At 56.6% G+C, this 143356-nt stretch overlaps 1 protein-coding gene across 1 annotated transcript; it reads right to left on the bottom strand.

The window, feature by feature from the left end:
• Positions 1-22964: 22964 nt before the first annotated feature.
• On the bottom strand, positions 22965-101783 carry BCAM (basal cell adhesion molecule (Lutheran blood group)). Its single transcript, XM_048501713.1, is given in 12 exon segments — positions 22965-23155; positions 26693-26834; positions 29665-29780; positions 29908-30067; positions 31239-31363; positions 31469-31651; positions 35403-35499; positions 36784-36854; positions 45409-45463; positions 45465-45623; positions 45734-45861; positions 101646-101783. Coding segments are annotated over 12 exon segments (1503 nt in total). The 5' UTR covers positions 101722-101783.
• Between the last annotated feature and the right edge of the window lie 41573 nt (positions 101784-143356).

Consider the following 143356-nt stretch of genomic DNA (forward strand, 5'->3'; position numbering starts at 1 on the left):
CCACCCCCCCCCCCCCCCACCCCCCCCCCCCCCCACCCCCCCCCCCCCCCACCCCCCCCCCCCCCCACCCCCCCCCCCCCCCACCCCCCCCCCCCCCCACCCCCCCCCCCCCCCACCCCCCCCCCCCCCCACCCCCCCCCCCCCCCACCCCCCCCCCCCCCCACCCCCCCCCCCCCCCACCCCCCCCCCCCCCCACCCCCCCCCCCCCCCACCCCCCCCCCCCCCCACCCCCCCCCCCCCCCACCCCCCCCCCCCCCCACCCCCCCCCCCCCCCACCCCCCCCCCCCCCCACCCCCCCCCCCCCCCACCCCCCCCCCCCCCCACCCCCCCCCCCCCCCACCCCCCCCCCCCCCCACCCCCCCCCCCCCCCACCCCCCCCCCCCCCCACCCCCCCCCCCCCCCACCCCCCCCCCCCCCCACCCCCCCCCCCCCCCACCCCCCCCCCCCCCCACCCCCCCCCCCCCCCACCCCCCCCCCCCCCCACCCCCCCCCCCCCCCACCCCCCCCCCCCCCCACCCCCCCCCCCCCCCACCCCCCCCCCCCCCCACCCCCCCCCCCCCCCACCCCCCCCCCCCCCCACCCCCCCCCCCCCCCACCCCCCCCCCCCCCCACCCCCCCCCCCCCCCACCCCCCCCCCCCCCCACCCCCCCCCCCCCCCACCCCCCCCCCCCCCCACCCCCCCCCCCCCCCACCCCCCCCCCCCCCCACCCCCCCCCCCCCCCACCCCCCCCCCCCCCCACCCCCCCCCCCCCCCACCCCCCCCCCCCCCCACCCCCCCCCCCCCCCACCCCCCCCCCCCCCCACCCCCCCCCCCCCCCACCCCCCCCCCCCCCCACCCCCCCCCCCCCCCACCCCCCCCCCCCCCCACCCCCCCCCCCCCCCACCCCCCCCCCCCCCCACCCCCCCCCCCCCCCACCCCCCCCCCCCCCCACCCCCCCCCCCCCCCACCCCCCCCCCCCCCCACCCCCCCCCCCCCCCACCCCCCCCCCCCCCCACCCCCCCCCCCCCCCACCCCCCCCCCCCCCCACCCCCCCCCCCCCCCACCCCCCCCCCCCCCCACCCCCCCCCCCCCCCACCCCCCCCCCCCCCCACCCCCCCCCCCCCCCACCCCCCCCCCCCCCCACCCCCCCCCCCCCCCACCCCCCCCCCCCCCCACCCCCCCCCCCCCCCACCCCCCCCCCCCCCCACCCCCCCCCCCCCCCACCCCCCCCCCCCCCCACCCCCCCCCCCCCCCACCCCCCCCCCCCCCCACCCCCCCCCCCCCCCACCCCCCCCCCCCCCCACCCCCCCCCCCCCCCACCCCCCCCCCCCCCCACCCCCCCCCCCCCCCACCCCCCCCCCCCCCCACCCCCCCCCCCCCCCACCCCCCCCCCCCCCCACCCCCCCCCCCCCCCACCCCCCCCCCCCCCCACCCCCCCCCCCCCCCACCCCCCCCCCCCCCCACCCCCCCCCCCCCCCACCCCCCCCCCCCCCCACCCCCCCCCCCCCCCACCCCCCCCCCCCCCCACCCCCCCCCCCCCCCACCCCCCCCCCCCCCCACCCCCCCCCCCCCCCACCCCCCCCCCCCCCCACCCCCCCCCCCCCCCACCCCCCCCCCCCCCCACCCCCCCCCCCCCCCACCCCCCCCCCCCCCCACCCCCCCCCCCCCCCACCCCCCCCCCCCCCCACCCCCCCCCCCCCCCACCCCCCCCCCCCCCCACCCCCCCCCCCCCCCACCCCCCCCCCCCCCCACCCCCCCCCCCCCCCACCCCCCCCCCCCCCCACCCCCCCCCCCCCCCACCCCCCCCCCCCCCCACCCCCCCCCCCCCCCACCCCCCCCCCCCCCCACCCCCCCCCCCCCCCACCCCCCCCCCCCCCCACCCCCCCCCCCCCCCACCCCCCCCCCCCCCCACCCCCCCCCCCCCCCACCCCCCCCCCCCCCCACCCCCCCCCCCCCCCACCCCCCCCCCCCCCCACCCCCCCCCCCCCCCACCCCCCCCCCCCCCCACCCCCCCCCCCCCCCACCCCCCCCCCCCCCCACCCCCCCCCCCCCCCACCCCCCCCCCCCCCCACCCCCCCCCCCCCCCACCCCCCCCCCCCCCCACCCCCCCCCCCCCCCACCCCCCCCCCCCCCCACCCCCCCCCCCCCCCACCCCCCCCCCCCCCCACCCCCCCCCCCCCCCACCCCCCCCCCCCCCCACCCCCCCCCCCCCCCACCCCCCCCCCCCCCCACCCCCCCCCCCCCCCACCCCCCCCCCCCCCCACCCCCCCCCCCCCCCACCCCCCCCCCCCCCCACCCCCCCCCCCCCCCACCCCCCCCCCCCCCCACCCCCCCCCCCCCCCACCCCCCCCCCCCCCCACCCCCCCCCCCCCCCACCCCCCCCCCCCCCCACCCCCCCCCCCCCCCACCCCCCCCCCCCCCCACCCCCCCCCCCCCCCACCCCCCCCCCCCCCCACCCCCCCCCCCCCCCACCCCCCCCCCCCCCCACCCCCCCCCCCCCCCACCCCCCCCCCCCCCCACCCCCCCCCCCCCCCACCCCCCCCCCCCCCCACCCCCCCCCCCCCCCACCCCCCCCCCCCCCCACCCCCCCCCCCCCCCACCCCCCCCCCCCCCCACCCCCCCCCCCCCCCACCCCCCCCCCCCCCCACCCCCCCCCCCCCCCACCCCCCCCCCCCCCCACCCCCCCCCCCCCCCACCCCCCCCCCCCCCCACCCCCCCCCCCCCCCACCCCCCCCCCCCCCCACCCCCCCCCCCCCCCACCCCCCCCCCCCCCCACCCCCCCCCCCCCCCACCCCCCCCCCCCCCCACCCCCCCCCCCCCCCACCCCCCCCCCCCCCCACCCCCCCCCCCCCCCACCCCCCCCCCCCCCCACCCCCCCCCCCCCCCACCCCCCCCCCCCCCCACCCCCCCCCCCCCCCACCCCCCCCCCCCCCCACCCCCCCCCCCCCCCACCCCCCCCCCCCCCCACCCCCCCCCCCCCCCACCCCCCCCCCCCCCCACCCCCCCCCCCCCCCACCCCCCCCCCCCCCCACCCCCCCCCCCCCCCACCCCCCCCCCCCCCCACCCCCCCCCCCCCCCACCCCCCCCCCCCCCCACCCCCCCCCCCCCCCACCCCCCCCCCCCCCCACCCCCCCCCCCCCCCACCCCCCCCCCCCCCCACCCCCCCCCCCCCCCACCCCCCCCCCCCCCCACCCCCCCCCCCCCCCACCCCCCCCCCCCCCCACCCCCCCCCCCCCCCACCCCCCCCCCCCCCCACCCCCCCCCCCCCCCACCCCCCCCCCCCCCCACCCCCCCCCCCCCCCACCCCCCCCCCCCCCCACCCCCCCCCCCCCCCACCCCCCCCCCCCCCCACCCCCCCCCCCCCCCACCCCCCCCCCCCCCCACCCCCCCCCCCCCCCACCCCCCCCCCCCCCCACCCCCCCCCCCCCCCACCCCCCCCCCCCCCCACCCCCCCCCCCCCCCACCCCCCCCCCCCCCCACCCCCCCCCCCCCCCACCCCCCCCCCCCCCCACCCCCCCCCCCCCCCACCCCCCCCCCCCCCCACCCCCCCCCCCCCCCACCCCCCCCCCCCCCCACCCCCCCCCCCCCCCACCCCCCCCCCCCCCCACCCCCCCCCCCCCCCACCCCCCCCCCCCCCCACCCCCCCCCCCCCCCACCCCCCCCCCCCCCCACCCCCCCCCCCCCCCACCCCCCCCCCCCCCCACCCCCCCCCCCCCCCACCCCCCCCCCCCCCCACCCCCCCCCCCCCCCACCCCCCCCCCCCCCCACCCCCCCCCCCCCCCACCCCCCCCCCCCCCCACCCCCCCCCCCCCCCACCCCCCCCCCCCCCCACCCCCCCCCCCCCCCACCCCCCCCCCCCCCCACCCCCCCCCCCCCCCACCCCCCCCCCCCCCCACCCCCCCCCCCCCCCACCCCCCCCCCCCCCCACCCCCCCCCCCCCCCACCCCCCCCCCCCCCCACCCCCCCCCCCCCCCACCCCCCCCCCCCCCCACCCCCCCCCCCCCCCACCCCCCCCCCCCCCCACCCCCCCCCCCCCCCACCCCCCCCCCCCCCCACCCCCCCCCCCCCCCACCCCCCCCCCCCCCCACCCCCCCCCCCCCCCACCCCCCCCCCCCCCCACCCCCCCCCCCCCCCACCCCCCCCCCCCCCCACCCCCCCCCCCCCCCACCCCCCCCCCCCCCCACCCCCCCCCCCCCCCACCCCCCCCCCCCCCCACCCCCCCCCCCCCCCACCCCCCCCCCCCCCCACCCCCCCCCCCCCCCACCCCCCCCCCCCCCCACCCCCCCCCCCCCCCACCCCCCCCCCCCCCCACCCCCCCCCCCCCCCACCCCCCCCCCCCCCCACCCCCCCCCCCCCCCACCCCCCCCCCCCCCCACCCCCCCCCCCCCCCACCCCCCCCCCCCCCCACCCCCCCCCCCCCCCACCCCCCCCCCCCCCCACCCCCCCCCCCCCCCACCCCCCCCCCCCCCCACCCCCCCCCCCCCCCACCCCCCCCCCCCCCCACCCCCCCCCCCCCCCACCCCCCCCCCCCCCCACCCCCCCCCCCCCCCACCCCCCCCCCCCCCCACCCCCCCCCCCCCCCACCCCCCCCCCCCCCCACCCCCCCCCCCCCCCACCCCCCCCCCCCCCCACCCCCCCCCCCCCCCACCCCCCCCCCCCCCCACCCCCCCCCCCCCCCACCCCCCCCCCCCCCCACCCCCCCCCCCCCCCACCCCCCCCCCCCCCCACCCCCCCCCCCCCCCACCCCCCCCCCCCCCCACCCCCCCCCCCCCCCACCCCCCCCCCCCCCCACCCCCCCCCCCCCCCACCCCCCCCCCCCCCCACCCCCCCCCCCCCCCACCCCCCCCCCCCCCCACCCCCCCCCCCCCCCACCCCCCCCCCCCCCCACCCCCCCCCCCCCCCACCCCCCCCCCCCCCCACCCCCCCCCCCCCCCACCCCCCCCCCCCCCCACCCCCCCCCCCCCCCACCCCCCCCCCCCCCCACCCCCCCCCCCCCCCACCCCCCCCCCCCCCCACCCCCCCCCCCCCCCACCCCCCCCCCCCCCCACCCCCCCCCCCCCCCACCCCCCCCCCCCCCCACCCCCCCCCCCCCCCACCCCCCCCCCCCCCCACCCCCCCCCCCCCCCACCCCCCCCCCCCCCCACCCCCCCCCCCCCCCACCCCCCCCCCCCCCCACCCCCCCCCCCCCCCACCCCCCCCCCCCCCCACCCCCCCCCCCCCCCACCCCCCCCCCCCCCCACCCCCCCCCCCCCCCACCCCCCCCCCCCCCCACCCCCCCCCCCCCCCACCCCCCCCCCCCCCCACCCCCCCCCCCCCCCACCCCCCCCCCCCCCCACCCCCCCCCCCCCCCACCCCCCCCCCCCCCCACCCCCCCCCCCCCCCACCCCCCCCCCCCCCCACCCCCCCCCCCCCCCACCCCCCCCCCCCCCCACCCCCCCCCCCCCCCACCCCCCCCCCCCCCCACCCCCCCCCCCCCCCACCCCCCCCCCCCCCCACCCCCCCCCCCCCCCACCCCCCCCCCCCCCCACCCCCCCCCCCCCCCACCCCCCCCCCCCCCCACCCCCCCCCCCCCCCACCCCCCCCCCCCCCCACCCCCCCCCCCCCCCACCCCCCCCCCCCCCCACCCCCCCCCCCCCCCACCCCCCCCCCCCCCCACCCCCCCCCCCCCCCACCCCCCCCCCCCCCCACCCCCCCCCCCCCCCACCCCCCCCCCCCCCCACCCCCCCCCCCCCCCACCCCCCCCCCCCCCCACCCCCCCCCCCCCCCACCCCCCCCCCCCCCCACCCCCCCCCCCCCCCACCCCCCCCCCCCCCCACCCCCCCCCCCCCCCACCCCCCCCCCCCCCCACCCCCCCCCCCCCCCACCCCCCCCCCCCCCCACCCCCCCCCCCCCCCACCCCCCCCCCCCCCCACCCCCCCCCCCCCCCACCCCCCCCCCCCCCCACCCCCCCCCCCCCCCACCCCCCCCCCCCCCCACCCCCCCCCCCCCCCACCCCCCCCCCCCCCCACCCCCCCCCCCCCCCACCCCCCCCCCCCCCCACCCCCCCCCCCCCCCACCCCCCCCCCCCCCCACCCCCCCCCCCCCCCACCCCCCCCCCCCCCCACCCCCCCCCCCCCCCACCCCCCCCCCCCCCCACCCCCCCCCCCCCCCACCCCCCCCCCCCCCCACCCCCCCCCCCCCCCACCCCCCCCCCCCCCCACCCCCCCCCCCCCCCACCCCCCCCCCCCCCCACCCCCCCCCCCCCCCACCCCCCCCCCCCCCCACCCCCCCCCCCCCCCACCCCCCCCCCCCCCCACCCCCCCCCCCCCCCACCCCCCCCCCCCCCCACCCCCCCCCCCCCCCACCCCCCCCCCCCCCCACCCCCCCCCCCCCCCACCCCCCCCCCCCCCCACCCCCCCCCCCCCCCACCCCCCCCCCCCCCCACCCCCCCCCCCCCCCACCCCCCCCCCCCCCCACCCCCCCCCCCCCCCACCCCCCCCCCCCCCCACCCCCCCCCCCCCCCACCCCCCCCCCCCCCCACCCCCCCCCCCCCCCACCCCCCCCCCCCCCCACCCCCCCCCCCCCCCACCCCCCCCCCCCCCCACCCCCCCCCCCCCCCACCCCCCCCCCCCCCCACCCCCCCCCCCCCCCACCCCCCCCCCCCCCCACCCCCCCCCCCCCCCACCCCCCCCCCCCCCCACCCCCCCCCCCCCCCACCCCCCCCCCCCCCCACCCCCCCCCCCCCCCACCCCCCCCCCCCCCCACCCCCCCCCCCCCCCACCCCCCCCCCCCCCCACCCCCCCCCCCCCCCACCCCCCCCCCCCCCCACCCCCCCCCCCCCCCACCCCCCCCCCCCCCCACCCCCCCCCCCCCCCACCCCCCCCCCCCCCCACCCCCCCCCCCCCCCACCCCCCCCCCCCCCCACCCCCCCCCCCCCCCACCCCCCCCCCCCCCCACCCCCCCCCCCCCCCACCCCCCCCCCCCCCCACCCCCCCCCCCCCCCACCCCCCCCCCCCCCCACCCCCCCCCCCCCCCACCCCCCCCCCCCCCCACCCCCCCCCCCCCCCACCCCCCCCCCCCCCCACCCCCCCCCCCCCCCACCCCCCCCCCCCCCCACCCCCCCCCCCCCCCACCCCCCCCCCCCCCCACCCCCCCCCCCCCCCACCCCCCCCCCCCCCCACCCCCCCCCCCCCCCACCCCCCCCCCCCCCCACCCCCCCCCCCCCCCACCCCCCCCCCCCCCCACCCCCCCCCCCCCCCACCCCCCCCCCCCCCCACCCCCCCCCCCCCCCACCCCCCCCCCCCCCCACCCCCCCCCCCCCCCACCCCCCCCCCCCCCCACCCCCCCCCCCCCCCACCCCCCCCCCCCCCCACCCCCCCCCCCCCCCACCCCCCCCCCCCCCCACCCCCCCCCCCCCCCACCCCCCCCCCCCCCCACCCCCCCCCCCCCCCACCCCCCCCCCCCCCCACCCCCCCCCCCCCCCACCCCCCCCCCCCCCCACCCCCCCCCCCCCCCACCCCCCCCCCCCCCCACCCCCCCCCCCCCCCACCCCCCCCCCCCCCCACCCCCCCCCCCCCCCACCCCCCCCCCCCCCCACCCCCCCCCCCCCCCACCCCCCCCCCCCCCCACCCCCCCCCCCCCCCACCCCCCCCCCCCCCCACCCCCCCCCCCCCCCACCCCCCCCCCCCCCCACCCCCCCCCCCCCCCACCCCCCCCCCCCCCCACCCCCCCCCCCCCCCACCCCCCCCCCCCCCCACCCCCCCCCCCCCCCACCCCCCCCCCCCCCCACCCCCCCCCCCCCCCACCCCCCCCCCCCCCCACCCCCCCCCCCCCCCACCCCCCCCCCCCCCCACCCCCCCCCCCCCCCACCCCCCCCCCCCCCCACCCCCCCCCCCCCCCACCCCCCCCCCCCCCCACCCCCCCCCCCCCCCACCCCCCCCCCCCCCCACCCCCCCCCCCCCCCACCCCCCCCCCCCCCCACCCCCCCCCCCCCCCACCCCCCCCCCCCCCCACCCCCCCCCCCCCCCACCCCCCCCCCCCCCCACCCCCCCCCCCCCCCACCCCCCCCCCCCCCCACCCCCCCCCCCCCCCACCCCCCCCCCCCCCCACCCCCCCCCCCCCCCACCCCCCCCCCCCCCCACCCCCCCCCCCCCCCACCCCCCCCCCCCCCCACCCCCCCCCCCCCCCACCCCCCCCCCCCCCCACCCCCCCCCCCCCCCACCCCCCCCCCCCCCCACCCCCCCCCCCCCCCACCCCCCCCCCCCCCCACCCCCCCCCCCCCCCACCCCCCCCCCCCCCCACCCCCCCCCCCCCCCACCCCCCCCCCCCCCCACCCCCCCCCCCCCCCACCCCCCCCCCCCCCCACCCCCCCCCCCCCCCACCCCCCCCCCCCCCCACCCCCCCCCCCCCCCACCCCCCCCCCCCCCCACCCCCCCCCCCCCCCACCCCCCCCCCCCCCCACCCCCCCCCCCCCCCACCCCCCCCCCCCCCCACCCCCCCCCCCCCCCACCCCCCCCCCCCCCCACCCCCCCCCCCCCCCACCCCCCCCCCCCCCCACCCCCCCCCCCCCCCACCCCCCCCCCCCCCCACCCCCCCCCCCCCCCACCCCCCCCCCCCCCCACCCCCCCCCCCCCCCACCCCCCCCCCCCCCCACCCCCCCCCCCCCCCACCCCCCCCCCCCCCCACCCCCCCCCCCCCCCACCCCCCCCCCCCCCCACCCCCCCCCCCCCCCACCCCCCCCCCCCCCCACCCCCCCCCCCCCCCACCCCCCCCCCCCCCCACCCCCCCCCCCCCCCACCCCCCCCCCCCCCCACCCCCCCCCCCCCCCACCCCCCCCCCCCCCCACCCCCCCCCCCCCCCACCCCCCCCCCCCCCCACCCCCCCCCCCCCCCACCCCCCCCCCCCCCCACCCCCCCCCCCCCCCACCCCCCCCCCCCCCCACCCCCCCCCCCCCCCACCCCCCCCCCCCCCCACCCCCCCCCCCCCCCACCCCCCCCCCCCCCCACCCCCCCCCCCCCCCACCCCCCCCCCCCCCCACCCCCCCCCCCCCCCACCCCCCCCCCCCCCCACCCCCCCCCCCCCCCACCCCCCCCCCCCCCCACCCCCCCCCCCCCCCACCCCCCCCCCCCCCCACCCCCCCCCCCCCCCACCCCCCCCCCCCCCCACCCCCCCCCCCCCCCACCCCCCCCCCCCCCCACCCCCCCCCCCCCCCACCCCCCCCCCCCCCCACCCCCCCCCCCCCCCACCCCCCCCCCCCCCCACCCCCCCCCCCCCCCACCCCCCCCCCCCCCCACCCCCCCCCCCCCCCACCCCCCCCCCCCCCCACCCCCCCCCCCCCCCACCCCCCCCCCCCCCCACCCCCCCCCCCCCCCACCCCCCCCCCCCCCCACCCCCCCCCCCCCCCACCCCCCCCCCCCCCCACCCCCCCCCCCCCCCACCCCCCCCCCCCCCCACCCCCCCCCCCCCCCACCCCCCCCCCCCCCCACCCCCCCCCCCCCCCACCCCCCCCCCCCCCCACCCCCCCCCCCCCCCACCCCCCCCCCCCCCCACCCCCCCCCCCCCCCACCCCCCCCCCCCCCCACCCCCCCCCCCCCCCACCCCCCCCCCCCCCCACCCCCCCCCCCCCCCACCCCCCCCCCCCCCCACCCCCCCCCCCCCCCACCCCCCCCCCCCCCCACCCCCCCCCCCCCCCACCCCCCCCCCCCCCCACCCCCCCCCCCCCCCACCCCCCCCCCCCCCCACCCCCCCCCCCCCCCACCCCCCCCCCCCCCCACCCCCCCCCCCCCCCACCCCCCCCCCCCCCCACCCCCCCCCCCCCCCACCCCCCCCCCCCCCCACCCCCCCCCCCCCCCACCCCCCCCCCCCCCCACCCCCCCCCCCCCCCACCCCCCCCCCCCCCCACCCCCCCCCCCCCCCACCCCCCCCCCCCCCCACCCCCCCCCCCCCCCACCCCCCCCCCCCCCCACCCCCCCCCCCCCCCACCCCCCCCCCCCCCCACCCCCCCCCCCCCCCACCCCCCCCCCCCCCCACCCCCCCCCCCCCCCACCCCCCCCCCCCCCCACCCCCCCCCCCCCCCACCCCCCCCCCCCCCCACCCCCCCCCCCCCCCACCCCCCCCCCCCCCCACCCCCCCCCCCCCCCACCCCCCCCCCCCCCCACCCCCCCCCCCCCCCACCCCCCCCCCCCCCCACCCCCCCCCCCCCCCACCCCCCCCCCCCCCCACCCCCCCCCCCCCCCACCCCCCCCCCCCCCCACCCCCCCCCCCCCCCACCCCCCCCCCCCCCCACCCCCCCCCCCCCCCACCCCCCCCCCCCCCCACCCCCCCCCCCCCCCACCCCCCCCCCCCCCCACCCCCCCCCCCCCCCACCCCCCCCCCCCCCCACCCCCCCCCCCCCCCACCCCCCCCCCCCCCCACCCCCCCCCCCCCCCACCCCCCCCCCCCCCCACCCCCCCCCCCCCCCACCCCCCCCCCCCCCCACCCCCCCCCCCCCCCACCCCCCCCCCCCCCCACCCCCCCCCCCCCCCACCCCCCCCCCCCCCCACCCCCCCCCCCCCCCACCCCCCCCCCCCCCCACCCCCCCCCCCCCCCACCCCCCCCCCCCCCCACCCCCCCCCCCCCCCACCCCCCCCCCCCCCCACCCCCCCCCCCCCCCACCCCCCCCCCCCCCCACCCCCCCCCCCCCCCACCCCCCCCCCCCCCCACCCCCCCCCCCCCCCACCCCCCCCCCCCCCCACCCCCCCCCCCCCCCACCCCCCCCCCCCCCCACCCCCCCCCCCCCCCACCCCCCCCCCCCCCCACCCCCCCCCCCCCCCACCCCCCCCCCCCCCCACCCCCCCCCCCCCCCACCCCCCCCCCCCCCCACCCCCCCCCCCCCCCACCCCCCCCCCCCCCCACCCCCCCCCCCCCCCACCCCCCCCCCCCCCCACCCCCCCCCCCCCCCACCCCCCCCCCCCCCCACCCCCCCCCCCCCCCACCCCCCCCCCCCCCCACCCCCCCCCCCCCCCACCCCCCCCCCCCCCCACCCCCCCCCCCCCCCACCCCCCCCCCCCCCCACCCCCCCCCCCCCCCACCCCCCCCCCCCCCCACCCCCCCCCCCCCCCACCCCCCCCCCCCCCCACCCCCCCCCCCCCCCACCCCCCCCCCCCCCCACCCCCCCCCCCCCCCACCCCCCCCCCCCCCCACCCCCCCCCCCCCCCACCCCCCCCCCCCCCCACCCCCCCCCCCCCCCACCCCCCCCCCCCCCCACCCCCCCCCCCCCCCACCCCCCCCCCCCCCCACCCCCCCCCCCCCCCACCCCCCCCCCCCCCCACCCCCCCCCCCCCCCACCCCCCCCCCCCCCCACCCCCCCCCCCCCCCACCCCCCCCCCCCCCCACCCCCCCCCCCCCCCACCCCCCCCCCCCCCCACCCCCCCCCCCCCCCACCCCCCCCCCCCCCCACCCCCCCCCCCCCCCACCCCCCCCCCCCCCCACCCCCCCCCCCCCCCACCCCCCCCCCCCCCCACCCCCCCCCCCCCCCACCCCCCCCCCCCCCCACCCCCCCCCCCCCCCACCCCCCCCCCCCCCCACCCCCCCCCCCCCCCACCCCCCCCCCCCCCCACCCCCCCCCCCCCCCACCCCCCCCCCCCCCCACCCCCCCCCCCCCCCACCCCCCCCCCCCCCCACCCCCCCCCCCCCCCACCCCCCCCCCCCCCCACCCCCCCCCCCCCCCACCCCCCCCCCCCCCCACCCCCCCCCCCCCCCACCCCCCCCCCCCCCCACCCCCCCCCCCCCCCACCCCCCCCCCCCCCCACCCCCCCCCCCCCCCACCCCCCCCCCCCCCCACCCCCCCCCCCCCCCACCCCCCCCCCCCCCCACCCCCCCCCCCCCCCACCCCCCCCCCCCCCCACCCCCCCCCCCCCCCACCCCCCCCCCCCCCCACCCCCCCCCCCCCCCACCCCCCCCCCCCCCCACCCCCCCCCCCCCCCACCCCCCCCCCCCCCCACCCCCCCCCCCCCCCACCCCCCCCCCCCCCCACCCCCCCCCCCCCCCACCCCCCCCCCCCCCCACCCCCCCCCCCCCCCACCCCCCCCCCCCCCCACCCCCCCCCCCCCCCACCCCCCCCCCCCCCCACCCCCCCCCCCCCCCACCCCCCCCCCCCCCCACCCCCCCCCCCCCCCACCCCCCCCCCCCCCCACCCCCCCCCCCCCCCACCCCCCCCCCCCCCCACCCCCCCCCCCCCCCACCCCCCCCCCCCCCCACCCCCCCCCCCCCCCACCCCCCCCCCCCCCCACCCCCCCCCCCCCCCACCCCCCCCCCCCCCCACCCCCCCCCCCCCCCACCCCCCCCCCCCCCCACCCCCCCCCCCCCCCACCCCCCCCCCCCCCCACCCCCCCCCCCCCCCACCCCCCCCCCCCCCCACCCCCCCCCCCCCCCACCCCCCCCCCCCCCCACCCCCCCCCCCCCCCACCCCCCCCCCCCCCCACCCCCCCCCCCCCCCACCCCCCCCCCCCCCCACCCCCCCCCCCCCCCACCCCCCCCCCCCCCCACCCCCCCCCCCCCCCACCCCCCCCCCCCCCCACCCCCCCCCCCCCCCACCCCCCCCCCCCCCCACCCCCCCCCCCCCCCACCCCCCCCCCCCCCCACCCCCCCCCCCCCCCACCCCCCCCCCCCCCCACCCCCCCCCCCCCCCACCCCCCCCCCCCCCCACCCCCCCCCCCCCCCACCCCCCCCCCCCCCCACCCCCCCCCCCCCCCACCCCCCCCCCCCCCCACCCCCCCCCCCCCCCACCCCCCCCCCCCCCCACCCCCCCCCCCCCCCACCCCCCCCCCCCCCCACCCCCCCCCCCCCCCACCCCCCCCCCCCCCCACCCCCCCCCCCCCCCACCCCCCCCCCCCCCCACCCCCCCCCCCCCCCACCCCCCCCCCCCCCCACCCCCCCCCCCCCCCACCCCCCCCCCCCCCCACCCCCCCCCCCCCCCACCCCCCCCCCCCCCCACCCCCCCCCCCCCCCACCCCCCCCCCCCCCCACCCCCCCCCCCCCCCACCCCCCCCCCCCCCCACCCCCCCCCCCCCCCACCCCCCCCCCCCCCCACCCCCCCCCCCCCCCACCCCCCCCCCCCCCCACCCCCCCCCCCCCCCACCCCCCCCCCCCCCCACCCCCCCCCCCCCCCACCCCCCCCCCCCCCCACCCCCCCCCCCCCCCACCCCCCCCCCCCCCCACCCCCCCCCCCCCCCACCCCCCCCCCCCCCCACCCCCCCCCCCCCCCACCCCCCCCCCCCCCCACCCCCCCCCCCCCCCACCCCCCCCCCCCCCCACCCCCCCCCCCCCCCACCCCCCCCCCCCCCCACCCCCCCCCCCCCCCACCCCCCCCCCCCCCCACCCCCCCCCCCCCCCACCCCCCCCCCCCCCCACCCCCCCCCCCCCCCACCCCCCCCCCCCCCCACCCCCCCCCCCCCCCACCCCCCCCCCCCCCCACCCCCCCCCCCCCCCACCCCCCCCCCCCCCCACCCCCCCCCCCCCCCACCCCCCCCCCCCCCCACCCCCCCCCCCCCCCACCCCCCCCCCCCCCCACCCCCCCCCCCCCCCACCCCCCCCCCCCCCCACCCCCCCCCCCCCCCACCCCCCCCCCCCCCCACCCCCCCCCCCCCCCACCCCCCCCCCCCCCCACCCCCCCCCCCCCCCACCCCCCCCCCCCCCCACCCCCCCCCCCCCCCACCCCCCCCCCCCCCCACCCCCCCCCCCCCCCACCCCCCCCCCCCCCCACCCCCCCCCCCCCCCACCCCCCCCCCCCCCCACCCCCCCCCCCCCCCACCCCCCCCCCCCCCCACCCCCCCCCCCCCCCACCCCCCCCCCCCCCCACCCCCCCCCCCCCCCACCCCCCCCCCCCCCCACCCCCCCCCCCCCCCACCCCCCCCCCCCCCCACCCCCCCCCCCCCCCACCCCCCCCCCCCCCCACCCCCCCCCCCCCCCACCCCCCCCCCCCCCCACCCCCCCCCCCCCCCACCCCCCCCCCCCCCCACCCCCCCCCCCCCCCACCCCCCCCCCCCCCCACCCCCCCCCCCCCCCACCCCCCCCCCCCCCCACCCCCCCCCCCCCCCACCCCCCCCCCCCCCCACCCCCCCCCCCCCCCACCCCCCCCCCCCCCCACCCCCCCCCCCCCCCACCCCCCCCCCCCCCCACCCCCCCCCCCCCCCACCCCCCCCCCCCCCCACCCCCCCCCCCCCCCACCCCCCCCCCCCCCCACCCCCCCCCCCCCCCACCCCCCCCCCCCCCCACCCCCCCCCCCCCCCACCCCCCCCCCCCCCCACCCCCCCCCCCCCCCACCCCCCCCCCCCCCCACCCCCCCCCCCCCCCACCCCCCCCCCCCCCCACCCCCCCCCCCCCCCACCCCCCCCCCCCCCCACCCCCCCCCCCCCCCACCCCCCCCCCCCCCCACCCCCCCCCCCCCCCACCCCCCCCCCCCCCCACCCCCCCCCCCCCCCACCCCCCCCCCCCCCCACCCCCCCCCCCCCCCACCCCCCCCCCCCCCCACCCCCCCCCCCCCCCACCCCCCCCCCCCCCCACCCCCCCCCCCCCCCACCCCCCCCCCCCCCCACCCCCCCCCCCCCCCACCCCCCCCCCCCCCCACCCCCCCCCCCCCCCACCCCCCCCCCCCCCCACCCCCCCCCCCCCCCACCCCCCCCCCCCCCCACCCCCCCCCCCCCCCACCCCCCCCCCCCCCCACCCCCCCCCCCCCCCACCCCCCCCCCCCCCCACCCCCCCCCCCCCCCACCCCCCCCCCCCCCCACCCCCCCCCCCCCCCACCCCCCCCCCCCCCCACCCCCCCCCCCCCCCACCCCCCCCCCCCCCCACCCCCCCCCCCCCCCACCCCCCCCCCCCCCCACCCCCCCCCCCCCCCACCCCCCCCCCCCCCCACCCCCCCCCCCCCCCACCCCCCCCCCCCCCCACCCCCCCCCCCCCCCACCCCCCCCCCCCCCCACCCCCCCCCCCCCCCACCCCCCCCCCCCCCCACCCCCCCCCCCCCCCACCCCCCCCCCCCCCCACCCCCCCCCCCCCCCACCCCCCCCCCCCCCCACCCCCCCCCCCCCCCACCCCCCCCCCCCCCCACCCCCCCCCCCCCCCACCCCCCCCCCCCCCCACCCCCCCCCCCCCCCACCCCCCCCCCCCCCCACCCCCCCCCCCCCCCACCCCCCCCCCCCCCCACCCCCCCCCCCCCCCACCCCCCCCCCCCCCCACCCCCCCCCCCCCCCACCCCCCCCCCCCCCCACCCCCCCCCCCCCCCACCCCCCCCCCCCCCCACCCCCCCCCCCCCCCACCCCCCCCCCCCCCCACCCCCCCCCCCCCCCACCCCCCCCCCCCCCCACCCCCCCCCCCCCCCACCCCCCCCCCCCCCCACCCCCCCCCCCCCCCACCCCCCCCCCCCCCCACCCCCCCCCCCCCCCACCCCCCCCCCCCCCCACCCCCCCCCCCCCCCACCCCCCCCCCCCCCCACCCCCCCCCCCCCCCACCCCCCCCCCCCCCCACCCCCCCCCCCCCCCACCCCCCCCCCCCCCCACCCCCCCCCCCCCCCACCCCCCCCCCCCCCCACCCCCCCCCCCCCCCACCCCCCCCCCCCCCCACCCCCCCCCCCCCCCACCCCCCCCCCCCCCCACCCCCCCCCCCCCCCACCCCCCCCCCCCCCCACCCCCCCCCCCCCCCACCCCCCCCCCCCCCCACCCCCCCCCCCCCCCACCCCCCCCCCCCCCCACCCCCCCCCCCCCCCACCCCCCCCCCCCCCCACCCCCCCCCCCCCCCACCCCCCCCCCCCCCCACCCCCCCCCCCCCCCACCCCCCCCCCCCCCCACCCCCCCCCCCCCCCACCCCCCCCCCCCCCCACCCCCCCCCCCCCCCACCCCCCCCCCCCCCCACCCCCCCCCCCCCCCACCCCCCCCCCCCCCCACCCCCCCCCCCCCCCACCCCCCCCCCCCCCCACCCCCCCCCCCCCCCACCCCCCCCCCCCCCCACCCCCCCCCCCCCCCACCCCCCCCCCCCCCCACCCCCCCCCCCCCCCACCCCCCCCCCCCCCCACCCCCCCCCCCCCCCACCCCCCCCCCCCCCCACCCCCCCCCCCCCCCACCCCCCCCCCCCCCCACCCCCCCCCCCCCCCACCCCCCCCCCCCCCCACCCCCCCCCCCCCCCACCCCCCCCCCCCCCCACCCCCCCCCCCCCCCACCCCCCCCCCCCCCCACCCCCCCCCCCCCCCACCCCCCCCCCCCCCCACCCCCCCCCCCCCCCACCCCCCCCCCCCCCCACCCCCCCCCCCCCCCACCCCCCCCCCCCCCCACCCCCCCCCCCCCCCACCCCCCCCCCCCCCCACCCCCCCCCCCCCCCACCCCCCCCCCCCCCCACCCCCCCCCCCCCCCACCCCCCCCCCCCCCCACCCCCCCCCCCCCCCACCCCCCCCCCCCCCCACCCCCCCCCCCCCCCACCCCCCCCCCCCCCCACCCCCCCCCCCCCCCACCCCCCCCCCCCCCCACCCCCCCCCCCCCCCACCCCCCCCCCCCCCCACCCCCCCCCCCCCCCACCCCCCCCCCCCCCCACCCCCCCCCCCCCCCACCCCCCCCCCCCCCCACCCCCCCCCCCCCCCACCCCCCCCCCCCCCCACCCCCCCCCCCCCCCACCCCCCCCCCCCCCCACCCCCCCCCCCCCCCACCCCCCCCCCCCCCCACCCCCCCCCCCCCCCACCCCCCCCCCCCCCCACCCCCCCCCCCCCCCACCCCCCCCCCCCCCCACCCCCCCCCCCCCCCACCCCCCCCCCCCCCCACCCCCCCCCCCCCCCACCCCCCCCCCCCCCCACCCCCCCCCCCCCCCACCCCCCCCCCCCCCCACCCCCCCCCCCCCCCACCCCCCCCCCCCCCCACCCCCCCCCCCCCCCACCCCCCCCCCCCCCCACCCCCCCCCCCCCCCACCCCCCCCCCCCCCCACCCCCCCCCCCCCCCACCCCCCCCCCCCCCCACCCCCCCCCCCCCCCACCCCCCCCCCCCCCCACCCCCCCCCCCCCCCACCCCCCCCCCCCCCCACCCCCCCCCCCCCCCACCCCCCCCCCCCCCCACCCCCCCCCCCCCCCACCCCCCCCCCCCCCCACCCCCCCCCCCCCCCACCCCCCCCCCCCCCCACCCCCCCCCCCCCCCACCCCCCCCCCCCCCCACCCCCCCCCCCCCCCACCCCCCCCCCCCCCCACCCCCCCCCCCCCCCACCCCCCCCCCCCCCCACCCCCCCCCCCCCCCACCCCCCCCCCCCCCCACCCCCCCCCCCCCCCACCCCCCCCCCCCCCCACCCCCCCCCCCCCCCACCCCCCCCCCCCCCCACCCCCCCCCCCCCCCACCCCCCCCCCCCCCCACCCCCCCCCCCCCCCACCCCCCCCCCCCCCCACCCCCCCCCCCCCCCACCCCCCCCCCCCCCCACCCCCCCCCCCCCCCACCCCCCCCCCCCCCCACCCCCCCCCCCCCCCACCCCCCCCCCCCCCCACCCCCCCCCCCCCCCACCCCCCCCCCCCCCCACCCCCCCCCCCCCCCACCCCCCCCCCCCCCCACCCCCCCCCCCCCCCACCCCCCCCCCCCCCCACCCCCCCCCCCCCCCACCCCCCCCCCCCCCCACCCCCCCCCCCCCCCACCCCCCCCCCCCCCCACCCCCCCCCCCCCCCACCCCCCCCCCCCCCCACCCCCCCCCCCCCCCACCCCCCCCCCCCCCCACCCCCCCCCCCCCCCACCCCCCCCCCCCCCCACCCCCCCCCCCCCCCACCCCCCCCCCCCCCCACCCCCCCCCCCCCCCACCCCCCCCCCCCCCCACCCCCCCCCCCCCCCACCCCCCCCCCCCCCCACCCCCCCCCCCCCCCACCCCCCCCCCCCCCCACCCCCCCCCCCCCCCACCCCCCCCCCCCCCCACCCCCCCCCCCCCCCACCCCCCCCCCCCCCCACCCCCCCCCCCCCCCACCCCCCCCCCCCCCCACCCCCCCCCCCCCCCACCCCCCCCCCCCCCCACCCCCCCCCCCCCCCACCCCCCCCCCCCCCCACCCCCCCCCCCCCCCACCCCCCCCCCCCCCCACCCCCCCCCCCCCCCACCCCCCCCCCCCCCCACCCCCCCCCCCCCCCACCCCCCCCCCCCCCCACCCCCCCCCCCCCCCACCCCCCCCCCCCCCCACCCCCCCCCCCCCCCACCCCCCCCCCCCCCCACCCCCCCCCCCCCCCACCCCCCCCCCCCCCCACCCCCCCCCCCCCCCACCCCCCCCCCCCCCCACCCCCCCCCCCCCCCACCCCCCCCCCCCCCCACCCCCCCCCCCCCCCACCCCCCCCCCCCCCCACCCCCCCCCCCCCCCACCCCCCCCCCCCCCCACCCCCCCCCCCCCCCACCCCCCCCCCCCCCCACCCCCCCCCCCCCCCACCCCCCCCCCCCCCCACCCCCCCCCCCCCCCACCCCCCCCCCCCCCCACCCCCCCCCCCCCCCACCCCCCCCCCCCCCCACCCCCCCCCCCCCCCACCCCCCCCCCCCCCCACCCCCCCCCCCCCCCACCCCCCCCCCCCCCCACCCCCCCCCCCCCCCACCCCCCCCCCCCCCCACCCCCCCCCCCCCCCACCCCCCCCCCCCCCCACCCCCCCCCCCCCCCACCCCCCCCCCCCCCCACCCCCCCCCCCCCCCACCCCCCCCCCCCCCCACCCCCCCCCCCCCCCACCCCCCCCCCCCCCCACCCCCCCCCCCCCCCACCCCCCCCCCCCCCCACCCCCCCCCCCCCCCACCCCCCCCCCCCCCCACCCCCCCCCCCCCCCACCCCCCCCCCCCCCCACCCCCCCCCCCCCCCACCCCCCCCCCCCCCCACCCCCCCCCCCCCCCACCCCCCCCCCCCCCCACCCCCCCCCCCCCCCACCCCCCCCCCCCCCCACCCCCCCCCCCCCCCACCCCCCCCCCCCCCCACCCCCCCCCCCCCCCACCCCCCCCCCCCCCCACCCCCCCCCCCCCCCACCCCCCCCCCCCCCCACCCCCCCCCCCCCCCACCCCCCCCCCCCCCCACCCCCCCCCCCCCCCACCCCCCCCCCCCCCCACCCCCCCCCCCCCCCACCCCCCCCCCCCCCCACCCCCCCCCCCCCCCACCCCCCCCCCCCCCCACCCCCCCCCCCCCCCACCCCCCCCCCCCCCCACCCCCCCCCCCCCCCACCCCCCCCCCCCCCCACCCCCCCCCCCCCCCACCCCCCCCCCCCCCCACCCCCCCCCCCCCCCACCCCCCCCCCCCCCCACCCCCCCCCCCCCCCACCCCCCCCCCCCCCCACCCCCCCCCCCCCCCACCCCCCCCCCCCCCCACCCCCCCCCCCCCCCACCCCCCCCCCCCCCCACCCCCCCCCCCCCCCACCCCCCCCCCCCCCCACCCCCCCCCCCCCCCACCCCCCCCCCCCCCCACCCCCCCCCCCCCCCACCCCCCCCCCCCCCCACCCCCCCCCCCCCCCACCCCCCCCCCCCCCCACCCCCCCCCCCCCCCACCCCCCCCCCCCCCCACCCCCCCCCCCCCCCACCCCCCCCCCCCCCCACCCCCCCCCCCCCCCACCCCCCCCCCCCCCCACCCCCCCCCCCCCCCACCCCCCCCCCCCCCCACCCCCCCCCCCCCCCACCCCCCCCCCCCCCCACCCCCCCCCCCCCCCACCCCCCCCCCCCCCCACCCCCCCCCCCCCCCACCCCCCCCCCCCCCCACCCCCCCCCCCCCCCACCCCCCCCCCCCCCCACCCCCCCCCCCCCCCACCCCCCCCCCCCCCCACCCCCCCCCCCCCCCACCCCCCCCCCCCCCCACCCCCCCCCCCCCCCACCCCCCCCCCCCCCCACCCCCCCCCCCCCCCACCCCCCCCCCCCCCCACCCCCCCCCCCCCCCACCCCCCCCCCCCCCCACCCCCCCCCCCCCCCACCCCCCCCCCCCCCCACCCCCCCCCCCCCCCACCCCCCCCCCCCCCCACCCCCCCCCCCCCCCACCCCCCCCCCCCCCCACCCCCCCCCCCCCCCACCCCCCCCCCCCCCCACCCCCCCCCCCCCCCACCCCCCCCCCCCCCCACCCCCCCCCCCCCCCACCCCCCCCCCCCCCCACCCCCCCCCCCCCCCACCCCCCCCCCCCCCCACCCCCCCCCCCCCCCACCCCCCCCCCCCCCCACCCCCCCCCCCCCCCACCCCCCCCCCCCCCCACCCCCCCCCCCCCCCACCCCCCCCCCCCCCCACCCCCCCCCCCCCCCACCCCCCCCCCCCCCCACCCCCCCCCCCCCCCACCCCCCCCCCCCCCCACCCCCCCCCCCCCCCACCCCCCCCCCCCCCCACCCCCCCCCCCCCCCACCCCCCCCCCCCCCCACCCCCCCCCCCCCCCACCCCCCCCCCCCCCCACCCCCCCCCCCCCCCACCCCCCCCCCCCCCCACCCCCCCCCCCCCCCACCCCCCCCCCCCCCCACCCCCCCCCCCCCCCACCCCCCCCCCCCCCCACCCCCCCCCCCCCCCACCCCCCCCCCCCCCCACCCCCCCCCCCCCCCACCCCCCCCCCCCCCCACCCCCCCCCCCCCCCACCCCCCCCCCCCCCCACCCCCCCCCCCCCCCACCCCCCCCCCCCCCCACCCCCCCCCCCCCCCACCCCCCCCCCCCCCCACCCCCCCCCCCCCCCACCCCCCCCCCCCCCCACCCCCCCCCCCCCCCACCCCCCCCCCCCCCCACCCCCCCCCCCCCCCACCCCCCCCCCCCCCCACCCCCCCCCCCCCCCACCCCCCCCCCCCCCCACCCCCCCCCCCCCCCACCCCCCCCCCCCCCCACCCCCCCCCCCCCCCACCCCCCCCCCCCCCCACCCCCCCCCCCCCCCACCCCCCCCCCCCCCCACCCCCCCCCCCCCCCACCCCCCCCCCCCCCCACCCCCCCCCCCCCCCACCCCCCCCCCCCCCCACCCCCCCCCCCCCCCACCCCCCCCCCCCCCCACCCCCCCCCCCCCCCACCCCCCCCCCCCCCCACCCCCCCCCCCCCCCACCCCCCCCCCCCCCCACCCCCCCCCCCCCCCACCCCCCCCCCCCCCCACCCCCCCCCCCCCCCACCCCCCCCCCCCCCCACCCCCCCCCCCCCCCACCCCCCCCCCCCCCCACCCCCCCCCCCCCCCACCCCCCCCCCCCCCCACCCCCCCCCCCCCCCACCCCCCCCCCCCCCCACCCCCCCCCCCCCCCACCCCCCCCCCCCCCCACCCCCCCCCCCCCCCACCCCCCCCCCCCCCCACCCCCCCCCCCCCCCACCCCCCCCCCCCCCCACCCCCCCCCCCCCCCACCCCCCCCCCCCCCCACCCCCCCCCCCCCCCACCCCCCCCCCCCCCCACCCCCCCCCCCCCCCACCCCCCCCCCCCCCCACCCCCCCCCCCCCCCACCCCCCCCCCCCCCCACCCCCCCCCCCCCCCACCCCCCCCCCCCCCCACCCCCCCCCCCCCCCACCCCCCCCCCCCCCCACCCCCCCCCCCCCCCACCCCCCCCCCCCCCCACCCCCCCCCCCCCCCACCCCCCCCCCCCCCCACCCCCCCCCCCCCCCACCCCCCCCCCCCCCCACCCCCCCCCCCCCCCACCCCCCCCCCCCCCCACCCCCCCCCCCCCCCACCCCCCCCCCCCCCCACCCCCCCCCCCCCCCACCCCCCCCCCCCCCCACCCCCCCCCCCCCCCACCCCCCCCCCCCCCCACCCCCCCCCCCCCCCACCCCCCCCCCCCCCCACCCCCCCCCCCCCCCACCCCCCCCCCCCCCCACCCCCCCCCCCCCCCACCCCCCCCCCCCCCCACCCCCCCCCCCCCCCACCCCCCCCCCCCCCCACCCCCCCCCCCCCCCACCCCCCCCCCCCCCCACCCCCCCCCCCCCCCACCCCCCCCCCCCCCCACCCCCCCCCCCCCCCACCCCCCCCCCCCCCCACCCCCCCCCCCCCCCACCCCCCCCCCCCCCCACCCCCCCCCCCCCCCACCCCCCCCCCCCCCCACCCCCCCCCCCCCCCACCCCCCCCCCCCCCCACCCCCCCCCCCCCCCACCCCCCCCCCCCCCCACCCCCCCCCCCCCCCACCCCCCCCCCCCCCCACCCCCCCCCCCCCCCACCCCCCCCCCCCCCCACCCCCCCCCCCCCCCACCCCCCCCCCCCCCCACCCCCCCCCCCCCCCACCCCCCCCCCCCCCCACCCCCCCCCCCCCCCACCCCCCCCCCCCCCCACCCCCCCCCCCCCCCACCCCCCCCCCCCCCCACCCCCCCCCCCCCCCACCCCCCCCCCCCCCCACCCCCCCCCCCCCCCACCCCCCCCCCCCCCCACCCCCCCCCCCCCCCACCCCCCCCCCCCCCCACCCCCCCCCCCCCCCACCCCCCCCCCCCCCCACCCCCCCCCCCCCCCACCCCCCCCCCCCCCCACCCCCCCCCCCCCCCACCCCCCCCCCCCCCCACCCCCCCCCCCCCCCACCCCCCCCCCCCCCCACCCCCCCCCCCCCCCACCCCCCCCCCCCCCCACCCCCCCCCCCCCCCACCCCCCCCCCCCCCCACCCCCCCCCCCCCCCACCCCCCCCCCCCCCCACCCCCCCCCCCCCCCACCCCCCCCCCCCCCCACCCCCCCCCCCCCCCACCCCCCCCCCCCCCCACCCCCCCCCCCCCCCACCCCCCCCCCCCCCCACCCCCCCCCCCCCCCACCCCCCCCCCCCCCCACCCCCCCCCCCCCCCACCCCCCCCCCCCCCCACCCCCCCCCCCCCCCACCCCCCCCCCCCCCCACCCCCCCCCCCCCCCACCCCCCCCCCCCCCCACCCCCCCCCCCCCCCCCCCCCCCCCCCCCCCACCCCCCCCCCCCAGCACCCCCCCCCCCCCCCACCCCCCCCCCCCCCCACCACTCCCACCCACCACCCCACCCCCCCCCCCCACCCCCCCCCCCCCCCCCCCCCCCCCCCCCCCACCCCTCCCCCCCCCCCACCCCCCCCCCCCAAGCTGCCAACTTATCCCTTAAGGAACCCCACAAAACCATCTAAAAACATCAGCCCTGGATGGCACTTAGGGGGCACAGAGAGGATCTCCCCCCAGCCAACTGACTTGATGATTCTCTTGTCCCTTACTCACCTCTCCAGGTACGCTCCAGGTGATCTGTGGTTCTGGGTGCCCCAAAGCAGAGCAAGTCAATGTCACTTTCTGGCCGAAATTGTGGTAATGGCTCGGTGACTGGGGTTGCACTATCTCCGGCGGCCCTGTTGGAGGGATCAAGTCAGGAGGTTGCAATTAGAACCATCGACATTCTGCATTGGGTGATTCCGCACATGAGTAAAATAGGTTCAACCTAGTTCCCTGAGAAGGGTACTGACCTAGGTCGAAGCCATTGTTGTTCCCCACTGCAACCAGCTCGATCCCAGCTCGGAGGGCGGAATCATCCTGTGCCTCTTCGCCGCTCCGTTCCGATTGGCTACTGTTCTAAGGCCATGTTCCGTCTATCCCCACACACGTTATGAAAAAAAATTGCCACAGGAATGGAGGGACAAAGGTGGCGTTTTTTGATTGGCCAGCTGTACGCATGCCCGAAACACTCAGCTGTGATTGGCTGAATGGGGGACTCCTGGCACCAGAGATCCCGCACTTTACTGGAATCGAGCTGAGTTCGAGCGTGGTTCCCTGAAAAAGTAGTCGTTCCCAACTGGAGTCGGAAATTTGGCCGTTACACGGGGCGAAGCTGGTACGAAACCACGTCGATCCCAGTGGTTGTGCGGAGCACTTAGGTCGAACGCAGCTCGAACTTAGGTCGATAACGCAAGTGCAGAATAGACCATTGAGAACAGATGGCAGAGGCTGTGGTTTGGCAGCAGAAGACCAGCTCTGCGTGAAGAAGGTCGCTGGTTCGATCCCTGACATGCCTCGCCTGAACGGGATCTCAGGTTGCAGACAAGACCCTTTTCCTGTTGGGAAGCCATTCCACATACCCCGACAACTCGTTGGTAAAAGGATGATGTCGGGGTGGGGGGGGTGTGTGACATATATTATGTAGGGTTGAGAAGCCTGTTGTTTATTATTCGCCATCTGTGAATTTTAGGTTTCAGTATAGGTTTTAGTGTGAAATTTTATTTAATGTTTTAAACCTGTCTGTAAGCTCCCTTGAGCTCGACTTCGGTTGGGAAGGGCAGAGAATGGCTCTGTTGTTTGTTTGTTTTCTTGCAGGTAAGTGTAAAAAAGGCCACCGGCTTGTGAAATCTCACTATTTGGAGACCTTGACAAGCATACTCCATGAGTAGTCACATAGTCACACTGGACACAGTGTGTAACAGACTTCCCTCTGACGATGATAGCCACAAATGCAGGCAAAACATTAGGAACTAGATCTACCAGACCACAGCCACACAGCCCAGAAAACCCACCCCAACCATACTCCGTGAGACTTCTCTCTCCTTTTTTGCTGCCAAGTCACATGACATGGAGATTCCCTCCCCCTCCAATGAGGTTTCAAGACAAGAGATGGTTTGCCATTGCCTGTCTCTATGTAGCAACGCTGGACTTCTTTGGTGGTCTCCCATTCCAGTAACAACCAGGCCAACTCTGCTGAGCTTCTAAGATCTGAGGGGGGATATGATTGAAGTCTATGAAATGATGCATGGGGTAGAAAATGTGGACAGAGAGAAATTTTTCTCTCTTTCTCACAATACTAGAACCAGGGGGCATCCATTGAAAATGCTGGGGTGAAGAATTAGGACTAATAAAAGGAAACACTTCTTCACGCAATGTGTGATTGGTGTTTGGAATATGCTGCCACAGGAGGTGGTGATGGCCACTAACCTGGATAGCTGTAAAAGGGGCTTGGACAGATTTATGGAGGAGAAGTCGATCTATGGCTACCAATCTTGATCCTCCTTGATCTCAGATTGCTGCAAATTGCAGCAGCAGAAGGCCATTACTTTCACCTCCTGCATGTGAGCTCCCAAAGGCACCTGGTGGGCCACTGCGAGTAGCAGAGAGCTGGACTAGATGGACTCTGGTCTGATCCAGCAGGCTATTTCTTATGTTCTTATGTTCTTATCTGACGAAGTCTCAGGCTAGTCCGATCCATCAAGGTCCGATCAATGTGTTCCCTCAAGTTCAGGAAACCCACTGTACCCGGAGAATTCCCCGGTGCGAACTAAGTGACTGAACGAGACCGAACTGCTCTAAAGAGCTCCAAGAAGCGATTTTGGCACTTGGAGAATGCTCTCCGAATGCCAGAACCACTTCTTGGAGCATGACTCTAGCCCCCTGGGATTAATTCTAGCATTTATAAAATCCTCTTTTAAGTGCTAAGCTTGTGGCAGTCAGAAATCTCCCGTTCTCCTGCCCCTGTAATGTACATTTTTCTCTGCACACATTTATTTGTTTGCTTCATCTAGGCCCTGCCTTCATTTTGCATTTATTTATTTATATCCTGCACTTCTCTCCAATGGGCACCCCAATGTGGCTCGCTTAATTCTCCCCTCCTCCATTTTAAGCTAACAACAACCCTGTAAGGCTGAGAGAATGTGGCTGGCTGCCATGGTAGAATGGGGCTTTGAACGTGAGTCTCCCAGAACACTTTTACCCACTACACCACACTGCCCCATATTGGGGGGAGGGACTTTTGTTGAACTGCTCATAGGAAGTTTTGCAGAATGGGACTCAACGCACGAAACCCTGTTGGATGGCGAAACGGGGTCTCACAGGCTGTTGCAACCATTCCATTTTGGGTGGCTCTGTTCTAAGCAAGGAGTAAGCAGGACAAAGATCCCCCCATTTAAACATAAGGGAATAATCTGCTGGAATTCCATAGTAAGTACAATTTCTTTTCAGTTCATGCAAGCAAGGCTTGCAAATTTCTTTTCAGTTCATGCAAGCAAGGCTTGCAAATTTCTTTTCAGTTCATGCAAGCAAGGCTCCAGAATTATAGCTCTCAGGGAGTTGCATTAAATCTACCCGTGTTTCCTCGAAAATAAGACAGGGTCTTATATTAATTTTTGCTCCAAAAGATGCATTAGGGCTTATTTTCAGGGGAATGTCTTATTTTTTGTCCATGATTTTGCGCCCCCCCCCCCCCCCAACGTGACCAGATCAGCTGCGCCGGGAATCTGTAACAGGGGCTTATTTTTGGAGTAGGGCTTATATTTCAAGCATCCTCCAAAAATCCCCAAAAATCATGCTAGGGCTTATCAGAGCTGCAACTACAAATCAGATCCCACCCACCCCAAAAAAGAAGAGGAATTTGGATTTATATCCGGCTTTTCTCTCCTGTAAGGAGACTCAAGGAAACTTACAAACTCCTTTTCCCTTCCTCTCCCCACAACAGACACCTTGTGAGGAAGAAGAGGATGAAGTGGAATCTGGATTTATACCCCGCCTTTCTCAACCGTAAGGAATCTCAAAATGGCTTACAAACCCCTCTCCTTCCTCTCCCCACAACAGGCCCCTTGTGAGATAGGTGGGGCTGAGAGAGTTCTGAGAGAACGGTGACCAAGGTCACTCAGCAGGTTTCTTGTGGAGGAGCAGGGAAACAAATCCAGTTCGCCAGATAAGTGTCCACCACTCACGTGGAAGAGCAGGAAATCGAACCCGGCTCTCCAGATTAACGTCCACCACTCTTAACCGCTATGGCAGGCTGGCTTTCTGCTGGTTCTGGAAGGCCTACAGACCTGGTTACTTGAACTCTGACTGGCCTTAACAGAACAGTCACAACAGAAAAAGTAAACAAAGCTCTTCATTGATACAAGAAGGGTCTTTTTTCCCCCACTCCACATCCATACCTTCTACAATGACCTGGACGGACTGGTCTTTGTGTAGTCCAGGAACACTGGGCACAGAAGCTTCGCATGTGTATCTCCCTGCCATGCCGTAGGTTAGAGAAGTAAGAGTCAAGGTCCCGCCGTGTTCCACCTCTTCTTTTCCCTGCAGAAGGAATAAGTGTGTGCTGTACTGTTTGGGGGCTTTTTAAAGACCGCTGCAACCTGACGTGAGCACAGCAGCCTCAGAAGGGAGCCCTATATATCCTCCCCTGCCTAAAAATGACAGAACCAGTGCTGGGATTCAAATAATTTAACAACCTGTTCCAAAAGGACTCAGTGGTGGGATTACAACCAGTTCTCCTAACTAGACAAAAAAAAATTAGCTACCGGTTCTACCGAACTGGTGTGAACTAGGCTGAATCCCACCACTGGACAGAACCCCCAAGTAGGGAGAGGTGAAACGGGCCACTTCTTTGTGATTTTTGAACCACACCAGTTCAGATATTCGGGGCAGAAAAGCAGATTCACAAACCCAGAAGACCCCTTTCCCTAAACACACACAACCCAAACGACATCCCCGTTATTTTCATTCGGAAGGATTTAAGCATTGGTTACTTCTGGTGCACTGTTTTTGGACAGGAACTGCCTAAAGTGAGAACGCTTGGAGTTTTTTTTTTTTTTAAACGTTTCCCAAGATCTGGAATTCCCTTCTTCTACCCCTCCAAGTGTTCTGGAGGAAGCTAAAGTGAGAAAGAGGAGCAGAGCTCTTGGATACTGAACTCGAAGAAGAAGAAGAAGAAGAAGAAGAAGAAGAAGAAGAAGAAGAAGAAGAAGAAGAAGAAGAAGAAGAAGAAGGAGGAGGAGGAGGAGGAGGAGGAGGAGGAGGAGGAGGAAAAGGAGGAGGAGGAGGAAGAAGAAGGAGGAGGAGGAGGAGGAGGAGGAGGAGGAGGAGGAGGAGGCGGAGGAGGAGGAGGAGGAGGAGGGGGAGGAGGAGGAGGAGTTCCTCCAGATTAGATACACAAGCTCTTAACCTCCTATGCCACTGCTGCTTTGGGGGATTTTACAATAGTTGCTGTTGCTTTTGTTCGGTTTGTTGTTTTTACACTTAGAGTCTTTAAAAAAAATCTGTTGGCCAAGAAGCGAGTTCTACGTGTGTTAAAGAAATAAAAGAAGTAACTTTTCGCTCCTTCATTCCTTTAGAGAAGGCTATTGGGTTGGCCTAGGGGTGTCCAAGAACTTTTACGCCTGGATGTCTTTCATGGATTCATAACTCCCATCAGCCCTCATTGGTACATGTCGGTCAATAAATATATATTTGGAAGTGATCGTTTAGAGCAGGTGTCTAATGCTGGCGTTTCAGATGTTCGTGGACTACAATTCCCATCAGCCCCTGCTGGCATAACTGTCAACAATATATATTTGGAAGTGATCGTTTAGAGCAGGTGTCTAATTCTGGCGTTTCAGGTGTTCATGGACTACAGTTCCCATCAGCCCCTGCTGGCATGGCCATCAACAGTCTTGGCCATGCCAACAGGGGCTGATGGGAATTGTAGTCCACGAACATCTGAAGCGCCAGAGTTGGACACCCCTGGTTTAGGGTTTTGTAATTTGGATATGGAGCCCAGTACAGTGTTCTGTTTGTGGAGTTGCAAATGTAGGATACAATCTATGAGGATAAGATTGGGCCAGGACAAGAACAGGTGGGCGACAACAATAGATAGAAAGCAAAGAACATGGATCACAGTGTGCCAAGAATGCTTTGTGCCCTCCTGCACTGTAAACAAAATGAGGACACTTGGTGACCCCCAGAATGTACCAAAAAAAATCCGATATACAAAAGCATGGTTTTGTTGCGTGAACTGCAAGTCATCTATAAGCTATACTCTATTCTTGCTCCCAAGAAGACCCCCTTTTAAAGTGTGCAGGAGAAAGATTTTCCTGTTCTTAGAAAGGCCGCCACCTCCTGTAATCTCTGTACGAGTTACTGATCTGAACACCCTTCCTGGTTGGAAAAGAGCAAGGATTCGTGCAGAGATACAACAGGCAGGCTCCTCAGCTGCCAGAGACTGATAATATCGAGCTGCAGAGTCTATTTCTGGGGCTGAGGGAGTTATTTTCACAACAGCAACAGCAGAAGTGGCTAGACAACTCTGGGGACAGTGAAGAGGACGATTAAACTCCATGTATACACAAACACACACACACCCCTAGTCTGTTGGTAGATTTTGTAATCTGCCTCAAGGCCCGCAGACAATGGAAAAATTGAGTAAAAAAACAAAACCCTTTTCATTACGTCATTTAAAAACTGAGGCTTAAGACTTTGGAAGAGCCGCTGCAAATCTAAAGAGACCACCAAGCGAACAGTCTGGCTCAGTGCGAAAGCCCGTGTTTCTTTCCAGTTTTCCTTGGTATCAGGCAGAGGCGGGATTCAGCCGGTTCGGCCCGGTTCAGCCGAATCGGTTATTAAAAGCCCCCTCGCTTCCCCTGCGATGGACAGAAAGATACCAGCTGGAAATTAAAACTTTTTTTTACAGTAAGTTTTTTACAGTTACAGAGAAATTATTAATGCCCCGTCCCTGGAATGCCCGGCCACACCCCCATCGTGCCCCGCCCAGCCCCATTGGCGCTACACCACTGTTTGAATCCCACCCCCATGGGAACCTGTTACTAAAATTTTTGGATCCCACCACTGGTTAGAATTATACATAACCTCCCTCCCTGACATAACCTCCCTCCCTGACATTTTGTGGTTGGCTCCGCCTTCTGCCGCAGCCATTGGATAGTTGGCTCCGCCTTCTGCCGCAGCCATTTTTTGGCTATGCCCACCATTCTGTGTCAGAATCCCACAGGTTCAAAAAGGTTGGGGGACCCCTGGCCTTACCATTGGTTGCTGATGAGAATTTCAAAGTAAATACATTCCCTTACTGCAAAGCCAGGTGGTTTCAACACAGAAACATGCAACATTTGCCACACTGGCAGAGTCCTGAACTCACCTTCCTCCACGACAACGTGGGCGTCTGAGAACCGCTACCAAAGCAGCTGAGCTCAATGTTTCCCCCCAGGGGGACTTTCACCGTCCTGTTAGGGGTCAGGACCAGCATATCTAGGTCTGCAGCGGGTGGGGGGAGGAGAGAAAGAAAGAGATTGACTGGCAGCACTGGAACTGAATGCCTAGCTTTCTTGCTTCGGGGAAAGACTGTGTCAGATTTTCCCCCAGAAGTCTTTGGGGCACTCACAGTGGACGCTGATGGTCTCTTCCTTCTCCAGCTCCACCTCTGGGGGGCTGTCGAAATCGAGAACGTGGCACCGGTAAGTTCCGCTGTCATCCTTGGTCACTTCCGGAAGGACCAGGACTCCGTCCAGGTTGGACCCCAAGTCTTCAAATTTGTCGTGACCCTGGATTTGCCAGGGTAGGCAGGTGTAGAGGGAAAAGAAGGCACCAGACAAGACAGGTCAGGAAAGGCCGACCCAAAATGTTAGCCCGAGTTCCACCATGATCTGGACTGAAAACTATTGTACACACAAGGAAGCTGTGATCCACAGTGACATGGTATGATGAAGAAAGTAAAGGACAGGAGGCCAGCAACTGGGGGCCCAGAGTCCAATTGTGACCCAAAAGACAGCAAATGTTACAGGGGGAAAAACCCTAACAAACCAATAAATATATTCCAGCCTTTCAAAGGATGCCACTGGTGCAACAGGCAGAAGAGAGGAACAGGAACCATGCAGGTGTTCACATGGGGATACATAGTTAGCGCAACTGGGTGCTGCTCTGGCAGGGGTGGAGCAAGGGGGAACTGCGCCTGGGGTATGCATGCGCCCCGCACCCCTGCCACACCCCCGCCCGCCCCAGAATGCTCCGGCCACACTCCTGCACAGGTGGGTGCCCGGGGCATTGCGCCCCCCCGGGCCCGTTGGCGCTACGCCACTGTCCTCTGGGAAGGAGGCTGGAGCTTCCGTTCACACACACAAATAGGGTCACCCACAGCTGTTTTTGTTACCTTTTCCACCAGATCAAAAAGGTTATGAACTCAATCCATGCAGCCTCCTCCCCAGAGGAGCACCTGATTGGGCAAACCAGGTGTTCCCAACGTGGGGCCCGTGGACTCCATGGCACCCCCCCAAGTGTTTTAAGAAAGTTGGCGTGGCCAAATGGGGCATTTGACCAGCTGGGCTTCTGATTGGCTGTGCAGATTTGTAAAAAAAGCTGCTTTGGCGGCAGCTGACACCTCAGGACAGGTGTCTTCACTGTGTAACTGAAGGTAAACCGTGTCAGCCCTTCCGTGGCTGGCTCCACCTCTTGCAGGGGCCATTTTGTGGCTGGCTCCACCTCCTGCAGGGGCCATTTTGTGGCTGGCTCCACCTCCTGCAGGGGCCATTTTGTGGCTGGCTCCACCTCTTGCAGGGGCCATTTTGTGGCTGGCTCCACCTCCTGCAGGGGCCATTTTGTGGCTGGCTCCACCTCCTGCAGGGGCCATTTGTGTAGCAGCCATGCCCACCAGCCTGTATCAAAATCCTAAGGCGCCTGCACGCTCAAAAAGGTTGTCTAAACAGCAGTGAGCATTACCTTCATTTTGGAGAAGATGTACTCGGGCGGGGGGTTTCCATCCCCTTGGCAAAGTAGCTGCACGTCGTCCCCTTCTTTGATGATCTTGGGAGAGTGCAAACTAAACTTCACGTTCTCTGTGTAGTCTGCAAGTGACCGGGGGGGGGGGGGGGGAAAAGAGAATCACCATCTTGCACAAACGCAGGCTTCTGCGCGCCGCCACCAGACAAGCAGGGATGGGAAAGACTCACAGTGCAGCGTGAGCTGGAAATACTCCGACTCCATGCTGCGGAGTTCTCCGTGGGGCATCGAGTACATGACTTGGCAGCGGAAGCGCGAGTCTTTGTCGGTCTTGTTCGGGCGCAAGTAGAGCGTGTTGGAGACGGTGTGGAGCCCCGACGCCTCTTTAACAGTCCGGGACACTACATACAGGTCTGGGGAGAATCAGAGAAATGTGGGCAACAGGAACGATGCAGATGAAAAAAGAAGGGAGCCAAAGAGCGGGAGGGACCGTAGTCAGTAGACTGGGTAGAGCAGGGGTACCAAACATGGTTTGTGCAGGGGTCATGACGCAATAGAGGAGCTGCGTGGCGTAGTGGTTAAGTGCTTGCACTGCCACTCACATGGTCAGGAGTTCAAGCCCCCTGTGGGTCAGATATCCTGGCAGCTGGCTCATGGTCAACTCAGCCATCCATCCAGAGGTGGGATCCAGCAGGTTCTCACCAGTTCCCGAGAGTGGGTTACTAATTATTTGTGTGTGCCGAGAGGGGGTTACTAATTGGGTCCGCTTTTCCATCTCCACGCCCTCGCCTCCCCGAGAGGCAGACCGCCTTTGAACGTGAAGGTTCCATATAGCAATTGCGACTAATAATGTAACTCCCTGAACTGGGTTAATCCCTTTCAGGTACTGCAATTCATGGATTCTCAGCCTTTCGTACCTTTTATCTCTACAGTCTCTATCAAAGAACCTGTGTGTTTCACCATTGCTGTGTTCAGATTTGTGAGTTGGGGCATTTTCTATAACGTGATGATGATTTAGAAATGACCTGGTGCAAAAAAAATAATAACAGTGGTGGGGTGGTTGCCCATGGGGCAATTCCAACCCTTGTAGGTTTTGGCCCAGGGCCTTCTAGGTTTGCCTAGATACGCCTCTGCCCCCTTTGCTGAGGGGGGGCTGGCGAGGGAACCTGTTACTAAAATTTTTGGATCCCACCACTGCATCCATCCATTTCTTGGTTGGTAAATCAGTGTACTCTTAAAGCACATAGCCAGAGAGTGGGTAAAGAATAAAGCCGGGAAAGCGTAAATGGCAAAACTACTCCCAATACAAAAAAACGGGCTTGCTCTTATGAAATCACTGCTCGTGAGTGGAAATTCCCTTAGGATCAGACACGACTGAAGGGGAAACTTTACTTTTTACCATGACGCAATGACTTTCTTGGCACCCACGAAGTGTTTTTAGAAAGTGGGTGGGCCAGGCAGGGATTTTTTGACCAGAAAGGATTCTGATCCGCCATTAGAAATCAGACTGGTTGAGAAGATTTTTGAAAACGTTGCTTCGGCTGCAGCTGCCGGCACAACACGAGGATCTTCACTGCATGACTGGTGCTAAGCTGTGCAGCAGCCATTTTGTTTCATGCTACCTCAGAGCTGCAAATGTGCCCATGGGCTCAAAAAGGTCGGGGGGGCCCTGGCGTAGGGGTTATCTGGCATGCCGCTCTGGATACTTCCGAAAGACAGATTGTGTCTTCAACGTGATTTTTATGTGAGGAGGTAGCCACGCAATTTGGCGCTGCCTGTGGTTCCTTTACTCAGGGATATTATTCACGCCGGCCAACTTGAGAGGGCTCTTGCAAAGACTGCAGCGTTTGGGACTCTTTAGTTTGGCGAGGAGAGGTCTGAGGGGGGATAGGATTGAAGTCTATAAAATGATGCATGGGGTAGAAAATGTCGACAGAGAGAAATTGTTCTCTCTTTCTCACAATACTAGAACCAGGGGGCATCCATTGAAAATGCTGGGGGGAAGAATTAGGACTAATAAAAGGAAACACTTCTTCACGCAACGTGTGATTGGTGTTTGGAATATGCTGCCACAGGAGGTGGTGATGGCCACTAACCTGGATAGCTTTAAAAAGGGCTTGGACAGATTTATGGAGAAGTCGATCTCTGGCTACCAATCTTGATCCTCTTTGATCTCAGATTGCAAAGGCCTTAGAGGACCAGGGGCTCGGGAGCAGCAGCAGCAGAGGGCCATTGCTTTCACATCCTGTGCGTGAGCTCCCAAAGGCACCTGGTGGGCCACTGCGAGTAGCAGAGTGCTGGACTAGATGGACTCTGGTCTGATCCAGCAGGCTAGTTCTTATGTTCTTATGACTTTAGACAATTGTCTGAGATTTTGTTATACAAAGATGGAAAGCGCTGAGTTTTAGGCTCGTTGATCCCACCATGGGCAGAAAATATTATATAAGAAGATCAGACCAGAGGTCCATCCTGTCTCACACAGTAGCCAACCAGTTTCTTTAGAGATCCCACAACAGGGCAAACAGGCCAAGACCTTCCCTTGATGTTGCCTTCTGGCATCAGTATTCGAAGGTTTACTGCTGCAGAATGTGGAGGTTCTTTTTAGTTACCACAGCTAGTAGCCACCAATAGCCCTGCCCTTCATGAATCTGTCTAATCTCCTTTTAATGCCGTCTATGCCTGTGGCCATCACCACATCCTGTGGCAGCAAATTTAAAGTTTAATTGTGTGTCTTGTAAATAAGTGCTTTCTTTTGTCCGTCCAGAATCTACTGCAGATCAACTTCACTGGATGCCTTTGAGTTCTACTATTTTGCAACCCATCGAGATGGTTCCTCGACAAAGAGGGGGAAAAACTGGAATGTGCTTAGGGCAAAACAGACACAATGCTAGGAATTATTTGGAAGGAGCGCTTTGATGTTTCCTTCTTTAGCTGGGGGAGGGTGGGTCTGACCACAGTCCGGCAGACTGAAGAATAAGCCCACAAGGATCTTTATCAATAGACGCTGTAGTGTTGTGATAAAGTCACAGCGAAAGGAGGAGGAGGAGGAGTTTGGATTTATATCCCACCTTTCTCTCCTGTAAGGAGACCCAAGGTGGCTTACAAGCTCCTTTCCCTTCCTCTCCCCACAACAGACACCTTGTGAGGTAGGCGGGGCTGAGAGAGTTCTGAGAGAACTGTGACTGGCACTGGCCCAAAGTCACCCAGCAGGCTTCGACCGCAGGAGGGGGAAACAAGTCCAGTTCACCAGATAAGAGCCTGCCACTCATGTGGAGGAGTGGGGAATCGAACCCGGTTCTCCAGATCAGAGTCCACCAGTCTTAACCACTACTCGGTGCCGGTCTGTCCTTTGGCTCAACACACCTTGATGACTGAAATATCTGAGAAAGCTGCCTTTTCACCTCACACCTTTTAAGTCACCTCACCACAAGAGGTGGGATCCAGCAGGTTCTCACAGGTTCCCGAGAGTAGGTTACTAATTATTTGTGTGTGCCGAGAGGGGGTGACTAATTGGTGATTTTGCCACGTGATTTTTGCCTTAGTCACGCCCCTCCTCTCAGCAGCAGCGCGCAGAACTTGAAGCAGTCTAGCAGGTGCACCGGCGTGCGTGGCAGCCTGCGCCTGCGTGCATTCGTTTCCTGCCCAAGGACCGGCGCAGCGGCTGCGTCCTTGCCACAGCCCCGCCCAGGAATGCCATGCCCCCGGAATGCCCAGCCACGCCCCCATCGTGCCCTGCCCAGCCGCATTGGCGCTACGCCACAGTTTGAATCCCACCACCATGGGAACCTGTTCCTAAAATTTTTGGATCCCACCACTGCTCACCACGCTAACATACGGCAAACCAAAGCAAGGAGGCAGCAGAATGCTGGACTGTGGGAATTCCAAAACAGCCTCCTATTGTGTGTGTCTATGTGAACGAAAGATACCCAGGGGCAACCAGACCCCCCCCCCCCCCGCCCCCCGTTTGCTGAATGAGAGCCACGTCGCCCTGTGTGAGGTTCAGATTGTCCCGGAAAAGCCGGTCGCAACAAAAACAAACCATCACTTCCCCTACCACCTGATCCTTTTGTAGCTGGGAATGCGGGGACTCGATCTCGCGACCTTCTGTATGCCAAGCAGATGCTTTGCCACTGAGCCACAGCCCCACCCTTACAGCTCCCTTACCTCTCTTGCGTTCAGACGGGGCTTGCAGAGGGTGGTCATCTTTGTACCAGTGGATGATTGGCACTGGGTTGGCGTTTCGGCTGATGCATGTGGCGATCTGGGGGGGGGAAGGCACCGATTGGCCGTTGAGAAATCCCTTGATGTCAGACCCTCCCCCCTGTTTTGCTTCATCCGGGACACCACCTGCCTTGGTTGGATCCATCTCCAGCGATTCCTGTTTCCCTCCCAGCCACCAGCTGCTGCAGCCAAAGTAAATCAACTGGAAGAGAGGCAGCAGCCAGGAACCTTTTCATTCACCCCCGGATTCAGAGCTCCATCAGAAGTTCCCCTGCTTTTCATTGGTCCTTTCCGCACAACCCAAGTAAAACGTTTCGAGGCAGGAAATAAAACGTTTCCTCAATGGCAGCTGACATGGCTTAACCTTTTCGGTAGACCGAAAGTGCTCCAAACTGCAAACTCCAAAACTCCACTTATTTATCGCGAAAGTGCGCCCAAGCACGGGGCAATTTAACCTGAATACTGAGATTCTCATTTAGAAAAAACGGTTGGCTCCGAGGCGCACGTTACTCAGGAGTAAGCTTGGTGAACCGTGCAACGCTTCGAATGGGTGAATCACGACCCTAGGAGGGTTTACTCAGAAGCAAGCCCCATTGCCAGCAACCGAACTTACTCCCAGGTAAAGGATCATGCCCAGGCTAGCCTAGATGTGTGTGTATGGGGAGGTGGATTTTCCTCAGCCTCCCACATTACGATGAATTCTGTGCACGTGTGCCCACAGAAAGGGCTCTGAGTGCCATCTCTGGCACCCGTGTGGCCATAGGGTTCTAATCCACAATCTGCTCCTATGGAGTTCCGCAACATTTCTAGTCCAAAACATTTTATTTGCATGTTGCTTCCTAGCGATTCTTTTCCTGAAAACGTTTTCACTTGCCGTGCGATCTATTTGAGATGTTTCCAATGCCTCCCGGACGACCTCCCGGGTGCCCGTTTTCCGAGCTCTCACCAGCCCTCATTGCCGCATTCCCACCAGTTTTTTAAACAATTTTTGGGCATCGTGTCTTTTAAATGATAAAGGCGTGACCCCTAGAGAATCACAGCACAAGACTTTGAAGCCTCATAGCATCAGATCCACAGTTTTTTTTGTTTTTTTAAAAAAAGGAACGACCACAAAATGGTGGCCAGGAATCGTTCTGAGGGCGTGGGTGCGAACAAACGGGGGAGGGGAGGATTGAAAATGTTTTGCAAACTTTTCAAACATTTTCAATGACTTGTGAGGAATGGGCCATGATAAGTTTCCAGAACAAATGGAGGAAAAGATCCGACGTTTCTCTGGCTTATCAGCCTTTTCTGCCCCTTTATGCAACCCAAGGAAGGTTTGTACCTCCGAAGCGTGCTCTCCCGTCACTGAGAGGGTCCCGGTATTCCACTTGACCTCTGGGGGCTCAGGGGGGTCTGTGGAGAGAGAATCAGTGGATAGGCAAGTCTGGAGGTTGAAACAGGTCACCGCAAACTCCAAAAGGTTAATCAAAAACACGTGCGCCGTGTTGCTGCGGAATCCCCGTGGGCACATGATTGAACTTTTACCAGATGGGGTTTTAAGCTCTCCGGCTCTAGGTTTATTATTTGAAGATCTCTGTACGTCGTCACCCAAAGAGATATTCCGAACCTTAAAAAAACAGACTTTTAGAGCAGGGATACCATCTCTTATTGGGGCAAGCAAATCAATCACGCTCTCCCCTTTCTCTCGGAATAGTACCTGAACAGGGGCATACAGCCAAATATCTCGAACTATTAACTGAACCAGCCATCTGTGCATGCATCTGGGCATGTATTTTTATCTGTAATTTTTGGAATTGCTGCTATAATGTATTTTAATGAATTTTAATGTTTTATCGCTATATTTTTAAATTTATTTTATTTATTATTGCATTTATATACCGCCCCATCCCCTAAGGGCTCTGTATTTATGAGATCTTATATTGTATCTGTTTTATGTCTCATTGTACACCGCCCAAAGCCCTTCGGTGTACAATGAGACACATTTGTGTGTGCCGAGAGGGGGTTACTAATTGGTGATTTTGCCACGTTATTTTTGCCTTAGTGACGCCCCTCCTCTCAGCAGTAGCGCGCAGAACTTGAAGCAGTCTAGCAGGAGGTGCACCAGCGTGCGTGGCAGCCTGCGCCTGCGTGCATTCGTTTCCCGCCCAAGGACCGGCGCAGCGGCTGCGTCCTTGCCACAGCCCCGCCCAGGAATGCCCCACCCCCCAGAATGCCAGGCCACGCCCCGTCATGCCCCGCCCAGCCCCATTGGCGCTACGCCACAGTTTGAATCCCACCACCATGGGAGCCTGTTACTAAAATTTTTGGATCCCACCACTGCTCTGACAGTTCTATTCTGGGGCTTCTGTTAAACAACGCAGACGTCATGCTCTTGGGAAAGGTAGCAAAAATTTCTCTGACAAGAGATGGAACTCTGTAAGTAACGTCTAATGCTTGACACAGTTCCTCTGTGTTTTCATCTTTCTCTTGCTTTGTACATTGCAAATGTCTGGTAGCGTACTAGAACCTATTTTATATGCCTAATAAAGGTGGTTGTTGCTGTTGAAAGTTCCAAAGCAAGGGATTCTGGGATTCCCTGGAAGCTGGTAGACGGTTCCTCGATCAGACGGTCAACAGTAGAGCCAAAACTTTACCAAAAGGGCTACCCACCCATTTGCTAAATTTTTGTCTCTGCAATCCTACAGGGATCGGGGGGGGGGGGGGGGGGGAACAGTCCAGGAGACACCCCTAGCTCATGCAAGGAAACTGTGATGTATAAGGAGAAAGGATTCATTGTTGGCCCCAGCGTTGTTTTTATGGTCTGCAACAAGCCCAAGGGATGTTTTATTAGATATCAGTTTAGGCTGTTGAATGCTGGGTGTTTTTTTTAATGCCTCAGGTTTGATTTCTCAGCTTGTTCCAACACTTATAACTCTTATGTCGCTGCTTTGATGATTTAATTTTTTTTGTTTTTAAGTTGCATGCTGCCTGGAGCCAAACTCTGGAAGGGCAGAATATACCATTTTTTAAAGTAAATAATAAATGGGTTTTTTTAAAAAAAAAATTCTGGGAGTGAAAAATGGTATCTCTTCCCTCTCTCCCCAGTATTGTCAAATTAGAAGAAGAAGAAGAGGAGGAGTTTGGATTTATATCCCCCCTTTCTCTCCTGCAGGAGACTCAAAGGGGCTGACAATCTCCTTGCCCTTCCCCCCTCACAACAAACACCCTGTGAGGTGGGTGGGGCTGAGAGAGCTCCGAAAAGCTGTGACTAGCCCAAGGTCACCCAGCTGGCGTGTGTGGGAGTGCACAGGCTAATCTGAATTCCCCAGATAAGCCTCCACAGCTCAGGCGGTAGAGCGGAGAATCAAACCCGGTTCCTCCAGATTAGATACACGAGCTCTTAACCTCCTACGCCACTGCTGCTCACTTAAAGAGAAAATTAAAGAGAAAACAAGGCAGATTGGGGGAGAGGATTTCAGAAAGTTAGAGAGAAGACAAATGACTTTGAAAAGAGAGAGAGAGAAAGAGAAAAGTTAGAGAGACGTCCAGGACACAACAAAATTCAAGACAACTCCGTCCAGCTACAGTATTCAGGAAGTGGCGGCACTGAATCATCTGAGCTAGATTTCAGGGCCAAAAAAACTACTTCATTGGATGTGATAGCACCCTCTTGATAAAGGAGACAAGTAGACAAACACACCATCTCTGACTCCTTCCGCACATGCAGAATAATGCATTTTCAATCCACTTTCACAACTGTTTGCGAGTGGATTTTGCTCTTCCGCACAGTAAAATCCAGTTGCACAGTGCATCGAAAATGGATTGAAGGTGCGTTATTCTGCATGTGCGGAAGGCGCCTCTTCCTGCCCTCCTCTCTACATCTGCCGTGCACATTTGCTCGGTTGCAGCAGGGTGATATTGCCAGACAACCCAGCTTTTCTGTTTTGCTTTGTTTTGAGATCATCGGCGTGCACAGCCGGGGGCAAGCGAAGCACACAAGACACACGAACATTAGGAATTGGGGCAAGGTTGACAGCGAGGGATGACGAGAGAGATAGTCCTCCTCTGCCAAAAGAACAGAGACCTCGCCAGGTGTTTTGCTGAGGGCAGGGAACTATTTGGTAATTACGCAGTGCTGGGGGAATTTACAGGTTGACGGGGAGAGAGGCTGGAGTCACTAAGGATTGCCCAAAGACCGAGAAATGAGCGAGGCAGAGAGATGTCAGGGCAGGGAAGGATTCCGCTGTGCCTAACACAGGGGTGGGGAGAGGCTGGGACAATTTTACTGCCTTCTCGCTGACAGGGGATGCATTTCACTCAGTAGGTCCCTTCGCTTGGCATTGCAAGAGATTAGAGATAAATTCAGAACACGTAGCTATGTTGGGTGTGGTGTGAGCAGGGGCGGAGCGAGGGGGAACTGCACCTGGGGCACGCGTGTGCCCTGCACCCCTGCTGCGGTGGCACCCGTCTCTGCTCTGGAATGCCCCCGCGCCACAGCGTACCCAGGGGGTTGCGCCGCGCCACTCCCTGCCCCGCCCCGTGGGTGCAACGCCACTGGATGGGGTCAGCTCAGCTATGGTGACAGGCCAGCCTGTATGGGATAATTTCATTATTGACTGTCTAGTACAGGGGTCTGCAACCTGCGGCTCTATAGGTGTTCATGGACTACAGCAGGGGCTGATTGGATTTGTAGTCCACGAACATCGGGAGAGCCGCAGGTTGCACACCCCTGACCTAGGAGCTAGGTTTTAAAATACATACACACACACACACACACATATATATATACATACACACACACATACATATACACACACGCACATACATATATATATATATATACACATACACACACACACACACACACATACATACATATACACACATACATATATACTTACCACACACACATACATACAGTGTATACACACACATACATATATATACACACACACACACATACATATACACACACACATATATATACACACATACACACACATACATATACACACACACACATACATACATACATACATACATACATACATACATACATACATACATACATACACACACACACATACATACATACACATACATACATACACACACACATACATATACACACACATACATATATACCGTGTTTCCCCGAATATAAGACAGTGTCTTATATTAATTTTTGCTCCCAAAGATGCGCTATGTCTTATTTTCAGGGGATGTCTTATTTTTCTGTGTTCTGTTCGTCGGGTGTGCTTCCAAACAAAAACTTTGCTATGTCTTACTTTCGGGGGATGCCTTATATTTTGCACTTCAGCAAAACCTCTACTATGTCTTATTTTTCGGGGATGTCTTATATTAGGGGAAACAGGGTATATACACACATACACATATATATATATACACACACACACATACACACACACATACATACATACACACACACACACACACACTCATGTAGTTTATATTTACAGCCTGCCTTTCTCACTGAAGCTCAACAAAAGAGAAAAAGAATATCATCATACAGAATAAAACATCCAATGAACAATTCAATAGGACTGTGTGTGTTACGCACCATTGAGAAGCTTTCAACCTAAAGGGACCCTAGAAATTGATGCTTCAGAGGGAAAACATGTTGGTCTCCAGCAGAAGAGCTAGATTCAAGAGCAGCAGCCCTTTGTCAGATAACTAGGTGTTCTCTAAGGCCCCTTCCGCACAAGCACAATAATGCACTTTCAATCCACTTTCACAATTGCTTGCAAGTGGATTTTCTCTCTACACATCCTGCTAGTTTGTTTGCATTCCTCTTTGGTTATTATGCAGTGCTGGGGGAATTTACAGGTTGACGGGGAGATTTTGGCTATTCCGCACAGTAGAATCCAGCTGTAAAGTGCATTATTTGAAAGTGGATTGACTCTAATGTTGAAATCTCTGAAGCTGTTGCTATATTTTTACTCTGTGTACTGCAAGTTGAGCAATAATGATCTTTTTATTGTATTTGAAATCCTTGGCACCGGTTTTATGCCTAATAAAGGTTTTGGATTTGGAAAGTGGATTGAAAGTGCCTTATTCTGCGGAATAAGTGCCTTATTCTGCGGAAGCTACTGAACTTGAATGCAGGACTTAACGACATTCAGAATGTTCTATCATTAACAGCCTTGCAAGCTAAAGTGGCTCCCTTCTCTGAGTCTATCCATCTTAACTTGTCCAAGAATTATAGTCTTTTCCATTGAGTCTTGTCTTCTCTTGGACAAGGAATTCGGACTTAACTTACTGCCTGAGCAACAATGAGAAGAGCAAACTGCCTAAGGCAAAGTTTCCTGTGAGCAGGGCAAAATGTGGGATTTACACGGTATAAGAGGATGCTATAAAAGCCAGGTGATATCTGCAACAACCATTTAAATGAACTACAGGTGTTTTATTCCTGTATGAATGTGTCTTCCACTGTCCCACTTTGCCACAGTTCTGATTTCTCGTTTGCCACATTTTGCAGAATAGTTGCACCTTATTTGCTCGAAAAGAAGAACAACCTAAATGCAAAATGCCCCCTTAAACAATGTTACCCATTACTGGCTATACCGTTTCCCCCAAAATAAGACAAGTTCTTATATTATTTTTTGCTCCAAAAGATGCCTTAGGGCTTATTTTCAGGGGATGTCTTACATTTTGCGACCCTCACGTGACCAGATCAGCTGCGCTGGGGAATCTGTAACTAGGGCCCCTTCCGCACACGCAAAATAATGCGTTTTGAAACCACTTTCACAACTATTTGCAAGTGGATTTTGCTATTCCGCCCAGCTTCAAAGATCACTGAAAGCAGTTTGAAAGTGCATTATTCTGCATGTGCGGAATGAGGCTAGGGCTTATTTTTTGGAGTAGGCCTTATATTTCAAGCATCCTCCAAAAATCCCAACAAATCATGCTAGGGCCGTGATGGCGAACCTTTGGCACTCCAGATGTTGTGGACTACAATTCCCATCAGCCCCTGCCAGCATGGGAATTGTAGTCCATAACATCTGGAGTGCCAAAGGTTCGCCACCACTGTGCTAGGACTTATTTTCAGGATAGGTCTCATTTTGGGGGAAACAGAGGTAAATGGCGACTTTTACGCAAACATAAGAGGACTTCCCCTCCACATACACAAACACTTTTAAAAGTTTCGTTTATAGCATATCCGTGGGGGGGAAAACCTACCTTTGCGTTTGGATAAATACTGCAGAGTTGTGGGAAATTTCCTGGGTATGTTGTACGACAGCCCTAAATTGTGCTTCCGTTCTGCGCCGACCAACAGCCGCAAGCAAAACTGAAGACACTGATTCCCAGATGCTGAAACCTGACTCTGCTTGTGTTTCTGATCAATATTTTATCTTTCTCGAGGGCAGCTGGCCTCGTCGGCAGGCTGAGCTCTTAACCACAACAGCCGATCAGGATGCCATTAAAACATCTTGGAAATAAGCCACTAGTCCACAAGAGTGCTTTACTGGCTGCCCTGCTGTAAGATGCTACAGAGGCATATGGGGGCCAAATGGTACCCGGAAACAAAACACTTCTCTGGGCGGCCCTGTCCCTGCCCCAGCTGCTGCGCCCCTCCCCTTCACCTCCCCCCCCCATGCCCCACTTTCCTGGGCCGCAGCCAGCCCCTCTTCCTGGCTCAGCAGCCACGCCGCAAGGAAGGCATTTGGTCATGTGGGGGGCCGATTTTGTGCCCCCCACGTGACCAGATTACTTGTGCCCGGGGACATTGATTACCCCATGTCCCTCTGGCAGGTACGCCCCTGAGCTGTACTAAAGCCACCTGAGTGTACGACGAAGAAGAAGAAGAAGAAGAAGAAGAAGAAGAAGAAGAAGAAGAAGAAGAAGAAGAAGAAGAAGAAGAAGAAGAAGAAGAAGAAGAAGAAGAAGAAGAAGAAGAAGAAGAAGAAGAAGAAGAAAAGAGTTTGGATTTATATCCCCCCTTTCTCTCCTGCAGGAGACTCAAAGGGGCTTACAATCTCCTTGCCCTTCCCCCCTCACAACAAACACCCTGTGAGGTGGGTGGGGCTGAGGGAGCTCAGAAGAACTGTGACTAGCCCAAGGTCACCCAGCTGGCGCAGGTGGGAGTGCACAGGCTAATCTGAATTCCCAGAGAAGCCTCCACAGCTCAGGGCGGCAGAGCTGGGAATCAAACCCGGTTCCTCCAGATTAGATACATGAGCTCTTAACCTCCTACGCCACTGCCAGAGAGAGCAGACGTACTAAAACTCTTGTGCGCAAACACCTACAACGCAGGTGACAGAAAAGGAGCTGTTGGAAACTTTGCATAGAAGAGCCGTCATCTGTCAGCTGGGTGGTCTAATATTTGCATCCCAGATAAAAAGGAGAGGACTGCTATTTGCATTCTCTTTTTCCAAGCTGAGAGAAAATGTTTACCTTCCTTAATGGCTGCTGCTCTGACAGAAGAGCTACGCTTGCAAGATTAAGGAACGGCAGCTCCTTGCAGCCCTTCGGCTCCTGCATGTCTTTTGAACCTAAGCAGACTTACCTGTGGAATAGAAGTTCCTTTGTCAGCGTGCTAAAACAGGTATGTCCAGACTAGAACACACACACACACACACGAGAGACAAAGCAACCTGAATACTGCGAAATTAGCAACTGCAAAGGCGAGCAAATATTTGACGCGCCTCTTGTCCAGACACTGCCTACTCAAATTTCCCCCTGGATCTACTGAGGAAGGAGCCGGCCCGCTCATTACACACAGTGCACGATCCACATCTTGAAATAACAATTGTCAAATATTTTGTTTATCTCCAGCATCCATTTGGTGCCGGGCGTGGGGGTGGACAGCTTTGGACGTTCTGCTCTGGAGCTACAATCGCCAGAGGAGGACATCCAAATCTTCTCTCTGGGGGCTTTCAAAAGTTCGCAACAGGTGTGTTAAGATCACCCAAAAGGGCTCGAGCCGTTGGGATGGAGAGCAGATGCTGCTGAGACACGTGGCCCAAAGAGGGCCATGCAGGATTGACGGGTGTTTTCTACAGCACCGTCGATGTCCACGGTGTTTTACAGGAGAACAGAAGCCAAAGCACGAGGTGCTCACTCGAAGGCGAAAATTGAGACTCTCATGGGACGGGAGAGGAAAGGAAGATGAAGACGAAGGCTGTCTATGCAGCCTTCAATAGTTCGCTTTAATTTCAGCTCACGATGAAAACTGTCAAGTGCGTAATGCCCATTGGGCAAGGTGGGCATCTGCCCAGGGCATCACCTTGTGGGGGGCACCAAAAATGCAGGGTCTGCTTGGGTATTTTCAGTGGTTTTCCGTTTGGTCTGCAGAGGGCGCAGTTTTAGAGCACCAATTAGCTGTATCATCAGGAGACTGTCCTTATGCCACCCCTCAAAGCAGGTAGTTTGTTCAGGAGTCCAAAGTTAAGGGACTCCCAAAGGGGTGTTCCCATCCCCATTGCTTCCAACAAAAAAATGGGAGCCAGTAGGAGATGGGGGCTACACCTTTGAGGGTCCATAACTTTGGCCCCCCTGAACCAAACTGCACTAAACCTGGGGAGTATCATTAGGGCAGTCTCCTGATGATACGCTGAAATGTTGGTGGCAATATGTCTAAAAAATGCACCCCCTGCAGGCACCAATGACCTGGTACAAAAAAATATTTTTTGGTTGTGGTGGGATGGCCTAAGGGGGGGCATCCAACTCAGGTTTTGCCCAGGGCTCAGGTTTGCCTTGTTATGCCCCTGTTTGTAGGGCAAGGGTGACCAAAGGCAGCAGGCATCAGCGAGAGAATTCTGGGTGGCGTTTCTTCTGAAAGGAAGGCCACAAGTGCGGACATGTTGGGAGGCAAAGGAAGAAAAACTGGGAGGGACAAGCACGTGAGGAGCTGGAATAAGAAAAAGGATAAGCTAAGAAGGCTAAGCAAAGCCCGAGAGAAAGGATTTAATGAGGGACATCCCATGGGTCGACCAAAGAGTCTCACCGTAGACCTTGACCTGGGCCGCCCTGCTGGTTCCCCGCTCAGCCATCACGTATTTATTGCGGTAAAGCCCTCTCATCACTCAGTTCGGCTGCTTTGATGACCAAACCGTAGTCGTCGTCGATGAAAATGCGATTGGTGTATTCGGTGTTCTTGTCCACCTTCCGGGTGTCTTGCTCACAGAAGGCCACGCGGCGTTGCTCTCCGTTCTTGTCCATCTGTGAGGATGGAGCAACATAAACTTGCAGAAGAGTTTAAACTTATTCTTTTTTTAAAAAAAAGGTTACCTCAGCCATGCCCAGCCCTGTTGACCGTCCCTCGTACTCACGATAAACCACTCCACCAGGAGGTAATCGCTTCCTCCCGTCAGAGTGTGCGTGCACGAAATGGTTGCCTCCTGGCCTAGCAACACCTCCACCTCAGGTGGGACGGATACTTCAACGGCTGCACGGCACCCTGGAAGATAACAACAAATGAGGGAGATATATGGTGGATCTTGACAGCAGCGTAGTGTTTTTCTGGAGAAAGAAGGATGGAGAAAGGCCAGGCCCTGATGTAGCTCTCCCTGAGGGCCGGCCTACAAGCCCGAGACCCTTTCCACACATGCGGAATAATCCACTTTCAATCCACTTTCACAATTGTTTGCAAGTGGGTTTTTGCTATTCCGCGCAGTAAAATCCAGCTGCAAAGTGAAAGTAGATTGAAAGTGCATTATTTTGCATGTGCGGAAGGGGCCCGGGTGAAAAACTTGACAGCTGCATGGATCCTATGTGGACCCATGTTAGGTTTGGGCCAAACTGAAAAGAAACTGTGCTTTCTTAAAGTCTAAACCCTGATTATGTTTGTCTGTGTGAACACAGCCTGATGCTATCTCCCTCCCAAACATTCACCAAAGAAGTGACCACACTTCCTGAAACAGGAAGCTGCAGAAGAAGAAGAAGAAGAAGAAGAAGAAGAAGAAGAAGAAGAAGAAGAAGAAGAAGAGGAGGAGGAGGAGGAGGAGGAGGAGGAGGAGGAGGAGGAGTTTGGATTTATATCCCCCTTTCTCTCCTGTGAGGAGACTCAAAGGGGCTTACAATCTCCTTGCCCTTCCACCCTCATAACAAACACCCTGTGAGGTAGGTAGGGCTGAGAGAGCTCCAAGAATACAAATACAGTAAAAACACACACATTTTTTTCCAGAATTTGCATACATTTGGATGTCACAGCCTCAAAGCCCAGCAGAAACAGTAGCATAAATGTATTGTCGAAGGCTTTCACGGCCGGAATGTTGTGAGCTTGAGGCTAAGGGAGGAGCTTAGCAGCATTTTCCTGATGCCAGACCTGTATTGGCATATTCAGAGGATCCTCTGAATATGCCAGCCACAGATGCAGGCGAAACGTCAGGAGAGAATGCTGCTAGAACACGGCCATACAGCCCGGAAACCACACAGCACCCAAGTAGCATAAATGTTATTACTTTGCATTTATATAGCATGTTTGTTTCGGAAATTTACATGCTGTTTCTCCAGAACTGCCTAACAATAAAGAGTAAAATGTTTAAAATTTCAAACCCAGCTTCTCAAACAAACATCATAGCAATAAGGCAATTTTGACTGAACAACGAGAACCTCCCAAATGGTGCTTCACACCGCATGACAACATCAGATCCGCTCACAATAAGCATCAAACAGGTAAGATCATTAAAACATATTAAAATGTGGGATAAAACTTTAATTAAAAATTTGGATTTTGTGCCTAAGTGAGTCCCACCAAGGGGAAGGGTATTTCAATGACTGGGAGGGGCAACTATTAATAAAGTAGAAGAAGAAGAAGAAAAAGAGTTTGGATTTATATCCCCCTTTCTCTCCTGCAGGAGACTCAAAGGGGCTGACAATCTCCTTGCCCTTCCCCCCTCACAACAAACACCCTGTGAGGTAGGTGGGGCTGAGAGAGCTCCGAGAAGCTGTGACTAGCCCAAGGTCACCCAGCTGGCGTGTGGGGGAGTGCCCAGGCTAATCTGAATTCCCCAGATCAGCCTCCACAGCTCAGGCGGCAGAGTTGGGAATCAAACCCGGTTCCTCCAGATTAGATACACGAGCTCTTAACCTCCTACGCCACTGCTGCTCCTCTTAGGGGGTCACAGAGAAACAGGACTTGAGAGGAATGTTCGGTGTTCTTCATGTATATTACTGCAGCAATCCTCCAAACAACCCTGCAAGGTAGGCTAATATTATCCCCTATAATGCAGAAGCACTGGGTGGAGAGCAAAGGAGGAAGACAAAGAGGAATGATTTGCCTCAAGTTACCTCAATGACTTCATGGCTGAGGTAAGATTTGACAAAGGAAAACAAAAAGAATAGAGGGAAAAGGATATGGCTCATAAAGCACGATGATTACATTCACGTTGCATTAAAACGGTGTTAATGACAAATGAATGCCATTAGTCACTGCGCTAAATGGCTTTGAGGGCCATTTCTAGGACTCTTAAAATTGTCCTCCCACAACAGGAGAGAACTATACTATGACAGGAGACGACGTTTGCCAAAGCAAAGAAAAAATCCTCTGGAATTTTAAAGTATGGAGCTCATTTTTTTCAATCAGAGAAGCATACTTTATCCCCAGCTCCCCCTCATTCTCACAACAACCAAAGAGCCAAGTGACAATTTGAACTGGGTCCCCTTCAGGCAAATAAATCCAATACTCTAACACTTTGCCACCCTGGTTCTCAGTTAAATCCCCCAGATGCACCCCTTTTAACAACTTGATTCAGACAGTATCTATTTTGCAGCCGACTTCGCCTCCCATTTCTCTCCCTTTACACAACATTTCTGGCCGCGGGTCTGAAAAGTTAGTCCTCTTTCCCAAGAAAAGCCCTCTCACACACTCGTGCCGCCTCCGGGCGAGCGCACACAACCCGGCTCTTTCCTCAACACTTTCTCTTGCAAGACATTTCAACACCCATTTTTCCTGCTGCTGATAATCAAACTTCAAAGGAACATGATTTCTCTCCAAATTTCCTAGCTGAGAAAGATGGGACACTCTTTCCCTGTCTAATTCTCCTTTCTCAGCCCCTCCCTCCCTGTATTTTTCTCTCCCATTTGAACGGGGCCACTTGGCCCACTACCTGTACTGCTTAATAAACCCTGCTCAAAGGAGAGCCATAATGCTCGCCAGGTTTAATGTTATGCCTTCTGGCCTCTTGGTTACATGGCATGATTTAATAAGGGCAAGAAAAGGCTAAAAGATTGTGCCCATGTGTAACGATGCTGGTCTCAGCTTGAATCTCTGGCTCCACCAACTACTCTTCCACTGTCTCAGATGCAAAGGAAAACTCAGATCCAAGTGCATGTGGAATCTTTACTCCCTTTACATTTCCAACCGATCTCACCGGGATTTATTTAGGATTACACTCACTTGCATGGACAACTCTGATCCCCTTCTCTGTATGATGGTGGCGGACTTTCTCCTGGAAATTACTTAAACGCTGTAGTAGGATTTCCTTCGACCTGAACATTTATTTCCTGTATTGTATATTATGCTTTTTTAATCTGCTTTTATTATTTATTGTTGTACTGTTGTCTATGCCAATAAAGGCTTGCTTTCTCAGGCCCTTTCCGCATAGCAAATGTATAGCGGGTTGCAGTCGGGATAAAAAGGAACCCTCTTTCCTGTTTCCGCGTTTGCATGCATCTGTGCAGGCAGCGATCGGAGCCCATGGAAACAATGCGAATTGCTGTTGCGCCTTCACACGGAGGCACGTCTATTTTTCTATTTATCTCCCACTAGTGCATAGCTACGCAGGCACATGCAGAGGAACTCCCACAGCCAGGCCAATGTCTCACTGACACGATAATTAATTCATCTGCACCCGCTGCGAGGCTATGTGCGATGTAAGCTCGGGAATTTTTTTTTTAGGCGAAAAATGCATTTGGTCCTTGCCCGTTGCTCGCAAGCGGCTGCAACCTGGGATTTTACAAGATTTGTGGACAGTGCGATTTCCAAAAAACCCGATTTGGGGGAAATAACATGTGACAGACTTGCTTTGGGGCGGGATTTGTACGAAGTCCCCCCCCCCCCAAAAAAATGGGTCTTTAAATTACCATCCTTAATTCGCGTTTATTGGCCCACGGGACCGGCCTCAGGCTGTGGTTTAAAGAACATAATTTTATGGTCATTCCTGCTAGAAGTTTGAAGCAGACCTTAAGTAAATCCCCACTTCTGATGGGAAATGCAAAATTATCCCATTTCCAAACTTTCCTCTGGCAAGCCGTGATCCTTCACTTCAGCTTCTTCCGAAAGTAAGCTCTCAAATTCTCAGCTTTGCTATATCACGGGAACAACGCTGGCCATTCTTCCCGCGACAGACACTATCCCCTTTTAACTCTACCTATTCTTCCACAGCGCTCGGGAGGCATGGTTTCCTTCCTTCCTATCTTTATCCCTCACAGAAACCCTGGGCCATGGTAGGCTAGGACTGGTCGAGAGTCAACCAATCAGCTTCGAGCCAAAACGGAGACCTGAATCGAGCCCAACGCGGTAACTGCTACACACATTGGGTCTCTGGACCAGATCGATGCCCTACAAATATTTACTTTCATTCATGTATTGAAAACATTTAGAAGCAGTAATTCGACCCAAGTGTACCCCACCCCTCTCTTCCTAACAGGACTACCCAGCTGTCAAGAATCCTGCACCCTACAGCCGGTCAACAGCCTCCCTTGCCAAAAAAAACTTAGTAACACCGTTCGCCATGCTGAGGTGTGCATTACTCCAATTTGGCTGGGGCTTGCTTCCCTGAGCTGTCCAAAGGTCTCCCACTCCGCTAGGGAAAAACCAAACAAAATGCTGGGTGTTGTGAGTCACAGCCTCCAAACTTTGTTTGGGCTGTAAACAGCAGCTGTGCCCACTTCAGAGGACGGCCGTGGCATGGGTGTGTGTGGCTTAAACACCTTCCACCGCACCACACACATGTGTACGCACATTGCCAATTTGCGGGCAAACAAGCACTCTGCATTGGAGCAGACAGAAGCCGCGAAGGACGCTTTGAGGTTAGGAAAACAATGCAGAGAGGAAAGATTACTCCCCCCCACACACACCACACACAGTTGCTATTTACAAAGCCTCTTGTGCGGTTGTAGTGGTTAAGAGCGGTGAATCTGGAGAACTCAGGTTTGATTCCCTTACTTCTACATGGAGCAGCGAATTCTTTATCTGGATTCTTATTTCCCTTGCTTTGACTTAGAACACTTCTGGGTGAGGCAGTGGGCTAGTCACAGTGCCTTCTCAGAGCTCTTCGGCCCTCAAGGTGTCTGTCTCAAATGGCTTTTTGATGACCCCACGAATGCGCGGGGTTGTGGGAAGCCGGGTGCGCTGGCCAGGAATCATGGGCGACATGCTGGGAATTGGCACTTGCAGCAGCTCCTCCCGGTAAGGTAAGTGGGGAAAGGGCCTTTGTTTCTGTACTCAACAACCTATCTGTCACCCCCCTGGCAAGCATTCCTTTCCTAATGCCCTTGCTGTTCCATCCCTGGCATTCATTCTCATCCTCCTCCACCTGTCTAAAGTTAGACTGTAAGCACTTTGGGGCAGAGGTTTTTTCCCCCCTTTCTTAGTCTGTGTCGTTCCTCAAGTGCAGGCAGCATGATAGAAGAAGAGTTGGATTTATATCCTCCCTTTCTCTCCTGTAAGGAGATTCAAAGGAGCTTACAAACTCCTTTCCCTTCCCCCCTCACAACAAACACCCTGTGAGGTAGGTGGGGCTGAGAGAGCTCCAAAGAATTGTGACTAGCCCAAGGTCACCCAGCTGGCATGTGTGGGAGTGCACAAGCTAATCTAGTTCCCCAGCCAAGTCTCCACAGCTCAAGTGGTAGAGCAAGGAATCAAACCCGGTTCTCCAGATTAGAGGGCACCTGCTCTTTATCCACTACACCACGCTGGCTCTAGATAGTCATACATCTAGGTCAGTGGTGGCGAACCTTTGGCACTCCAGATATTATGGACTACAATTCCCATCAGCCCCTTCCAGCATGGCCAATTGGCCATGTTGGAAGGGGCTGATGGGAATTGTAGTCCATAACATCTGGAGTGCCAAAGATTCGCCACCACGGACCTAAGTTTTACAGTTTGAAAAAGACCACCTTTTTTGACGACAGATATTGACTCTGTTCAGTCACCGATTCATGCATACCACCATACCACCCCTGCCACAAGCAGCTTCCACTCAGTGCCATTTTGCCACAGTGTCCTGGTTGACAAACTACCATTTGTTCTCGGCTTCCAAACGAGAGACCCACGTCAAACCGCGGTTTTCAGTTTTGCTTTGGAGAATTAAACACCCATTAAAGTTTGGTGATCTGGCAAACATCAGATGGCCTTAAACAGGACATGGAAAAGGAAACTATGCATTAGAAGGGGACGAGGCCGCGCATGCCCCAGTGGTTCTTCTGAATGGAGCCCATGTGTGGTAGTGACATGTACGCATTTCAGACATGTGTTCTTCTGGGATTCTGAGAAAGGAATTACGGTGTAACGAGCGTTCGAATTTTCACAATACAAAATGGGAATCACCTAAGTGTTCCTTCATCCCCACATTAGACACAGGGATGCTGCCTGGACCTTTACTTAAGTCAATCTTGTGGGTTTTTTTTTAATGTCAGGGCAGTGGAGGGGAGAGAAATAAAGCAGCGAGTTGACCCTGTGTGGGCTGGGAGTGTGAAAGGCGGGGAAATCGTTGATCTGAAAGCCCCACAGCGAAGCCGGCCAGCAGCTGCTTGGGATTCCAGGCCGTGCTCGGGTCTTTGTTCCTGGATAAGCCCCTCAAATGGACGGAAGGGTGGGGGGAGAGAATGAGGGAAGGCTTTTCATCCTTTTTTCCTGCAGGGCCGGGCATGGGGAAAGGGAGGGGAGCGATTCGGCAAGGGCCGAAGCGCTAAGAAACGGGTTAAGCCGCCAGGGAACCAGCCGGAAAGCCGAGGAAGGGGGGTGGGGGAAGACAGATTCATAATTGCGGATGGAGAGCCAGAAGGGTCTTCTTCACTGAAGGTCTCGAACCAGAACAGGTAACGGAAGGGGCTTGCAGGATGTTTCTCCCGCCCATCTTGGAAAGAACAGAGGGATGTCCAAAAGTCTGGAGGGCAAGAACGAGATCTGCCGAGACAGGTTTGCCAGGAAGGTTGAAACTTACCCAGAATGCAGAGAAGGCAGGGCACCGGGCCCAGGGTGGCTGTAGGAGCTGAAAGGGAATTCGACGGCGGGAATGCAGAACCCCTAACGGGCAACGCGGCACATAATAAAGCCAACGCCTAGCTCCGGAGGAATTCATGGGGGAGGCTTGCTGGGCTGAATACACGCCTCCGGCACTCGCCTCTCGATTGTCCGCGGGTCACAACAAGTTCTTTGAAATGCCACAGCACACCATTCCAAAAAAATAACCTCACTAAACTTGTGTGCCGGAAAGGGAATAACAGGAGGAAGTTATCTAGCAGCAGTGATGGCGAACCTCTCGACCGAAAATTCAAACTGCAAACCCAAAACCCACTTATTTTATCGCCAAGGGCCAACACTGTAATTTGACCTCCTGTATTACTGACGCTTTTAGTTTTAAAAAAAACGGGTTCGGCTCTCAAGAGTAAGCTTCTATGCGGGTAGACGGCATGGCTTTATGCTGGAAGCAACCGTGCAACTCTTCCAATGGGTGAATTCAAGACCCTACGCAGGAAATACTCAGGAAGCAAGCTTCTCCATTGCTGTGCAGCCGGGGTTTAACAGCACTTAAGAGGGGTTACCTACACCTGCTCTTCCCCAAAACTAGGTCTGAGGTGTAATGCTAATAATCGAGCGCAGCGGCCCAGGCCAGCCTAGATTTGTGGGGGGGGGGGAGGGAACGACTCTTTGCACGTGCCCACAGAGAGGGCCCTGAGTGCCACCTCTGGCACCCGTGCCATAGGTTCGCCACCACTGATCTACAGCTTTCGTATATTACAGATTATTGGGGGGGAAATGTATGCACACATATGTATATATCACAGAAGAGGCTGAAATGGCCGCAGGGTGGGCAGGCCAAACCATGGGGAAACCGGTTTGCGTTTCTTTTCCTTCCCCACACACATTCTTAAGGGAAAGTGGTCGGAGGACAAACACTTCTAGCAACAAACCGGAGATTTTTATGCGGGATGTGAGGTCGGTGAGCTTTCCGGAAGCTGGTTAGGGCGTCAAGAAGAGCAGGGGTCCTCTAGAACCGTGGGTTTGCCAGAGAAACTTTGGCTGAGGAAGGGAAAGAAGTGTTTGGATCTATACTTCGCCTTTCTCTCCTATAAGGAGTCTCGAGACAGCTTACAAACCCCTCTTCCCTTCCTGTCCCCACAACAGACACCTTGTGAGGCAGGTGGGGCTGAGAGAGTTCGGAGAGAGTTTGGAGAGAGCTGTGACCAGCCCAAGGTCACCCCGCAAGCTTCATGCGGAGGAGCAGGGTAAACAAATCCAGTTCACCAGATTAGAATCCACCATTCATGTTGAGGAGTGGGGAATCGAACCTGGTTCTCCAGATCAGAGTCCATCTGCTTTTGACCATTTACACCATGCTGGCTCTTATTTAATAGACCATACCCACCCACCCACGGTCCCATTCCCAAGAACTCTTGGCAGGTGACAGCAAGGCCTTATCCTAAAAACTGCAGCGAAAATAAACAGGATCCTAGTAGCACCATCAAGTGAGCTTTCCATTGCAGCAAAACACCTTTTTTTTTTTTTGGACTTTCCAGTCTACTTTGTCAAATAAGATGCCTCTAGGGCAGTGGTGGCGAACCTATGGCACGGGTGCCAGAGGTGGCATTCAGAGCTCTTTCTCTGTGGGCACGCACAGCGCAAGCCCCTCCCACACACACACATCTAGGCTGGCACTGGACTGTCTCGATTATTAGAATTAAACTCTAAGACCTGAAGTTTTGGGGAAGTGCAGTGTAGGTAACCCTGTTAAGCTACTTGTTAAACCCTGCACTGGATTTCTACATGTGGGAAGAAAATCCTTGTGAAGAAACCTCTTTACCTGGGGAGCAAGCCTAGTTGCTGGCAAATGGGGTTTGCTTCCTGAGTAAACCTTCCTAGGGTCATGATTCACCCATTGGAAGAGTTGCACTGCTGCTTCAAAGCAAAGCCACCGGACTGCCACCTCAAGCTTTTACTTCCCTGAGTGACACACGCCGGAGCCAATAGCTTTTTTTTCTAAAACTAAAACTCCTCAGTATTCAGGGTTAAATCTGCTACATGTTGGCACTTTGGCGACATAAAACAAGTGGGTTTGGGGTTGCAATTTGGGCACTCGGTCTCGAAAAGGCTCGCCATCACTGCTCTAGGGTTCCCTTCAAAAAGCTTCTCACAAAATCCACAAATGTTTCCACTGAATCAAAGTCTTGTCTTTAAAGCCACTGCAGGACTTCTAGTTATTTTTGGTACCTTGGGATTTCCCTTTCTGGACTTATCATCACAAAAATGCCAGGTATGATGACGACACCACTTTCATTTCTCCAGAACAATCTCCTGCGGCTTTGTAGAAAAGCCAATTCAAGTCTCCTCGAAATGTCTTTTCATCTCTTTTTTACCCACTGAGGTCTGAAGGGCAGGTGACCACAATTCAAAACGCATCCATCACATCTGTCCGACACCATGTCCAATTGAGGCGCAGCAAAAACCACAAGACGCGCTGAAATATTCTACAGACCAGATTCAGTCCGCAGGGAAGGTCTTCCTAAATAACCCACCCTTACAGAGTCGATCCAAGCAACTGGGCCCGGAAGTAGCTTCATATACTTCTCGTGGTTGAGAACAGGGAGGAAAGGAAGTGAGAAAATGAAAAAATTTTCCCAGAAGATCCCAGAGGGAAATAAAAAGAATGGGAGCAGGAGGGGCAGTTTGAAGCATTCCCTCCACCCACCGTCATGGACATTAATCCAGCACAAGAGATTTTGTGCTAAAGAGCTAGAAGTCACTTGTCAAAACAACTCTGGGGTCAAGTGACGGTCAAGGGCCAAAACTATGCATGAGATACCAGGATAAGATCTGTAGATGTGTGCTTCAGTTGCGAAGAGCGGCAGCGGCAGAACCCAATTGGAGTTGTAGTGCTGGGGAAACAATTGGTAACAGCTCCCCAACTCCTTTCCCCACAAAAAGGATGCCTCCGAAGCTGTTTTAAGCCCCCCCAAAATAAGAACCTAAGAACATAAGAACAAGCCAGCTGGATCAGACCAGAGTCCATCTAGTCTCAGGCTCCTTGCTACTCGTAGTGGCTCCACCAGGGTGTCTTTGGGAGCCTAAGCACATGCAGGAGGTGTAGAAAGCAAGGGCCTTAAGAACATAAGAATGTTTCAAGCTTGCTGGACTCAGACCAGAGTCCATCTATCCAGTGACTAAGCATTCTGTTATCGTGAGTGGCCCACCAGGTGCCTTTGGGAGCTCACATGCAGGGAGGGGTGAAAGTATGCTCTTAAGAAATTATAAGAACTCGGCCTGCTGGACTGTCAGACTAGAGTCCATCTTAGTCCTTAGCACTCCTGTTACTTCGTGAGGTGGCTCCACTCAGGGTGCCTCTTGGGAGCTCAAGCATGCAGGAGGTGAAAGCAATGGTTTTGGTGAACATAAGAACTCAGCCTGCTGGATCAGACCAGAGTCCATCTTAGTTCCAGCACTCTGCTACTCGCAGTGGCCTCACCAGGTGCTCTTTTGGGAGCTCACCTGCAGGAGGTGAAAGCAATTTTGGCCTTTAAGAACATAAGAACAAGCCAGCTGGATCTGCATCCAGAGTCCATCTAGTCCAGCATTCTCCTGGCTACTGCAGTAGGCTCCACCAGGGTGCCTTTGGGGAGCCTGGCTACATGCAGGAGGTGAAAGCAATGGCCTTAAGAACATAAGAACTAGCCTGCTGGAATCAGACCTGTAGTCCATCTTAGGGGTCCAGCATCTCCCAAGCTACTCAGCAGTGGCCCACCAGGTTGCCTCTTTGGGAGCCTCTCACATGCAGGATGTGAAAGCAATGGCCTTAAGAACATAAGAACTAGCCTGCTGATCAGACTCAGAGTCCATCTAGTCCAGGCACTTCTCTGCTACTCGGGGAAAGTGGCTCCACCAGTTGCCTTCTTTGGGAGCTCAAGCATGCAGGATGTGAAAGCAAATGGGCCTTAATGAACATAAGAACTCAGCCTGCTTGATCAGACCATCTTAGTCCATCTAGTCCAGCACCCCTGCTACTCGCAGTGGCTCCACCAGGTTGCTCCTTTGGGAGCTCACATGCAGGGTGGTGAAAGCAATGGCCTTTAAGAACATAAGAACTCAGCTTCTGCTGGATCTGTGACCATCTAGTCCATCTTAGTCCAGCACTCTGCTACTCTCGCAGTGGCCCACCTCAGGTGCCTTTGGGAGCCTACATGCAGTGGAGGTGGAAAGCAATGGCCTTTAAGAACATAAGCAAGAATCTAGCCCTGCTGGATCAGACCAGAGTCCATCTCAGTCCAGCACCCTGCTACTCCGCAGTGGCTCCACCAGTTGCTCTTTGGGAGCCTCCACATGCAGGGATGTGAAAGCAATGGGTCCTTAAGGGCAACATAAGAACTAAGCCTGCTGGATCTCAGACCAGAGTCCATCTAGTCCAGCACTCTGCTACTCAAGAGTGGCCCACCAGTTGCTCTTTGGGAGCTCAAGCATGCAGGGATGTGAAAGCAATGGGTTCTTAAGAACATAGAAGAACTAGCCTCGCTGGATCAGACCCAGAGTCCATCTAGTCCAAAGCATCCCTGCTACTCCCAGTGGGCCCACCCAGCTGCCTTCCTGGGAGCCTTCCTCACATGGAGGGATGTGAAGTAGCAATGGCTCTTAAGAACATACAAGAACTAGCCTGCTGGACTCAGACCAGAGTCCATCTTAGGTCCAGCAATTCCCCTGCTACTCGCAGTGGGCTCCACCAGTTGCTCTTTGGGAGCCTACATGCAGGATGTGAAAGCAATCGGCCTTAAGAACATAAGAACTAGCCTGGTTGACTCAGACCAGAGTCCATCTTAGTCCAGCACTCCTAAGCTACTCAGCAGTGGCCCACCAGTTGCCTTTGGGAGCCTGCAAGCATGCAGGAGGTGTGAAAGCAATGGGCCTTAAGAACATGCAAGAACTAGCCAGCTGGATCAGAATTTCAGAGTCCATCTAGTCCAAAGCATCTCATGCTACTGCAGTGGCTCCACCAGGTTGCTCATGGGAGCTCACATGCAGTGAGGTGGATGAAAGCAATGGCCTTAAGAACATAAGAACCAGGCCTAGCTGGATCAGACTTCAGAGTCCATCTAGTCCAGGCACTTCTGCTACTCTGCAGTGGCCCACCAAAGGTTGCCTTTGGGAGCCTTCACATGCAGGGGAGGTGAAAAAGCAATGGCCTTAAGTGAACATAAGAACTAGCCCAAGCTGGACTCAGACCAGAGTCCATTCTTAGTCCAGCAATCTGCTACCGCAGAGTGGCCCACCAGCTGCCTTTGGGAGCCTCAGCATGCAGGATGTGAAAGCAATGGCCTGTAAGAACATAAGAACTAGCCTGCTGGATCAGACCAGAGTCCATCTAGTCCAGCGCACTCTGCTACTCGTGAGTGGCTCCACCAGTTGCCTTTTGGGAGCCTCACATGCAGGATGTGAAAGCAATGGCCTTAAGAACAGCAGAATCAGCCTGCTGGATCAGACCAGAGTCCATCTAGTCCAGCACTCCTGCTACTTCCTCGCAAGAGTGGCCCACCAGTTGCCTTTTGGGGAGCTCACATGCAGGATGTGAAAGTACGTATGGCCTTAAGAACATAAGAACTAGCCTGTTGGATCAGACTTTCTCAGAGTCCATCTAGTCTACCAGCACTCTGCTACTCGCAGTGGCCCACCAGTTGCTCCTTTGGGAGCTCACATGGCAGGGATGTGAAAGCAATGGTCCTTAAGAACATAAGAACCAGCCTGCTGGATCAGACCAGAGTCCATCTAGTCCAGCACTCTGCTACTGCAGTGGCCCACCAGCTGCCTTTGGGAGCTCACATGGTAAGTGTGAAAGCAATGGGTCTTAAGAACATAAGAACTAGCCAGCTGGATCATGTGACCAGAGTCCATCTAGTCCAGCACTCTGCTACTCGCAGTGGCCCACCAGTTGCCTTTTTTGGGAGCCTGCTACATGCAGGATGTGGAAAGCAATGGCCTTAAGAACATAAGAACTAGCCTGCTGGATCAGACCAGAGTCCATCTAGTCCACAGAAAGCACTCTGCTACCTCTAGTGGCCCACCAGTTGCCTTTGGGAGCTCACACATGCAGTGATGCCGTGAAAGCAATGGCCTTAAGAACATAAGAACTAGCCTGCTGGACTGGTAGACCAGAGTCCATCTAGTCCAGCACCTCTGCTAATACTCCTAGTGGCCCACCAGTTAAGCCTTTGGGAGCCTCACATGCAGGGATGTGAAAGCAATGGCCTTTAAGAAAATAAGAAATAGCCTGCTTGATCAGACCAGAGTCTCATCTAGTCCAGCACTTCTGCTACTGCGCAGTGGCCCACCAGTTGCCTTTGGGAGCTCACATGCAGGGGTGTGAAAAGCAATGGCCTTTAAGAACATAAGAACTAGCCTGCTGGATCAGACCAGAGTCCATCTAGTCCAGCACTCTGCCACCTCGCAGTGGCCCACCACCAGTTGCTCTTGGGAGCTCACCTGCAGGGAGGTGAAAGCAAGGGCCTTAAGAACATAAGAACTAGCCTGCTGGATCAGACCAGAGTCCATCTTAGTCCAGCACTCTGCTACTCCAGTGGCCCACCAGGTGCCTTTGGGAGCTCACATGCAGGAGGGGTGAAAGCAAGGGTCTTAAGAACATACAAGAACTAGCCTGCTGGATCAGACCAGAGTCCATCTAGTCCAGCATTCTGCTACTCGCAGTGGCCCACCAGGTGCCTTTTGGGGGCTCACCTGCAGGAGGTGAAAAGCAAGGGCCTTAAGAACATAAGAACTAGCTCTGCTGATCAGACTGTGACCAGAGTCCATCTAGTCCAGCACCCTGCTACTCTCAAGAAAAGGCCCACCAGGTGCCTTTTGGGAGCTCACATGCAGGGAGGTGAAAGCAATGGCCTTTAAGAACATAAGTAACTCTCACTCTGCTGGATCAGACCAGAGTCCATCTAGTCCAGCACTCTTGCTACCGTGCAGTGGCCCACCAGGTGCTCTTTTTTTTTGGGAGCTCACCTGCAGGAGTGTGAAAGTAACCTGCCTTAAGAACATAAGAACTCGCCTGCTGGATCAGACCAGAGTCCATCTAGTCCAGCTCCTCTTGCTGCTCGCAGTGGTCTACCAGGTGCCTTGGGGAGCTCACATGCAGGAGGCAGGTGAAAGCAATGGCCTTAAGAACATAAGAACTCTCAGCCTCTGCTGGATCAGACCAGAGTCCATCTAGTCCAGCTCTCCTTCTGCTGCCTCAAGAAAGTGGCCCACCAGGTGCCTTGGGGAGCCTCACATGCAGGAGGTGAAAGCAATGGGTCTTTAAGAACATAAGAACTCACTGCTGGATCAGACCAGGAGTCCATCTAGTCCAGCACTCTGCTACTCGCAGTGGCCCACCAGGTGCCTTTTGGGAGCTCACATGCAGGAGGTGAAAGCAATGGCCTTTAAGAACATCATAAGAACTCGGCCACTGCTGGATCAGACCAGAGTCCATCTAGTCCAGTGCACTCTGCTACTGCAGTGGCCCACTCAGGGTGCTCTTTGGGAGCTCACCACCTTGCAGGAGGTGAAAGCAACGGGCCTTAAGAACATAAGAACCGCCTGCTGGATCAGGACCAGAGTCCATCTTAGTCCAGCACTCCTTGCTACCAAGCGAGTGGCCCAACCAGGTGCTCTTTTGGGAGCTCACCTGCAGGAGGTGAAAGCAAGTGGGCCTTTCAAGAAACATAAGAAACTAGCCTGCTGGATCAGACCAGAGTCCATCTAGTCCAGCACTCTGCTACTGCAGAGTGGCCCACCAGGTGCCTTGGGGGGAGCTCACATGCAGGGAGGTGAAAGCAATGGCCTTGAAGAACATACAAGAACTCTCAGCCTCTGCTGGATCAGACCCTCATCTAGGCCCCATCTAGTCCAGCACCTCTTGCTACTCGCAGAGGGCCCACCAGGTGCCTTTGGGAGCTCACCTGCAGGAGGTGAAAGCAAGGGCCTTAAGAACATAAGAACTAGCCTGCTGGATCAGACCATCTAGTCCATCTAGTCCAGCACTCTGCTACTCGCAGTGGCCCACCAGGTGCCTTGGGGAGCTCACATGCAGGAGGTGAAAGCAATGGCCTTAAGAACATAAGAACTCGCCTGCTGGATCAGACCATCTAGTCCATCTAGTCCAGCACTCTGCTACTCGCAGTGGCCCACCAGGTGCCTTTGGGAGCTCACATGCAGGAGGTGAAAGCAATGGCCTTAAGAACATAAGAACTCGCCTGCTGGATCAGACCATCTAGTCCATCTAGTCCAGCACTCTGCTGCTCGCAGTGGCCCACCAGGTGCCTTTGGGAGCTCACATGCAGGAGGTGAAAGCAATGGCCTTAAGAACATAAGAACTAGCCAGCTGGATCAGACCAGAGTCCATCTAGTCCAGCACCCTGCTACTCGCAGTGGCCCACCAGGTGCCTTTGGGAGCTCACCTGCAGGAGGTGAAAGCAATGGCCTTAAGAACATAAGAACTAGCCTGCTGGATCAGACCAGAGTCCATCTAGTCCAGCACCCTGCTACTCGCAGTGGCCCACCAGTTGCCTTTGGGAGCTCACCTGCAGGAGGTGAAAGCAAGGGCCTTAAGAACATAAGAACTAGCCTGCTGGATCAGACCAGAGTCCATCTAGTCCAGCTCTCCGGTTCTTGCTGTGGCCCACCAGGTGCCTTTGGGAGCTCACATGCAGGATGTGAAAGCAATGGCCTTAAGAACATAAGAACTAGCCTGCTGGATCAGACCAGAGTCCATCTAGTCCAGCACCCTGCTACTCGCAGTGGCCCACCAGGTGCCTTTGGGAGCTCACATGCAGGATGTGAAAGCAATGGCCGTAAGAACATAAGAACTAGCCTGCTGGATCAGACCAGAGTCCATCTAGTCCAGCACTCTGCTACTCGCAGTGGCCCACCAGGTGCCTTTGGGAGCTCACATGCAGGATGTGAAAGCAATGGCCTTAAGAACATAAGAACTAGCCTGCTGGATCAGACCAGAGTCCATCTAGTCCAGCACCCTGCTACTCGCAGTGGCCCACCAGGTGCCTTTGGGAGCTCACATGCAGGATGTGAAAGCAATGGCCTTAAGAACATAAGAACTCGCCTGCTGGATCAGACCATCTAGTCCATCTAGTCCAGCTCTGCTACCGTGAGTGGCCCACCTCAGTTGCCTTTGGGAGCTCACATGCAGGAGGTGAAAGCAATGGCCTTAAGAACAAAAGAACTAGCCTGCTGGATCAGACCAGAGTCCATTTAGTCCAGCACTCATACTCGTGAAAGTGGCCCACCAGGTGCCTTTTGGGAGCTCACATGCAGGATGTGAAAGCAATGGCCTTAAGAACATAAGAACTAGCCTGCTGGATCAGACCAGAGTCCATCTAGTCCAGCACTCTGCTACTCGCAGTGGCCCACCAGGTGCCTTTGGGAGCTCACATGGTGATGTGAAAGCAATGGCCTTAAGAACATAAGAACTAGCCTGCTGGATCAGACCAGAGTCCATCTAGTCCAGCACCCTGCTACTCGCAGTGGCCCACCAGTTGCCTTTGGGAGCTCACATGCAGGATGTGAAAGCAGTGGCCTTAAGAAAATAAGAACTAGCCTGCTGGATCAGGCCAGAGGCCATCTAGTCCAAAGCACCCTGCTACTGCAGTGGCCCACCAGTTGCCTTTTGGGAGCCTGCCACATGCAGGATGTGAAAGCAATGGCCTTTAAGAACATGGGCAGAACTAGCCTGCTGGATCAGACCAGAGTCCATCTAGTCCAGCACCCTGCTACTCGCAGTGGCCCACCAGTTGCCTTTGGGAGCTCACATGCAGGATGTGAAAGCAATGGCCTTAAGAACATAAGAACTAGCCTGCTGGATCAGACCAGAGTCCATCTAGTCCAGCACCCTGCTACTCGCAGTGGCCCACCAGTTGCCTTTGGGAGCTCACATGCAGGATGTGAAAGCAATGGCCTTAAGAACATAAGAACTCGCCTGCTGGATCAGACCATCTAGTCCATCTAGTCCAGCACCCTGCTACTCGCAGTGGCCCACCAGGTGCCTTTGGGAGCTCACATGCAGGATGTGAAAGCAATGGCCTTAAGAACATAAGAACTCGCCTGCTGGATCAGACCATCTAGTCCATCTAGTCCAGCTCTCTGCTACTCGCAGTGGCCCACCAGTTGCCTTTGGGAGCTCACATGCAGGATGTGAAAGCAATGGCCTTAAGAACATAAGAACTAGCCTGCTGGATCAGACCAGAGTCCATCTAGTCCAGCACCCTGCTACTCGCAGTGGCCCACCAGGTGCCTTTGGGAGCTCACATGCAGGATGTGAAAGCAATGGCCTTAAGAACATAAGAACTAGCCTGCTGGATCAGACCAGAGTCCATCTAGTCCAGCACTCTGCTACTCGCAGTGGCCCACCAGGTGCCTTTGGGAGCTCACATGCAGGTTGTGAAAGCAATGGCCTTAAGAACATAAGAACTAGCCTGCTGGATCAGACCAGAGTCCATCTAGTCCAGCATTCTGCTACTCGCAGTGGCCCACCAGTTGCCTTTGGGAGCTCACATGCAGGAGGTGAAAGCAATGGCCTTAAGAACATAAGAACTCGCCTGCTGGATCAGACCAGAGTCCATCTAGTCCAGCACCCTGCTACTCGCAGTGGCCCACCAGTTGCCTTTGGGAGCTCACATGCAGGATGTGAAAGCAATGGCCTTAAGAACATAAGAACTAGCCTGCTGGATCAGACCAGAGTCCATCTAGTCCAGCACCCTGCTACTCGCAGTGGCCCACCAGGTGCCTTTGGGAGCTCACATGCAGGATGTGAAAGCAATGGCCTGCTGCGGCTGCTGCTGCTCCTGAGCACCTGGTCTGCTAAGGCATTTGCAATCTGAGATCAAGGAGGATCAAGAGTGGTAGCCATCGATCGACTTCTCCTCCACAAACCTGTCCAAGCCCTTTTTAAAGCTATCCAGGTGAGTGGCCATCACCACCTCCTGTGGCAGCGTATTCCAAACACCAATCACCCGTTGCGTGAAGAAGTGTTTCCTTTTATGAGTCCTCATTCTTCCCCCCAGCATTTTCAATGGATGCCCCCTGGTTCTCGTATTGTGAGAAAGAGAGGAAATTTTTCTCTCTGTCAACATTTTCTACCCCATGCATAATTTTATAGACTTCAATCAAAATAATAAAAGAGAGGGACCTTTCCTGGGCCTGTTGGAAGGACACTCCCAATTTTCTGATGCTATGGCCCCAATTTATACGCCACTCTTCAAGGTGGTTTTTTCCCCTTTTTCTTGCTAAACACCCCTCCTCAAAGTCCTCCGAGAATTATTTTTGCCCTCCTGGAGCATAAAACAAAATGACAGCAATCTGATCTTAGATTCCCAATGTCCCATGGGGTTTATCCGAAATTACTGGGCTGATAAGTATCTTGTTAAGTTCGCAGGCAAGGCTGAAACATTCCGAAAAGGTACCCCCCCTCATCTTTCCAACTCGTCTTCCACTGTCTTTGGCAATGCTTCCGTCCCACCCTTTCTCCCAGAAGTTCAGAGCGCAACTACCCGACGACAAGGAAACGCGAGGATGCTGTTTTCATTGGCAGCAAGTCTCTTGTCTCTTCTCTCCCCATTAAAAACAGTCTCCCGATATCATCTTTCTGTGTATCTCCTCGACGGCTGTACTAGACAATAAGGACAGACAGGCGGGGGAGCGGAGCATAATGATACCAAGATGTGATTAAAATCTCTCATGAAGAAAAAAAAAATCACTTGCAAACTTTGGCCAGCCAGTTTAGATATACAAAGACACAAGATTTTTTTTTTTGGGGTGGGGGGAGAGGAGAGAGAGAGAGAGAGAGAGAGAGAGAGAGAGAGAGAGAGAGAGAGAGAGAGAGAGAGAGAGAGAGAGAGAGAGAGGTGAGCAAGTCTTTGCAATTTATTTCCTGCCACAGGTTAGAACAGGCTCATTAAAGTGCCCCGGCCGAACATACGAAGTAACGTAGGAATCCTGAACATTCCTTTCTTGCATACGTGGAGCTGAGCAGAGAGGGTTTTCCCCGGCCCCTTAAGCTAGAATTGTCTGCTTGTTTTACTTAGAAGTAACTCCTGGTGAACTAAGTGAAGTTTCCCTGTAAACATGTAAGGACTGAAAAAGTCGAGCCTCGCCTTCAATGTTCCAGGCAGGTTAAGAAGTTTTATTCCAGCTGTGGGATTTGGGGACAGATGTTGCCACTGTCTTGGCTGCAGAGGAAAGCTTATTTGAATCAATGACGGTATATTATCAAAACCCTCCGGGTTATCAGAACCCTCCGGGGGTGGGCGGTATAAAAGTATAATACTAATACTAATACTAATACTAATACTAATACTAATACTAATACTAATACTAATACTAATACTAATACTGATGATGATGATGATGATGATGATGATGATGATGATGATGATGATGATAGGGCAGCACTTAAAACATCTTCAAATTGACAAAATTAACATCTGTCAAATTCAGAAGGCAGCCCTGCTGGGATCCGCACGAATACTACGCCAATACATTACAACTTCCTAGGCCTCTGGGTGAGGCTTGAATTGTAATGAAGGCCAACAACCAGCTAAAGATCTGGCAGCTGTGAAATCTACAATAATAATAACCGTGATCGAGGACAAGAAAGTGACCATCATCGACATAGCAGTCCCCGGTGACAGCAGGGTCATTGAAAAAGAACACGAGAAGGTCACTAGATACCACGATTTGAAAATCGAGCTTCAGCGTCTATGGCACAAACCAGCTGAGGTTGTCCCAGTGGTAATCAGCACGCTGGGTGCCATCCCGAAAACACTAGGGCAGCACTTGAAACATCTTCGAATTGACAAAATTAACATCTGTCAAATTCAGAAGGCAGCCCTGCTGGGATCCGCACGAATATCACGCCGATACATTACAACTTCCTAGGCTTCTGGGTGAGGTTCGAATTGTAATGAAGGCCAACAACCAGCTAAAGATCTGGCAGCTGTGAAATCTATATCAACAACAACAACAACAATAATAATAAACAACTCAGGCCTCTCCCGCACACTGCAGAATAATGCCGTTTTAATCCACTTTCAATGCACTTTGCAGCTGTGCAGAATAGCAAAATCCACTTGCAAACAACTGTGAAAGTGGATTGAAAGTGCATTATTCTGCATGTGCGGAAGGGGCCTCAGAAAAGCCGAATATCTCAGGACTTTGGGAGACCGCCTGGTGAATTTTAGCAGGGGAAAGACAATAATGCTAGCAGAAGTTGAAGGCAGCGGGACAAGAGAAAGACTTAACATGAAATTCATGGACTCAGTCAGGAAGCCATGGGCCTCAGCTTGCAAGACCTGAGCAAGGCTGTTTAGGAGAGAGTCTTGACCTCCGATTGCATACAGCTGAAACTTTGCAACAGAAGATCCGTGACACTTTGCCAAGCGCTCGATTGGCTCACAATTGTTGTTCTGAAACCGAACAGAGATTTGAGGGTAGGCTTGAGAGCCGCGTAGCTGCCTCCGTACAAGCTGATCTCCCAGTTCCGTAACAAACCTTCTCCCCAAACACCCAAACACATTTACTTCAAGCCTCAGACTGGAAATTATACAAAAGGCCGCGGGGGAAACATTGCCGCAATACGTCCACCGGCTGTAGCTCTACGCACCCGCTGAGCGCATGCTAAATTGTATGCAAATGAGGTTAATTACGCATAAATAAAGAGGGGTGGGTTGGCGGCAGCCGGCCGCCTCCAGACGCGTTGCTGGGGTGGCCTTCGAAACCGAACAAGCCGTCTAAGAAATTGGCAGGTTCATTTTGGGCTCCCCAACGCAGCTGGTGAAAACGAATGGTGCTCAAAAAACTGCGCGGACGACTCTCAAATGTACCACTTTAAAGTCTCTCAGCACTCTCCTGTCAATTTATAGGCAAGACAATCTAATTCCTCTAACACTTTTAGACCAATGTATTGTCGAAGGCTTTCACGGCCGGAATCACTGGGGGGCTGTGTGGTTTCCGGGCTGTATGGCCGTGTTCTAGCAGCATTCTCTCCTGACGTTTCGCCTGCATCTGTGGCTGGCATCTTCAGAGGAGATCCTCTGAAGATGCTAGCCACAGATGCAGGCGAAACGTCAGGAGAGAATGCTGCTAGAACACGGCCATGCAGCCCGGAAACCCCACAGCACCCCACTTTTAGACCAGTTTCGAATCACGTGATAGGACGCCAACATTTCAGGTCTCTCTTATCCTTCTCTCCGTTGTATTTTGGGATTTAACACTGATGTGAAGCTCTGCGCTCTTCCATAATTTATGCAGGGACCGCGAGAGGGGAAAATGTGTTTAAGGGAAAGGAAGTTGCCGGGTGGCCTTTGATCCCAGTTGCCTACAGCTACAGCCCTCAAAGAAAAAGCTGGGATCCCCGGGGAAGGAGAGAGGGATGCCAAACGCATACCAGCCCGCCTCCCCCCCCCCCAGCGGCTGGCAGTTTCTGCCAGAGGGCCCGCTGCCAATTTGCTGCCAGCCAGCCCAAAGTACATATGCGACCCCATTGCTTGCACTGACAAGCAATCCCAGGAATCAATAGGGCAGGCTTCTGTTGTTCCCACCAGTCTATCGTTTCCCTTAAAGTCTCTCTCCCAGGGAGATGTGGAATCAGAAGTGCATTTCTGTGCTTCTCTTAGAGTTAGATTCCTCCAGGGCTACTGAGGGACCCTTGGGCATTAGATTTTTTTTAAATCTTAGGTCATCTTCACCTGAAGTATGCAGAAGCATATTTAGAAAGCTCGGAGCCTCTGGCTGTCAGGCAGGTTGTGATTGCCAACTCAGAGCAGCGAAAGAGTTTTCCTCTGGGGCCCTTTTGGGTTCATTGTGGCCCTGGTTATCTGAGGGACCGTCTCTCCCTAAATCGCCCTTCTAGGCCCCTCCGCTCATCAGAGGCGGACCTACTGGTGATCCCTGGCCCCAAGGTGATCCAGCTGGCCTCTATAAGGGCCAGGGCCTTTACGGCTCTGGCCCCTACCTGGTGGAACAGGCTTCCAGGTGAGATCAGGGCCCTGCGGGACTTACAAAGTTTCCGCAGGGACTGCAAAACGGACCTGTTCCGCCAGGTGTTTGGCCAGCCGGGATGATGTCAACTCCGCCATAAGAACATCTGGCCTCCCGTGGGTACATAAAGGGGGAGGGTGGGGTTGAAGTCATCTGTAGTTTAGTATTTTATGTATATTTTATGTAAATTATGTACTATGATGTTTTAAATTGTTTTATCGTCAATGGACACCACCCTGAGCCTTTGGGAAGGGCGGTATATAAACAAACAAACAAACAAATATTGTAAATGGCTAGCCGAAGAAGACCATTTCACCTTCTTCAGAGGGAAGGATGGCCAGTGAACAGCGGCCAGGGCTTTTGAGAGCAAACATAGCTGACTTTCAGCAACCTCTTAAGGATTTTCAAGTCAAGAGACTTACAGAGGTGGTTTGCCATTATCTTCTTCCACATACAGCTCCTGGTATTCTTGGCTGGTCCCCACTAGCTTAGTACCATCAGATCTTGGAAGCGAAATAGGCTCAACACGGGTGAGTATTTGAACAGGAGACCATCAAGGAAGTCCAAAGTTGCTAAGCGGAGGAAGACGATGACAAACTACCTCTGCTAGTCTCTTGCCTTGAAAACCCCAGCACAGGTGTCAAACTCGTGGCCCTCCGGATGTTCCAGACTACAGTTCCCATCATCCCCTGCCAGCATCGTGCAGGGGATGTCACGTCGAAGAGGGAGCAAGCTTGTTTTCTGCTGCCTCAGAGACTAGGACACGGAGTCATGGATTCAAGGTGCAGGAAAAGAGATTCCACCTAAACATTAGGAAGAACTTCCTGACCGTCAGGGCTGTTCGACAGTAGAATTCACTGCCTCAGAGAGTGGTGGCGTCTCCTTTGGAGGTTTTTAAACAAAGGCTGGATCAGCGTATGTCGGGAGTATTTGACTGTGCGTTCCCGCATGGCAGGGGGTTGGACTTGATGGCCCTTGGGGTCTCTTCCAACTCTATGATTCTATGAAATAAAAAGACTCCTAAACAAAATACGTTTCATTAGACCTTAGAACTGCCGCACTGCCTTCTGGGGCGCCCCCGTTTCCCGCCTGTGACCGGGCGGGAATCTGGGGAGCGCCCCAGAAGGCAGTGCGGCAGCCTTCCAAACCCCGCGGGATGCGGGACAAATTGCTTAAAAGTAGGACTGTCCCGCCAAAAGCGGGACGTCTGGTCACACTACACTAAGAAGAGCAGAGTTTGGAGGGGGAGAAACAATAGTGGAGTATAAAGTCACAGAGACCGGGCCCCTCACTCCTATCTATCAATGCCCATTATCCCAGCATCACAGACATATTCCCCTTCTATTGTACGCAGATAACATGATTTTACTGTCATGCACTCGGAAAGATCTCAAACGTCTGCCAGGGGCGGAGCGAGGGGGAACTGGGTCCGGTGCACGCTCGTGCCCTGCACCCCTGCCACGCCCACGCCCCAGAACACCCCACCACGCCCCTGGAACGCCCCCACAGTGGTGCACACCTACTGCGTCACGCGCCCCCTGTCCCCTTGGCGTTACGCCACTGAACGTCTCCTTACAGCCGTCTCACAGTATTGTGCGACTAACCTACTGAAAATTAATGTTGGAAAGTGTAAAGTAATGGTCTTTGCTAGTACATGGAGAAAGCACAGATGGCAGATTAATTATGAGGCAATTGAACAAGTGAAACACTACGCATACCTTGGAATAAAGACAGTATCCACCCTCCAGCATAGGTGTCAAACTCGTGGCCCTCCAGATGTTATGGACTACATTTCCCATCATCCCCTGCCAGCATGATGTTTGCCAGCATGACGAGTTTGACACTTGTGCTCCAAAGCATCCATTTTCTCCATTAGACTGAATCCCCATTGACAGGAGATCAGTTGTAATTCCAAGGCCCTCCTTTAGGCTAGCAACCCTATTAGACCCCCCCCCCCAGTTGTTCTAAAGTAAGTACAGGTAGAGGAGGCACCAGATCAGCTCCAGAGTAATAAAAGAGAATTTGAACCCAGGTCCCCTAGACAACCCAATCGTCTCCGAAGGAAAGATGGATTCCACAGATCGGAATAGGGAAGAGACAGCATCATTCCGCGAGGGAGTACCTGCTCTAGATGTACAAGTCCTAGGGACAATCTCTAGCAAATTTCAAAGGGGAAAGGCCTCTGTGCAGGGGCATAACGAGGCAAACTGTAGCCCTGGGCAAAACCTGAGTTGGATGCCCCCCCTATGGGCGGCCACTCCACCACGACCAAATTTTTTTTTGCACTAGGACATTGGTGCCTGCAGGGGGTACATTTTTAGACATATCAGCACCAAAATGTCAGCATATCATCAGGAGACTATCCTTATGCTACTCCTCAAGTTTAGTGAGGTTTGGTTCAAGGAGTCCAAAGTTATGGACTCCCAAAGGGGGTGCCCCATCCCCCATTCTTTGTTAAGGAGATGGGGGCTACCCTTTTGAGGATCCGATAACTTTGGATCCCCTGAACCAAACTGCACCAAACTTGGGAGGTAGCATAAGGACAGTCTCCTGATGCTACGCTGAAAATGTGGTGCCGCTAGCCTAAAAACTGCGCCCCCGGCAGGCCAAAAATGGAAAACCACTAAAAATACACAAAAAACGAACCCTGCATTTTGACGCCCCCCACAAGGTGGTGCCCTGGGCAGCTGCCCACCTTGCCCAATGGGCATTACGCCCCTGCCTCTGTGTAATGCAAAACATTTTTGGACAACACACAGGACCACAGAAATGCACAGCAATGGCCAAAAGTCAGCGGGCTACCAGAACCAGCTGAGCAACTCAACATCAGAACTAGTTTACACTTTTTGTACCCACGATTTCCGCCCCCCCCCCACCCCCCGCCCCGAAAAAAATCCAAGTTCGGATGGAAAATAAACACACATTCAAAATTGAGGGTCGCCCTTCAAGCTTTGATGCTTTAAAACTGCACTCGGAGAAGCCGTTTTCTCTTCTGTGTTTACAGCAAGGAAACTCCTCCGCACAAACTGCAGTTGTGTCCGATAAGCTGTTTCAGCTGGCCTTGTCAAATGCCCCCCGTCCGGGGTGCGCAGAGCGTGCGGTTTGTTTAAAAAAAGAAATCCAGAACACGACACCAATTGAGGTGGCGGTTCTTGTAAAAGCTTTCCGAACTGAGTGCATGTCTGTGGCTGATTGCAAAATGCATTCTCTCTCTCTCACACACACACACAAACAAACCCCAGTCGCATGCATTTGTATGCAAACAAATGGATGAAAACAAACCGGCCAAGATCGCAAGCTAATGCGCTCTTCCCAACCATGTGTGTGGGCAAGCAAGCAAGAGGCCTTGAAATGCATTTTCTGCTGTGCCTGCTTTTAAGTTGAGTAGTGCCGCCAGGGCACATGTTCTTCCCAGAAGGCTATCCTGTGAAATTCCAGATTGAGGAAACCTACCTCGTTCACCCTGTGGCAAGGAACCTGCACTCTGCACATGCCTTGGAACCAGTGGTGGGATCCAAAAATTTTAGTAACAGGTTCCCATGGTGGTGGGATTCAAACTGTGGCGTAGCGCCAATGGGGCTGGGCGGGGCACGACGGGGGCGTGGGCGGGCATTCCGGGGGCGGGGCATTCCTGGGCGGGGCTGTGGCAAGGACGCAACCGCTGCGCCGGTCCTTGGGCGGGGAACGAATGCACGCAGGCGCAGGCTGCCACGCACGCCGGGGCACCTCCTGCTAGACTGCTTCAAGTTCTACGCGCTACTGCTGAGAGGAGGGGCGTAACTAAGGTAAGCTGACCATCCGTCCCGCTTTTGGCGGGACATTCACGGCTTGAAAGAACTTGTCCTGCGTCCCGCGGGTTTTCCCCAATGTCCCGGGTTCTGGAAGGCTGCCGCACTGCCTTCTGGGGCGCAAGGCAGTGCGGCAGCCTCCCGCGTGGCCGCAGGAGCACACTGCCTTCTGGGGCGCTGCCGTTTCCCTCCCTGTCACAGGGTGGGAAATGGCAGCGCCCCAGAAGGCAGTGCGCTCCGTGTGTGTGTGTGCGAGTGTAGGGGCGTAACTAAGGCAAAAAGGAGGGGCGTAACTAAGGCAAAAATCACGCGGCAAAATCACCCACTAGTAACCCCCTCTCGGCACACACAAATAATTAGTAACCTACTCTCGGGAACCTGGGAGAACCTGCTGGATCCCACCTCTGCTTGGAACACTCTCTCTTCTAGCCTGGCTGCAGACAGGAAAAACCTTCCGAAAGTTGAAGGGGGTTGATAAAAATCATTGAAGATACAAGTTCCAGAATAAATGGAACAAAATTCACAACAATACAGGAAGGCTCAGCCCCAGGAGAATAGATTGTTATAGCAAAAAAGGTCCCATGAGCAAAAAATGTTTTCAATGCCTTCCGAAAACAGACCAGCAAAAGGGAGAACTCTACTCCTCCTGGGAAGATATGCACGATCTTATGAGACAGCATCTTGAAATAGATGGACCATTCAATCGATCCTGTAAGGTTCGTGTCCAAATGCTGGTGCCTGAGTAAAGGGAAAATCAGCCACTTCTGCAGGGCCAAGAGTATCCCAGGGACAAGGATCTTGGACAAAAGACTGAAATTAATTTTAAAAGCTATTCCTTTCTCTGAAGAAGGTGCGAAGAAACATGGTTGAATGAGTTTATTGCAGAGAATTTCCAGCAAACTGCCCAGGATTCCATGTAAGAAGCGATATTTAACGCAACTTTACGATGATCGTGAGTATCTTTTCCTCCTGTCCTTCTGTGCAGCCTTGATGAAGAAGAAGAAGAAGAAGAAGAAGAAGAAGAGTTTGGATTTATATCCCCCCTTTCTCTCCTGCAGGAGACTCAAAGGGGCTGACAATCTCCTTGCCCTTCCGCCCTCACAACAAACGCCCTGTGAGATGGGTGGGGCTGAGAGAGCTCCGAAAAGCTGTGACTAGCCCAAGGTCACCCAGCTGGCGTGTGTGGGAGTGCACAGGCTAATCTGAATTCCCCAGATCAGCCTCCACAGCTCAGGCGGCAGAGCGGAGAATCAAACCCGGTTCCTCCAGATTAGATACACGAGCTCTTAACCTCCTACGCCACTGCTGCTCTATGAACAGTAAAATGAAAGCAAACAAATGAAGAGCAGACCACTGCTTGGAAAAAACCAAATCCATAAACGCACGTCTTAAATTATATCACATTAAAGTTCATCAGAATTTCATCCACAGCTGTGTCGCCGGCGTCCCCTTCAATCTAATTAATGTCTTTTAAAGACTGACGCTCCCAGTATGTTTATGTAGGACTGAATCTGACTGATTTAGTTGTTATTTACTGGCAGTTCGAAATGGAGTATTTAAAGTGTGACTTGGTGTGTTTTATTTTTGGATTTATATTGTTTGTATAGTGTTGTTTTTAAATAAGCGTTTTATTTATATTTGCAAGATGCCTCGAGTTCCGCAGCAGAGAACTGTTTATTTTTCCCTCACGCGCAAAATCAAAATAACGGCTCGTTCGCGACATCGCGGCCGTTTCTGACATTTTATTCAAGGCTTGGTTTTGTGCCTTTTAAAGATAAGTTCTGAGCGGGGCCGTCTATGGCTTTTCTTCCCCAGGGGCCTCCGCTGGGCCCGTCTCAGTTAATTCAGCTCCGTCTCAAAATTGCTTATTTAGAGAATTGCCTGTCCACTTATCAGGCTAAGGACAGCTTCCACACATGAGCATAATAGACGCTCTGCCGGCGCATCTGAGCCCAGCGACGCCCCGTCTCTGTGCGTTGGACACCCTGCCGGGGTTCAGCCGGACGAGTTCTCCCTTAGGTCTCTCCTGCAGGGGAAGCAACGCCGGAGTGACAGATTAGCCTCGTTAGCAACCGTCCCTGCCGTGGGGACACGGCCGGTGACAGCTGGCGTCGGGGATGACCCACCCCAACACAAGCCTGCACCAGACGTGAAACATAATGGCCAAGATAGGGTAGATTACAAAGACTTCCCCCCCGCCCCCTCCAATCCAGGCCTGCCTTTGCTATATCAGAGCAGCAACGTGGAGAAGAAAGCCTTTTATCTCGGTGCAAACAAAAATCTAGATATTCACGGCTTTCCCCTCCCCTTGACAGTGAGCTTTAATGGATAATTATTTTGGCTGTTGTGGGGTTTTGGGGCTGCATGGCCGTGGGCTGGTAGCTCCAGCTCCTAACGTTTTGCCCACATCTATGGCTGGCATCTGCGGGAGAAATGTTAGGAGCCAAAGCTGCCAGACAGTGGCGTAGCACACAAGGGATAGGGGGGGTCTTGCACCAAGCATGTGCCGGTGTGGGGGCGTGGCGGGGGCAGAGGTGGGATCCAGCAGGTTCTCACAGGTTCCCGAGAGTAGGTTACTAATTATTTGTGTGTGCCGAGAGGGGGTTACTAATTGGCAATTTTGCCACGTGATTTTTGCCTTAGTTACGCCCCTCCTCTCAGCAGAAGCGCACAGAACTTGAAGCAGATTAGCAGGAGGTGCACCGGCGTGCGTGGCAGCCTGCGCCTGCGTGTATTCGTTTCCCGCCCAAGGACCGGCGCAGCGGCTGCGTCCTTGCCACAGCCCCGCCCAGGAATGCCCCGCCCCCAGAATGCCCGGCCACGCCCCCATTGTGCCCCGCCGAGCCCCATTGGCGCTACGCCACAGTTTGAATCCCACCACCATGGGAACCTGTTACTAAAATTTTTGGATCCCACCACTGGGCGGGGGCATTCTGGGGCAGGTGAGGGCGGGGCAGGGCAGCAGGGCACACACCTCACCACGGCTCTGCTCCCAGGCCACAGCCACACAGGACATGAAAGTCTTCAGTTGTAATTATTTATTTTACTTCACTGATACTTGCCTTTCCCCCCGATGGGGTCACAAAGTGGCTTACAACACTCTTCGGGCCTCCATTTTACCCACACAACAATCCTGTGAAGTAGATTCAGCTCCAAGCGGAGGGCTGGCCCGCGGTCACCCACCGAGCTTCCGTGGCAGAAGAGCAAATCGATCCAGGGTCTCCCAGGTCCTAGTTCCGTGCTCTAACCACTACACCACACTGGCTCTTAGGTAAATTACCTGCCAGGTTAGCTCAGCCGCAGGCCCTAGTCCGCCCCATTTTCACCAGGGCCACAGTGCATCGTAAACTGTGGGGCAGAACCCCACACAATCCTGGCTTTGAAAGTCCTGGAAACTGCCAGCCAGAAGATCTGAGAAAGTCACTTCCACGTGCAACTTCTGCTTGCTCTGAGGTTGCCAACTCCGGGTTGGGAAATATCTGGAAATTTTGGGAGTAAAGCACAGGCGGTACAGGTTTGGGTGAGGGGACCAACCTCAGAAGGATACAATCAGAGGTGGGATCCAGCAGGTTCTCACCAGTTCCCGAGAGTTGGTCACTAATTATTTGTGTGTGCCGAGAGGGGGTTACTAATTGGGTCTGCTTTTCCGTTAGGAATTCCATTAGGTCCAAAAATCATAAAGCCCTGTTGTTTCCTCTGTGGCTGGTTAGCGAAGGTAGAAAACAGGATCATTCTCCCTGTTGGGCTGTTTTAAAAACATGTTTTAGAAATATGGTAAAGTCCCTTGTTTAAGGAAAGCATCCTTCTTTTGATTTCTAGAAACAACATTAAGTATTTGAAAGTATTAAGTATTTGACAGGCAGTTAATTAGAGGAGAAGTTGTTTCTGTTGGCAGCAGATGATAGGACCGTGGTGGCGAACCTTTGGCACTCCAGATGTTATGGACTACCATTCCCATCAGCCCCTGCCAGCATGGCCAATTGGTCGTGCTAGCAGGGGCTGATGGGAATTGTAGTCCATAACATCTGGAGTGCCAAAGGTTCGCCACCACTGCGATAGGTATATCCACTTGCTATAATGAGTTTAAATCAGGGGTCCCCAAACTACGGCCCGAGGGCCAAATGTGGCCCCCTGAAGGCATTTATCCGGCCCGCCAGGCATGGCAGCGATGGCTCCATTCATGTGCAGTGAGGGCTCGAGGGAGAGGAGGAACCGGCCCCAACAGCTGTTGATTGCAATTACATGATGGCACCCCCAAATCTCCATGAATTTTCTGACCCAGAGTTGGAAACCTTGCACGTGGCAACTCCTGCTCCGCCCTTCCCTCTTGGCTACTCCATGTTTTGCTCTCGGCTACTCCATGTTTTGCTCGCAGGCTTTCTGTTCCGGCTCACTCCCATTGGCATCAGCCAGGCTGGCGAATCGCTCGCTGGCTGCTAGGGAGGAAGAACCCAGGAAGATACCTAATCCTGGGTTAGATGGAATGCTTCATTGGGAAAGTTCTGCTTTTTTTTTTTTACAGGGGAAGGAATTCCACAGCCTCCCCAACAATATTTGGAGCCCACCCTGTACTTGACATACTTTGGTCACTGTTCTAAAAATTGACCATGACAGAAAGGCTGAAAGGTGAAATCAAACATTTTACAATCATTTGTGCATAGGAATTTGTTCATAGTTTTTTTTAGTCCGGCCCTCCAACAGTCTGAGGGTCAGTGAACTGGCCCCCTGTTTAAAAAGTTTGGGGACCCCTGGTTTAAATTATGGACAGAAAGATACCAGCTGGAAATTAGGAACTTTTTTTTACAGTAAGAGTTTTTTTACAGTCACGGAGAAATTATTAATGCCCCGCCCCCAGAATGCCCGGCCACGCCCCCGTCGTGCCTCGCCCAGCCCCATTGGCGCTACGCCACTGTTTGAATCCCACCACCTGTTACTAAAATTTTTGGATCCCACCACTGGATACAATGCCATGCAGTCAATGCTCCAAAGCAACTATTTTCTCCAGAGGAACTGACCTCTATTTGCTGAAGATGAGTTATAACAGCGGAAGATCTCCAGGCCTCACCTGGAAGTTGGCACCTGCCTTCCTCCACACACCACGGCTAATAAGAGCTTGCAAAGAAGGGAGAATTTCAGATGGGGAATCAAGAGGGAGGAAAGGGATAATCTCCCGACCCTCTCCTACAAAGCAGCCTCCCATCTAATCCACCCACTCCAACATGCAGTTTTGAAAAACACCCAGAGAGGCCTCCCGCATTACCTGTATTTTGGTTCCAAAGCTGATTGCAAAGGATTTAGTTGGTCAAGACCAGGCCGAAAGTCTGTGGCTGACTCTCCCTATGGTGAACAGAGCCCCTGGGCCTTAAAATAACTCTGTAGAAGATAACAGCTTTGTGGAAGTGGGTTTGGCCTACCCTACGACTCCCGGACTCTGTTCTGGGATTGGGAACGCAGCACCAGTTAAGATTTATTTACGGCTTTTTGCCAGTTTAAAAACATAGCAACCCAAGTTGACAATGAAGTCTAAACAATTAAAATAGGGAATTTACAGGATTAATTCAATCCTTAAACATTCCTTATGGCTGAAGATACAATAAGCTGTAAGGCCTTAAGTAATATTGCACAGTGTTTTGCAACCGGGACCTTATCTGGAGAGTTATCTCTCATAAGAGGAGTTTTAATCAACTCCTCTTCAGTCTAGCAAAGGCTCAATCGTCTTTGAGTGAGCTGACTTATAAAAGAACACCTGAAAAATACAGTCAGTAGTTTCCCACTCCCCGGAATTCGCAAGCACAAAATCTCTCCACCCTCGGAGACTTCGGCCCATTCCACACATGCACAATAATGCACTTTCAATGCACTTTGCAGCTGGATTTTACTGTGCGAAATAGCAAAATCCACTTGCAAACAAATGTGAAAGTGGATTGAAAGTGCATTATTCTGCATGTGCGGAAAGAGCCTTAGCGAATTTTCCTGCTAAAACAGTGGAAGCTGAGCATCTAGCACATGAATAAGACCTCCTAGGCAGTGGTGGGATCCAAAAATTTTAATAACAGGTACCGATGGTGGTGGGATTCAAACAGTGGCATAGGGCCAATGGGGCTGGGCGGAGCACAACAGGGGCTGTGGCAAGGACGCAGGGCACATGCGCCCCAGGTGCAGTTCTCTTTGCTTGGCTATTACTGTAGCCATTTTTGTTAAGGGCAAAAGCTATTGGCTGCAGAAAAGAGACAAGTTAGGGATTGTCTGCCAATTCCCATCTCACTACGAAATGAAGGTAAGTGTGTGGGGGTGGGGGTGGGCGCCGTGGGGTGGGTGGGGTGCCATGAGGGGTGCCCTGGGGGGCGATTTTGCATTCCCCACTTGATGAGATCTGTTGTACCCAGGGACAGAGATTACCCCCTTGTCCCTAGTGGAGTTAATCATTAACAACCAGTTCTCCTAAATGAGAAAATTTTAATAACCGGTTCTACCGAGGAATAGGTGCGAATAGGCTGCATCCCACCTCTGCTCCTAGGGCTATTTATTTCTAGCCAATAAAGCTAGGAGGAACGCAGCAAACAACATCTCTATTATGTGCGTACAGGGACGGGATTTCCCCAGGAGTCCCACAAAACGTGGTTGGATTTCTGTCCGTCTTGGCACCCACCCACTGTTCAGTCTGCAAACTTGATTTCCAAATTAATTGATTTTTTGTTGTTGTTGAAAATATGCACAAAAAAGGCCCAGGCTTTGCACACACACACAAAAACCCCACACATTGTGATAACAGTCTCCAAGAGGGCCTGATCCGTACAGGACACATGAACCCGAGCAGCTGCCTTACACCAGATCAACCACGGTGAAATAATTTGGGTTTAGTGCACCAGCAGCAACACACAACATTTCTACTAAATGTAGGCTCACCTGTAATACATCAATCGCAACATCCAAGAAAAGTGGGTTATGATTCTATATTCATAAATACGAAAAGCAATATGGACCAACGTGCTTTCGGTGGCAAAATTAATCAAATCATGAAATGCCATTCCAAATGCACCCTTAATGTTACCTAACAACATACAATGGAGTGACGATAACAACAAAAATTGCTAACAACACACTTTTCCTGGCTTTTGTGATTGATGTATTACAGGTGAGCCTATATTTAACACAAATTCTTTGTGTTTGTAACAAATCAGACTATTGACTCAGGGGTCTGCAACCTGCGGCTCTCCAGATGTTCATGGACTACAATTCCAACTGGCCATGCTGGCAGGGGCTAATGGGAATTGTAGTCCATGAACATCTGGAGAGCCGCAGGTTGCAGACCCCTGGTATTGGGCCAGTAAAGTTGGTATTGCCCACTCGGGCCGGAAGTAACTGTCCTGGCAGAGGCCTTTCACATCACTACCTGATCCTTTTTGAATCTAGAGATGCCGGAATTTGAACCCAGGACCTTTTGCTTGCCCAAGCAGATGGGTTTGAAAGAGGCAGACGCTGGAGGACAGATATGCTTCACCTCAAGCCAGATCTACAAGGTAGCGCCTTGACTGATGAAGCGCAAGCTGTCGTATGCTTCCACACAAAGGCAGCAAGGGGGAAAATACATTTGGTTGCTGGGAGAATATTCCGGAAGCCGCAAGCATAAGACTGTGTCCTCCTGATCCAGATTAATTAATCCAGAATATCCACCCACCGCCCCCTTGGCTACACACAATCACGAACTGTACGGATCAGGCAGACGCTGTAATATCAGGTTTGCGAGCTTTAAATCAAATTCAGCCCGCAATTTGATCCGCCAGTGAAAGGGACAAATTTAAATTGGACACAGGTGCCAATGAATGGCACGTCTGTTCTTCAGAAGTCATCCAGGCGCCGGTGTGTCACCATAGCATGAGAATCGAAAAAGAAATTCAGCGAGACAGGGTTTCTCCGCCAACAATGAGCTTCGCGGTATGCCTTTTGTATTTACCTTCAAGACAGGAACGTCATGGCAATAATCTTCCTCCAAAAAGAAATCCCCCCAGGTAGTCCACGAACAATGTAACAGGTTTACCCGGTATAATGGGTACGCCAAGATCAGAAGGGTAAAAAATGTCATCCAGCTAGCTTTAGGGGCCAACCCCCTGGCGGCAGAAGGTTAGACTTTAAGCTGGCAAATGGTGGGCACAAAAACTGGGCATGCTTACCTTTCCCTACCGCGGCACAGTACGGAGATAGTATCAGGACTGCAGAGATGACATACGCAGCAGAAGAGATTCCCTAGATCTGGGGGGCATAAAACGTTTGGCCCTATTCCAACTTCAATTTATGTCAAAGAGTTCTGGCCAAACACCAAAAGAATTGACCCTGGTAAGGGGGAAACGTTGTTACAGGCTATAAAGTTGGAAGCCATGCTAATTCTATGTATCGTCAAAGGCTTTCGTAGAGGGAATTAACTGGCTGTTGTGGGTTTTCTGGGCTGTGTGGCCGTGGTCTGATAGAGAAGGAGGAAGAGGGGCAGGAGTTGGATTTATTACTCTCATGCAAGGAGACTCAAAGGGGCTTACAAGCTCGTTTCCTGCCCCACAACAAGGTGGGTGGGTGGGGCTGAGAGAGCTCCAAAGAACTGTGACTAGCCCAGGGGTCTGCAACCAGCAGCTCTCCAGATGTTCATGGACTACAAATCCCATCAGCCCCTGGGCTGATGGGAATTGTAGTCCATGAACATCTGGAGATCTGTAGGTTGCAGACCTCTGGACTAGCCCAAGGTCACCCAGCTGGCATGTGTTGGAGTGCACAAGCTAATCTAGTTCACCTGATAAGCCTCCCCAGCTCAAGTGGCAGAGTGGGGAATCAAAACTGGTTCTACAGATTAGAGTGCACCTGCTCTTAACCACTACACCACGTTGGCTCTCAAATTTAGATCCTAATGTTTCGCCCGCATCTATGGCTGGCATCTTCAGTGGCATGTCACCGTAAGATTTTTTTTTTCTCTCCATGGCACAGTGTAGAGCAGTGATGGCGGACCTTTTCGAGACCAAGTGCCCAAATTGCAACCCAAAACCCACTTATTTATCGCCAAGTGCCAAGGACAGCGGCAATTCTGAACCTGGATATTGGGAGATTTCTACGTTTTAAGGAAAAATGGATTTGGCTCCGGTTTAAGCGTGCGTTACTCGGCAGTAAGCTTGGTGGTAGTTGTTGGCTTTGCTTTGAAGCAACCGTGCAACTCTTCCCACGGGTGAATCATGACCCTAGGAGGGTTTACTCAGAAGCAAGCCCCACTGCCAGCAACCGAGCTTACTCCCAGGTAAAGGACTGCGCTTTAGTTCTTCGCATGAAAACCAGTGGGATTTAACAGCACTTAACAGGGTTACCTAGGAGGTTAAGAGCTCGTGTATCTAATCTGGAAGAACCGGGTTTGATTCCCCGCTCTGCCACCTGAGCTGTGGAGGCTTATCTGGGGAATTCAGATGAGCCTGTGCACTCCCACACATGCCAGCTGGGTGCCCTTGGGCTAGCCACAGCTTCTCAGAGCTCTCTCAGCCCCACCTACCTCACAGGGTGTTTGTTGCGAGGGGGGAAGGGCAAGGAGATTGTCAGCCCCTTTGAGTCTCCTGCAGGAGAGAAAGGGGGGACATAAATCCAAACTCTTCTTCTCTTCTATACTGCTTCCCCAAAACTAGGTCTTAATCGAGCCCAGCAGCCCAGGCCAGCCTAGATGTGTGTGTGCAGGGGGGGGGGGCCTCTGCGCATGCTCACAGAGAGGGCTCTGAGCGCCACCTCTGGCACCCGTGCCATAGGTTCGCCACCACTGGTGTAGAGAGTTCTGTGTAGTCGGATACTAGCTAAGTCTACTCTTCTCCAACCCAGCAGAGGTCTGGCAATTCCTCAGCTGGCCTGGGGGGTGCCCGGCAGTATTTGGGAGAGCACAGAGTTACAAGGCCATTAAGAAAAGGGGAGGCTGATTAAACAGTAACAGGTGTTGCTGACCCAGGGAACAGCTGTGCCTTGCCATGAAAAAGAAACCAGCTGCAACCGGGAATTTGAAACAGAATAGGGAGCCGAGAGAGAGCAGGGCCAAGACGGAGGGCCGAGGCACAGGGCTGACAGGTTCTCCGCGGCCACCAGTGGGAAATGAGGGGGTAGGGTTGCCAGATGCAGGCTGGGAAACTCCTAGAGTTTGGGGGATGAAGTCTGGGGAAGACAAGGACCTCAGCAGGGCACAATGCCATAGTCCAGTGGTGGCGAACCTATGGCACGGGTGCCAGAGGTGGCACTCAGAGCCCTCTCTGTGGGCACGCGCAAACAGAGTGCTCTCCCACACACATCTAGGCTTGCCTGGGATGCTGGGCTTGATTATTAGCATTAAACCTAAGACCTAGGCCTCTTCCGCACACGCAAAATAATGCGTTTTCAAACCACTTTCACAACTGTTTGCAAGTGGATTTTGCTATTCCGCACAGCTTCAAAGAGCACTGAAAGCAGTTTGAAAGTGCATTATTTTGCATGTTCGGAATGGTTTTGGGGAAGCAGTGTAGGTAACCCTGTTAAGCGCTGTTAAACCCCACTGATTTTCATGGGAAGAAAATCCTTGTGAAGAAACTCCTTTACTTGGGAGTAAGCTCGGTTGCTGGCAAGGGGGTTTGCTACTGAGTAAACCTTCCTAAGGTCATGATTCACCCATAGGAAGAGTTGCACGGTTGCTTCAAAGCAAAGCCACCGACTGCCACCGAGCTTACTCCCAAGTAACACACGCCTCAGAGCGAATGGTTTTTTCTAAACTAAAACCTAAGTATTCAGGTTAAATTGCCGTGTTGGCACTTTGAGATAAATAAGTGGGTTTTGGGTTGCAATTTGGGCACTCGGTCTCGAAAAGGTTCGCCATCACTGCCATAGTCCACCTCCAAAAGGATCCATTTTCTCCAGGGGAATTGATTTCTATAATCTGGACATGAACTGTAATTCCAGAGGATCCCCAGGGCCCACATGGAGGCTGACCTCCCGACAGGGCCGGATCGAGGGGAAACTGCATCCGGGGGGAGCGAGGGCCGGAGCGAGGGGAAACTGCACCCCGCCACGCCCCCGCCATGTGCATCACGTACCCCCTGTCCCTTTGCGCTACGCCACTGCCTCCCTACCAAAGCACTGAGCAGTCATGAACCATTTGGAAATATGATAGAGGTGTGTGTGTTTCATGACAGGTCTATTCTACACAGTTGTGATCTCGGCTTGCAGTTCTAGAATCTGGTATCTGTCGTAGAATTTGGCATCTGCCAGAAAACTGGCACATGCCGGAGAACCTGGCATTTGCTGGGGTGGGGTGGCGGGGTCCTAAAGGAAGAGGCAAGTTCCTAAACCCTATGGCTGGGTAGAAGGTTTGGGGAAAGATCAGAGGCCAAAGGTCAAGAGGTATAGCTTCGACCTCCCATATCCGCCCCCTTCTCAGTTTCCCTCAATGCTATTCAGTCTGTTTGCCCAGTGAAGATTATATTTCTTTCTGAGATTCGGCTCTCAGAGGCTGAACGCATGCCCATCTTTTTGCACAACTTGTGCGCCTTGAGTTATGCTAACACGTGCATTGTCGATTTACCAGAGCAGCACAGTCCGGAGCAGTCCACAGTCTAGACCCATGGTGGCAAACCTATGGCACTCCAGATGGACTACAATTCCCATCAGCCCCTGCCAGCATGGCCAATTGGCTGATGGGAAATGATGATGGGAATTGTAGTCCATGAACATCTAGAGTGCCACAGGTTCGCCACTACTAGTCTAAACTGCTACCAGTGGCATAGTGGTTAACAGCAGGTGTTCTCTAATCTGGAGGAACCGGGTTTGATTCCCCGCTCTGCCACCTGAGCTGTGGAGGCTTATCTGGTGAACTATATTAGCCTGTGCACTCCAACACATGCCAGCTGGGTGACCTTTGGCTAGTCAACAGTTCTTCTGTGCTCTCTCAGCCCCACCTTCCTCACAGGGTGTTTGTTGTGAGGGGGGGAGGGAAAGGAGTTTGTAAGCCCCTTTGAGTCTCCTACAGGAGAGAAAGGGGGAATATAAACCCAACTCTTCTCCTCTTTCTTCCACCCTGTTCAGTCTGGCTATGCAGAAAACAGAGTTCCCACACCTACTCCTCCCCGGAAAGGAGCACGGAGGCAATAAAGGGGACGAAAACCTGACACAGCTTGGAAAATAAATTAGGGACTCCGGGCAGCAGGGCAGCAAGAAGATAACTTTGCAACCACAGCCTTCTCATGCGCGAACATGCATGCTCCAAGCCCCAATGCTTTTCTTCCTCTTGCTGTGAAGCCTCTCCACCCTTTGCACATGAGACTCCATCCAAAATGAGTTCCAGAAGAGACTTTGCATTATGAAAAAAAAAGGTTTTCTCCACTGCACACAGGTAAAATCAGCAACTGCCCATTTATGCGAATTCTCTGTGGCAGCTCTTTATATTGTAGAACAGTCTACCTGAGACTATTAGGAAAGGCCGTGAACTAGAGGTGCCAGCCAGAGCCGTGGCGAGGGAGAACTGCGACCGGGGCCCTGTGTCCCTGCCACGCCCACGACACGGAATGCGCCCGGGGCAACATGCCCCCGCTTCCCGGGCGCTGCTACGCCACTGGTGCCAGCTCTGGCTTGGGAAATCCTTGCAGATTTGGGGCCAGAAGCCGGGGAAGGTGGTCACTGGTGACGTGATTCCATAGGGCCCACCCTCCAAAGCCGCCATCTCAGTGGCCAGATCAGCTGTCACTCCTGGAGAGCTCCACCCACCCCCCTGGAGGTTGGCAACCCTGCCGCCTTGCTTGTATCTTTTCGCAAAGTGCATCTAACGGTCAGGAGGGCGTTCTTGCGGAAGGATCAAAACTGGGGTGAACGGCTCAGCTCAGGAGGTGACCTCCGCTAAGGGTAAAGTCTTTTCGATCCTGATGGTCCTGTTTTCATAAACAGACGGATTTGCACGCACAGGTCTGCACCTCCCCCTCCTCCCTGCTTCTACAGTCCCAGGCCGACTACATCATTTTGCCTCACCAGAAACCTGCTGCTAGACCCAAATGTTACCGTATTTTTTTCCTAATTCACTCACTCACTAAATTCTTTTCGCATGCTTGAAATCTGCATTGAGACCCGGCGAAAAAGGTGGACTAGAAATGAGACAGTGTGGTGCAATGGTTACAACGGTCAGACTAGTATCTGGAAGACCTATGTCTGGATCCCCATAGACCAGGGGTGGCCAACCTATGGTGCTCTAGATGTTCACGAACTACAATTCCCATCAGCCCCTGCCAGCATGGCCATAGAAGAAGAAGAAGAAGAAGAAGAAGAAGAAGAAGAAGAAGAAGAAGAAGAAGAAGAAGAAGAAGAAGAAGAAGAAGAAGAAGAAGAAGAGGAGGAGGAGGAGGAGGAGGAGGAGGAGTTTGGATTTATATCCCCCCTTTCTCTCCTGTAGGAGACTCAAAGGGGCTTTACAATCTCCTTGCCCTTCCCCCTTCACAACAAACACCCTGTGAGGTAGGTGGGGCTGAGAGAGCTCCGAGAAGCTGTGACTAGCCCAAGGTCACCCAGCTGGCGTGTGTGGGAGTTTACAGGCTAATCTGAATTCCCCAGATAAGCCTCCACAGCTCAGGCGGCAGAGCTGGGAATCAAACCCGGTCCCTCCAGATTAGATACATAAGCTCTTAACCTCCTACACCACTGCTGCTCCTAGGTAGGTTGGCCACTGCTGCTCCTAGGTAGGTTGGCCAACCCCTAAGGTAGGTTGGCCACCCCTACCTTAGACGCTCATTGGGTGATCTTGGGCCAGTCACACACTCTAAGCCTAACCTACCTCACAAGATTGTTGTGTGGATAAAATGGAGGAGAGAAAGACAAGGTAAGCCACTTTGGATCCCCACTGGGGGGGAAAGGCAGGGTATAAGTGAAGTAAATAAATAAATCTTTGTTAAGCTTACTGGCAAGGGGTGGGGGAGAGATAAGGGAAACTTTTTATCCTCTGCCTTCCTGCCCTAATAATATTAAAGATAATTATGTCAGCTGCTTTGGGTGCCCATCGGGGCGGATGTCAGGGCTTGAACAAATTAAAATCAATTAATTATAATCATCCTAATCACCACCTCCAGAGGGATTGGGATGGTCTGCTTCCCCAAAGGGGATTTTAAACACTTGCAGATAGCAGTTTTGGAAAACAAAGTTCGCTATGCGAAAAGAATTCACTTTTTAACAGCAGTGGCGCAAAGCAATTCTGAGTCTTTCCTCCTTCAGCGACCCACAAAGCGGAGGATTTTAACTGGACTCGACCACCAGCTCCTCCTACCTGGTACGGTCCTAGCTGGAGGGCAGATGCATCCAATCCAGTCGACTAGGAGCCTTCAAAACAGATCTTACCCAGACTCTGTGCCTATGGCCCTCAACAATTATAAGGGTGGCAGGTGAGTCCTGACCTGAGAAGTAATTATTCTCCTCACCTGATTAATGTCCGAAGGGTACAGGGCCACACCTTAACTTGGAAGCCCCATTCTCAACTCCAGATACCCTTCTGCAAGCTGCTATGCCGGGGTAAAGCACAGGGGTCGTGCTTAGTGGCACTCAGAAGCATACCAGGGGTAAATGGCGCCCGGGGACAAATTGTCTCCAGGACGCCCCCAGGCTCTGCCCCCCACCCTAGCTCCGCCCCCGATGCCCCCAGGCTCCACCCCCACTGCCCTCGACCCCGCCCATGTCACCATGGACATGGGCAAGGTATAGGGTGCCCACCTCCCCCCCACTCCCCCTGCCGGCTGGGCTTCCAGCCGGCAGCCTGCAGTCTCTTCTCCCCTCCCCTCCGGGCAGGCCAGAAGAGACTGCAGTCCCGTCCTCGGAGACCTTCCTGCTCCCCAAGACCCACCCCTGGACTCAGTGCTTATAAAACAAAGTTTCCGAGGCCGGGACTGCAGTCTCTTCTGGCCTGCCCGGAGGGGAGGGGAGAAGAGAGTGCAGGCTGCCAGCTGGGAGCCCAGCTGGAGGGGGGGACGGAAGGGAGGGGCAGTCCAGGGTGGGGTTGAGGGCGCTTGGAGGCAGCAGGAAGTCCTCGGATGGGGTCGAGGCACGCGAAAACAATGAGACAGCAGGACTTCCTGGTCACATGGGGGGCCCCACGTGAACAGAAGAGTGGCGCCCAGGGACAAGGGGTACCTCTTGTCCCTAGGCAGATACACCACTGGTGACACTGATCTTTTTATCAGTATGTTTGGGGTTCTTGCGTTAGATGCGGGCTCAAATTAAGCTCTCTGCTACCCTGTGCAAAGGGCATGTGCAAAAAGAAAATTAAACTTTCTCCCAACAATGGGAGTAGGTACACAGAGTTACCACGAGGAGGGAGTACATTCTGTCATAGTACCCGGGGACCCTTACAAGGAGGTAAACAAGTAAAAAAAGGGTGTACGGTCACAGGACCTGTTTAAACAATTTGGGCAGTGCTTTTTTTTTAATTCAGGAAAGCTCAGCCTATATCCCAACAGGGCTTCAGAACAGGAAAACTCAAAGCACAAGATCTCGCAAGGAGTTTTGGTGATATTTGGCTTTCGTTGTGCATGGACTTTGTTACCTTTTATGCAGAGGGACACGGGCAGAGGCGGAGCGCTCACAGAGCCATGTGGGGTCACATGTCCCCAGACACATGGCAGCTGGTCACATGGGGTGGAGGTTCCGCCGGCCAAAGGAGCAGCCTGGCAGGGCGGGGCCGAGGGGCACCTGGCAACGGCCCAGCCAGGTAAGTGGGGCGCATAGGGTGCCTGCAGCAGATTTTGCCCCAGCCACCGTTCCGCCCCCCACGGAAACGGGAAGATGAGACAGGTTGGACTTCCATCAATAGTCCCCATGACCGCTTCCCACAACTGTGCGCAAGTTCCATGCCAGTGAGAAGCACTGGGCCGCCTGCAAGAGTTACCCCCGCCGGGCAGCTGACCATGCAGTGACTGCGCGGCCATGCAGCTTACAGGGAACATTGGCGTCCGTCCTTTGACAGCAACCACGACCTGCTTTTTAGCCTCCCCCTAAAATGGAAAGATGCTAAGTTGTTTGTACCTTTGTAGAACTAGTGCTCCTGCAAAAAGAATAGTATACACACAGTATACCAGTGGTGGGATCCAAACTTTTTAGTAACAGGTTCCCATGGTGGTGGGATTCAAACAGTGGTGTAGCGCCAATGGGGCTGGGCAGGGCATGATGAGGCGTTGCCAGGCATTCTGGGGGGCGGGGCATTAATAATTTCTCTGTTACTGTAAAATACTCTTCCTGTAAAAAAAAAGTTCCTAATTTCCAGCTGGTATCTTTCTGTCCATAATTTAAACTCATTATAGCAAGTCCTATCGTCTACTGCCAACAGAAACAACTAAAGAGTCCCCTGGACCCAACAGTAGTTAAAGGGTCCCTCCTCTTACTAGCCGGCAAGCTCCGGGCTACGAGAAAGAAGAAGAGAGGGGGAGGCGAGGGTGTGGAGACGGAAAAGCGGACCCAATTAGTAACCCCCTCTCGGCACACACAAATAATTAGTAACCCACTCTCGGGAACTGGTGAGAACCTGCTGGATCCCACCTCTGCAGTATACCACAATTCTGTAGGAGTAATGCACGGGGCCACCACAAAAAATACAATATTAGACACAATATTCTATTCCCTGAGAATTCTGGTTTTCACTTAGGTAACTAAAACGAAAATGCAAGATTCTAGACTCTCTGGCGGTTAAGGTACAACCGAAAGCACGCAGGCTGTTTCAGAAGCCAGAGGTGGATAACCTGTTCCCTGATTTGGGTGTGATCTCACTGTCTTCCATAGCCCAGGGCTCCCTCCAAAGCTCTGGCAGTCATAATTCTGCAAAAGAGTAATAATTATGTCGACACCCAGCGCCATGTGTGCACAGAGAGAGTCTTCTTCCCTACGCGCACAAAGCCGTGCCTGGGGGCATAACTTTCTCGCGGCTGCGCACACATTCAAGAGGGTTCCTGGGCACAACCGGGCATGCAAGCAGGTTCGCGGCACGTCCAGTCCAAGCATTCCGCAGGGTGGGGTCGGGGCGGGGCCCAGAATCCCACAAAGCTCCTTTGCTCTCTTCGTGTCACGTTCGGGGCCGACGGAGCTGCCTTTTCCCTCCGTGAGAAACTGCCAGAGTCAAATGCCCAGCTATGTTTAGCTGCAACCTTTGACTGACTGGGGAGACCGGGCCCCAACTCCCCAGGGCGGCTAAAAAAAGGCCCCAAGTCCAGAAATAGCCACGAACCGGAGCTGGAGCAAGGACTTTCCAAGCTCCCTTCCCTCGACTCTGCCGTGCCTGTCCACGGGATAAAAGAGCCGGCGGTGCCCCGGGGCATTCTGTTTATCTCTCTGCCTTTCCAGGCCAGCCATGGGAGCGATGAATAGTCTCAGCTTCACAGCCATGCTTGGGAACACAGGGACACACTTAAAGAAGCCAGCTAATTAATATTGGGGGGGGGGGAGCAGGGGAGCTTGCCTGGGACGGGAGCTGCCAAGCAGAGCAAATCGACAGCGCTGAATTGGGCAGTGGGCTGGCACTGGAAAGGGGAACGAGAGAAAATGGGATCCTTAAATTCTGTCCCCGGCTTCGAAAGATCCAAGTGAGGTTCGATCTGGCAACTTGCAAGCCGGGCTCTCAAGAACTGGGCTCCGAGAGTCTGTGGTTAACACACAAGCAGGAAAGAGGCGAAAGGGGTCCCCGAACGGTGCCGTCGGCCGCCGCGATCCAGCCCCCCCGAACAATAGATGCCTGCAGAAAAGACAAGCTGTGGTTTCCCTGGGGAAAGATGCTGGCCCTGAGGAGGAGGAGGAGGAGGAGGAGGAGGAGGAGGAAGAAGAAGAAGAAGAAGAAGAAGAAGAAGAGGAGGAGGAGGAGGAGGAGGAGGAGGAGGAGTTTGGATTTATATCCCCCCTTTCTCTCCTGCAGGAGACTCAAAGGGGCTGACAATCTCCTTGCCCTTCCCCCCTCACAACAAACACCCTGTGAGGTAGGTGGGGCTGAGAGAGCTCAGAAGAACTGTGACTAGCCCAAGGTCACCCAGCTGGTGTGTGTGGGAGTGTACAGCCTAATCTGAATTCCCCAGATAAGCCTCCACAGCTCAGGCGGTAGAGCTGGGAATCAAACCCGGTTCCTCCAGATCAGAGTCCACCTGCTCTTAGCCTCCTACGCCACTGCTGCACAGGTTTCACAAGAGGATTTGTTTGAACATAAAAAGGATTCCCTACCACCCCCGAGATCCTTGACCTGGAGGGTTCCCAGGGTGGGACAAAGAGATCCACTGAAGGAAGAGCCAGAACTTCTAAGTCAAGAACCCGATTCTGCATCGCGACTAGAAGCGATTTTCAAGAGTTGTTCCGTTATGGGAAGAATCTGCGAGTTGGAAACTCCCGCGGACACGTGTGGAGACAGCGAAGGGGTAGGGGAAAAAACCCTGAAAACACTTCAATTTCTAGCCTGCGAATTGAAGAGGTTACATGCTTCGCTGAATAAACACAATGTGGTGGCGGCAGGGCGAACGAGCAAAGGAGTCACACAGAGAGAGAGAGAAATGGGAAAGGGAGGGTGGAGAAAGAGAGAAGGCCCGAGTGCGGAAAAACAGGGCCAGCCTCCGAGAGGAGGGGAGCCGGGCAGGTGCCGCCGAGCCATGAAAGGCGTTCTTGTGGGACGCAAACAGGCCCCGACACACCTGAAACCGCAGCCTTCCTCTACAAAGGGGCTTTTCAGAGGCCTCCATGAAAGGGGGAAACAAAGCGGAGGAGGAGAGGGATTACAGGATCGCTGGGGAGATAAGGCGTGGGGGTGCGGCACCCTCTTGGAAGGCCTGAAGGGAGAATTGGCCACAGTCAGTGAATGCTCTCCCTCACCCCGCCATATACGCTCTTCACTCTGAGGGCCTCCTGAAGTGGTCAGACCGGTTGTCTCCCTATCAGGGATACAGAGGAGATATTATCGGGGAAGTGAGCAGCCAGAAGTGGAAGAGAGACAGGGGGCTGAAAGATGGCAGGAGGATTTCCCATTGGCAGGATGAGGCCCACAAAGCCCATTTCACACGAGTAACACCGACACCACTTGGAAGAACACTCCATGAGAGAGACAGGAGAAGGAGATGCGCACAAGAAGACCCAAGAGCCAACCACGACGGAAGAAGAAGAAGAAGAAGAAGAAGAAGAAGAAGAAGAAGAAGAAGAAGAAGAAGAAGAAGAAGAAGAAGGAGGAGGAGGAGGAGGAGGAGGAGGAGGAGGAGGAGGAGAAGAGTTTGGATTTATATCCCCCCTTTCTCTCCTGCAGGAGACTCAAAGGGGCTGACAATCTCCTTGCCCTTCCCCCCTCACAACAAACACCCTGTGAGGTAGGTGGGGCTGAGAGAGCTCCGAGAGGCTGTGACTAGCCCAAGGTCACCCAGCTGGCGCGTGTGGGAGTGCACAGGCTAATCTGAATTCCCCAGATAAGCCTCCACAGCTCAAGCGGCAGAGCTGGGAACCAAACCCGGTTCCTCCAAATTAGATACATGAGCTCTTAACCTCCTACGCCACTGCTGCACTGCTGATTCAATCCGTCAGCTTCAAGTGTCATTTGGACACCGACTCAAAGCACATTCATGTAGCAAGCAGTCTATGAGCCATGTTTTCAGCGTGGATCAGGTCCACCGCTGGGATATGCATCTCCCAACGTCAGCAGGATGGTGAAAACCACACAATGTGTCAACACAATGGCCAAACAAACACCATAGCCCACAACGATCCACACCGCGACTCCTTGTGCGGCTGACCAAGACCTGTGTCCTCCACGCAAGCTGGGCAGATCTAGTTTCCACAGGGCGAGCCAAAGCAAATTTCACACCTCCGAGGTTACCCGCTAGCTGTCTGTGGCCTCCAACCAGCCCCGTCCCTGAAGCGCTGAGCCAAACCACTAAAAGGTGTCCCCCAACAGTCGGAGCGCAACTTTTCTTCCCAAGCCAAACAAGAAAATCCCTCCATTTTCTCTCCCCATCAGGCTGAGATCCATCCACTCAGCATTCCATTCCCTGACTTTTGGTTGTCCTATAGCAGTGGTGGCGAGCCTACGGCACGGGTGCCAGAGGTGGCACTCAGAGCCCTCTCTGTTGGCATGCGCAGAGGCCCCCCCCCCCCCCACATCTAGGCTGGCCTGGGCCACTAGGCTCAATTATTAGCATTAAACCTAAGACCTAGTTTTGGGGAAGCAGTGTAGATAACCCTGTTAAGCACTGTTAACCTCACTGATTTTCATGCGAAGAACTAACGTGCGATCCTTTACCTGGGAGTAAGCTCGGTTGCTGACAATGGGGCTTGCTTCTGAGTAAACCCTCCTAGGGTCGTGATTCACCCGTTGGAAGAGTTGCATGGTTGCTTCAAAGCAAAGCTACCGACGGCCACCAAGTTTACTCCCGAGTAACGCACACCTCGGAGCCAACCGTTTTTTCTAAACTAAAACCTCAGCATTCAGGTTAAATGGCCGTGTTGGCACTTTGTGATAAATAAGTGGGTTTTGGGTTGCAATTTGGGCCCTCGGTCTCCAAAAGGTTCGCCATCACTGTCCTATAGGTCCAAACTAGAAATTACGAGGGAAACACAGGGTTGCCCATCGTGGTTCTGTTTTGCTCAGATGCAACGAGGAAGCTGCATCGATTCTCGCAACCCACCCCCCTCCCCACAGATCATTTCATCTCCCCCTGTTCAAATTGGGGCTCTGAATCCAGAAGGGAGACAAATTATGGAGAGAAAAAAGGACGTGGGGAGAGATCTGCAGCGCATCATCAACGAACACCACAGAAGTTGTGAAGAAAATGGAACAGTGGAACTAGAGTACAGAGAAGATAAATAGACACTAGCACAGGAGGGGGGGAGATATTTACTTATTTAAAACCTCCTATGCTGTCTCTGAGCCATATACTCCATGGGCCTCCGGCAAGAAGATAAAAACATCATAAATTAAAAACGTCATGAAATCACAACATTTTTTTTTTAAAAAAAGAGCTCAGCAGCTAAAACCAATAAACTGCAGTTAGACGTACTAATCCTCCGGGGTGGAAAAGGCGAAGACCGCATGGAACAGCTAAACCGCTCAACAAAATCAGACTATTGTCAGGGATGTTTTTTTTTAATTGGGCTGTTGTGGGGGTTTGGGGCTCTGTGGCTGTGGTCTGGTAGCAGGGTCAGAGCGAGGGGGAGCTGCGCCCGGGCCACGCATGCGCCCCGTGCCCCTGCCACACCCCAAAACATCCCCGCTCTGGTGCACCCTGACTCCCTTGGTGCTGTGCCACTTTCTGGTAGTGTTTGGTGCTAACATTTTGCTTGCATCTACGGCTGAAGATGCCATCCATAGACATGGGCGTTACGACTCAAACTACCAGACCACGGCCACAAAGCCCGGAAAACCCACAACAGCCAATTGATTCTAGCTGTGAAAGCCTTTGACATATAATTTCTTTAACCAGGTGCCTAAAGAGCCCCAAGCACGTAGCTACGGAGGAAAGTGTCCCATGGATGAGAAGCCAGTACAAAAAAGACCATCGCAGTGCAGTAGGAGGTTAAGAGCTCGTGTATCTAATCTGGAGGAACCGGGTTTGATTCCCGGCTCTGCCGCCTGAGCTGTGGAGGCTTATCTGGGGAATTCAGATTAGCCTGTGCACTCCCACACATGCCAGCTGGGTGACCTTGGGCGAGTCACAGCGTCTCGGAGCTCTCTCAGCCCCACCCACCTCACAGGGTGTTTGTTGTGAGGGGGGAAGGGCAAGGAGATTGTCAGCCCCTTTGAGTCTCCTGCAGGAGAGAAAGGGGGGATATAAATCCAAACTCTTCTTCTTCTTCTTCTTGTAGCCCCCCAAACTCATTTCTAAAAGTGCGGGGCATATTTTTTAAAAAATAATTTGGCAGGAGTCTCAAACACGCATAGGGTTGGAAGTGAGTAATTGTGACTCTTAGAAACACCCATAAAACATCCCAGATGAAGAGTAAGAGAAGAGGGTTTGAACAGTTTGAGATAGTAAGGTCTCACCCTTGTTGGTATGATGTGTGGTTTCCGGGCTGCGTGGCCGTGTTCTAGTAGCATTTTCTCCTGACGTTTCGCTTGCATCTGTGGCTGTCGTCATCAGAGCATCTATGCCAGCCACAGATGCAGGCGAGACATCAGGAGAAAAAGGTACTACAACACGGCCATGCAGCCCGGAAACCACACAACACCCCAATGATTCCAGCCGTGAGAGCCTTCGACAATACCTTGTTGTTTTTAAGCTTTCCTCTCAATATGCTTAAGGACTAGATACTCAGTTTTCTTAAAGCCCATATTCCCCCAGGGACGAGCGTGCCATCACGACCCATTTTGACTAACGTAAGCCATGCTCTGGCATGCTCCAGCCCCACATCAACAACAGTTTTCATTGGTAATTGGTCCAAAAAGAATCGATGAAAACTGAAACCAATGAAAACCGAGGCAAACTTTTCCATAGGAATCAATGTAAATCCAATTAATCTGTTCTAGGAACTCCAAAAAACAGACCAAAAACACATTTTTGGGTGAATAAACATAGTGTTTAATGCTGAAAATAGTAACAAACAACAACACTAGGATCAGCTTCAGAGCCAGTGGACCAACGTCGCGCGCCAGAAAGCTGTCCCAAGAGGTCTGTTTCTGACGCCTCTCTAAGATTTGTCTGAAACGGGGCAAGACGTTGTCATTAAACAAGTTGCAGACACGGCCTGCCACAGCTTTGTCCGGGTGATTTTTCTCCACAAACCCCTGCACCTTACTGCAAATCGATGAAAACCGAGGCAAATCGATGACAACCGACAAATTTTTCACTGAAAAAATCGATGAAAACCGAAACTGATGAAAACCGAAGGCAATGGAAACCGAGGTTCCACTGTATATGCTCCCTTAACGCTGAATTTATTAGCAAAGATGAAACACCAAGAATCTCCCACGAACTTGCACGGCAAGAGTGTGGGTGTGGGGTGTGGGGAAATCCATGTTTACCTGTTTAAACTACCCAGGCTGGGTGAATACAGGCAATCGTTTGCCAAGTGATGAGCGTGGCACTCAGACGGCCACACGGGGAGCAGCCATCTGCAACGTCTCCCACCACCCAGCCACAACACAGCTGAAGAAATTTTTTATCCCTACCAGAAAACTCTCCCAACTGGGCAGGTAGCCGAGGCAAACACTTGCCTCTTTTCTCGTTCTGTGACCAGCCCAGTTAGAACATAAGAACAAGCCAGCTGGATCAGACCAGAGTCCATCTAGTCCAGCTCTCTGCTACTCACAGTGGCCCACCAGGTGCCTTTGGGAGCTCATGTGCAGGAGGTGAAAGCAATGGCCTTCTGCGGCTGTTGCTCCCGATCACCTGGTCTGTTAAGGCATTTGCAATCTCAGATCAAGGAGGATCAAGATTGGTAGCCATAAATCGACTTCTCCTCCATAAATCTGTCCAAGCCCCTTTGAAAGATATCCAGGTTAGTGGCCATCACCACCTCCTGCGGCAGCATATTCCAAACACCAATCACACGTTGCGTGAAGAAGTGTTTCCTTTTATTAGTCCTAATTCTTCCCCCCAGCATTTTCAACGGATGCCCCCTGGTTCTAGTATTGTGAGAAAGAGAGAAAAATTTCTCTCTGTCGACATTTTCTACCCCATGCATCATTTTATAGACTTCAATCCTATCTCCCCTCAGACGTCTCCTCTCCAAACTAAAGAGTCCCAAACGCTGCAGCCTCTCCTCGTAAGGAAGGTGCTCCAATCCCTCAATCATCCTCGTTGCCCTTCTCTGCACTTTTTCTATCTCTTCGATATCCTTTTTGAGATGTGGCGACCAGAACTGAACACAGTACTCCAAGTGTGGTCGCACCACTGCTTTATATAAGGGCATAACAATCTTTGCAGTTTTATTCTCAATTCCTTTCCTAATTACCCTAGCATTCCCGTATATATTTACCAAATCTCTTGCACAAAATTATAACAAGGAGTCATGGATTGCGTGTCCATTTGGGGCACAGGGTCTTGGATTGTGAAACTCCTCCAAGGGACGGATCCCGCCCCTTTTCGTGCACATTTTTAAATATCTCGCTCTGCAAACAACCTATGACATTCATGCAGCCGTTTGCAAATCAAGAACACGAACAGGATAAAGCCAGCGAAGAATCTATCAGAAAACAGGAAGCAATTATCTAAAATCAAGTTTAAAACGATCTGTTTTAGAGCTCTGTTTCTAAGATCTGCTGCCTTAGGGCTGAGAATAAAAATATAGACTGAGTCATGCAAAGGTCCCGCAGGTGCCCCTCAGCCCCTCCCCTGTGCTTGACGGAGGGGAAGAAAAGGATCCCTTGCAGTTCTCCGTAGGGTCCGATCCGCACCTCATCCCTAATATTCAGCAATGGAAGGGGGAAGGAAAGGTTTGCCCTATCTTACTTCCTTCAGAGACATATCAATTCAAACGGATAAAACCTCCAGGGGAAGACGAATATGAACGAAAGGATGTGGTGACTGAAGAAGAAGAAGAAGAGTTTGGATTTCTATCCCCCCTTTCTCTCCTGCAGGAGACTCAAAGGGGCTTACAATCTCCTTGCCCTTCCCCCCTCACAACAAACACCCTGTGAGGTGGGTGGGGCTGAGAGAGCTCCGAGAAGCTGTGACTAGCCCCAGCTGGCGGGTGTGGGAGTGCACAGGCTAATCTGAATTCCCCAGGTAAGCCTCCACAGCTCAGGCGGCAGAGCAGGGAATCAAACCCGGTTCCTCCAGATTAGATACACGAGCTGCTCTTAACCTCCTACGCCACTGCTGCTCCTCTGCATGAAATTCTTGATGCAGACCGGGGTCCAGTTCCAAAACAGGCCACGGATGCCTCTGAGAGTGTGCAGAGTGCATTTCCCTCCCTGTCCGCAATACGAAACCCACAACAAGCCCATTCTCGCACATCCAGGTCCGAGGGCAGGAATTCCACAGCAGGAATGGAACACGATGCCAAAGCCAAACTTTACCTGAATCAAACGGACTACCTCTTGGCAGAGAAAAAAAACCCGAAAGCCCCCCTCGCAGGCTGAAAACCAGAGTTGAAAACCAGGAGCAGCAGTGGCGTAGGCAGTTAAGAGCTCGTGTATCTAATCTGGAGGAACCGGGTTTGATTCCCAGCTCTGCCGCCTGAGCTGTGGAGGCTGATCTGGTGAACTAGATTAGCCTGTGCACTCCCACACACGCGAGCTTGGTGTCCTTGGGCTAGTCACAGCTTCTGCAGAGCTCTCTCAGTCTCCCACCCACCTCACAGGGTGTTTGTTGTGAGGGGGGAAGGGCAAGGAGATTGTAAGCCCCTTTGAGTCTCCTGCAGGAAAGAAAAGGGGGATATAAATCCAAACTACTACTACTACTACTACTACTACTACTACTACTACTACTACTACTACTCTTCTTCAAGACAAGGTCCTGGGACTGAGTCTCACACCTACCCATTCGAAGTAAATCTTGAGTTGCAAAAGGCCCCGGGCAGGAACTTTTAGAGCAGCATGCTCCCCCCGCCTCTGGTTCTCCCGTCCCTGCTCACAGCACCAAAGGGTGAGGATCCTGCAGACCAAACCCACGAGGCTGAGAAAAGCTAACGCAGGGACCTGGAATGCAAGAGGCACCATCCTGAGCAAACAGCCAGCTGGGGCATGTTTGGGGAAAAGCATCCTTTCCCATCCTCCCACGGGAGGGAGGGCACAGTGGCAACTTGGGAGCGCCTGTTAGCACGCCCCGCCTCCCCTGAACCTCCTGCCTCATTCCTGCCTCATTCCTCCCACCTATCTCTCCACGCCCAGGTCACACAGCGTTGGCATCCAAACCCCCACCATGCTTGCATAAACATCCTCCTCTTCATGCCAGGCCTCCGGCGTCCGAAAGAATCCAGTGGCAGGGAGGCACAGTGGGTGGAGAAGTCAGAAGAAAGGTGAATGCAGTCGAGTTTCCCCCGCTCCTACATGGTAAGGAGAGTACAGTGTAGTGGCTAGAGCCAACAGGGAAACCACCAGGGCGCTACATCCCGAATGGCAAAATTTTGACTACAAAATACCCCCGAAATCTAGCCCTGCTGTATATTTAGAACAGCTTGTTAATTATAAGTGCAGATGGGTCATGACCAGAGCAAGGGGCAACTCATTCCCCTCTGTCTACCTTCAAGGTGGTTCCCTTAACATCCCACCAAGTGAGCGTTGTTGTCGGTACTGTCCCAACGCTATGGGCTCAATCCCTCATATCCTGCTTTACTGTTCGAGGTATAATGATATCAGAACCGATCTGGGAGCTTTACTGCCTCTAGAATTTATGTTTCTCTCAGACACACTAAAAATGTCTAAGCTATTGAACAGCCCGAATGTAGAAATTTCTGAAGCAGTGGCTACATTTTTAATCCATGTTCTGCATGATATATAACAATGATCCTGTTTTTGTACTTGGAATGTATGGGACTTCTGGTTTTATGCCTAATAAAGGTTTTTGGATTGGATTGGACTACAAAGTAGCAAATAAGTGCCACTGGGCTTCCGTTTTATCTTTCCACACCCCAGGAAAGGGTCAACTGTTTATGCCGGTTCTTGGTGAAGGACTGGAAAGGAGGCTGCATCTTTTGCATTCAGATGTGTGCGCAGTGGCGTAGGCGGTTAAGAGCTCGTGTATCTAATCTGGAGGAACCGGGTTTGATTCCCAGCTCTGCCGCCTGAGCTGTGGAGGCTTGTCTGGGGAATTCAGATTAGCCTGTGCACTCCCACACACGCCAGCTGGGTGACCTTGGGCTAGTCACAGCTTTTCGGAGCTCTCTCAGCCCCACCCACCTCACAGGGTGTTTGTTGTGAGGGGGGAAGGGCAAGGAGATTGTAAGCCCCTTTGAGTTTCCTGCAGGAGAGAAAGGGGGGATATAAATTCAAACTCTTTTTCTTTCTTTCTCTCTCAAGAAGGGATGCTGATGGTCAACCTTGCACAAACGTGTTTTGATACCAGCTTCCCTGTACTGAGAAATGCACTCTGCACGCGTTCAAAGGCACCCTTCTTCCATTCATACGTTCAAGGCCCTGGGGCTGAGTCTCACACCTACCCATTCGAAGTACATCTTGAGTTGCAAAAGTTCCCGTGGACGAGATTTAAAAATCGGAGAACAGCAAAAGGTTAATCATAGAGCTGGAAGAGACCCCCAAGGGCCATCCAGTCCAACCCCCTGCAATCAAAGCACTCCAGACAGATGGCCATCCAGCCCCTGTTTAAAAACCTCCAAAGAAGGAGACTTTACCACACTCCACAGAATTGTTTTCCAATGTCAATCAGCCCTTACTGTCAAGAAGTACTTCCTAATGTTTAGGTGGAATCTGTTTTCCTGCACCTTGAACCCATTACTCCTGGTCCTAGTCTCTGGAGCAGCAGAAAACAAGGTTGCTCCCTCACCAACATGACATCCCTTCAAATATCTAAACATGGCTATCATGTCACCTCTTAACCTTCTCTTCACCAAACATCCCCAGCTCCCTAAGTCTTTCCTCACAGGGCATTGATTCCAGACCCTTTAGCATTTTGGTCGCCTTCCTCTGGACCCATTCCAGTTTGTCAATATCCTTCTTGAACTGTGGTGCTGACCACTGCACACAATATTCCAGGTGAGGTCTAACCAATGCAGAATACAGAGGTACAATTACATCCCTCGATCTAGACACTATAATCCTATTGAGGCCCCTGCCTGGTGGAACACTCTACTTCCAGCTACGCGGGCCCTGCGGGACCTAAATGATTTCCCCAGGGCCTGCAAGACAGAGTTGTTCCAATCGGGCCTTTGGGGGAGTCTGGGTCACTGATGGCTCCTTCTAACATCTGTGGACCCCTGCTGTTTCTCCTCTCCTCTTCAGGGATTCTATTAGTAGGACACCATCGATATACTTGATGCTAGAACGCTGCATTTTAATGGGGTTGGTTTTAAATATACATAGAGCCGTTTTGTAATGATTACTGATTTTACTGTGCTCTATTTATCTGTTCACCGCCCTGAGCCCTCCGGGGGAGGGCGGTTTATAAATAATAATAATAATAATAATAATAATAATAATAATAATAATAATAATAATAATAATAATAATAATAATAATAATAATAATAATAATATAGCCCAGAATTGCATTAGCTTTCTTGGCCGCTGCATCACACTGCTGACTCATGTTCAGTTTGTGGTCAACTAAGACTCCCAGATCCCTTTCACATGTTCTGTTGTCAAGCCGGGTGTCACCCATCCTATATCTGTGCATTTCATTTTTTTTTCTGCCTAAGTGTAGTATCTTACATTGATCTCTGTTGAAATGAGTTTTGGCCCGGCTCTCTAATCTGTCCGGGTCGTTTTGAATTCTGACTCTGTCCTCTGGGGAATTAGCACCCCCTCATCTGCAAATTTGATTAGCATGCCCTTTATTCTATCATCCAAGTCGTAGATAAAAAATATTGGATAGCGCTGGGCCCAGGACAGAACCCCGTGGCACTCCACTAGTCACTTCTCTCCAGGATGAAGATGAGCCAGTGGTGAGCACCCTGTGAGCTCAGCCAGTCAACCAATTACAAATCCATCGAACAGTAGCATTGTGTAGCCCACACTTTACTAGTTTGCTTGCAAAAATATCACAGGGGCGCCTTGCCAAAAGGCTTTTCTAAAATCAAGGTATGCTAGGTTGGGGGCTTTAAAGGGCTGGGTTTGAATTATAAATGTCTAAACTGAAAAATACACCGGGAACGAAGACAGGCCATTTGGAGACCAGAGAATACAAGCAGGGAACTACCGTGTTTCCCCGAAAAGAAGACAGTGCCTTATATTAATTTTTGCTCCCAAAGATGCGCTATGTGTTATTTTCAGGGGATGTCTTATTTTTCTGTGTTCTGTTCGTCGGGCATGCTTCCAAACACAAACTTTGCTACGTCTTACTTTCGGCGGATGCCTTATATTTCGCACTTCAGCAAAACCTCTACTACGTCTTATTTTCAGGGGATGTCTTATGTTCGGGGAAACAGGGTAGTTAGTTATTCCAAAGGAATACACGCAAAACGAAACGGGATTTGGTAACAGAAGCAGGTACAGTGGCCAACCAGAGGTTGGGAAAGCCCCGGACATTTGGGGACGGAGCCTTGAGAAGGACCTCAGTTGGATATACGGCCATGGATCTATCACCCGAAGCAGTCGTTTTCGGCCCCCGCCTGGACGCTGGCAATTCTACTCAAGCTTGTGTGGCAGAGTTCAGCGACACCCCCCTCCCTCCGCCCACAATGCTAGACTGAGTTGTGTAGCAAACGTGGGGCACTTCAAAGGACACCCCCCCCTTTCTTATCTTTCCCCCTCTTCACGTTTCAGTTCCCATCACATCACCTTGTTGGTGAGTCACTTAAGAAAGGGCAAGTCACCGCTGAGACAGAAGGAGCCAGGAAAAGGGGGAGGGGGGGAGGATGCCAAGAAGGGAAGGAAGGGGCAAGGAACAAAGAGATGATCTGCCCCATGACTCCTGGGGGGGGAGAGGAGGCGGGGGGGGGGGCGTTTGATTCTCTAGCCAAGGGCTTCGGGAACTGTTCATTGGAGGGGTGGAGCGGAATGCCAACCAGAAGAGGCAACCGAAGTCCCAACCGGACCCACCGCTTTCCAACCCCCACCTCTGCCCCTCCCAGCTCCAGCCCTACACCTGGGGTCCCATCCAGGCGGAAAACTGCCCCGCCCTCCCGTCCCTCCCATCTTGCCGCCCCTTCAAAGTTGCGCGCCCCACGTCCTCCACCCAGAGGCGGCCGCCCCACACTTCCAGCTGTGCCAAGGTGTGGGGGGGGGAGGGTCAGGGAGCAGGTTCCAAGGAGCCAGAACTCGGGGGCGGGGGGAATGGAACGCGAAGGGGACAGAGCGCAGGTGCACAATGCCCCCCCCCCCCCCCGCAAAGTTGTCCTCTAAAGAAGAAAGGGAAAGAAGACGGCGGTGGGGCTGGAAAAGATAAGAGCCACGAGGAAGGGGAGGGGCCGACAGCCCCAATTTTTTTTGGGGGGGGGGAGAGGTGCAGGTGACTTCCAGCTTTTTAAAGAGTAACCCGGGGAGGGGGGGGGGAGGCTCGGCGAGGAGTTGGGCGCGCCTCCTGGGCAGGAGCGCATTCCAGGAGCGCCTGGAGCTTTGCCATGGCCAGAGGGCGCCAGGGGGGCACCGGCTCCTCGCCCGCCCGCCCGCCCGCCTGCCCGCCCCCCAACCGGGGCGCCCCCCGCCCCCCCGCCCCCTCACCTGGGCAAAGCAGCAGAAGGAGCCCCAGCAGGAGCGCCGGCGCGGGGAGCGCCTTCGGGGAGCGTCGGGCACCCATGTCTGCGGCAGGAGCGGCGGCGAGACCTCTCCGGTGGCCGCGGCTCCGAGGCAGGCTGGCCGGCTGGGACACGCCCCCCGGCCCGCCCCCGGCGGCTCAGCCCAATCCCCAGCCCCTCGCCCCGCCTGGGACCGGCTCCCCCCCCCGCTTTCCTCCCCCCCCTCCCAGCACCGCCTCTGCCGGCGGCGAAGAGAACAGCGGCGGGGCTCGGCGGCGCGCCCGAGCGTTTTGGTGGCAGCCGAGGGCGCACAGGCTCCGGCGCGTTTCTTTAGGGCGAAGACAGCCGTCGCGTCTGCTTTGCCCTGCTGCCGTTGCCGGGGAAGAGATACTCTGCACATGCTCCGAGTCCGCCTCTCCTTGCTTTGGCCCGGGCATGGGGGCCTGGCTCAGAGCAACGCCTGCCAACTCCGACTCTCCGGAGCGACTCTGCCTGTTCATCTCGCCGGCCTTTAAGGAGCTGCTGGGCCTGGATTCGAATCTCGCTTGTCTCTCTGCGAACTTTGCAAGAACCACAGTTTCGCCCTTGAGTTCCCAGACATTTGAAAATAAGAGGTTGCTCCTCTTCGCCCTCTTTTGCAGCTCCATGTTGTAGTCAAGTCGGGATTTTTACTTCTGAGTATACCTACTGAGGAGTTCACTAGAGTTATCCCACAGTCAGAATTCAGGAAACTTGCCTGTTCCAGCTGGGACTGACTGGCAAGGATCTGATCCTATTAATACATCAATAATTGACTTTGTTTACTTTAAAACTTTGCCTTTCTCCCGACTGGGGGGCCCACAGGGTCTGACGTCATTCTCGTCACCTCTTTACAATCGTAACAACCCTGTGAGGTGGGTTACACTGAAAATGTATGACTGGCCCAAGGGCACCCAGCAAGCTTCCATGGCAAAGCGGGGATCCCCATCGGATCTCCCAGATTCTAGTCCCAATGTTTCAACTCGAGCCACTGTGTTCCTTCCCAGATGTTGTGGACTACAGTTCCCATCATCCCCTGCCAGCATCATAAGAGCTGTAGTCCACAACATCTGGAGGGCCACGAGTTTGATACCTATGCTCTAACCCAAGGGTGGCCAACCTATGGTGCTCCAGATGTTCATGGACTACAATTCCCATCATCCCCTGCCAGCATGATGCTGTAGTCCATAACATCTGAAGGGCCACCAGTTTGACACCTATGCGTCTAACCCAAGGGTGGCCAACCTATGGTGCTCCAGATGTTCATGGACTACAATTCCCATCCACCCAAATTGGCCATGCTGGCAGGGGCTGATGGGAATTGTAGTCCATGAACATGTGGTGCACCATAGGTTGGCCACCCCTGCTCTAACCCCTGCACCACATTGCCTGTTTTGAAATAGAAGTAAGGAAATGAAAAGTCCCCCCCCCTCCCATTCGAGTCCCAGTTTGGACACATACATAAGAACTAGCCTGCTGGAACAGACCAGAGTCCATCTAGTCCAGCACTCTGCTACTCGCAGTGGCCCACCAGGTGCCTTTGGGAGCTCATGTGCAGGAGGTGAAAGCAATGGCCTTCTGCTGCTGCTGCTCCTGAGCACCTGGACTGTTAAGGCATTTGCAATCTGAGATCAAGGAGGATCCAGATTGGTAGCCACAGATCGACTTCTCCTCCATAAATCTGTCCAAGCCCTTTTCAAAGCTAAAGTCTTTGGGGCCTTCCACTTCCTGGACAGACTTCCCTACCTGCTTCCCCTCTCTTGGCATCTCCTCAGGAAGCAGTTTGGCGCTCCATCCCGCAAGGACGCAGCCTCCCTTGCTATTCCTATCTGGTTGCCTTGAGATTCTTCACGCCTGCTCTGCCAAATCCTATGGTCAACGGACAGCCCGGCCTCCCCCACCCAGATAGGAACGGCCCAAGGTCGGCCAGTCCAAACAAGGAAAGAGAGTCATAAACAGAGCATGTTGGGAACCTGGGAAATCTCCTAAAGCATAGGTGTCAAATTCGCAGCCCTCCAGATGTTATGGACTACAGTTCCCATCACCCTGCCATGCTGGCAGGGAATGATGGGAACTGTAGTCCATAACATCTGGAGGGTCGCGAATTTGACACCTGTGTCCTAAAGCTTTCTATGTGCCGTCGGCCATCTTGTCGCTAGGGAGGGTTCCGTGAAGGCCTGAAGTCAGATTGAAGGCTCCCCGGTTCCCCTGGGGACTGGACTGACCCACTCAACTGGACCGGCTGACCCAGACTAGGCCAGCCTCCAGGTGGGACCTGGGACCCCCCCCCCCCGCCCCGGAATTGCAGCTCCAGCCTACAAAGTCCACATCGCCTGGAGAAAATGGATGCTTTGAAGTGGTGGACTCATGGGGCATGGTACCCCTAGGGGAACCGTGGGCCTCCGGTACCCACTTGCATTGGGGACATGGGAATCTGCAGCGAACTCCAGCATCTTCCCTTAAAGGAGCAGCAGTGGCGTAGGAGGTTAAGAGCTCATGTATCTAATCTGGAGGAACCGGGTTTGATTCCCAGCTCTGCCGCCTGAGCTGTGGAGGCTTCTCTGGGGAATTCACATTAGCCTGTACACTCCCACACACGCCAGCTGGGTGACCTTGGGCTAGTCACAGCTTCCTGGAGCTCTCTTAGCCCCACCCACCTCACAGGGGTGTTTGTTGCAGGGGCAAGAAGACAGGCTCCCTTTTGAGTCTCCTGCAGGAGAGAAAGGGGGGATATAAATCCAAACTCTTCTTCTTCTTCTTTTTCTAAAAGGGCCAGGTGGTAGGAGACGTGACACGTGGGCCCCTTCCACACATGCAGAATAACACACTTTCAATCCACTTTCACAATTGTTTGCAAGTGGATTTTCCTATTCCGCACAGTAAAATCCAGCTGCAAAGTGGATTGAAAGTGCATTATTCTGCATGTGCGGAAGGGGCTCGTGGAAGGCCTTTCTTCATCGGAGAGCCCGGAGAGCCGCTGTCCGTCTGAGGTGACACAACACTGACCTTGACGGACCAGCCGCCCCGATTCGGTCTGAGGCGGCTTCGTGCGCGAGAGATTAAGGAAGACTCTGAAGCACATCCAAAGGAATGCTAATCTGGGGATGATTTCTCTCAACACATTACGCTCTCCTTTTATCACCCCCTGGAGACGGCCCAAGAAGTCGTGTTTTTTCTCCTGCCAGAGACAGAAAATCAAAATAGCACTCTCCGCCCTCAACGCTATGGTTAAAGAAACAGTTATTCTTTAAGATCCCCACCCCCCCAGCCTGTTTGCTTTGCCTGTCCGATGGCCTTGCTCACACATATATACGCGCACGTGCTCGCACTTCATATTGGGAGACCAACTTTCTGCTAATATATATATATATATATGACTGCAGCCATCTTTATATAAATGACTGCAGCCATCTTTAGCAGAGGCTGACAACATATATATATATATATATATATATATGTTGTCAGCCTCTGCTAAAGATGGCTGCAGTCATTTTCTCTTTTGCATCATTCGAGCTCTTGACAGTGGCGTAGCGCCAAGGGGACAGGGGGGCATGACGCACCGGGTGCGCACTGGTGCAGGGGCGTTCTGGGGGCGTTCCAGGCCATGGTAGGGGCAATCCGGGGCACAGTGCGCATGCATGCCCCAGGCGGAGTTTCCCCTCGCTCTGGTCCTGGGTCTTGACCAGAGGCATAGCTCCAAGGGGGCAGGAGGGTGCACAACACACCGGGCAATCGCGCTTGTGGAGGTGTGGCGAGGGCGTTCTGGGGGCGTTCCAGGGCTGTGGTGGGAGCGTTCAGGGGTGGGACAGGGGCGTTCCAGGGCAGGACGCACCAGTGCACCAGTGCACCGGGTGCTTTCCCCCCTTGCTATGCCTCTGGTCTTGATGTTTCTTTGATACACAAACATGAGAATTTCCCTAGGCCAGTGGTGGCGAACCTTTGGCACTCCAGATGTTATGGACTACAATTCCCATCAGCCTGTAGTCCATAACATCTGGAGTGCCAAAGGTTCGCCACCACTGCCCTAGGAGGAAATCTACCAACTCTGTTGAAATTCCAGGAGGATGCAAATGGCAAGGACAGGTGCAAAGGCAATTACCAAAGGATTCCAATTTGATCTCCGTCTCTCCCTCGTAGCTCAGTAACTCGTCACACCCTGCTCATTGATAAAGACATTACCACACATTGGGCACAGCTGCGTGGTACCACACTTTGCAGCAGGCTAGCAGCAGGCTAGTCTGCGGCAAAGTGTGGTACCAGACACCTGTGCCCAATGTGTGGTGACTTCTTTATCAATGAGCAGGGTGCGACGGATGACTGAGCTACGAGGGAGACCGAGAGGCAGTGGCGTAGCGCCAACGGGGCTGGGTGGGGTGCGACACCCCAGGCGGAGGAGTGGAGGGGGGCGTGGTTGGCCTGCAGAGGGAGCGTGGCGTTCCGGGGGTGTTCCGGGGTAGGGGCGGATAGCACTGCAGCAGGGACGCAGGGCGTGCATGCGCACTGGGCGCAGTTCCCCCTTGCTCCGTTTCTGCTGAGAGGGGCACCCTGTAACACACCCCAGGGCAGAGGTGGGATCCAGCAGGTTCTCACAGGTTCCCGAGAGTAGGTTACTAATTATTTGTGTGTGCCGAGAGGGGGTTACTAATTGGTGATTTTGCCACGTGATTTTTGCCTTAGTTACGCCCCTCCTCTCAGCAGTAGCACGCAGAACTTGAAGCAGCCTAGCAGGAGGTGCACCGGCGTGCGTGGCAGCCTGCGCCTGCGTGCATTCGTTTCCCGCCCAAGGACTGGAGCAGCGGCTGCGTCCTTGCCACAGCCCCGCCCAGGAATGCCCCGCCCCCGGAATGCCCAGCCACGCCCCTGCCGTGTCCAGCCCAGCCCCATTGGCGCTACGCCACAGTTTGAATCCCACCACCACGGGAACCTGTTACTAAATTTTTTGGATCCCTCCACTGCCCCAGGGTGCTTTGCAACACAATCCCTCAAGCTCCTTTGCAGGGAGAAAGTCTGAATGGGTCTTATAGAGATGCAGCAGCAGCAGCAGCAGAAGCTCGGCCGTGACCTTTCCCTGCCACGGGTAGGTCAGCGTGTGGCCCTTGCTTTCACAGCCAGAGATCACATATTCCACATTCCAGGGATGCTGCATCGGGATGAAGCAACTCCCACCCCAAAGCTTGGGGGTAAAGGTCAGCCTTGAGCAAGGGGGAAGGGGCAACACCGATTGAGTTTCCAAGAAGGACCCTGTCTTGGGGAATGCGAGGCCCCCCTTTGTTTGAGGCACATAATTCCCTCCTGATGTCAGCCTGGTTGTAAAAACCCTTTCCTAGGGGTAAGATCCATTGAGTAAGCCTGAGAGCCTTCCTCAGGGTTGCATATTCTTTAACAGGGTGCTGAAGTAGAAGAGCAAAATTCATAGCCAGCAGCTTCTTAAAGACCAGCGAGATTTAAGAACATAAGAACATAAGAACATAAGAACAAGCCAGCTGGATCAGACCAGAGTCCATCTAGTCCAGCTCTCTGCTACTCGCAGTGGCCCACCAGGTGCCTTTGGGAGCTCACCTGCAGGATGGGAAAGCAGTGGCCAGGGTGTAAGCTCTGGAGAGTCAACGCTCCCTTCGTCAGTAGGGTTGCCAATCTCCAGGTGGCAGCTGGAGGCCACCCGCAATTGCCGTGGTGGCGAACCTTTGGCACTCCAGATGTTATGGACTTCAATTCCCATCAGCCCCTGCCAGCATGGCCAATCGTAGTCCATGTACTAAGAAATACACACGTTGCACTCTGGCTGTGTCCAATCTTATATATTGATCTTACATATAATTCATCAACTTAACACTTCTATTTGTATTAACATTTCCTCCATTTTACTGACAGGAGTTCTTCAAGATACAGTATAAGTCTTCCAACATTTATAACTAAACATAAATAACCAACTTAGTATTTCTTAGTATTTAGGCTAGGGTTGACATTGCACTCTTAGAGATAGTGGCAATTGTAGAAGAAGAAGAAGAAGAAGAGTTTGGATTTATATCCCCCTTTCTCTCCTGCAGGAGACTCAAAGGGGCTGACAATCTCCTTGCCCTTCCCCCCTCACAACAAACACCCTGGGAGGTAGGTGGGGCTGAGAGAGCTCCGAGAAGCTGTGACTAGCCCAAGGTCACCCAGCTGGCGTGTGTGGGAGTGTACAGGCTAATCTGAATTCCTCAGATAAGCCTCCACATCTCAGGCGGCAGAGCTGGGAATCAAACCTGGTTCCTCCAGATTAGATACACGAGCTCTTAACCTCCTATGCCACTGCTGCTCCATAACATCTGGAGTGCCAAAGGTTCACCACCACTGCGCTATTACAACTGATCTCCAGGTGATAGAGGTCAGTTCACTTGGAGAAAATTGTTGCTTTGGAAGATAGATTGCAGGGCATTATACTCCGTTGAAGCCCCTCCCCTGCCCAAACCCCACCCTCCTCTAGCTCCACCCCCAAAATCTCCAGGTATTTCCCAACACAGAGTTGACAACCCTGTTTATCAGCCATGAATTGTAGTATTGGTTAAGAATCTCATCTAACTGGTCTGTAGTTCTGATGGTTGTAAGACTGGAGGGTCGGATCCCATTCCGTTATTGGATTTCCAAAATGTTAAAGATCTCAAAGCACTTGTGGGGAGCCCGATGGGGGAGGGAAGCCCTAGTTTAAGTTCATCTCTCCCCTCTGCTATGAAGCTGACACCTGGGAATATCACACACTCTCACTCACCCGCCTGACAGGATTGTTGTAAGAATAAAATGGAGGAAGGAACAACTAAGTATGTCTCCCTGAGCTACTTAGAAGAAGGGCAAAGTAGGCAGACAGACAGACAGATGATAGATGATAAATAGACAACTGACAGACAGACAGACAGACAGACAGACAGACAGACAGACAGACAGACAGACAGACAGACAGACAGGCAGGCAGGCAGGCAGGCAGGCAGACAGACGATAGATGATAAGTGGACAACAGACAGACAGACAGACAGACAGACAGACAGACAGACAGACAGACAGACAGACAGACAGACAGACGATAGATGATCAATGGACAACTGACAGACAGACAGACAGACAGACAGACAGACGATAGATGATCAATGGACAACAGACAGACAGACAGACAGACAGACGATAGATGATAAATGGACAACTGACTGACTGACTGACTGACTGACTGACTGACTGACTGACTGACTGACAGACAGACAGACAGACAGACAGACAGACAGACAGACAGATGTTGTGGGGAGAGGAAGGGAAGGAGTTTGTAAGCTTACAGGAGAGAAACATGGGGTATAAATCCAAACTCCTCCTCCTCTTTTTCTTCTTTCAGGATCCGCCCGGGGCGGAGCGAGGGGGAACTGCACCTGGGGTATGCATGCACCTCGCACCCTTGCCATGCCCCTGCCCATCATACCACAACCCGGAACGCCCACGCCATGCCCACACCCACGCCTGGTGCGTGCCCAATACATCATGCACCCCTTGTCCCCTTGACGCTACGCCACTGGATCCACCTGATTGTTGGCAACCATACCTAGAGGCTGGTATCTCTTAAGACAGAATGATGGATCAATAGATCCACACATGGGGCCCATTTGCTCACAACGGTTAAAAAAGTGAACAGTCCTCTGCTTTCAGTGATCCCAAATTTTGACTTTCAGTGATTCCAAATGTTGGTGAGGCACTTCAGATTTGAAGAAGGCAGTTTATGACACTGCGTCAAGGGTACCAAACCCTCCAGTGAGGTATGGTGCCTCTACCATCCTCTTTGCTTCTGGGTTGGCAACTAGGCAGGTCACATTTGGCCTTGGAGACCCTAGCTGCCGACCCCTAGCACACAGCCTGAACCAACTTTGGGCCCCTGGTCTTTTCCTAACTGCTGTCGACAGACGGCCTTCACAGAAGCGGATTAAGAGGGTGAGGCTTGCAGGTTAGACAAATACACTCCAGGAACACATGCTTTCCCCCGAAGCACGCCACTCTGCAATAAAAAGCCCCTTTATCTGCCTTAAGAGATTACCGGAGGTCAGCACCGATTTGAAGGCAATTTCCTGCATGATGGAGTCTCCCCTCTTTGGGGGAACTGGATCTTGCCGCCTCGCTGGTGTGACATTGTGGAAACGCCTGACGCTGCCCTGATATTCCTGCTCAGTATCGGCGAGCAAGGCATTGTTTGGGCGTGGTAAGAGTGGCAGTCTCAGGTTCAAATGTCACCTCTGCGCAGAGGCGTATGTAGGGTGGGACAGCGAGGGCGCATACCAGTGGTGGGATTCAGCCGGTTCGCACCGCTTCGGCAGAACCGGTTGTTAAAATGGTGCTTGTAAACACCCAGTTGTTAAATTATTTGAACCCCACCACCAGAAAAGGTTGTTAAATTATTGGAATCCCACCACTGGTGCATACCTTGGATTCCACTTGGAGGGGGACACCCAACTGCCTGGCCCCCTCCCCCACTAAGAATTCCGCTCTGCCCCAGACGGGTCCAACTTTGCATTGTGGGCTCCGCCTTTGAAGTTCCACCTGGAGACCTCCCGATCTCCAGGTGACCCAGACCAGTTCCTGGAGAAAGTGGATGTTTTGGAGAGTGGACTCTGCTGAGGTCTTTCTTTCTCCTCCCCAAAAGGCCCCTTCCGCACATGCAGAATAATGCACTTTCAATCCACTTCCACGATTGCAAGTGGATTTTGCTATTCCGCACAGTAAAATCCAGCTGCAAAGTGCATTGAAAATGCATTATTCTGCATCTGCGGAAGGGGCCGAAATCTCTCAGGCTCCACCTGCAAAATCAGGCTCCACCCCCAAAATCTACACAGAGCTGGCGACCCTGTGGCTAGGGTAGGAGTGCCCAACCTATGGTGCTCCAGATGTTCATGGACTACAATTCCCATCAGCCCCTGCCAGCATGACCAATTGGCCATGTTGGCAGGGGCTGATGGGCATTGTAGTCCATGAACATCTGGAGCACCATAGGTTGGGCACCCCTGGTCTATGGCATGTCCACACATGGATTCTCTTTCTCTTTCCACCCTTTCTGTCCGTTCCCTACTCTATCCGGCTGGGCAACGGGTTGGGGGCTGTCTAAATATCACAACCCATAGAAAGCTCAGGGGTGTGTCAGTCATGTATCGCAAAAGCCCCTGTGGCAAGAGGTGTATTGTGTGGATTTGTGGCTGTCCGTGTATAGTGCTATAGTGTACTGGGGGCAGCGGCAAGCAAACGGAAAGCTCTGAAATGTATCTGTGTGTGTCTGGACGCATTATCAGGTGCATCTCCCTGCAAACAGCAGGCCTGACCCGGAGGCGTGAGCCGCATGTGTGGGGTTTTGCAGTGAGCACGGACAGGCGGACGCTGCCCCACCCCGGGGCTTTGCGAAAGGATGCAGCTCGGCCTGGTATCAGCCATCTCCTCCCCCGAGCCGGGGCCTGTCAGCAGCTGCTGTGTACCGGGTGATCTAGCCCAGGGCATGTCTGATGGATGGGGCAGGCCATAATTCTTCCAACGCTTCTCTGCATTCCTCCCTCCTCTGGTGCCTGGTGCGTGCGGGAGAGGGAATCACTCAAATCTGGAATCCGGACAACCCATTAGATCACTCACGTTAATGGGAGGGGAGGTGCTTTCCAGGACCATACCCATCCCTTCAGAGGCTGCTAAAATGTGCCGTACAAATTTTTCTTAAAATGATCACCCCACATGAATCGTGGCCTTTTTAAAATTGGGGGTGGGTGGGGGGGACCCAGAGTTGCCTACTGTTTAAATTGGCAGGGAATTCAACTGTGCATTTTAATCGAATCTGATTTTATTTGCCATCTGGGTCTTAATTGTTATTTGTGGCTATATGTTGTTAATCTGTTTTAAATGTTGGAAGACGCCCTCCACCTTCAAAGGGACGGACAGTATACAAATATAATAAATAATAAATAAATAATTAATTAATTAATAATAAATTAATTAATAATAAAATAAATACAAGCAAAATAGTTCTGGCCTGCACCTCTGTCTTGAGCAGCAACTTGAGCTGCAGAAATGGGCAGGTGAAGGTCCCTTTGCTTGCTAGTATCTGCAGATGATGCCAAAGCATAGGAGCAGGAGCTGGCGAGAGAAGTTGGCAACCTTCCTGAAAGTTAAAATGAAAGGTTGCTTCAGAATTATCTGAACGCAGAGGTGGGATCCAGCAGGTTCTCACAGGTTCCCGAGAGTAGGTTACTCATTATTTGTGTGTGCCGAGAGGGGGTTACTAATTGGTGATTTTGCCAGGTGATTTTTGCCTGAGTTACGCCCCTCCTCTCAGCAGTAGCGCGCAGAATTTGAAGCAGTCTAGCAGGAGGTGCACCGGCATGCGTGGCAGCCTGCGCCTGCGTGCATTCTTTTCCTGGCCAAGGACCGGTGCAGCGGCTGCGTCCTTGCCACAGCCCCGCCCAGGAATGCCCCGCCCCCGGAATGCCCAGCCACGCCCCTGTCGTGCTCCACCCAGCCCCATTGGCGCTACGCCAGTTTGAATCCCACCACCATGGGAACCTGTTACTAAAATTTTTGGATCCCACCACTGTCTGAACGTTTAGCCCGCATTCACCAGTGCTGCTCCTGACCAGGAGAGACAGAAATAGAGAGAGGGAGAAAAAGAGGGAGAGAAACAGAAAGAGACAGAAAAAGAGGGAAAGGGAAACAGAAAAAGAAAAATGGGGAAAGAGAGAAAGGGGAAGACAGAAAAAGAGGGAGAAAAACAGAAACAGAAGAAGAGGGAAAGAGAAAGAAAGAGCGACAGAGAAAGAGGGAGAGAATGAGAAACAGAAAATGGGGAGAGTCAGAAAAAGGGAGAGAAAGGGAGAGGTTTCTGCAGATGGAGGTATGGGTGGGGGGTTGTTTTGACATCTTGAAAGAAGCAGGGAGAGCAAGGGAAACTCTCAGACCTAGAGAATGAGGTCCCTGGGCCCAGACAAAGGAACGGAGAATGGCGTGGACGAGGGAGGGGAAGCCCAGCAGAGGCGAGATGCAGCAGCAGCCCCTCTGTTGGGCTTCCTGGGGATGCCAAGGTGACTGGCAGGGGCCTGAGGAGGTGGAGCGAAGGTACCGCCTGGGAGCCAGGGACGGAGCCTGAGGGAAACGTTGGCCGGGAGATACTTCCAGCTGAGGCCCTGCTGCTATGGTCTGGGGGTGCTGCTGAAATGGTAGAGGCTGAGGGATGGTGGGATCACCGATGCTTCTGCACCTTGGCCCAGGCAATGGCTGCGTGGCTCTTGAGGGGCTGCTGGTGGTTGCACAGGACAGCTCCTGCACAGCTGCACAAAGGAGGCCCAAACAGCCACCTTTGCCGCCTGCTTCTGCAGTTTGCTTCTGAAATGACGGCTTGAGCAGGGTGGCCAAGTTGTTCCTGCCGTCGGGAGCCACCAGCTCGGGGCCCCTGTCAGGCTCAGCGTGGCCTACTCAGTGGTGGCGAACCTTTGGCACTCCAGATGTTATGGACTACAATTCCCATCAGCCCCTGCTAGCATGGCCAATTGGCGATGCTGGCAGGGGCTGATGGGAATTGTAGTCTTTTAACAAGCCTTTATTGGCATAAAATAAGCATACAAAATAAGCATACAAAATTTGCCCCTTATTGCTCACAATTATAGACACTGGTACTAAAATATATACATGGTCCTTCTGTAACTATAGAACATTCCTTCAACTAAGTTGACTCACTTAAACGTCATCGAATAAGGGAATTGTAGTCCATAACATCACCTTCAAGGTGTTGGTGTTGACCTTTAAGGCGCTGCGCGGCCTGGGACCGTCGTATCTTCGAGACCGCATCACCCCATATGTCCCTGTACGGCCTCTCCGGTCGGGGGAGGCCAATTTACTGGTGGTCCCTGGCCCTTCAGTGGTACGGCTGGCCTCCACACGGGCCAGGGCCTTTACAGCCCTGGCCCCGGCCTGGTGGAACGCTTCTTCCTCCAGTTGTCCGGGCCCTCACGCGGGACCTTTGGGGAGTTCCACGTAGAGGGCCTGTAAGGACGGAGGCTGTTCCGCTTCGCCTTTGGAGAAAACCAGCCGCTAATGAGTGCCCCCTCCTTAGGTTTTGTAGACCAATTTGACAATTCCTAGGCCACATACCATCTAACGAGACTCGCCATGCCTCCCTTTCCAGGGGAGAGGGAATGTTAAATCTGGAATATTGGGCGCCAACCATATATTATTGAGACTGAGTAAACTAAATTTCTAGTTTAATCGCTGCTTTTAAATGTTTAAATGTCTAATTGTTTATATTGTCATTTTATCTGCTGTACACCGCCCAGAGCCCTTCGGGGATGGGGCGGTATAAAAGCCTAATAAATAAACAAACAAACAAACAAACAAACAAACATACATCTGGAGTGCCAAAGGTTTGCCACCACAGGCCTAGATCAGTGGTGGCGAACCTTTTCGAGACCAAGTGCCCAAACTGCAACCCAAAACCCACTTATTTATCACAAAGTGCCAACACGGCAATTTAATTTGAATATTGAGGGTTACGGTTTAGAAATGTGTTACTCGGGAGTAAGCTGGGTGAAGCAACCGTGCAGCGCTTCAAATGGGTGCATCGCGACCCTAGGAGGGTTTACTCAGGAGCAAGCCTCATTGCCAGCAACCGAGCTTACTCCCAGGTAAAGGATTGTGCCCAGGCCAGCCTAGATGTGTGTGTCGGGGGTGCGTGATTTTCCACTACTCCACATGACGGACTCTATGCACGCGTGCCCACAGAAAGGGCTCTGAGTGCCACCTCTGGCACCCGTGCCATAGGTTCACCACCACTGGCTTAGATTGTTGCCAAAGAGTTTGATGGAGAATGAGGGCATTCTCCCGCTTGTCCTTCGTGGCAGAGGGGAGAGGGCGGGTGGCCAGGTGCACCCCCCATGTGACCGAGCTGAGTGACTCCTGGGTCTCAAGACCTCCTTGTCCCCCCAAGTTACGCCAGTGTCCTTCCTCTGCCCACAACAGTCACCTTGTGAAGTAGGTGGGGCTGAGAAAATTGTGACTGGCCCAAGGTCACCCAGCAAACTTTGTGTGGAGGAGCAGGGAAACAAATCCAGTTCACCAAATAAGAGACTGCCGCTCAAGTGGAGGAGTGGGGAATCAAACCCAGTTCTCCAGATTTGAGTCCACCCCTGTTAACCACTACACCACACTGGCTCTCTGCGGACTGGCAACTCTGCCCTCCATACCTACATTTTAACTATTTACAACAAAACAGAACAAAGCAAAAAAACGACAACCCAGATTTCACTCATGGATCTCCCACCCCCCATCCTGCCCCTGGTGAGACCCTGGTCAGAATTTTGGTAGGAGACCACTAAGCAAGTCCAGGGTCGTGATGCAGAAGCACACCCATTTGTATCTTGCTTGGGAAACTACGCAACTCTTGCCGTAAATCCAGAGTTGCAACGCAGTGCCAGGAGATCAGGGGTGGGATCCAAAAATGTTAGTCACAGGTTCCCATGGTGGTGGGATTCAAACTGTGGCGTAGCGCCAATGGGGCTCGGCGTGGCACGACGCGGAAGGGGCAATGGCCTGGAGCATTCCGGGGGCAGGGAGCATTACTTAAGCGGGCTGTGGCAAGGACACGGCAGTCCGGCCGCCGGGTCCTTGGGCAAGGGAAACTAATGCATCGCAGAGAGCGAGGGCTGCCACGCACGCCGGTGCACCTCCTGCTAGACTGCTTCAAGTTCTGCGCGCTGCTGCTGAGAGGAGGGGCGTAACGAAGGCAAAAATCCCGTGGCAAAATCACCCATTAGTAACCCCCTCTCGGCACACACAAATAATTAGTAACCTACTCTTGGGAACCTGTGAGAACCTGCTGGATCCCACCTCTGCAGGAGATGCCAAACCACCCCTGGCATAAAAACTCCACAGGGTTTCTATAAATTAACTACAACTTGATGCCCCTCCCCAAATGTGGATTAAGTGGAATTTCAACTGAACAGTTTCAAGAGGCCTACTCGACTCTGCATCGGTATCTACATTGGCCAACTTGTTTATTCAATTGTAAATTCCTTTCCGCTTATTTCCATACCTCAAAAATGTTTTTTCCCCCAAACACTCGTCGTAAGGAACGGATAACAGGCGCAGGTATTTCCGGGGAACTGAGAGATTATCAGGTTAAAAAGAATGTAATTAATCAATTAAATGTCTTTGGATCAGGCCTAAGACTGCCAGCTCCAGGTTGGGAAATTCTCGGAGATTTGGAGGTGGAGACTAGAAAAGATTTGGCTTTGGGGAGGGGACGAGACTGACCTCAGCTAGACATAAGGCCATAGAGAGTCTGCCCTCCAAAGGCAGCCAGCCCCCCTATCTCCCCAGCCACTGGTGTGGGATGGAAGTGTTACCGCGCTGCCTGGGTAACTTTATTCTCCCAGATCAACCAGCTCTTAGCAGCGCAGAGGAACAGAAAAGGGACCCAACACAGTGAGAATAGTGAAGAATAAAAATGAGTTTATTGAGATGCTGACCTACGTGTCAGCACCTCCGCACCACGGCAATTGCAGCTGCCTAGCAGCTTTACAACTTTTATACACGATCTCCCGCCCAAGAATCCGGGAGGGTACAGGACAACCTACAATCATTCATTCACAAATACATGGGAACCAATTAGAGTCCAGAGGGCAGTCCCTTCTTGAATTTCGCGGCAGAAGCGGGTGAGGCGATGACGTAGGCAGAGGCGGGAAAAACACAAAAGAATCCTATGGGTGCTTAGGGCCAGGAAACGAAACCTAACGACGACGGCACTCTTATCTGCCTGCTGGTGGGATTAAGGCAGGTGGAGGCTCTTCTTCTGGGGTCTCTTTTGTCAAACGTCCATTCATGGTTTTTGCAAATGAAAGGGACATGCCCAGGTGGAGCAGGGGTGGATTCCTGCCTTGAGCCAAGGAGGTTCCATGCAGCCACAAATACAAAATACAACAGTAATTCCTACATTCTACCTAACACAACTTGTTCCTATCTAACTTACAAAGAAAATAAAACATAATTTCTTGCTTTATTAACAGCAAGATCAGAAATGGGATAATTCCGTTCTGACCCCGCTATCAGAAGGGTAGGTTGTCAGACAAGAAACTTCTGGAAATTTTGGGGTGGAGCCTGGGGAAGACAAGAATGGGGTACAGTGCCATACAGTCACCCTCCAAAGCATCCGTTGTCTTTAAGGAAGTAAACTCTATAGGCTGGTGTAAGCAGAGCTGTAGCGCCAGTGGGGCTGGGCGGGGCACGACGGGGGCGTGGCCGGGCATTCCGGGGGCGGGGCATTAATAATTTCTCTGTTACTGTAAAAAACTCTTACTGTAAAAAAAAAGTTCCTAATTTCCAGCTGGTATCTTTCTGTCCATAATTTAAACTGATTCTAGCAAGTCCTATCGTCTACTGCCAACAGAAACAACTACTTCTCCTCTCATTGACTGCCTGTCAAATACTTAATACTTTCAAATACTTAATTTTGTTTCTAGAAATCAAAAGAAGGAGACTTTCCTTAAACAAGGAACTTTACCATATTTCTAAAACATGTTTTTAAAACAGCCCAGCAGGGAGAATTATCCTGTTTTCTACCTTCGCTAACCAGCCACAGAGGAAACAACAGGACTTTATGATTTTTGGACCTAATGGAATTTCTAACGGAAAAGCAGACCCAATTAGTAACCCCCTCTCGGCACACACAGATAATGAGTAACCCACTCTCGGGAACTGGTGAGAACCTGCTGGATCCCACCTCCGGGTATGTATCTTCACACATTACCCCTCTGATCTCCCCCTCCTCCCCGTTGTTCCCCGAGTTAGTTGCATGAGAAAAGAACAGTGTTAAAAACAGCATTGTTGGGTGTTCTTGTCCAAGGACTTGCGATAGGGCTCAATCTCCCCTGTAGATGGAGGAGGAAGAAGCCTGCATATTTCACTAGTGATGAGTGGCAATCGAAAACAGGATGGCCCTCAGGCCACAGGTAACAGCAACTGCAGGTGTGACTCACCTGCGCCAGGGGCCAGGCCTGACAGCTGGAGATGAGCTGTAACTGCAGGGGAAACCCAGGTTCAGTGGTGGGATCCAGCAGGTTCTCACAGGTTCCCGAGAGTAGGTTACTAATTATTTGTGTGTGCCGAGAGGGGGTTACTAATTGATGATTTTGCCCAAGGTGACCAGACGTTCTGCTTTTGGCGGGACAGTCCCGCCTTAAACTCATTTGTCCCGTGTCCCGCTGGGTTTTTTAACTGTCCCTATTTTTGGAAGTCTGCCGCACTGCCTTCTGGGGCGCTCCCCTTTTCCTGCCCTGTCACAGGGGAAACAGGGGAGCACCCCAGAAGGCAGTGCGGCAGCCTCCCTCGCTGCTGCACTGCCTTCTGGGGCGCTCGCGTGGGGTGTCCTGGGGCGCGCGGGGGTGTCCTGGGGCGCGCGGGGGTGTCCCGGTTTAAAAAGGTGAAAATCTGGTCACCTTAATTTTGCCACGTGATTTTCGCCTTAGTTGCGCCCCTCCTCTCAGCAGTGGCGCTGAGGAAATAGCTCCTTTGGAGGGCGGACTTGTAACCCCTGTATAGGAATGGAATGAGCCTGGAAGGGGTACAGTCTCTAGAGGTGGATGTATGGGAAGGCCAAGAAGGAAACAATGCCGCCTGGCATTGGGAGCTTGAAATTTAACTATAGGCTCTTAACACCTTTTTTCAGGTAACTTGTATGGAACTAGTATTCAGAATTGTACAGTTTAGAATTTATTGTTTCAGGGCTGTGTTTATCTGGGGGGAGTTCTCTTGGGACCCTCCTCAGTGGCGGAGCAGCAGTGGCGTAGTGGTTAAGAGCAGGTACATTCTAATCTGGAGGAACCGGGTTTGATTCCCCACTCTGCCGCTACGGCTGTGGAGGCCTATCTGGGGAATTCAGATTAGCCTGTGCACTCCAACACACGCCAGCTGGGTGACCTTGGGCTAGTCACAGTTCTTCAGAGCTCTCTCAGCCCCACCTACCTCACAGGGTGTTTGTTGTGAAGGGGGAAGGAAAAGGAGCTTGTAAGTCTCTTTGGGTCTCGTATAGGAGAGAAAGGAGGGATATAAATCCAACTCTCCTTCATATAGTGTGGACTATCTCATTCACCAGCAATGGAATGATATTGTGAACAACTTCAACCGACCCACACCTGTAAAGACATTAATACAGATCAAAGATACAACATCAAATACTGTATCCAAACGGTAGCAGACTGGAATGATCCAATTAACTTACAGTTGTCCCAAAAGGGTTCAAATAAATGTTCCAGAGAATAAATATGTATATTTCCACAAAAGGCTCTCCTACAAATACAAGAAACATTATATGTCATAAAGATGAAACAAAAATGTAATCAAAATGTTTGCTAAAGTAATGATAGCAGTCCTAAAGTTGCCTACCGGGACCAAGACGCTGGCATGAAACTCTGCTCTGATCTCAGCCGCAAAGGCGAACGCATCACCCGCCAGGTGTAGCATTAAGGAATCACACTGCTGTCATTGGAAGGCAAACCACCAAATGTTTAAAAGGCACAGGGCTAAATCGTAAGTTAATGGGATCATTCCACTCTGCTTTGTTTGGAAATAGTATTTGTGAGCCCATATTTGGGCAATTTTGGAGTTATAGAAGAAGAAGAAGAAGAAGAAGAAGAAGAAGAAGAAGAAGAAGAAGAAGAAGAAGAAGAAGAAGAAGAAGAAGAAGAAGAAGAAGAAGAAGAAGAAGAAGAAGAAGAAGAAGAAGAAGAGTTGGATTCATACCCCCCCCCCTTTCTCTCCTGCAAGGAGACTCAAAGGGGCTTACAAACTCCTTTCCCTGGATCCACGAAATTGTTTTGCAAGATTCATTCCAAGTTCTGCCCCACAGAACCCACAAGTTGAGGTCTCACCCTCCCCAGGTTCCATCCCATAATTGCCAAGAATTTCCCAATTCAGAGTGGACAATCTGATGCCACCTGGAGGTCAGTTGTGAGGTCAGTGGGAAAGCAGCCCTATGGTTGCCAACCTCCAGGTGAGGCCTGGAGAACTCCCAGAATTCCAACTGGTCTCCTGAAGACTGAGGCCAGTCTGAAGACAATGGTTGCTTTGGAGGGTGAAGTTTATGGAATTATACCCCGACTGAGGTCCTTCTCTTCCCTAAATTCTAACCTTTCCTGGGTCTTTACCCAAATCTCCAGAAATTCCCCAACACTGAGCTGGGAAACTCACCTGGGCCTTGCGAGAAACATACCTGCCTTCCTCAGTCAGAACACTGGTGCTGAAAACTTTATTTGACACTCCTTCCTCCGCCCCCCACCCCCTTCCCTTTTCCTGCCAGGCGCTCAATCCCGGAGAACAGAGAATAGCCAGGCCTCTCTGTACACAGAAGCACTTGGCAACCGTGCCAGGATTTCCAAAGCAAAACACTGGGCGCGCGCCAAGCTCTTTGGAAGCCCCTGATACAACTTTGCATCAACACACAAGCAAAAGGTAGATGTGCAATTTGAAACATAAGCAGAACTGGATGGCTCCATTGTGCAAGCGCAGAGCGATTATAGGGCACGAGGGATTGTTTTCATTCTGGAGCAGACCCGGCTTTTGCAAGTCGCTCATTATCATTCTCGATCTGGAGGGAGGACGCTCAAATGCGACTCGGAACAGAACAAAAAAAATGTACAGTAAAGGGCTGATTAACCCGCCTAAGGGTTTCCCCCCCCCCCACCCTTTGCTTTGCTTTCTGGGTATTTTTGCTATTAACAGGCTCCAAGTTGGCGGCTGGGTTAAGGTAAGATCAGCTTTCAGGATCCAAACAGGCAAGGCCCAGAGGCTGCAAAGTACCTGCTTAAAAACGTCTGGGGCTTGTTTACTAGAAAATTGTACGGGCAGGGCTGAAAGAATGGGGTGGGGGGGCCTCTTGCAAAAGGGAAGCAGTCTTAAGGCCCTCCTGGGAAATAAGGCAAAGGTCATGGATCCTAATTTTTGCAATTAGCACTCAGAAAGCTTCAGGTTTTAGATCAGGGGTCTGCAACCTGCGGCTCTCCAGATGTTTGTGGACTACAGTTCCCATCAGCCTCTGCCACCATGGCTGGCCATGAACATCTGGAGAGCCGCAGGTCGCAGACCCCTGTTTAGATTATTCGCAGCACCTCCGTGCTGTGAAGCTGCCATTATCCGAAACTCAAGTCTTCAGAAGAGATTATCGGGCGCAGGGCATGAATCGTACGTCTGCTCGCTGCAAAGCGCCGCATCCAGACTTTGGAATCCAGGACAGTTTGTTTTTGGGCAACCGTGTTTTGAGAGCGGGTCACGCCCACTCCGATTGGATCTCTGGAACTGTTCCTGGTTTCTTTCTTTCTTTTTTTTTCAGTTGTGCTATGCATGGTTAATGTAATTCACCCATCCTTTAGGTAGCTCAGTCTTCTGGCTTCACATGGCGGAGGGGTCTGCAACCTGTGGCTCTCCAGATGTTCATGGACTACAATTCCCATCCGCCCCTGCCAGCATGGCCAATCAATCAATCAATCAATCAATCAATCAATCAATCAATCAATCAATCAATCAATCAAGAAGAAGAAGAAGAAGAAGAAGAGTTTGGATTTATATCCCCCTTTCTCTCCTGCAGGAGACTCAAAGGGGCTTACAATCTGCCCTTCCCCTCACAACAAACACCCTGTGGTAAGGTGGAGACTGAGAGAGAGGCTCAAGCTGTGAGCTAGCCCAAGGTCACCCAGCTGGCGTGTGTGGCGTCGCCAGGCTAATCTGAATTCCCCAGATAAGCCTCCACAGCTCAGGCAGCAGAGCTGGGAATCAAACCCGGTTCCCCCAGATTACATACACGAGCTCTTAACCTCCTACGCCACTGCTCAAGCAAGCAAGCAAGCAAGCAAGCAAGCAACCAACCAACCAACCAACCAACCAACCAACAAACAAACAAACAAACGTGAGCAGATTCTGCTGCGAAAGTACTGTGAGGTGAGGAGCGTCGTAGGAAGCACTCCGTGCATAATGGGCCATCGTCTGCCTAATAAATGTCAGGATGTGACGTGACTCCATGTGGTCAGTGATGACCTGGTGCTTCCACCTTTACTTTTAGATTAATGGTGCCCTAAAATGTACTCTGTTATCCTAACACCTAAAGGAAGAGATATTTTCACGTGTAGGCAGGCCCAGATGTTCACCCACCGGCACTGATCCAGAAGGTGTCCCAGAACGCTTTTGAGCCAAATTGAGCTCCCCCCCCTTGCCTCTTGGCCTGCTGAGTTTAAATTGGCTTGTTTTTACTCCTTGCAATTATCCTTTTTCTTGCTGTTGAAACTGGGTCTTTAACATTTCAACAGCTACTTTAGAGGCCCGGGAAGGACTGAACAGTGGTTATAAATACCCTAAAATAAAATAAACAAAGCAGAAGGAGAAGAAGCGGGGAGGGGCCGGTTCTCCCCCACCCCACCTTTCCTCCTCTCTTAACTTCTCAAGAAGAACTCACGGGCTGGGATCCAAAGACCGGTTCCCTGTGTTCAAGGGTGCCTTGGGCGTCATGCCATACAAAATGCCATTGTGGAAACTTCAGACTGTTTCTCAAAATAGTATGTGATGGGGGGGTGGGGGGTGGGAATCCACTGTTCCTTCTGCCATCTAGCCAGGCCCGGCCCAATCGGCTGGGGCTGACATCTCGCTGTTGGATCCCTGGTCAGGATCCTGCCACTATCTTTGCAGGCTTTGGACCTGCTTATTGTGAGATACTTGCTTAGGAAGCAGAGTCATCTGGTGTGCGGAAGGATTTAAAGTTTGTGCTGCAGTAGGATGAAGAGCTGGTCTTATTTTGTTTATTCGAATGCTTCGTTTGCACCTCACCTTTCTTTCTCCCGATGGAAACCCCAAGCAGCTTACATTGTTTTTTCTCCTCACAACAACCGTGCGAGGTAGGACAGGTTGAGAGGCTGTGACTGGCAGCCAAAGGTCACTCAGCCAGCTTTCGTGGTAGAATGGAGATCCTTCTCAGCCATTCGACAACCGACCTTTTCTCTGCTTCCCATCTTCAGCTATATGTATTCTTTATTCACTTCATTTATGCCCCACCTTTCCTGACGTTGAAGATCAAAGCAGCTTACATAATTCTCAGCTTTTCCTTTTTATCCTCACAACAACCCTGTAAGGTGGGTTAAGCTGAAAGCATAAGGCTAGCCTCGGGGAGGCGGAAACTTCTTGGTGTGCAGTGCTGCGCCACCCCCCGAATGCCCCGGCCACACCCCCTCCACGCCTCTGCACTAGGACGCGCCCAGGGCGTTGCGACCCCGTGTCCCATGGGAGCTACGCCACTGTCTAGCCCAAAGTCATTCAGTGAGCTTCTATGGCAGAGGAGGGATTCGAACCTGGATCTCCTGAATCTAACTCCAACACTCTATCCACTATACCACACTGGTCTGATGGAGTTGCCAACCGTTCTGGGAGGTTGGGAACTAGCCTGATACCTTTTATCCTTTAAGAGAATTCTCATGTTTTATTCAGTTGTTCATTCTATGCATAAATCCGTGATAAATATTTAAGCTCCACTATGGCAAATAAGATGAATATTCCTGCTACTTTCAGAGTTTCTTTCTTACTGAATAATTGTATGCCTGATATAATTGATTCAGTGTGGCAAAGCGTCCGAGAGGGGCTGTAAAATGACATCTCAAAAAGATCTAAGAGGCTACCGCTAACTATACCATCCTTGTATCTATTTCGTGTTCCGTATTTTAAATCTCCTTTTAAGAGCAGCAGTGGCGTAGTGGCTAAGAGCAGGTGCACTCTGATCTGGAGGAACCGGGTTTGATTCCCAGCTCTGCCGCCTGAGCTGTGGAGGCTATCTGGGGAATTCAGATTAGCCTATGCACTCCCACTTATGCCAGCTGGGTGACCTTGGGCTAGTCACAGCTTCTCGGAGCTCTCTCAGCCCCACCTACCTCACAAGGTGTTTGTTGTGAGGGGGGAAGGGCAAGGCGATTGTAAGCCCCTTTGAGTCTCCTACAGGAGAGAAAGGGGGGATATAAATCCAAACTCTTCTTCTTTTCTTTTAAATATTTGTGTTAAATTTACGATATGATGTACAAATCTTATGTATTTATCTTATGCTGATGATGAGAAGGTCTCACAGCAGGGAAGAGAAAAAAATGATGTTCTCGTGTGACTCAGATAGCTTCAAAGGGCTTAATTTAAATGGACCAGTTCCAACGTCGATCGTTCTGCAAAGTTGGTTATTACACTGGTAGGTCGGGGTGTTCTGTGGAACTGCCTGCTACTGTGTCTCGCGAGACACAGCGGGATGGGAGGCCAGGCGCAGTTTGGAGCGAGGCAGAAGGTGTGTATGCCGTTGTTGCGGCATGAACCTTTGTTTTCAAAACCGAGGGGAAATGCAGCTTCCCACCAACGTACTGTGGCTGACGGAGGGAAGTTTCCGCAAATGGGAGAGGGTTGCTAAATTTCCTGTCTTCAAAACGATGTCTCGTATTTGCAGAAGGCACAGGCCAGCCTTGTGAACAGGTTCCCAGCAGGTTGGGGCGGAGAATTGTGTTGATCCCAGAGTGCGAGGCCGAGAATGCCAGTGGCTCAAGGTGGGCAGGCTGGCTGAGATCCGGAGGGACAGAGAGCGTTTGCATCAAGGGAAGGGAAGAACTTCACATACACGCGACAGGGGTCAGTGCTATCAGTCACATACCAGGAAAGGGATTTGGGCGTCTTAGTTGATAGTTCCATGGGAATGTCAACTCCATGCATGGCAGCTGTGAAAAAGGCAAACTCTATGCTGGGGATAATTAGGAAAGGAGTTGATAATAAAACTGCAAGGATTGTCATGCCCTTATGTATATATATGTGACCGCACTTGGAGTCCTGTGTTCAGTTCTGGTCGCCACATCTCAAAAAGGATATCGAAGAGATAGACAAAGTGCAGAGAAGGGCAACGAGGATGATTGAGGGACTGGAGCACCTATGGCTGCAGCGTTTGGGACTCTTTAGTTTGGAGAGGAGACGTCTGAGGGGGGATATGATTGAAGTCTATAAAATGATGCATGGGGTAGAAAATGTTGACAGAGAGAAATTTTTCTCTCTTTCTCACAATACTAGAACCGGGGGGCATCCGTTGAAAATGCTGGGGGGAAGAATTAGGACTAATAAAAGGAAACACTTCTTCACGCAACGTGTGATTGGTGTTTGGAATATGCTGCCACAGGAGGTGGTGATGGCCACTAACCTGGATAGCTTTAAAAAGGGCTTGGACAGATTTATGGAGGAGAAGTCGATCTATGGCTCCCAATCTTGATCCTCCTTGATCTCAGATTGCAAATGCCTTAGCAGACCAGGTGCTCAAGAGCAGCAGCAGCAGAAGGCCATTGCTTTCACATCCTGCATGTGAGCTCCCAAAGGCACCTGGTGGGCCACTGCAGAGTGCTGGACTAGATGGACTCTGGTCTGATCCAGCTGGCGTGTTCTTATGTTCTTTAGTGGAACAGTGGAACGCTACTTGCGCATCCGAGGCCCCTTCCGCACATGCAGAATAATCCAATCCGCTTTTAGTGCGCTTTGCAGCTGTGCAGAATAGCAAAATCCACTTGCAAACAGTGAATTATTCTGCATGTGCGGAAAGGGGCCGAAGGAGGTAGAAGAACACTAATCAGGACTGATGCCCCCTTCCTTCTTAGTTGCCAGCCTCCAGGTAGGGCCTGGAGATCTCCCAGAATTAGAACGGACCTTGGAGGAAATGGCTGCTTTGGAGGGTGGACTCAGTGGCATTATACCCCACCAGTGGCGTAGCGCCCAGGGGACAGGGGGGTGCATGATGCACTGAGCGCATGTCGTGTGGGGGCGTGGCATGGTAGGGGCGTTCTGGGGCGTGGCAGGGTTGGGCAGGGGCGTGGCTGGGGCGTAGAGCACACATGTCCCCCAAGTGCAGTTCCCCCTCGCTCCGGCTCTGTACCCCACTGAGGCTCTTCCCCTTCCTCTGTCTGAGCAGCAGTGGCATAGTGGCTAAGAGCAGTGGCTAAGAGCAGGTGCACTCTGATCTGGAGGAACCGGGTTTGAGTCCCAGCTCTGCCGCTTGAGTTGTGGAGGCTTATCTGGGGAATTCAGATTAGCCTGTGCACTCCCACACATGCCGGCTGGGTGACCTTGGGCTGAGTACAGCTACCGAGACTCTCGGCCCCACCCACCTCACAGGGTGTTTGTTGTAAGGGGAAGGCAAGGAGATTATGCTAAGCCCCTTTGAGTCTCCTGCAGGAGAGGGATATAAATCCAAACTCCTCCTCCTCCTCCTCCTCCTCCTCCTCCTCCTCCTCCTCCTCCTCTTCTTCTTCTTCTTCTTCTTCTTCTTCTTCTTCTTCTTCTTCTTCTTCTTCTTCTTCTTCTTCTTCTTCCTTTCCCTGGGCTCGACTCCCATACCTCCAGGACTTTCTCAACCCAGTCCTGGCCCCACTATCTTGGCCCGATGCAAATTTGAAACACATCTGCCCGCCTGCGCACAATCCCTTGTATGCTGGGACCCAAAAACATCCCGTTTTCGTTCTAAAATTACATAAATAGGGCCAGGGCCCTCAGTCTCAGAATGCAGCGGCCAACCTTGTAAACATGCTCCCAGCAGGTTGGGGTGGCAAAAACCGACCCCGCTCCCCATAAAGCGTATCAATTTCCGCTCTCCTTTCTTTGTCCTCAAAGAGCAGCGGTGGCGTAGTGGTTAAAGAGCAGGTGAACTCTAATCTGGAGGAACCGGGTTTGATTCCCTGCTCTGCCGCTTAAGCTGTGGAGGCTGATCTGGGGGATTCAGATTAGCCTGTACACTCCCACACACGCCAGCTGGGTGACCTTGGGCTAGTCACAGTTCTTCGGAGCTCTCTCAGCCCCACCTACCTCACAGGGTGTTTGTTGTGGGGGCGGGGGAAGGAGTTTGTAAGCCCCTTTGAGTCTCCTTACAGGAGAGAAAGGGGGGATATAAATCCAACTCTTCTTCATATAGTGTGGACTATCTCATTCACCAGTAATGGAATGATTTTGTGAACAACTTCAACCGGCCTGCACCTGTAAAGACATTAATACAGATCAAAGCCATAGTTCTTTGGAACTCTCTCAGCCCCACCTACCTCAGCCACGCCTACCTGTTTGTTGTGAGAGGGGAAGGGAAAGGAGTTTGTAAGCCCCTTTGAGTCTCCTTGCAGGAGAGAAAGGGGGGGGGGGTATAAATCCAACTCATCTTCTTCTTTTATAACTCCAAAATTGCCCAAATATGGGCTCACAAATACTATTTCCAAACAAAGCAGAGTGGAATGATCCCATTAACTTATGATTTAGCCCTGTGCCTTTTAAACATTTGGTGGTTTGCCTTCCAATGACAGCAGTGTGATTCCTTAATGCTACACCTGGTGGTGATGCGTTAGCCTTTGCGGCTGAGATCAGAGCAGAGTTTCAGGCCAGCGTCTTGGTCCCGGTAGGCAACGTTAGGACTGCTATCATTACTTTAGCAAACATTTTTATTACTTTTTCAACTGTATTATATAATGTTCCTTGTATCCATAGAAAAGCTTTTGGTGGCAATATACATATTGATTCTCTGGAACATTTATTTGAACCCATTTGGGACAAGTGGATTGTTCCACTTTGCCACTGTTTGGAGACGGTATTTGATGTTGCATTTTTGATCTATATTCATGTCTTTACAGGTGCAGGTTGGCTGAAGTTGTTCACTAAATCATTTTATTGCTGGTGAATGGGATAGTCCACACTATATGAAGAAGAGTTGGATTTATATCCCCCCTTTCTCTCCTGTAAGGAGACTCAAAGGGGCTTACAAACTCCTCCCGCCCCACAACAAACACCCTGCGAGGTAGGTGGGGCTGAGAGAGCTCCGAAGAACTGTGACTAGCCCAAGGTCACTCAGCTGGCATGTGTTGGAGTGCACAGGCTAATCAGCCTCCACAGCTCTAGCGGCAGAGCGGGGAATCAAACCCGGTTCCTCCAGATTAGAGTGCACCTGCTCTTAACCACTACGCCACTGCTGCTCCCTGTCCATGTTATGTTTAGCCACTTGGCATGATTCTTTATTGTGAACTTGATATTGGGACTAATAATTGTTTTCTCCTGATGTTTTGCGAGCTCATGTTTGGGCAATTTGTGAGGGATAAAAGTTGAATCATTTAGACTCGCACTTAAAAGCTTTGGTGAATTTATGTAAAGATGCAGACATTGGTGCACCGGGAGCCATTAAGGTACATGCGCATGTAAGGTGCATGTGTGTGTATTTGACTGAGCATCTGGAAGTTGGCAAACTTACGTCTGTCCAACCTAGCTCCACTAAAAGCAAACTGGTCATTGTAGCTGAACGTATCTAACCAGTGGTGGGATCCAAAAATTGAAGCTAGACTGCTTCAAGTTCTGCACGCTACTGCTGAGAGGAGGGGCGTAACTAAGGCAAAAATCCCGTGGCAAAATCACCCATTAGTAACCCCCTCTCGGCACACACAAATAATTAGTAACCTACTCTCGGGAACCTGTGAGAACCTGCTGGATCCCACCTCTGAATCTAACCCCCTGGTAGTTTGCAGGTGAGCAGCCCGCATTCAGAAGACAGTGTGATGCCTGATGCAGGTTGGACAGGAATGCAGGGAGACAGGGCGGATCCTGACCCCTTTGCAGTTCCACTTCCGCAGAAGAGGACCTTTCAGTCAACGTCGCCCGCTTGTGCAAGGCGCTGAGAAAGCAGTGCTTTCAAAACCCTTCTCCTCTTGCTCAAGTATGAAAAGCACAGGAGGCTGGTCTTCCTTTACGACTGTTGGTAAAGCTCTGTCCAGAAACCAGGTCTCTGGTTTCTACCCTGTGAAATGCCCTCCGTGCAGAGGTTTGTCGGGTGCCTACTCTCTTGGAGTTCGGGCACCCGGCAGTAGCGTAGCGCCAAGGGGACAGGGGGTGCGTGATGCACCGGCCGAGTGCCCCTAGTGGGGGAGTGGCAAGGGCATCGCGGGGGCATTCTAGGGGCGTGGCATGGTGGATGGGGGGTGGCTGAGGCGCAGGGCTCACGCGTGCCCCGGGCGCAGTTTCCCCTCACTCCGCCCCTGGCACCTGGCGAAGACCATCCTCTTCACCTAGCCATTCAGCTGACTCCGCACACTGGGAGCCCCCCCCCCCCCACCAAGGGTGGGGTGGGTGTTTTAGATTTTAGATTGTTTTAGGGTTTTTAGGACGGGGTTGTATTGTGATGTTATCATGGCCAGAGGAGATTTAGTATGGTTTTTATTGTAATCCACCCCGAGATGATAGTAAAGGGCAGGGAATAAATATTAATCAATAAATCCATAAGCATAAGCATAAGCATTTTATTGTCAGTGTGCACGCACAACGAAATTTACAGCAGCATTCCTCGATGCACACAATTCCAGACTCATACCCCATCCTCACTTTCCCCTTCCTCCACCCATCCCTACACAGCCCCAAACACATCAACACAAAGCCACGGAGTTCAGCATCGCCACAGCTCTAGAGTAGAAGCTGTCTCTAAGCCTCTTTGTCCTGGTTTTGATAGACCTGTATCGTCTGCTGGATGGTAACAGTTCAAAAAGAGAGTGTGCTGGATGAGACGGGTCTCTCAGAATATTTTGGGCTTTGTTTAGGCTTCGGGAATTGTAGAGTTCTTCCAAGGAGGGGAGAGGGCAGCCGATAATCCTCTGTGCAGTAGTGATCACCCTTTGGAGCGCCTTCCTATCTGCCACTGTGCAACTGGAGAACCATACACAGATGCAGTAGGTTAAGACACTCTCTATAGCACAGCGGTAAAAGGATAGAGCCATGCTCCCTGCCTTACAAATGAACACATGAAGTGGCTTTAGACTGATTCAAACTCCGACCAGCCGGTCTTTCACATCCCCTGCAGGTGGTCCTTTTAACTGGAGATGCCGGGGTTCGAACCGGGCACCTTCTACTTGCCAAGCGAGGCTCTGCCACTGAACGACAGCCCTTCCTGATGCTGTCTGGCCAAGAGGAGGGGCAGTGCCGGAGCGGGAAACCCTACAACTGCATCATACTTTCCCGTGGACTTCCCCCCTCCACACACAAACACATTCTTCCTGTTTTTGCACAGAGGCATCAACATGCCCAGGGACAGGGAAATGCCCCTTCTCACCCCAGTCTTATGGGCAGCGACAACCATTTGTCAGTCCCATATGTGGGGGCTCGAAACACCAACGGCGAGAGCCCGGGCATCGCTCAGAAATCTTTGGCAGTGTTCGGTGTGCAGGAGAGAGCGAGACTTCAGTCCCTGCTGGCCTAGAAAGTTGCGGTGGCCAAAGGAGCGCCTCTCAGCCTGGAAGTGGGATAATATCGTGCACGGCAAGGAGAGGGGCCGTGGCTCAGTGACAGAGCAGCACGGCACGCAGAAGGCCTCAGGTTCTATCCCCGTTTATCTCCAGAGAAAAGTATCAAGTCATTTGCGATGTGAAAAACCTTCTGCCTGAGGCACTGGTGAGCTGCTGCCGGCCAGAGTGGACAATGTTGACCTTCTATTGTCGAAGGGCTTTCACGGCCGGAATCACTGGGGTGCTGTGTGGTTTCCGGGTTGGATGGCCGTGTTCTAGCAGCATTCTCTCCTGACGTTTCGCCTGCATCTGTGGCTGGCATCTTCAGATCCAGCTATCATAAGAACATAAGAACATAAGAACTAGCCTGCTGGATCAGACCAGAGTCCATCTAGTGTAGCTCTCTGCTACTCGCAGGGGCCTACCAGGTGCCTTTGGGAGCTCACATGCAGGATGTGAAAGCAATGGCCTGCTGCTGCTGCTTCTCCTGAGCACCTGGTCTGCTAAGGCATTTGCAATCTCAGATCAAAGAGGATCAAGATTGGTAGCCATAGATCGACTTCTCCTCCATAAATCTGTCCAAGCCCCTTTTCAAGCTATCCAGGTTAGTGGCCATCACCACCTCCTGTGGCAGCATATTCCAAACACCAATCACACGTTGCGTGAAGAAGTGTTTCCTTTTATTAGTCCTAATTCTTCCCCCCAGCATTGTCAATGAATGCCCCCTGGTTCTAGTATTGTGAGAAAGAGAGAAAAATGTCTCTCTGTCCACATTTTCTACCCCATGCATAATTTTATAGACTTCAATCATATCCCCCTATCATATCATATCAGATCCTCTGAAGGTGCCAGCCACAGATGCAGGCGAATGCTGCTAGAACACGGCCATACAGCCCGGAAACCACACAGCACCCCAATGTTGACCTTGATGGGCAGGGGCTTGATCCTACATAAGGGAGCTTATGTAGTAAGTAGGCCACAAGGATGTTAAATGAAGGAAGCACATTGGTGGACACATTGATTACTGACTCATTAGATTTGCTGTTTACTAAATGTTCATTTAGGGCAAAACCCTCTTTCCTACAATTGTTGGCCAGGCGTCTCGCCCTCTTCCAATCTGGTCAAGACCCACCCCGCCACCCCCCCTAAGGAATGGAAGGGAAGGGTGCCTGTCATCTGGTCAAGGCCTGCCCATCCACCTTGGTGAAAGGGTGGGGGGGGGAGAGGGGAAGGGAAGGGGGTACATAACTGTGGCAGCAGATTGACTGCTCCTCCTGCTGGAGGGTCAGCGTTTTAATTGCTCTCTCCTAACCTCTTCACCTAACTTCTCGGATTGAGAGTGATGGGGGGCTGCCATTTGCTGACTGTAGTCAAGAAGTTCAGCTGATAGCCTTCTGCCCTCTCTGAGGAAGCTGGCCAGGTGAGACCTTCGTAGCCCTACCTGGAAGGGGTGTCTGGCTCAGTGGGTGAGCCTCCACCTGAAATCGAGAAGGTCCCAAAATCAGTCCCCAGCAGATAAAAGGATCCGGTAGTAGGGGATGTGAAAGGAGTCCCTGCCAATCTGAGTAAATAGTGCTTGAGAAAACAATGGAGGAAAAAACAAAGGGAAAACATTTCCGGAACCACACAGAGGGGAAAAAATGTGCAAATTAAAATGTAGCGTGTAAATAGAGCCAGTGGTGTTTTTTGGTATTCTCTGGGCAGGAGCGCCACCAAGTGGTGAGAATAGGGATTGAATAACCCACTCTGGAAGACATCAACCAAACTGCATAAAATTATTTTGAATATGTGTTGGGAATGTGAAAATCAAGAACGGATGCTTTACTGTTTACGGTGGACCTGCAATAAAGCTAAAGAAAAACTGCAAACAAATAAGATCAATTATTCAGAAGATTTAAAAGATTAATGTACAAATGAAACAGGGGCTTTCCTTCAGGGTCTTGTAGGCAGTTTGCAAAAAGATATGGAATTCTGTTTTTATATATATTATGTTGGCAGCGAGAATATTGTATTTGCAAAAATTGAAAGCTCTATCCATACCCACAACAGAAGAATGGTTTGTGGAGGTACTGAAACTGGCTGAGATGACTAAGTTTTGATTGGAGAAAAAATCTAAGTTTATTGATAACTGGAAACCCCGATGGCCTTTTTGTTTAAAATGGTGTGTGTGGGGGGGAGGGGGGGATGAACAAATTATTTGTGGATTTGAGGACTAAGAGAATTTTTTAATGGACATAACAGAGAAAAGCGTGAATCCTATTCAATCTACCTACCTACCTACCTACCTACCTACCTACCTACCTACCCACCCACCCACCCACCCACCCACCTACCTACCTACCTACCTACCTACCTACCTACCTACCTACCTACCTACCTACCTACCTACCTACCTACCTACCTACCTACCTACCTACCTACCTACCTACCTACCTACCTACCTACCTACCAACCATCTATCATCTGTCTGCCTGCCTGCCTGCCTGTCTACCTATCTACCTATCATCTGCCTGCCTGCCTGCCTATCTATCTAAAAAGCTAACCGTCTGTTTGTTCGTGACGGTCTAACGCGGAAACGGCTGGACGGATCGCCCCCAAATTTTCACACGACGTCCCTTCCTGTGGCGAGCAGGTAATGCGCCCTTCACCAGGGTCCCAGGTCACACCTGATCCCCATAAACTGCCCATTTCCCCAGACCTCCACTGGGCCAATGAGGGCCCGCCGTTCGGGGGTGTGTGGCTTGCCTGCCATTGCTGCGGCGTGCGCATTCACGCTGACAAACCCCCTGCTGCCAGACCCCGGGAGACCAGGGAGGAGCGTCCCCAGCCAAGCTGCGGGAAAAACCTGGTATGGCTCTTTCCTTCCTCCTCCGTCCCACCCCCCCTCTAAAGCCACAGTGAAGCGTGGCTGGGCCCGCAAGTCAATAATAATAATAATTAAGAAGTAATTGAGTTATAATTGCACATATTCAATTAGAGAACAATTAAATTTTTAACTGCGTTTCCATTTGAGAGAGCCAGCATTCTGTAGTGGTTAAGAGCAGTGGACTCTAATCTGGGGAACCAGGTTTGATTCCTCACTGGATTTGTTTTCCTGTTCCTGCACATGAAGCTTGTGGGTGATCTTGGGCCAGTCACAGTTCTCCCCAAACTCTCTCTGCCCCACATGCTCCACAAAGTGTCTGTTGTGGGGAGAGGAAGGGAAAGGAGTTTGTAAACCACCTTGAGTCTCATTAAAGGAGAGAAAGATGGGGTTGAAATCCAAACTACTACTACTACTACTACTACTACTACTACTACTACTACTACTACTACTACTACTACTACTACTACTACTACTACTACTTCTCCTTCTACTTCTCCTTCTCCTCCTCCTCCTCCTCCTCCTCCTCCTCCTCCTCCTCCTCCTCCTCCTCCTTCTTCTTCTTCTTCTCCTTCTCCTTCTCCTCCTCCTCCTCCTCCTCCTCCTCCTCGTCCCCCACCACCACCACCACCACCACCACCACCACCACCACCATCATCATCATCATCATCATCATCATCATCATCATCATCATGAAGGAGAAATTAGAAACCCCTCCTTTTTTTGTATACTCTTTTTGTTTGCTAGTTTGTTTTCTTAAAAAATTAACCAAAGAAAAGGGGAGGCAGGAAGCTATATCCGCACTCTGCCTTTACCTGGTGGCATGTTCCAGAGCCAGGTCTCCAGTTGCCAACTCTAGCTTTGGAAATACCTGAAGAATTGGGGGCAGAGCCTTGAAAGGGACAAAGCTTGGGGAGGGGGAGGGACCTCAGATGGCTATAAAGCCACAGAGTCCACCATCTTTAACAGCCAGTTTCTCCAAGGCAGGGGTAGGGAACCTGCGGCTCTCCAGATGTTCAGGAACTACAATTCCCATCAGCCTCTGTCAGCATGGCCAATTGGCCATGCTGGTAGGGGCTGATGGGAATTGTAGTTCCTGAACATCTGGAGAGCCGCAGGTTCCCTACCCCTGCTCCAAGGGAACTGATCTCTGTAGTCTGTTGTAATTCTGGGGATCTCTAAACGCCACCTGGAGGCTGGTGACCCTATCTGGGTGTAAGGAGGAAGAAAATGAATCAGGGGGAAATGTTTAAAGGAGCAGCAGTGGCGCAGGAGGTTAAGAGCAGGTGCACTCTGATCTGGAGGAACCGGGTTTGATTCCCAGCTCTGCCGCTTGAGCTCTGGAGGCTTATCTGGGGAATTCAGATTAGCCTGTGCACTCCCACACATGCCAGCTGGGTGACCTTGGGCTAGTCACAGTTTCTCAGAGCTCTCTGAGCCCCACCTACCTCACAGGGTGTTTGTTGTGGAGGGGGGAAGGGCGAGGAGATTGTAAGACCCTTTGAGTCTCATATAGGAGAGAAAGGGGGATATAAATCCAAACTCCTCCTACTCCTACTCCTCCTCTTCTTCTTCTTCTTCTTCTTGTTCTTTTGTTACCCCAGAGGGGCAACTTGGGGCTGGCTACTCAGGCTCCCAACTGGGAAAGGGGGAGGGGCAGGATGAATCTCAGGAGACGTTTGAATACATTTAATTAATTTTATTCCATCGGGCAGCATTCATAGTAGCAGAGAAGGAGGCCTGAGGATACAGAAAATCATACCCTTTTTATAATCAAAACTTGTGGGAATCAAAAGCTTTTCGATACACTGAAGACGGTGCTGGCATACATCATGTCAGTGATTGACGTCCTCCTGAGAACAGCCCTCGAGTCAGCAAAATATTTTTTGGACTTTAGATCACCCACAATAGAACCACACAACAATGGGGTCATTGAAAGAGTTAACTGTTCCCTACAAAATGCTGCTAATGGACAATGTTTCCATTTCAGTTTTCATTAACTTACCTGTTTTTAAGAATTGGGACTTGAATCCTAATATACTCCCACACATGCCAGCTGGGTGACCTTGGGCTAGTCACAGCTTCTCGGAGCTCTCTCAGCCCCACCTACCTCACAGGGTGTTTGTTGTGAGGGGGGAAGGGCAAGGAGATTGTAAGCCCCTTTGAGTCTCCCACAGGAGAGAAAGGGGGGATAGAAATCCAAACTCCTCCTCCTCCTCTTCTTCTTCTTCTTCTTCTTCTTCTTCTTCTAATACATATATTTTATGACAATACATATATTTTATGACAATACACCATCATTTTATGTTTGACCCGGTTCAACATTCAGCAGTTTGCTGCATAGAGTTAGCTTCCAAAAACAGCTACAGTGTCTGTTTGGGCAAGCCAACTCCTACCAACTTTGGGATTGGTTCGCGTGCTGTACTACTAAACAAGCAGCTTTTAGGTCTGTGATCTAAACTGGAATTTTTAGCAAAGGCTTCCGGGCTTTTTAGTAAAAGGCCAAAGGTAATCTGATTGTGTTGTTGATTCTGTCATTACGCTTTCATGTACTATTTCCCTAGCTGGAACTGATTTCCCCTATTTAAGCCCTTTTTTCAGGGTGGAGGGGATACCACACATGTGCCTGACTTCTCTCCCATCCCTCTTTCTGGTGGGGGAAAGTACCATCAAGTTGCAGCCGACTTATGCAGGGGTGGCCAACCTACGGCACTCCAGATGTTCATGGACTGCAATTCCCATCAGCCCCTGCCAGCGTGGCTAATTGGCCATGCTGGCAGGGGCTGATGGGAATTGTAGTCCATGACCATCTGGAGTGCCATAGGTTGGCCACCCCTGGATAGGGTTTTCAAGGCCAAAACCCCTGGATAGGGTTTTCAAGAGGCAAACAGTAGTCACAGAATCATAGAGTTGGAAAATACCACCAAGGCCATCGAGTCCAACCCCCTGCAATGCAGGAACACGCCATCAAAGCACTCCTGATATACGATCATCCATCCACTGTTTAAAAACCTCAAAAGATGGAGACTCCATCACTCTCCGAGGCAGTGAATTCCACTGTTGAACAGCCCTGACAGTTGGAAAGGACTTCCTAATGTTTAGGTGGAATCTCTTTTCCTGCACCTTGAACCCATTGAAGGTCAGCAGGTATATTTATATATAGTCCTGTTTGCAGAGTAACGAGCAGAACGTAGCTTTGTGCGCTACTTTAAAATAAAAATAGTTATCTTGCTAAAGGCCAGCCTTTTTAACCTCAGAAATCATAAGAACTTTACTTATACTGAGAGAGAAAGTGACTATATACATATAACAAAGTATCACTTATATATAGATGCATTCAATTTGGTTACCATAACAAGTATCGTTTACAATATTTAACTTTTGGTCAGAGACTTTTACATGGTTTTGGTTAACAGAACACTAAACAACATCTTTCCTCAGCCAGAGTCAGAGCTAATAGCAGTGGCGTAGCGCCAAATAGGAGGGGGGGGTGATGCACCAGGTGCATGTCGGTGCAGGGGCATTTTGGGGTGTAGTGGGGGTGTTCCGGGGCGTGGCATAGTGGGCAGGGGCATGGCAGGGGCGCAGGATGCATGCGTGCCCCGGGTGCAGTTCCCCCTAGCTCCGACCCTGGCTAACAGTTTCCAACTGTCACTTTTAGAATGTTCGCTGAGCTCTCCCAGAATTCTGTGCCTGCTGCATGCAAGGCTGTAAAATCCAACCCCCATTACACCTTGTCCTAGACCACAGGTGTTAAACTCGTGGGCCTCCAGATGTTATGGACTACAGTTCCCATCATTCCCTGCCAGCATGATGCTGGCAGGGGATGATGGGAACTGTAGTCCATAACATCTGGAGGCCCACGAGTTTGACACCTATGTCCTAGACTCTGGAGCAGCAGAAAACAAGTTGGCTCCCTTCAAATATTGAAACAGTATCACTTATATATAGATACATTCACTTATATATAGATACATTCAATTTGGTTACCATAACAAGTATCGTTTACAATATTTAACTTTTAGTCAGAGACTTTTACATGGTTTTGGTTAACAGAACACTAAACAACATCTTTCCTCAGCCGGAGTCAGAGCTAACAGCAGCGGCGTAGTGCCAAAGGCTGTGAGTTTGACACCTATGTCCTAGACTCTGGAGCAGCAGAAAACAAGTTGGCTCCCTTCAAATATTGAAACATGGCTACCATGTCACCCCTGGGGAAGGTGAGGTTTGAGAAGGGGCAGCACCTCAGTGGGGCACAATGCCAAAGGTATGTCCAGAGTTATGTCTAGTTCTGAGCCATTAATTTTTTTCCCTCACCTTTTCCCCACTTTCCCAAGCTATGTGCCAACTAACTAGGGGACTGGGTCCAAATTGCCAATCTGCCATGAATCTCACTGGCTGATCTTGGGCCAGACAGTCCCAGCCTGGGGACAGAGGGTACCCCCTGTCCCTAGGCAAATATGTCACTGCCCAGTCATGCTGCATTCAGATTGCATCCTGTTTATTTCACTTCTAGTAAGTGGTGGGATCCAAAAATTTTAGTAACAGGTTCCCATGGTGGTGGGATTCAAACTGTGGCGTAGCGCCAATGGGGCTGGGCGGGGCACGACGGGGACGTGGCCCGGGCATTCCTGAGGCGGGGCATTCCTGGGCGTGGCTGTGGCAAGGATGCAGCCGCTGCACTGGTCCTTGGGCAGGAAATGCACGCAGGCGCACGCCTGCTAGACTGCTTCAAGTTCTGCGCGCTACTGCTGAGAGGAGGGGCGGGAACCTGTGAGAACCTGCTGGATCCCACCTCTGCTTCTAGTGCTGTTCTGCCCTGCGTCCACTAGGGGCGCACAGAAGTCTACTCTAAGCACAGCAAATAGCATTTGCTTTGACTCTGCTGGCCGGGTTGGTCTGCAATATTTATTAGGAGGTTGAGGGGGACCTTTGCCTATTAGATGCTGCTAAACCCATGAACCAAGCTAGCACAAGGGGCAAGGCAAGGCCAGCCAGGGCAAGATACAGGCCCTGCCATGGTGTAGCCTCCTCATCAGGTTATTATCCCCAGCGGTCTATATTTTATTGATTTTATTGAGGAGCAGCAGTGGCGTAGGAGGTTAAGAGCTTGTGCATCTAATCTGGAGGAACTGGGTTTGATTCCCCGCTCTGCCGCCTGAGCTGTGGAGGCTTATCTGGGGAATTCAGATTCGCCTGTGCACTCCCACACATGCCAGCTGGGTGACCTTGGGCTAGTCACAGCTTCTCAAAGCTCTCTCAGCCCCGCCTACCTCACAGGGTGTTTGTTGTGAGGGGGGAAGGGCAAGGAGATTGTAAGCCCCTTTGAGTCTCCTGCAGGAAAGAAAGGGGGGATATAAATCCAAACTCTTCTTCTTCTTCTTCTTGTTTGTTTGTTATCTCCAGCAGTCTATATATTTATTTATTATGTCTTAATGACAAAAAAATATTATTTCTGCAGCCATATTCAAGGTAGTTTACCAAATGCAACAATACAATAGCGATAAAACCACATACAATATAATAAAGCACACTAAAATACAATTTTGCAATTTAAAAAGTCGGTGAAATACATCTTCAGCTGATGACGGAAGGAGAGCAAGGAAGGAGCACCCAGGACTTCTCTAGGACAGCGATGGCGAACCTTTTCAAGACCGAGTGCCCAAATTGCAACCCAAAACCCACTTATTTATCGCCAAGCGCCAATACGGGAATTTAACCGGAGGTTTTCGTTTAGAATACTGCGGTTTTCGTTTAGGAAAAAACGGTTGGCTCCGAGGCGTGCATTACTCAGGAGTAAGCTTGGTGGTAGTCGGTGGCTTTGCTCTGAAGCAACCGTGCAACTCTTCCAACGGGTGAATCACGACCCTAGGAGGGTTTACTCAGAAGCAAGCCCCATTGCCAGCAACCGAGCTTACTCCCAGGTAAAGGATTGTGCTTTAGTTTAACAGCGCTTAACAGGGTTACCTACACTACTTCCCCAAAACTAGGTCTTAGGTTTAATGCTAATAATCGAGCCCAGCGGCCCAGGCCAGCCTAGATGTGTGTGGGGGCACTCTGTGCGTGCCCACAGAGAGGGCTCTGAGTGCCACCTCTGGCACCCGTGCCATAGGTTCGCCATCACTGCTCTAGGACGAGTGTTTCAAACAGCACATGCACAGGTGGAACAGAGAGACAGCCCTTCCCCAGATGATCTTAGTAACCAGACGGGTTTATATGTAGATAGGCAGTCCTTCAGGCAATCTGCCCCAATTTTTTTTTTCTAAAAAATTTATTGCATCATTTGAATTTTACAGTTTAAAGTATTTTCCTTCTTCATACATTTTCAAACAATACTTCCCCCCCTTTTCTCCCTCCCCCCATTACTTCTTCCTCATAGTTTTGTCACACAAACAGCAGTAAGTTCATTCTCTGTAGCCTCTTCTCCCACATTTCTTCATCGACTCGAGCTTCTTTCATCCAGTCCACGTATATTGTCCATATCTTCGAAATTTCATTCTGTTTATCTTGCCACGTCTTATTTTTGGATAATATATCGAAAACATCAAGTGTTCCTTGTTCCCAGATATATTCTAGCCATTTCTGAAATGTCCATTTTTTCTTTTCTTTCCAGCCCAAGGCTATTGTAGCATGGGTTGCTTTAATCATTCTTTTATACATAGAACAAGAGGAAGAAGAAGAAGAAGAAGAAGAAGAAGAAGAAGAAGAAGAAGAAGAAGAAGAAGAAGAAGAAGAAGAAGAAGAAGAAGAAGAAGAAGAAGAAGAAGAAGAAGAAGAAGAAGAAGAAGAAGACTCAAAGGGGCTGACAATCTCTTTTCCCTTCCCCCCTCACAACAAACACCTTGTGAGGTAGGTGGGGCTGAGAGAGCTCCGAGAAGCTGTGACTAGCCCAAGGTCACCCAGCTGGCATGTGTGGGAGTGTACAGGCTAATCTGAATTCTCCAGATAAGCCTCCACAGCTCAGGCAGCAGAGCTGGGAATCAAACCCGGTTCCTCCAGATTAGATACACGAGCTCTTAACCTCCTACGCCACTGCTGCTATACTACAATATAACTATAAACAATATAACTGTCAGGCTCTAAACATCAAACACAGTCAGCATAATCCTGACAATAACTATATTGTTTTTTAATTGCTTTATTGACAAACATGTATATACACAGAACAAAACAAAATACATGTACAAACAACATGTAATGACGTATAACGTATAACAACAACCAAAAGGAAAAAAACACACATATAGGTAGGCTTCCACATGTGCGTTTTCCTGTTCATCAACATTTCAAGTTCTTATTTTCCTGTATTATCATCTGTATTTAACTTATAATACTTCTAATATAACATATTTCTGATTATTTCTTCTATCCAAATATATGAACCAATGTTTCCATTGTTCCAAAAAATTTTCTTTTGTTTCCAAAATTTCAAAACCTGTTAGTTTTGCCATTTTAATTAGCTCTAACACTTTTATTTGCCAATCTGAGATTAACTATATTGTTTATCCACCCTTCTGTCTTCCATTACACCCATGAACATCAAGTCATTATTTAAATCAATATTTGTCTTCACCAGTTTCTCGATATATAACAATACAATTGTCCAATTTTTTTTTACTTCTGCACATTCTATCCACATATGGCTATAATATGCCTCTTGGTCTCCACAGTGCCAGCATTTGGAACTAAGTCCTTTTATCATGTATGCTAGTTGTTTTGGTGTTCTATACCATTTCAATATCACTTTTCTTTTCAACTCCATATATTTCTCAATCTTTATATTTTCCCAATTGTTTATTAATTTTTCAATATTACCAATGTCTAGAAATAATCTGCCCCAATGTTGTCGCTTTCTTCTTCCTTTCCTCCTACCTAGTTCCATGATTTTGTCAGCTCAGCCAGATCTCGCCAGAGTTTTCAGGATTACACTACTAATTACATTTTAAACACTGTTCAAACAGCGGGCTGTCATATCGTTGGGCCATTTAATATCCCTTGGTAAACACTACTTAGCTACTGTAGACATAACTTCATATTATATGACAAATGACGCAATGTATTGTCGAAGGCTTTTTGTGGCTGGAATCAACTGGTTATGGTGGGTTTTCCATGCTGTGTGGCCGTGGTCTGGTGGATTTAGCTCCTAACGTTTTGCATGTCATGGTAATATGTATTTCTCTCCATGGCAAAGTGTGGAGTGTTGCAATCTTTTGGGGAATTTTGGGGAATTCAGATTAGGGGATTGCAATCTTTTGGGGAATGCAATCTTTTGGAGAATTTTGGGGAATTCAGATTAGCCTGTACACTCCCACACATGCCAGCTGGGTGACCTTGGTCTAGTCACAGCTTCTCGGAGCTCTCTCAGCCCCACCTACCTCACAGGGTGTTTGTTGTGAGGGGGGAAGGGCAAGGAGATTGTCAGCCCCTTTGAGTCTCCTGCAGGAGAGAAAGGGGGGATATAAATCCAAACTCCTCCTCCTCTTCTTCTTCTTCTTCTTCTTCTTCTTCTTCTTCTTCTTCTTCTTCTTCTTCTTTTTAGAAAATACAAGTGTTGGAAATGTAAACATCAATAAGGAATGTTTTATCACGTACAGTGGACTTGTGGAAAAAGGAATTTTGGATTCTAAAGATTTTAAAGACAAGCAAACAAATGAAACCTGAGGGTTATCAGTTGGAACTCAGGGATAGATCTCTGGAAAGAAAACATGGAACTTTGTTTTTATATAGCTCAGCAGCGGCAACAATACTCGATGTACAGAAATGGAAAATTCCAGCCTACAATTGAAGAATGATGGGTAAAAAAATTCAAGTGGGCAGAGATGACCAAACTAATTTTGTTAAAGAAAAATGGGTTAGTTAAGTTTTTGGACAACTGGAGACCTTTGATAGAGTATTTGGATAACATAGAAAACAATACATTGATCATTAGTGGTATTGAATGTTAGGTATTGTTAAAATAAGATCCAATAGACAATAAAGTGTGACTTTTATTAGTGGTAGCTTTAAAGATCCAGTTTAACTAGATCGTTAAAGAGCTGGTGGTAAAAATGATTTTTAGTATTAATACTTGGTGCAGACAAAAATGAGAAAATTGTGGAAAATGTACTTTGTTTTTCTGTGATATTTTTTCCTAACAAATTTTATTAATTCTCAGTAAAAATACATATAATACTATACAAAAACAACAAAAAGGGGGAAAATACAGTTTAATCAGTTCCAACCTCAATCTCTACATCCATTTGAGAAATCAGTATCTTAAATTCCATCTCTCTAATATATGTCATTACAGTAATAAATTTGTATCCTATACCAGATCAAAAATACAAAAAGAACCCCAAAACAAATGGAACTGATACAATATCCTTTCAATATCCTCTTCATTGTAAGACTTAAACCCCACTGAGAACAAATGTGAGCCATATTGGTCTTCCACAAATGTTAACGGGAGACCATATTTACTTACATTTTTCTGATAGTTCTTTCAACAATTTTAGTTAGCTTATCCAATTTTGCAAATTCCCAAATTTTATTCAGCCGCTCCTCCCCAGTCAGAACCTTCTGTGATTTTTGTCGTTGTCGTGTGTCCTTCGTGATGCAAGCCTGTTTAAGTGCTAATAAAAAACTTTTAACCAAGAAAACATTAGCAAGGTCAGTCCCAATGAATCCCAGGACTTCTAATCCAACACCACTACATATTCAGTTGGCTCCTATCTTTGTGCTAGGGCCCCAGGAGTCTGCAACCTGCGGCTCTCCAGGTGTTCATGGACTACAAATCCCATCAGCCCCTTCCGCAGGTTGCAGACTCCTGTGCTAGGCAAAGGCACAAGGGGAAAATGGAAATCGACGTCTGACTGATTTACTTAATAAAGATTTATTTTGGTATGTGGTTTGTGTTAACTACTGCCCACTTCATCAGATGTGACCTATACTGGAACACATACCTATATAAAATTGCAAAATGAGGCATGTGGCTTCGATCATAAGAACATAAGAACATAAGAACAAGCCAGCTGGATATCAGAGTACATCTAGTCCAGCTCTCTTCTACTCGCAGTGGCCCACCAGGTGCCATTGGGAGCTCACATGCAGGAGGTGAAAGCAGTGGCCTTCTGCGGCTGTTGCTCCCGAGCACCTGGACTGTTAAGGCATTGCAATCTCAAAAATCAAAGAAGGATCAAGATTGGTAGCCATAAATGGAAGCTTCTACTCCTCCATAAAATCTGTCCAAGCCCCGCAAGGATTATCCAGGTTAGTGGCCATCACCCCTCCTGTGGCAGGCATATTCCAAACACCAATCACCTGCGCTAGCGTGAAGAAGTGTTTCCTTTTATTAGTCCCTCATTCTTCCCCCAGCATTTTCATAATGGATGCCCCTGGTTTCTAGTAAGACATTGTGAGAAAGAGAGAAAAAATTCTCCTCTGTCAGCATTTTCTACCCCATGCACTGGCATTTTATAGACTTCCAATCATATCCCCCCTCAGGACGTCTCCTCTCCAAAACTAAAGAGTCCCCAAGCGCTGCAGCCT

The sequence above is a fragment of the Sphaerodactylus townsendi genome, linkage group LG06, assembly GCF_021028975.2.
Source record: "Sphaerodactylus townsendi isolate TG3544 linkage group LG06, MPM_Stown_v2.3, whole genome shotgun sequence".
NCBI lineage: Eukaryota > Metazoa > Chordata > Lepidosauria > Squamata > Sphaerodactylidae > Sphaerodactylus > Sphaerodactylus townsendi.